General features: G+C 36.1%; 6 protein-coding genes and 1 long non-coding RNA gene across 15 annotated transcripts; 5 read left to right on the forward strand and 2 right to left on the reverse strand.

Moving 5' to 3' along the window:
• Positions 1 to 15,157: 15,157 nt before the first annotated feature.
• LOC133841665 (60 kDa heat shock protein homolog 2, mitochondrial) lies at positions 15,158 to 17,344 on the reverse strand. 2 transcript variants are annotated; one of them, XM_062274310.1, is made up of 2 exons: positions 17,218 to 17,344; positions 15,158 to 17,157 (listed from the first exon to the last, which is right to left on the reverse strand). In XM_062274310.1, the coding sequence occupies exon 2, from the start codon at positions 17,147 to 17,149 to the stop codon at positions 15,401 to 15,403; it is 1,749 nt and encodes a 582-aa protein (XP_062130294.1). In that variant the 5' UTR covers positions 17,150 to 17,157; positions 17,218 to 17,344; the 3' UTR covers positions 15,158 to 15,400. The 2 variants fall into 2 exon arrangements, with proteins under 2 accessions (XP_062130294.1, XP_062130286.1); XM_062274302.1 differs by having other exon boundaries at positions 17,222 to 17,329.
• A 17,972-nt stretch (positions 17,345 to 35,316) lies between these two features.
• LOC133835564 (cell adhesion molecule 2) lies at positions 35,317 to 80,587 on the forward strand. Of its 2 annotated transcripts, XM_062265559.1 has the most exons (13): positions 35,318 to 35,592; positions 44,748 to 45,403; positions 54,562 to 54,636; positions 59,327 to 59,424; positions 60,768 to 60,913; positions 61,433 to 61,494; positions 66,299 to 66,457; positions 68,255 to 68,383; positions 69,442 to 69,576; positions 71,606 to 71,755; positions 72,591 to 72,677; positions 72,755 to 73,003; positions 79,954 to 80,587. In XM_062265559.1, the coding sequence occupies exons 2-13, from the start codon at positions 45,109 to 45,111 to the stop codon at positions 80,148 to 80,150; spliced, it is 1,782 nt and encodes a 593-aa protein (XP_062121543.1). In that variant the 5' UTR covers positions 35,318 to 35,592; positions 44,748 to 45,108; the 3' UTR covers positions 80,151 to 80,587. The 2 variants fall into 2 exon arrangements, with proteins under 2 accessions (XP_062121552.1, XP_062121543.1); XM_062265568.1 differs by lacking the exons at positions 66,299 to 66,457; positions 68,255 to 68,383 and having other exon boundaries at positions 35,317 to 35,592.
• LOC133835598 (uncharacterized) lies at positions 49,730 to 69,762 on the reverse strand. 5 transcript variants are annotated; one of them, XR_009893618.1, is made up of 5 exons: positions 69,729 to 69,762; positions 69,306 to 69,640; positions 51,399 to 51,541; positions 49,951 to 51,075; positions 49,730 to 49,848 (listed from the first exon to the last, which is right to left on the reverse strand). It is a non-coding gene; the product is annotated as an uncharacterized LOC133835598 (long non-coding RNA). The 5 variants fall into 5 exon arrangements; XR_009893617.1 differs by having other exon boundaries at positions 49,730 to 51,075; XR_009893614.1 differs by lacking the exons at positions 49,730 to 49,848; positions 49,951 to 51,075 and having other exon boundaries at positions 51,135 to 51,541.
• A 3,062-nt stretch (positions 80,588 to 83,649) lies between the features above and the next one.
• Positions 83,650 to 86,224, forward strand: LOC133850655 (probable cytochrome P450 6a14). Its single transcript, XM_062286793.1, has 2 exons — positions 83,650 to 84,746; positions 85,701 to 86,224. Exons 1-2 carry the CDS (start codon positions 83,678 to 83,680, stop codon positions 86,126 to 86,128), a joined length of 1,497 nt encoding a protein of 498 aa, XP_062142777.1. The 5' UTR covers positions 83,650 to 83,677; the 3' UTR covers positions 86,129 to 86,224.
• A 526-nt stretch (positions 86,225 to 86,750) lies between these two features.
• LOC133847791 (uncharacterized) lies at positions 86,751 to 94,902 on the forward strand. The gene is made up of 6 exons (XM_062283018.1): positions 86,751 to 87,862; positions 88,659 to 89,089; positions 90,512 to 91,445; positions 91,749 to 92,161; positions 92,687 to 93,788; positions 94,389 to 94,902. Exons 1-6 carry the CDS (start codon positions 86,794 to 86,796, stop codon positions 94,829 to 94,831), a joined length of 4,392 nt encoding a protein of 1,463 aa, XP_062139002.1. The 5' UTR covers positions 86,751 to 86,793; the 3' UTR covers positions 94,832 to 94,902.
• On the forward strand, positions 90,338 to 92,205 carry LOC133844274 (probable cytochrome P450 6a14). Its single transcript, XM_062278194.1, has 2 exons — positions 90,338 to 91,445; positions 91,749 to 92,205. Exons 1-2 carry the CDS (start codon positions 90,377 to 90,379, stop codon positions 92,180 to 92,182), a joined length of 1,503 nt encoding a protein of 500 aa, XP_062134178.1. The 5' UTR covers positions 90,338 to 90,376; the 3' UTR covers positions 92,183 to 92,205.
• A 6,149-nt stretch (positions 94,903 to 101,051) lies between the features above and the next one.
• Positions 101,052 to 120,860, forward strand: LOC133850309 (limbic system-associated membrane protein). Of its 3 annotated transcripts, none has more exons than XM_062286363.1 (12): positions 101,052 to 101,461; positions 106,639 to 106,863; positions 107,738 to 107,835; positions 109,730 to 109,875; positions 109,940 to 110,001; positions 113,099 to 113,257; positions 116,124 to 116,252; positions 116,423 to 116,560; positions 117,371 to 117,523; positions 117,579 to 117,632; positions 118,098 to 118,190; positions 119,109 to 120,860. In XM_062286363.1, exons 2-12 carry the CDS (start codon positions 106,731 to 106,733, stop codon positions 119,360 to 119,362), a joined length of 1,419 nt encoding a protein of 472 aa, XP_062142347.1. In that variant the 5' UTR covers positions 101,052 to 101,461; positions 106,639 to 106,730; the 3' UTR covers positions 119,363 to 120,860. The 3 variants fall into 3 exon arrangements, with proteins under 3 accessions (XP_062142347.1, XP_062142348.1, XP_062142349.1); XM_062286364.1 differs by having other exon boundaries at positions 101,052 to 101,162; XM_062286365.1 differs by lacking the exon at positions 118,098 to 118,190.
• Positions 120,861 to 121,896: the final 1,036 nt, after the last annotated feature.

Consider the following 121,896-nt stretch of genomic DNA (forward strand, 5'->3'; position numbering starts at 1 on the left):
CTTTTAAATTTAATTCAACAAAATTTGGTTTGAATATTTTTTAGCTAAATTTCAGATTCTAATTTCTGATGTTAGCATTCCTTAATTGAGTCAGCTATATATATATTTAATTTAATTTCTTCACAGCGATGAATTAAAAACTGATTACATGAGTTTGCAAAAACTGTTGAATAATGTAAGACACCTTAAGCTAACTGTAATGCAGTAAACTTCAATTGCCCAACAACTACAATATATTTGAGACTTCAAGTAAAAAAATGTTGAATGCAACTTCCTTGCAAGTCTATTCAAAAGAAATTCCAAGAGAGAATGATATTAGTAACTGACGGCGGAAATAATTTCACGTAACTATTTGCACGTAATGCCAACTAGACAGACAGATAGACGGAAAGTCTGGCAAACAGCCGTCTTGATACTCAGGGCCAGTTAACGCCCACTCCGTTTTAGATTTATAGGCGCACCCTTATAGCCATCCAAACATGTGCCTGGCCTGGCAATTTGAGCTGGAAATTACATCCGCCTGGCTTGCTCCTGCCTCTTGTCTAACACGCTTTGTTCGGGCTCGATTCCGCTTTAAAGTGATACTTGGCAACCACTTTAATTTTCCAATTGTTGTTCATTGACATCTCGTTAAAACTGTTTGCTGCTTACAGTTTAAACCAGATCATTAAAGTTTTATGCTTTAACGCATCAATAGAGCTCTTCAAATTGTTGTCATAGCTCCAATCAAACTATCAATCAATTTCAATGCCATTGTTATTGATATTATTGTTGAGTTTCATTATGTGATTTGTATTTAAATTTAATACGAACCAAAATAATACAGACGATGAATAATTTTATAAAATATTGATAATAACAATGTATTAACAAATATAAAATCAGTTAATTATTTAATGCAATAACAGTGGACATAAGTTGTGAATAAATATTAAGTAAATGTTACAACTTAAACAGGGTTTGTTAATAGAGTTTCAACTCAATTATAATGGATTAATTATGAATATATCAATATTATGTATTGTTAATAAATCTAATTAAAATGGATCTTTGTACACAGTTCTCGTAAGTTAATAAATTCTTGAACAAAATTTAAATTTGAAATTTTTTGTTGATTGGAAGCCAAGTCCTAATCAAGCTTTTGAGTATGCTTTAATTTCGAAATAAAATTGTTTAAAGTGCCCTTTTGAAACCTCAAGAGACTGCAAATGCTACTGGGCACTTCAAGAGTGGTCAAGAGTGTCAGATTCGGACAAACATTTCAAATGCGCACAACAATTTGAAATAAAGTTAGAACTGTACGAGTGCATGTAGATAAGGGAAATGGAGTTTTGGGCAAAACCAAAAATAAATAACAAATAGTCAAGGCTGTCTATTTGTTGTCTACTCACTCTGTCTGGATGAGAAAAACAAATTTACGAATTAAAATCGAAACTTGCCAGACACAAGAACACTAGAAATGCATTATCAGAGCAACACGACGTATGAGTAATGCAATTGTCAGTATAAAATATTTTCTTTTGCGGTAAATCAAAATAAATTTTCCCAGACAGCTACAAAAAGCCACAAGCAACAGCTATTGCTAAAGCCAATTCAATTTCGACATTTTAATTATGCAAATACCCAAAGCCAAATAATAGTATAGTAGATAAGTCCAATTAGCTTTTGGCCAGTTTGAATTAATTGAACTTGCAGTAAGGTAAAAAGCCAAGGACGGAGGAGATGAATGCTTGGTGATTAGCTTGTTGAGTGATTGACTTAATGACTTTTTTAATTTCAAAAGAAATGAAAGTGTTGAACAACTTAAATTTATTTAATTTGATAAAATGTTTTACATCCGTCTGGTGATTGTCTTTTTTTTTTGTAATTTGCCTTCTTACCTAATTTCATACCCACAATTTGCCAACCAAATGAATACGTATAATGATTGGTTCGAAATTAAACGCAGTTGCATAAGCCGTCGTAATATCTTATGTAAAGCGAATATTTACAATGAAAAAGCAAATTGCAATGGTCAAACAATAAATGCCGATAATTGTTTATAGAACAAAGCAAACTGGAGGTAAACCCAATCAAAACTCTACGCTCAACGCAATTGTGTAATATGTTTGACCAAAACTAAATTTGGACATAACCGCAAATGGAAAATGAAAATAATTACGGAACAATTTTCGGTTCGATTGCTCTGTATTGTTTTTATTTAAAATTGTTTGCGCATTACAAGGGGAAATTTATATGTGTACACACATCTATTTGATATTTGATGTGATATCTATTTCCTAGAACACAGTCCATGCCAATAACCCGATTAAAACTTAAACTGCACAAAACAGCATAGAACTTTAACTGCAATCGCAATGCCCCAACACACTGCTCATTAAATTCTCATGCTTGCCTGCAGTTCAAGCTAAAAATACTGGAATCCCATGTGGATCTTCCTCGATTCTCACTCTTTCATGCTCCTCTCTACCAACATCTCTCACCACATGAGCCTTGCAGTGTGCACAGGGTTCTTCAGTCGGAACTTTTAGCCTCAGACTTAGGCTGTACCTCTGCCTCTTCATTTGCTGTTGCCGCTTTTGTAGTAAACATGAAAGAAAGCTACCAGCAAAAAAGAAAAATAAAATGAAATGAAAAAGAACAAGCTGAAAACGAAATAATACAAGACCCAACCAACCGAGGAGCCATGCCATTCACCACAGGAGTGACCCGCGGCGGTGACAAAGTGAAGAAAATAAAACTATTTAAGCGCAAAAGTGCTTTAATTTAAATAATAAATACAACAAATGAGAGTGCAGTGGCAGGCATATTTAAATGTACCTGCTGCTAAAAGGTTAGTTCAAAGGCTTTACTTGTCTGCTCGTAAAACAATCTGCATTCAACAATACACAAAAATACAATTGACTGTCGCTTCAATGTGAGTTTTGCGTAAATTAAATTAAATGTCAAAAGTTGAATTTCACACTCGCATGAAATAAAACTTTTTAAAAGTGAAAATTTAATGGATTTTCACATGGGTTTCTATTTTTGACTATTTAAATATACGAGTGAAAGAATATATTGAAAATTAAACACTAAAGTAAATTGAAAACTTAAATAAATTTTTCTTAGTCCGACACATTACAGAGGATTAGTTTACGATCTAGTAAAATTGCTTTTATATATTGTAATTGACTTTTGTCGATTATTAAACTCCATTTTATTAGCTGATAATTAGCTGAGCAACTCAAGTTTAAAGTATTTTATATATTATATAAGAGTGGTATGTTGTTTTAGTTGATGTTTAAGCAAATGCATTTTTGTTTTTCTTTTGCCTGTTACGTTGAAATGATGACGATAAATGTGACACTTGGTTAACACATGCCACATGCCACCCAGAGCACCTTTTCCGGCTTCTGCCCCAGAATCCCTAGCCTAGCCTTGGATGTGAAAAACTTTGCTTATGCATAAATTTACGTGGGTGGAAAATTGAAATGTTTAAAAGCGCATGAAAATGTTGTTACAACTTTCAAGTTATGCCTGGAAACTTTTAGAGAAACAGAAAACACAGAGAAAGAGAAAGTGGATGTGGATCTGGAGTACATTTCTATTACATTTCCGAAGGATTTCTTTTTTTTTTCTGTTTTTCAATTTTTGTTTGATGTGTGTACATATAGAATGTTTAATTATATGTTTTAGGAGACTCCCATGCCGATAAAGAATCCACCAAGAAAAGCAAAACTCAAGCGAGCACTGTTCATTATTGCCTTTCTAATATTCGAAAATGGAGTTAAAAAACGTTGCTCTGGTTGCGGAGTTCGATCTGGAAATCGATCTGGAATTCGTGGTCTCTCAGGTAGTTGCTCTTCTTCCATTAGACTTCTAAGGTAGACTGAACTTCTCCAATTTATAGTGATGATGCCAGTTTGAAGACATAGTTCTACCGCTAGGATAGTGGTTCCAGTTATAATAGATGCAATTTTGAAAACTTTAAAAAAGACATAGCCAGCAACGAAGCCACTGCCGGCTCCTACTACAATTTGTACATAAGGCGACTGTTTGCCTAAGCAAGAGTCTGCTGAGACCAGAAAAGCCATGAAGTTGCACGTTCTCTGTTTGTTAATTTAGCTGCTACGTACTTAATTTGATCACTTGATTGTCAGCCATCTCACTGTCCGAGTTGAAAGTTCTTACTTTCGCAATTTGTATATAATGCTCCATTGAAAATAAACTCAATGTTCACTCAGAGTCAGAGTCATACACCTCATACTCCAATTTGAAGCGCCTTTTACAAAGTGTTTTGTTCTGCCAATTGACTGCCAGACCGTAAAATGTCTGGTCCACCCCAAGTAAAAGCACAGCCTTTGGAAAGACGTGATGGAAATATGCTCTGTAAGTTATGTATTAGATTATTATAAATGTTTAACTAATTAAATACGACATTTCAGTAATATATTGTCACTACAATATATACATCAATTTTCAGTCACAAGGATTAAGGAGATTTATAAAATGATGTTACATTTAATGCCATGTCAAATAAAGTAAAATACCCCCAATTGCACATTTCATTGCATAGAGGGTATTAAAAACATCAAAGTTAATTTGCCCATTGCTACTTTATAAATTCTGTCAAGTGCCTGACATTTATGAGTTTTAAATAAATGATTATCTCTTTTTAATTGCAAAAATTATATAAAAAAATAAACATCGAAAACTGTCAAAGAACAATCACTGTAGCAGATTATACATATTTAAAAAATAATACTAAATATGTAATTAAATACTGTTTGTAAATACAAGTGATGAAATATTTCAATAAGATGCAGCTTAAAGATTCCAAATGAATAATAAAAGTAAAACGAAAATTCAATAGTTGTAAAACACTTTGATGTCTGCGTATAAAATTCGAATAATCGAAATATAAATATCTTTCCCAATATTGATTATTAAATTGAGAAACATTTGACGTTTATTTTCAGAAAAAATTACAATTGCTTTTACTGTCAGTTTGTCTTCGTAAATTTGGTTATTAAATATTTCATGCAATTGTCGCCATAATTAATGCGCAGCTGTGAATTGAATACGTTAATGCCTTAATTTAATTTAAAAGCGAACACATAATAATCGAAATTATTATTATTGCACATTTAAACCTTGTTCACTGAGCAAATTATCTGATAGTTCATGCATTTCTTTATTCACAATTTCTATTTTCACTGAATTCATTGGAGCAAGCATTATTGATATGAACCCTGGAGAAATCGGAGGACTCCAAAGGGGGTTTAAGGGAGATCAGAGTGTATAGTTCAATTGACCCGCAACTCGAAATTGCAGCTAAAAAATGGCCGCTGCTCGTTCGAGGGCAATTCCAATTTTGGTACTGCACTCCGCTGGCGTCCCAACCTCTTTCATTTAATTTATTGTTCAATTATGCGCTAGGTACGCCCACAAACACACGTACACATACACACACTATGTCTGAGTTGAGGTGTTTGGCCTTTATCGCGAGTTTACAATCAAATTAACCAAAAGCACGCAAATGGTCGCAAATGAGCGGACGAAAGGCGACGCCAATTGTGGCTCAAAATAGAACAACTACTTTTCAGATAATCAGAGTTCATTTTGTCTGCTACCAGAGAAAACAAACGTTTAAGCACTTCCATTGACAACTTAAATGTGAACTTTTTAAATTGTTTCGTTTCGATATAAGTTTTAGCTCCCTGCATGAAATATTCATGCTCCAAATGCCATCCCAAGTTGACCATAAAAGACGTGGTCAGAGTTGTTCAGTTTGTAGAGTTGCATCAGGGTGAAAGGCGAAAGGGATGAAAGGGATGGCTCAACATCCATGCAATACGTGTTTTGCCCTGTGGCAAGTTCCAACTGTAGATTTTGCAGTTTCACATTGATTTTATGGCCATAGTTTAATGGAACATTTTTGAAGTACGTGCGCAGCCAAGGACTCATCAGGATTTTGCATTTGTAGCTCTTGAACAACACTTACAATTTGTTAAATTTAAGCATCCATCTTATGTGGCTGTAAAGAAAGGGAATGGGTCATTGCACTTTTATACATATTAATAGTAAAATTTACTACTTAAAAATTAAGATTATTGAACATGTGGAAGTAGATAATTTATTTATAATCAAGAGGAATCGGAAACGCTCTGCATATTATGATTGATCAATTTAGCTTTTAGAAAATCACCGTCGAAGCAGTAAAAAATTTTTTACTAATTCTTAATACTGATTCCAACTCAATATCTCAAATATAAGTAGTCTTCGAATTCGATAGTCAAGTGTAATGATATGTGAGACTATACCTTTAAAGGCACACAGATATTCAAAGTCATTTATTTCCAAAACGCATTTTAAATTGATTTCTGTTCTGCTTGTTAAAATACGTTAGATTTAGCATGCGACTGCAATCCTTTGAGAAATTAATTTTCGACAGAAATGACATTGAAATATTTGTCATATAATTAATTTGTGGCATTGTGTTTGTGAAACCTTTGAAAGATCTTCAAAAGCAGCAGAATCAAAATCAACTAAACTGATTGCCACAAAATGACATTAACATGACATTCAGTCTTTTAATTTCAGTCATAAACACATACAAACATATAGAAGACTTTACATGTGCAAATCATATAAGACTGCTGCATCAACTGGCAACAAAATTAATGTTCCGAAACAGACAAACCACTTAACCCAACATAACAGTACAGAATATAACAGAACAGAACATAGAAGAAAGATATGGTTTCGAAGTACCCAAACAAACCGCAAAACTCAGTTCATCACTTGCAGCTAACAACGTCGCCAACCTTGCTTCGTCTGCCCCCCTGTGTCCCTTCCTTGGCTGTCCGCAACTCTGTTATTTGACTGACTGGCATTGGGTGCAGCAGCAGCAGCAGCAGCTTCAGAACTTACCGCAGTTAATTTGTTGTACAAACCCGCACACAAATAAAGCAGTCAGCACACAAAACAGCTGCAGAAATCGTTTGCTTTGAGCTAACATGCAACTCTTTATGCCACTCGTAGCATGTGTATGTTGCCACCCAGCTGCCTGTTGGCTGGCTGACTGTTTTCAAATTTACAGCACGTCAACAAGCGCCACAGACGAGTCTTTCCTTTTTCCCCTCTCTCGCTATTCAGTGGAAACCTCTTGCTTTCACTGCCCAGTTAGAGACAAACCACATTACGTTAACCACAAAACGCCAAGAATTGAATTGACCAAGTATGTATTAGGCATAACGCATACGCTCCGTTTGCCAATGCAACTTGTAACCGTATTAGGTAGATGCAATAATGAACGCTTTTGACGCACAGTTTGAGGATCGTTACTTACAACCTAATGCACATTTGATTACTTTGAACATTTTGCAGCCGCCAACATGTTGAGCCTTTCAACGTTTTAATTAAGCATTGTTTATGACATTCGCTTATAAAAAGATTTTTATTGAGTTGCAAAAGAAATATAGAATGTGTATTTGACAGTTGGTTATTTTAAGATTTTTATATCTGCCCATAGGATAGAAGGGTATTATAACTTAGTGCCTCTAGGATATGTATGTAACAGGCAGAAGGAGGCTTCCCGACCCTTTAACAATTTTAGCATTTGGGTTTTTATTAGTATTTTTTTTGTATATTTTTAAATGAATATCGTACCATTTTACTTTTATTCAAAATGCGTAGCGGATATCTTACAGTATAAAGTAAAACCAAAGTACTAAATTTTAATTCCTCACGCGCATTACATTCGCATTAAACAAATGGCATTAGACGATTCTCGTGTGTGGTTAATTTTGCTTTCAATTATTGACAATTCCAAGAAAGAAAGAATTTTGTCTATAACTAAGAATACATTAATTGCAAACGCACAGTTAACAAGTTTACGCATATTATGTTTAATCTACCTAAGCATGTTTATTTGAAAAGTCAATTAAAATATTTAGAGGACTTTGCAAGGCATTATTATGGATTCAATTTGAGTATTGATTAATGTTATTGTTGTTGACCATCAAACAGCAAGGAAATTATGAAGTCTGCTGCTACACACACATTAGAATTGTTACCGTTAGCAACCCACACAGAAACAAACACACATACACGCGCAGACAAAGACACCCACTTACGTCTGAAATTTGCGGTTAACCGAATGCTCGAAACTTGAATTATGGCCTAAGCCAGACAAACACGTAAATATAAACACAAATAAATCTTATTCGATACAATAACAATATATATTTACATACAACTACATTTACACATTTATGAATGTATGTATGTAGTAAGTGTGTGTGTGTGTGTTCTTGCCACAAAAGCCGCAGCAACCGAAATGTGAATTTCTGAGAAATTGGAATTGATTGTGAATTGCGATGAATTGAATTGGGCATCTTTTAACTAATCACTTGGCCAATATACTCGATGCCTTTTGCGGTTCAAAGATTCATAGTACACTGGCTATGGAGATGTGCTTTAATTGCGGTGCTAATGCAATTAAATTTACAGTCAAGTTGAGTGTGGTTCTTCTTCTCTTCTATGCATTTGCAGTTATTCTAAGCATTTCGGCAGTTTTACACGTAGTCTGTCTCAGTTTCAGCCCCTTGAATTATGCAAACTGGCAAATTGCTATGCCAACTATTCTGGACATGCAACTGTTTCACTTCTACTTCTACTTTCCCATTTCCCATCCCAATCCACATCCACATCCATTTGCCATTTTGCCTTGAAATTTTTATAAGTTGTGCGTGCTGCCGTCGACTCTGACGACTGACGCAAATTAGTGCGACACGCACAACACTTGAATGTTGCTTAACTTTTAACACCCTGTAGACATAAAACACCTATCGGATGGGTATCATCTCGATCGGGTAAAGACTGAACTCATGTATACATACATATATACAAATGTATATAACAAAAACGTGCAATATTTTATGTGATCTAAAATTAGATAAAAGGATTATGCAAACTTACTATGAAACTACTTTTTGTTGTTAAGAACTTTTAGAACATTCATTTCGAGAATATTTTTCGATAGAGTTAATAATTTAATTAAATTTAAATTTATTATTTTATTTTATAAAATATAGAATGGAAATCTTACCGGTTTAAACATATTAAATTAAATTGTTTTTAAAAATTTTTCACTTACATTTTGAGAAAACTTAAATAGAAATATCCTTTAATTATTAGGGTATCTCTATGTGAACCCTTGTTAAGTATATTATACTTGTTGTGTTTTCTATTCGTTCTTGTTTTGCATAAATGCATGTCGAGCTTTTGGCATACCGGACTTTTTTTTTTTTTGGGTGCCATTGCGACTTTTACGGAATTTTTATGCATTCGCTACGTGACTTTCGGCTTGCAAACGATGGCCAAATTGTTTTGGCCAAGTGTTTAATAAATAAATTATATGAAAAGGTTTACGCAGACTTTCGCTTAATGCTGATGCCCAAAGCGAATGCACTAAAAGTAGATGAATATTCGCAAAATATTTATACGATTTGGGCACATTTATTGCCACCAAAACACTCGGACTAAACCAATTTAGATTTGAATAATTAATATGTCATTTTCATCGTCTGCCCAAATTTCGAATTAGACACTTGCATTTCGAACAATAACAAAATAAAGTGAAATAATATATTGCCATCGGATAAATAATTCATTAGTGAAAGGTCAACACTTTTGTGTTAAATATTTAATCATTTCAGGAGACAACTGACAGAATATAAAAATGTAAAACAATTCAATTATAAGTTTTGAATAAGTGATTCACACTACAATTGAATTATTTTCGCAGAGTAGATTTCCCAATGAATTATTTCATATGTTAATTGAGCAGAAAGAATTGATTAAAATTAAAGAGTTTAATTAAATTATAATAATTAAAGGAGCAATATTAGATAAATAAATCAGTAATTAATTATCTAATAATGATTCTTTAATTTGCTTTGAAAATGTTACACATTCGATTTTCTCGATTTACACTTTATTGGACTAATCAGCAATAAAGATGTAATTTTTGATTGGAAGCATTGAATGTGTCACAATGTTTCGCAACCGCCACAGCTTGATATTTCAATTTACGCTTACACATACACTCTCACACACATGTGCATGGGTTTTTTGGCCAATTTGAAGGAAATTTCATTTGGCTGCTGCTCTCGCCACCTGCTGACAGGGCATACAGGTTGCTGCAGTTGGCATGGCGACTGACGACGCTACTTAATTAGCAGGAAATCGAAGCGAAATGCTGAAATCAAAACAAAACGTCCTGGATTCGCTGGTTTGGCTGGTTTTGGCTTTTTCCATTCCGCTGCACTGGCTAAAATTGGTTATGAAAATGTAGATTTTATTACTGGCTGTCGCCATTCGACGCTCGTGTTTATTTCGAGTTTCATACTTTTCGCACTCAGCATTTGGCAATGGCATTAAAGTTTTGATTAATGTGCCACAGGAAATGGCTGCCAGTTTGTATTTCGGATATGTTGTTGAGGGCCATTCTGGGGTCAGAGTTGTGGATTAGAATGCAGCTCACTCGATCCTAGATTCTATTAACAGCAGCCAGTAGCAGCGGCCTTCTTTCATCTTTCAACTCCCACTCGCTTCTGCCGTCGTTTGACTGCCTTTTTCGTTGGGCGTTGTTCTGTCTCCCCAATTTCCTTGTGATGTCTGCTAGCAACACATGTCGCCACTTAATGTGCCAAGTGCATACACAATGAGACAGTGGTGTAAGTTTTATCTGTGTTTATTGCCGAGCGTTTCCCTTGAGGCAAAACAAGTGGCAACATTGCGTAGCTGCTTCAAGTAAGCCAAGTTTTTGAGTGTCATAAACAAACCACATATCAAGATTTCACAATAACTATTCAATTAAAGATCTACATAAATATTTAAAGAGTAATACAAAATTGAAGGAGTAAAATAAAAAAAGACATATTGTAGATGTAAAAACTTGTTCAATTTTGCAATTTGCATTTTAATCTTTTTTTTTTAATCAAGATGTTCATTTTAAATACATTTAAGGACGTGTATGTTTTTGTTGCTGTTTACAGCAGCTTAATTACGAGTAAGCCGTCGAATTGATGAACTGTTTATTGGCTTCAATGTAATTAAAAAAGAAAAAGCGCCAAAGAGACTCAAGGACTATCGCATTATTTGCCGTGTGAATGCATGCAATTAATTTGAATTGTTTGACGTTCTCATTCGATTGCCTTCAGCCACATGAAACGCTGTTGCTTAAAAAACGATTTTGATTATTCTGAAGCTGAAATATTGATTTTAAATAAGGAAAATATTCGTAATTGTTGTTTGTCAACAGTCGCAAATTAATAAATACTTATGATGATGTAGAGGAAAGCTATTCATTTTAATATATAATATACAAGTCGGATTGAATCTGCACTTCTTCCGCGCTTAAATATACCTAATAATTTTCTTAGCTATTTGTCTTTTTAGTCACCCAATGCATTAATGAAAAGTATGATAGATTTTCCTAAACAAATTAACTATGCGGTAAGTTATAATAAAAACCCAGCCTTATTGCACAATGAAATAGTTAAAGCTTTACTTTGTAAAAATGTTAGCTTTCCGACTCTTAGCTTTCGTGCTTTATGTTCTTGATTCGATTGTGAGTATCAGTAAAGACAATCAGAATGGATCTTCGTTAATTGTAAAAATAGGTGCTCTAGATTGGTCTCTTGTTAAGATATTGCAACACTGCAAGACTTTGATCAACACTTGGTACTGGGAACTTCAAATTCAATTAATCGAAACGTCGAAAAGGGACAAACACATACTTCAAAACTCTCACGTGGAGTCAACACATTAAAAACAGCCAGGCCCCCAAATCGCTTTATAAATTGTTTGTGCGTGTGTGTGAGTATGTGAATGAGTATCAGTTTCGTATTGCCATGGACAACAATGGGGGACTGACTGCAGCTAGGCAGGAAATTAGAAATGGCCACTTGATGACCCTGCCACCTAAAAAAGACAGCACGAGCGAGGCACAAACTGAACTGTAAGCCCAGCCAATGTAATGGGTTGCATTTCCTGATCGGGGTGTCTGTGTTGCTCTAATGCCATGCATATGTGTTGCCTGTGGAATGGAGTCCATGTTCAACGAAATCTATGCGAATGCAGTTTGGATTTGGCAAACACGTTTGACTGCCGCTTCCGTTTATGTATTTGCCAGTATAAACGAGAACAATGATGCGGGAGGGAAATTCTGTTCTGTTTCGAAGTTGATTTTCCATCGACTGATGAGTGAATGAGAATGTGACAATTGCTTTGCAGGCACCTTGAACAGCATTGGGCGAGTAGTGCGATAGTTGAGCCATAAAACATGGAATTCAATTACAGCCAAGAGTTTTGTCAGCCAGAATTTGGACAATGGGGCGCCTAGCAGCAGGCATCAGACAGCAAACAACCAACCAAGTAAAGAAAAAATGTGCTTGTCGAAGGAGGTGGCAAAATGTTACATGACGCCCCAGACGCGGCTGCAGCTGACAACAACAACAACAAGAAAAATGAATGAGTTGCTCCACATGTCGTCCTTTTGGTTTTCGCCACTGCCAAAAGTCGGCAATATGCTTATGGCAAAAGTTCAAAGACTTTTGTCGCGTTTTGTTTGTCTTTTGATGGGGTGCAAATTGAAATTGAATTTGGCCCCGTTAAGCAGCTCCCCTCCAACCCCTTTATGTCCACATCTTCCGCCACAATGCACTTTTTCACAGGCCTCAGAGCAAACACAAAAGTGTGTGTATGTACGACATAAAAAGGCAAAACATTCGCAGGAAGCGCGCCTGAAATATTTTTGCCCTATAAATCATAACAATGGCCATATGTAAAAGTGCATGTAGCATTGTGCTGGCTACGATGTTGCAGCCCATGTTGCAGTTTGCCGCAACAAACAAAAATCAAAATCAAATGTAAAATAAATCTAACAAACTGCCCTCCAGCCAATGCTTTGGAATAGGGTCAAACTGTGGCCATAAGGCAATTGTTTCTCTATTCATGCTTGCGATTAAATTTCTCTTTAACAAATACAAACCAATTTAAAAATATTGCACTAAGAAACTATAATCGATTTTTTATGATTCTATGATTTACTGTAAATTGTAAAATATTTTCTTTATAAATATAATATTTCATTTCATTCATTAACAGTGTAGTTAAAGAATAAATTAAATAATCACACGTATTTATGCAGTTTATTAGTAAATTCCCTTAGGTAATAAAATATATGGGAAGATACAATGATGTGAATGAAAAAATTAAGAAATTATTGGAGTTCATTAAGTTAATTCAAGGAGTAAATTAAATAACTACTGCACAAATGAAAACAAAGGTAAAAGTCTAGTTAGAAGTTTTATTTAAAAAAAAAAAGAAACATTTCTTGTCCAATAAAAATTATGCATCATTATTCAAACTGTAATATTGATATTTACCATTTTACTAAATAAAATTTTTAAATTTACCTCGATGACTTACCTTTAGTAAAACAACAACTTTACATCACCTGAACTTCAAATTCGAATCACTGTTATTTGTCTTTTGATTTTTTTAACAGCCTTCTGTGTGTTTGCTGTTCTTTTTGTCTTTCGCATTCAGGCAATAAATTGTCAATTTTTGAAATGTTCGCCATGAACACAAGCAATTTTATGGCCATTTTGGAGCTGATTTAATGCGCTAAGCGCACGGGATTAGCCAGAGTCATAAATTTGCCGTTAGACGTGGCGTATGCGCAACGTGAAGAGCAGGCAGCGCACAAAGTGCAACGTGTACCGTACGTAGCGACACTTGAAGCGGCCTTTTTCATAATTAAGTGTCGTCTTGTTGCGTTCAACAAGATGACACTGTAGCATCATTAAGACACGTGGGTTGTTGGATCATCATCTTTTTAACAGCCACTTGAACATCATACGAAATTGCATGCAATTTGCGCACCAACAACAGACAGAGCTGCGAGCTGCGAGCTGCAAGCGAAGATGCCTCTGCCACAGCATCTGTAACAAATGTGCCGGATAAGCCGCGAGCGATGCAATGCCACGAAGTGGGGCATGCAACTGGGTTGCAGAAGCAGACGCAGTCGATGATGATGACGATGCGTTGCTTTGGCTTTGGGGGCTGCAAGTTTTTCTCCGCCGTTGAGCAATGTGCAAGAGCTGATGATGAGCGCAGCTCGTTAAGATGCTTGTTTCGTCAAGGCAACACCAGGTTGCGAAACATCAAGTGCTGCTGTTGCTGCTGCTACTTCTGTGTGTTGCATACGCTTAGGCGCGAGGCCACTCAAGTGGCCACAAAACCGAGCCAACCAACGAAACAAATCCCACACTACAAAAACAAAGCAAGAGAGTGAAAGACCAGCATAAATGTCAAAAAGTTAAACAGCAAACTGCATAAAAGTCAAGTGCAGACCTTTTTTATCCTTTACACTAGATGCCACAATTAGAGTCCAGTACTATGTTATGTGATATCTGTGTGCCACATACAATATTTTATAACTATACACAAAATGGGAAAAAAAAGAATATAGAACTCCCACAACAAGTGGTTAACAGTGGCATCTGTGACAAAGCACAACAAATGTGGACATGTGTAAGAGTGCACTTCCTGCCTCCGTTGGGAAATAGACCGAAGAGAACCAAAAAATAGGAAATGGTAACAAATTGTAAAGGGAAATAATGCAGTCAAGTTCTTCTCCGGTGCTGTCTTATATATTTATTTTGTCTATTCAAAGTTGAAGCGAGATTATTTCAAGTATAATTCATTATATATACATTTTTTACTGCTTGCAATATATACAGCAAGCTATAGCTGAACTTAGACCCTGCGTACTGAAAGCAGAATATACAGCTTATAAGCGAGCTGTTTACCGCTCAGTAACAAACGCATTACTTTTATACAAAACGCACACTATGAGCTGAGTTGAGCAGCTCTAAGTTCAACTCCTCTCGGGCCAAACAAGTTTGATTATTCAAATTCTTCAAGTTAAATACAAAAAATAAAAACTATTTACTCTACATAAAATAGTTACCGAAAAATAGATGATAGATTAATTGTAGTGTAATTTTGAAACACAACTTTCATATTATATTTAATGACATCACCTTTTTCCAAAAATAATGCAGTGGCAGTTGTACTTTTTCTACCATTTAAAAAATAATTCTAGAGCTTGAAATAGTTTATTACGGAGTACATTCAAATATATGCTACTCAATTAAAATGGCGAAAATGTTGAGCGAAGTGTAAAATAGTAAACAGTAAACATAAAATGTAAGTTTCGTTCCGTAGATTGATCCAAAAAAAACCAAATGTTGAATTTGTGTTGTACTGTGTGAAGTGTGTCTGCTGTTATTCCTACCTAGTGTCCTACCTCTGAATTGCGAGATACTCGTCTGATCTTCGCTTACATGCCCAGACCACCCATGCCGCCCATGCCACCCATTCCGCCCATGCCTCCCATACCGCCTAAGCCACCCATCCCACCAGCTGGACTGGCATCATCCAGCGGCATCTCTGTGACAACAGCCTCGGCAGTGGTGAGAAGTGAGGCGACTCCAGCCGCATCGATGATGGCTGTGCGCACCACTTTGGTGGGATCAATGATGCCACGCTCGATCATGTTGCCGTATTCCCCCTTCAGAGCATCGTAGCCATAATCACCGTCAAGTATCTCCACCTTGGCCACAACCATGGCACCATCAACGCCAGCATTCTTGGCAATGGTCATGCAAGGCATGCGCATGGCACGTTTAATGATCTCAATGCCCATATTCTGATCCTCGTTGGCACCTTTGATATCATTCAGCTTGTTAATACAACGCAACAGAGCAGTGCCTCCGCCAGGCACAATTCCCTCCTCGATGGCAGCTCGGGTGGCATTCAAGGCATCGTTGACGCGATCCTTCTTCTCATTGACCTCCACGTCGCTGGAACCGCCGACGCGCAGCAAAGCCACGCCCGAGGAGAGTCGGGCAAGACGTTCTTGCATTTTCTCCTTCTCATAGTTCGATGTGGTTTCGTTGATTGCCTCGCGCAGATTCTCCACACGCTTCTCGATCATGGGCTTCTGGCCATGACCTTTCAGCAGCATGGTATCATCCTTGGTCACCACAATTTCGCCAACGCGTCCAAAGTCGCTCACTTTGACATCTTCTAAGCGCACAAGATTGGCATCATCTCCAAATACAATGCCACCACTGGCAATGGCCATATCAGCGAGATTCTCCTTGCGATTGTCACCAAAACCTGGTGCTTTCACGGCACACACCTGCAGACCCACCTTCAGACGATTGACAACCATGGTCGAGAGTGCTTCGCCCTCAACATCCTCGGCAATGATAACCAGAGGCTTGCGTTGTGAGTTGGCCAACTCAAGAGCAGGCACAATGCTAGAGGCCGCCTTGATTTTCTTCTCACAGAAAAGCAGCAACGCATCCTGGAATTCCACCTTTGCGCCCTTGGAGCTGTTGATGAAATATGGCGAAATATAGCCACGATCAAATTTCATGCCTTCGATCACCTCTAGCTCATCGTTCAGGGTCTTGCCATCCTTCACAGTGATCACGCCATCACGTCCCACCTTCTTGATGGCATTGCTGATCAGCTTGCCCACAGAATTGTCGCCGTTCGCCGATATCGTGGCCACTTGGGCAATCTCCTCGGGCGTATTCACGGGACGCGACATCTTCTTCAGATTATCCTTGACCGTGTCAATGGCCAGCATGACACCACGTCGAATCTCTACGGGATTCGCACCACGTGAGATCTTCTCGAAGCCCTCTTTGGCAATGGCACGAGCCAGCACTGTGGCTGTTGTGGTGCCATCGCCTGCTTCCTCGTTGGTATTATTGGCCACATCCTGCACCAGCTTGGCACCGATGTTCATGAACTTATCCTTCAGAGCAATTGATTTGGCCACTGTGACACCATCCTTTGTGATTTTTGGCGATCCCCAGCTCTGCTCAATGATTACATTGCGTCCTTTGGGACCCATCGTAACGGCTACAGCATCGGCAAGCACATCGACGCCCTGCAACATCATCGCCCGCACCTCTGGGCCAAATTTAACATCCTTGGCATAGCTTCGTCTAAGCAGCTGACTGGTAATCAGCGCGTTGCGTCTCACTGAAGGATTTCTGAACAGATGTAGCATTCTGAATTCTATGCAAATGCAAAAGATTATCAGCAACTTTCTAAAGTATTAAGGACATTTGACATTACGTACCTATATTTCAGTTTTTTTTTCGTTGGACAAAAATATTTGTTTTGTTTATGTCTGTATGAAGTTGATGCTGTGAAAGCAGAACGTAAAATGAAACTGCGTAATACAAAATAATAAACTTACTTCAAAAGTCACTAAATAGCACAGCCTGCTCAACTTTGCGCCAGCACAATTTCTATATTTCTATATTTTTTAAATATTTCAATATCATACAACGATAGAAAAGATTTTGTAAATTTATTTTTTTTTATTTCTTTAAAGTTTCTTCTATAATTTATATTTCTTAATTTTCTATTGATTTGGTTAGAGAAAAGTCATGGCTTGTATTTTAATATTGTTTACTTAATCATGTATATTCGTATAATTACATGGTTGAATATAATAGTATAAAATATTAAAGCATAAGCAACTGAGGCCTTCAGACTATTTTACTAAAGACTCCTTTTGCATTTTTGATTAAGCATTTCATTTGTTGTAGACGTTTTACTCATTAAAGAGGCCGTGAATATATTATATTATCATTACTGTGTTCTTTCAAAAAATAATGTTGAATTTTTTTAAAATATTTTTTCCCTAATTTTTTCTATATTAAGAAAAAATTTATAATACAGAAGTTGCTATAATTTGTATAAGCAAACATTTATGATTGTTGCGTCGTATCGTTAAATCCAAAAATGGACAGTTATTAATAATTACAGTTAACGCAAATTGAAATTCGCTCGTTGTACTTGATTCAAGTACATGGCAAAGTGTCATCAATCTAATAATTAAAAGACAATGCTCTCGATGCCATTGGCGGTGGCATGATGGTGGCATGTGGCAACAAATTTCACTCAGCCAACAGCTGGCTGACACTTTGCAGGTAATTAAAAGACAAATATTGGCCAAGGGTTTTTCGCTGGCTTCTGGAAGAGAAAAGGCAGTTGTGCAGGAGTAAAGTGAGGGTGAAAGGAGGCATGATTGTTAACACCCACATTGAGCCCATTTTGCAATTTAAATTTTCATGAACAAGTGCCACCATTTGTCGCTGTCGTCTTCGATGTCGCTCTCGTTGTCGTTGTCGTTGTCCTTGTCGGCGTCCTCGTTGTTGCTGTTCTTGTTATTATCATTGTCCTCACCGCTGCCTTCTACCATCGCGAATCCTTAACAGTTTTCAATTTGCCTGGCCGCTTGTAAGCGCAGCTGACAGCGTCTAAAGTACAAAAACATTGCGCGCACAGATATGTAAGAGAACGAGTATCAAATAATGCCGAGAAGGGGTTTTAGACTTGGCCCAAAAGGCGCAGAAAGAAGGGGACGCAACGCGATTTGCCTTTCATGATATTATTGCCCGCTTGTCGTCGCACATTTTTACGACTATTTAAATGGTTTTTCGCTTTTCAGTTACAAAAATTTGCCGCTCAGCACAATTTTGCAGGTGGGTTAGAACTGGCTTAGAAATGCTTGGCTGCATGCAAAGTAGCTGCCAAGCAAATGTAAGTCCCTCGAACTGAATTCCTTAACTTAGATCTTGTTGAAATACACCTGCCACTTAAGTCATGTTAAGTTGCTCTCGGCAATTTTACAACTTTTCACCGATTATACTTATCGAAAAACTTTACTTTAATAAAAATTTAAATTAAGTTTTTAAAGTTTGACTTTAAAACTTATTTAAAACCAAGTTTTTTTATTTTTCTCGATGTAATTTGACTTACATTTATATAAACTCCGCAATTTTAGAAAGAAGTTCTTATATATTTCCTCACTTTTCAAAATTTCGTTTTACAACTATTAAGGTAATAATATAATTTTATTGCGTAGTTAAGATAAATAAAATAAAAACCAATATCTTCATGAATATTAATAACTAAATATTATATTACATTTTTTTTTTCTTAGTTTAAGGCATAATTTGTAGACTATAATATATCACTTATCTTCATTTCTAATTTATGCTTAGTTTTTCACTTTCATATTCTGTTATCATAAATCAACTTATTTTGATTAATTTAACAACTCTCTCAGCACATCAATATATTCAAAGTGATTATTGTCTATACATAGCTCAATCAGTTCTTGGCTTGTTGTTTGCTATGTTAAGTAGCCATAGATCAATTAATGGCAAACATTTCAAATTAAATGTCATATTACTCTCGCTCTTGTTATTCACTTCCCAAGCTGGCTTTATTCCACATTCTCAGCACATTACCTATTCATTGCGAGTAGTAATTACTTTGAGGACTAACTTACCTTATCAATTAATTTCGACTTTTGCCCCTTCAACATAGATACCCAATCGATGCTTCCTTTATTATGTGCCACAAAAGCGGCTTAAATTTACCCTAAGCTTTCACATTCACTTTTACTCGCTTTCACTTTCACTTTGACTAAAAGCAGCAGCTCATTTTTAATTATATTTTATGAAGAAGCCTCAAGCCACAAACCAGGCCGTGCCCTATGCTGTTGCGATGCCTTTGTTAGGCAAGTTCCTGTGGTTAATTATCGATGAGAATGAGGCCAGGACATGGCCACGGGAATATCCATTTTTGGTTGGCCGCTTGTCTGCTCAGTTCAAGTCGGACGGAAGTTTAATAAAGTGCAAAGTGTTCAAGAAAAGTTTCAATAAAGCTATTAAAAGCTGTGCATCAATGGGTTAATAACAGGCCAGCTGCTTCTTTGGAATTTTCGGTCGACTTTTGAGGCACACAATTAAGGCATTATTATTAAACGTCGACCATTGTCTTGAGCCACCTGGCCAGAGAATAGAAATTCTTCTTGTGTGGTCCGAACTTTAAGAACTGATTTATACTTGTGCGTCATATGCGTGGCATCCACAACTAATGATTGCCGTTGTCCTAATTTATTAGATTTCTTTTGTCCGACACGCAAAGAGCCGAACAACTTTGTCCTTTCCTCGCCTGGTCTGGTTGTGGCCTTTTTCGTATTCTTTTTTCTCTAGACGGGTCATTTATTAATTGCGCCTCGTATGCGTGCTAATCTCTTCATTATGCGATTTCATAATGGATTACATTCAAATAAATGCGCCTCATTTACCGTCTGGTAATTTCTATAATTTCGACGCCATTTTGCTAATGATGCGTGGGTCCTTTGCATTGTTTTCTCTTTTTGCTCTTCATTCGTATTCCTTTCGTTTGGTGGAAGAGGAATGAGAAAGAGAAAAGCGACCGCTGCTTATATTAATGTCTGCTAATTTGAGACATTGTAATTGAATAAGATGCATCAGTTGGCCAAAGGTGGCGAGTAGCAGGGGATCTGAAATTGATAGGGCAAGGCGAAAGTTATCTCTCTGGAGCTTCTGTGGGCAATTCATAATTAAAGACTTTTGTTGGTCATTTTAAATGATAATTCCAATTAGCAAAGTGTGCTCTGAATTTTGATGAGCGCGGCAAGGTAACGGATTGATGATGCACAGTGGATAAAATTGGAATAGTTATATGGAAGCTTATACATAATATATATTATTTCCTAACTCAGAAAACAAACAACTTATTATATTAATTTAACTGCAATATTGTACTGTATTATCATATTAAATGAATATTAAGCAAAACTTTTTAATTTGTCAAACCTTATTTTAATTCAAAATCCATGCTTAAATCATCAAGAATATTTTTAGTTTATTTTGGCTCCCAATAACAATACATATCTTTTACGTATTTATAATTTTACTTTCGGGTAACATTATCAACATTCTCTTATTACTTCACAATTCATTATTAATTATTATTCTATCTATCTGTCTATTCTATCTCTTTCTATGATACTGGATTTATATATAAAACAATAAACATTTTAATTAATTGTAAGTATTATTATAGAGCATTCAAGTTATTTCATCGAAAGTTTTTTAACTGCATTAATTTAAGTTTTATTTCAGCATTAACTGCAATTTAAATTTTTTTTTCTAAATATGCTTTGCAACGATATGGTAAAATATAAAAACATCAGAAAGCCACAGTCAACTTTGAGAAATCCACTACGGATTGTTAATAAAAGCAAAACAGTGCGGTATATTTCTTAATATGCATATACCAAATTATTATACCCAAAAATACTAAAAACATACCTAAGGGTATATTTGATGTTGATGTAGAACTCTATTTTAGTATTTTTTGGCGTATATATTTGGTATATTTGTAGAAAATGCTTTTATTAAAAATCCGTAGCAGTTACCTCACTTGGCTTTCTTACTCGTTTTTGTACTTCAAAGTTTCTGACAGAAATAATATTCAAATTGTCATAAGAGGCTAGACCTCCAGTTACAGCTTCTCAGTAAAAATGATTCATTTGTTTTCTTAATCGTAAGAGTATTTCATATACGTAACGCTAAATATATAGAATAGAAAATGGAGTTTCACTAATTAATTATGACTTCATTGCCGAAGATTGTAAAAATGAAAATGTAGCATTTTATCTCACAAAACACTTGACTCGACACAGTTGCTAAATGTATGTAAATATGTATATATATGTTTGTGTGTGTGAGTGTTCCTCTCCCGCTGGGTTACATGCAAACATATTTCAGTCATGCAACTGTTTCGGGTCGCCAATTGCCCCATTCTAACCACTGCGCGGCTGTTTGCTGCGGTCAGGCGCTGGCTAAAGCAACACAGCGGAGGGGAAAGTCAGAAGCCGAACCACTCGAGCTGCCCAACCCCCCCAACCTCCAACTACACAACCACCCATTTCTGCCAACAGTGGCACCTTTACAGTTGCGCTCTGTTCTCTGCTCTCTGTTCACCGCTTTGCCGCAGTACTTTTTGCAGTTGGCTGCACATTTTGATTAGCCGTCGGCTACGCTGGGCTTGCTGTGGTTTGGTTTTTAACATTTGCCAACACGCTTCACACACAACCGCATGCACACACACGCACACACAGAGGCAGAGACATGTATAGACGCACACACGTGCGTTTTGACTGTCTGGCCGTCTCATATGAGCCGGAAGCGCATTATAAAGGGCATTTCCGGTATTTAGGTTGTGCTGTGTTTTTTGGGGCGGCGCCTTTCACATTTATGCATACTCGCAGTTCGTTGAATTTCGCGCTTTAAAGGTCTCTCCGCATTACGCATACGTCGTGTGGGCCAGCGTTCTTATTTTGCATTAAGTCGCGCATAAGAAATGAGCTCGAGCATCGCTAAAGTTGATCTTGCTTTGCTAGTGAGCACTTTATCGCAAACTTTGTTCAATCAAAATTAAGCTGTCTCAATATTTGAATCAACTTAAAACTTTAAGATGCTGCTTGTCCGAAGCAATCATAAGCACATACTACACAAAATAGCGGGGAGACAATTCGCAACACAAAGCCAATACACGCTTTACCGAAAAACTTTGTTGGTCCTTTTTGGCGAAAGTTTTACAGTAACCCACTCGACTTGACTCGAGTCGAATCGACTCGACGTCGGCGACTGTCCAAAAAGTGTTTTAGGTTAAGCACAAACTTTGTTCCAAACGCTTTTGACGGTCATTTTAATAAATTGAAAAGTGGAAAATGCGAAAAAATGGTAAATCGATAAGGACACCAAAATAACAAAAAACACAAAGAAAACCAAACTTATTTGGTTGTTGTCCTCTTGTGCTGTTTGTGCAGGCTCATAAAATCTGTTTACAGGCTTATAAATAAGCGATGCTCTCACACCATGATGACCGCCCAACTCCCCTTCCCCCGCTCGATGCTCTTGTCTATGGCCATTTGGTGTCGGTGCTAACGATTTGTTATGCTTATAAACAAAAAAGTGGGTAAGGCGAAAAACTTTCGCTTCCTGTTGTGTGCTCAACAGAAAAAAAAAACTCAAAAAAAAAAGGAAAAGTTTTCTATAATGCCATATCTTATGCATGTCAAGGGCTAAACTAAACAAATCTGCTCAACAGCGTTGAGAATGCCGTCATGACAAAAGTTTTTACATTTTTATTGAGTTTGCTTTGTAATTTAAATTGTTTGCTCCCTCCACACACACAACTTGTTGACTTGACAGAGCGCAGCCCTAGCTAACATATTGTTAGCATGCTACGATGCAAGATAACATACGTATACTATACTATAAACCAATGGCATTTAATCTCTTCGGCTGACTTTCAATCAATCGCATCAATGTTCATTGTAGCGTCTAACAAATTGTTCGCCTGGCTGCCCATCGCACAACCGAAGCATAATCGCTCCTGATTTATACCCCTTCCCATTCAACTGAGAAAAGGACAGTCAAAGGGGGGTTCTTCATACATACATACATTTATATTACACACAACTCTCTGTGTATGTGTGTTTTGTGGTTTAGATTGCCAGTGAAAAGCAATATAAACGTACAAATACTGATATGTACATTAAATCACAACAACTTGTCATTGCTCGGCGAACAGCAAACGGCAAACATTTCTCTTTCAATTTTTGAACAATGACAACATCATCGTCCTCATGGGGCGTATACGCAATATACACATAAACATGCTGTATTCATGCTGGCAGCGCCTGCGAGAGACCAAGAGACCAAGAAATTGAATCATATGCTAAATGTTGTCAGTTTATCGCTTCCCTTTTCATACTATCCAATTGATGGAAACGAAGTTCCTTAGCTTTAAAAAAAAGAGTTTGACTTTTGATGTCTGTCAATCAATTGAAAAATCTGACAAAATTTATATGATCTATGATTATTATTTTATAAATTATTTTATATACATATTTAAATTAATAATAAGATGATTTTTATTATCTGAGTTCTAGGATTTTTTAGTTATGAGCACAAGTAACTTCAAGCAAAGATTCATTATTTTGTCGCTACATTGTTTAATAAAATCTTCCCTAATCATAAACAATTTTTCTTCTAAGCAGTCCTACAAGGTGAAATTTATATTTTATTTAGTATTTGACAATAATAAACCAATTCTTGTATTTTTCGGGTATATTTATTTTATGTCTTCAGTTGTAATTCTCTAATTCTTTTTTAAATGAGTTCTTTTAGTTATTAATATATTAAAGTAAATGAAATGAAAATTGAGTAAATTAAGCAAATATTTCATTTATTTTAAAACGCTTACGTTCTTCAAGAATTTCTGTTATTAATTCTTTATTTTTTCACATTCCCATTCGAGGCATATGCTAAGCAAAGAAATGTTTTCCATCACTTCATATATTCCGACTAAATGCCTTCCCTTTCTTTCCCCCACTTGCATAACGATTCACACTTGCAATGTGTGTGTATGTGTGTGAACAGCTTGAATAACAGCATAATTCATTTTGTCACTTGTATCTGCTCGTTATTAAATTGTTTTGTGTGGCAACTCTTAACCTTGCCACACTCATTCAGCATACTCTCCACTTCTGCACTCCTTTGACGGAGTCGGAGACGGAGAAATTTATGCAAATTATAATACGCAAAAGTACATGCTATGCCCAGGCACAATAAACAAGAAATGTGCACTGCGAGTGAAACAAAAGAAACGACAACCAGACTGCGGCAACAACATTAACTCGACTCGACTCGACTCGGCTCAGCTTTGGCTTTGGCTTTCACTGCGAGCTCGGGCTGCCAGGATAGATGTCCTTGTTGCTTGGCATAATTGCAAGTGCTGCATGTCTATTTGTCTGGCTGTCTGCCTTTACTGCCTTTACAGCCTGGTTGTCTGCAACATATGCAGCTGGTGAAGGGACTCGAGCAGTTGTGTGGCATAATTGCAACAATTGCATTCTGTATGACAATTTCTTTGTCTATGCCTGGCAGCACACAAAATGCCTTTTGTGGCTGCCTCAACACTCAACACTGTGGATAATTGTTATTACTTTATTGCAACTCACCGTTCTTTTAGTGTAATTAGTTGAAAATATTTCACTCCATTAAAAAAATAACATTACTCTTAACGCTGTTTAAAATTTGCTTAAAGCCAACTCCGTTCACTTAGATTCAACAAGTCAATCAACTGCCGCTGTTCAAGTGGGAAGAGTCTGTTTTTAATGGCTTCAAATTGAATAATCGCTTGGCTGGCAGCCAAACAGTTAGCACTCGGAAGCCATTGCAACGATTATGAATAATTTTTTGCTCTGGAAAGCAATATGAAAATGCATAAATTGAAACTGAAACTTGAACTTTATACAGCTAATTGATGCGAGGGCAATTGTAGAAAGAGTCGGGCCTCGGCAAATGTACTCATATGAAATGCGTTAAGTTATACGATGCCAACAATTCTGTATATTTTTGGATTATTTTTTCCGCTTTTTGTCCATTTACAATTTTTGCATTTTGCAGTTTTTACATAAAATTCAATTTGACTTTTGGCTGCCATTAAATGGCGTTGGCATAAACAAAAAAAAAAGAGATACAACTCTGTGGTGGGTGTTGACGCAATTGCAGTAAATTTTGAGTGGGTAATTTCGACACAACAATTTGAGAAGCAATTTAAAAAGGCAGTGCCCCGGCAATTAACTGTGATGGAAGGCACAAGGGAGGCACAGGATGGGAATGCAGAAAATGTCGAGACTTCAATCAATGTGTCTGAGTAAATTGGAGACTCGAATTGACCTGAAGTGCAGCAACTGTAAAAATGTATTAATTCAGCAATAAATTGGAAATTGACTTACTCAAACTATCTTAAAGCGATACTCACTATCTCGTGAGCAATTACATAAGCTATGCCCCAGAGATGCAGCTTAAAAGAAGTCCAATTGCAAAAGGAGGAGGGGACAAAAAAAAAAGGGGAATAGAAATACTCTACTCAGCAAACAAGTTGCAAGCACAAAAAGAAGCCTTTGGATTTACCTTTACCTGGCAACAGAATTTATGCTCAATAACTTACTCAAATCACGTTCAGCAAATGCTTACAAAATGTTACAACAAATTTTGCACGATGCAAATCTTTTATTGACAGCACGTTTCACTTGTAGACAGGCATTTTGCACATGTTTCACAACTCATGCTTCCGCTGCTATTCGTGTGTATGTATGTGCGACTATGAGGGGGGGGAATTTTATAATAAAAGAATTCCTTCAATGCCTAGCAACAACACAAAAATCGGTAGCAAATTTAATTGATTCCACTTTTGAATGCATTGCCAGGAAATTAGACCAATTGTTTGGCTTTTATTCCACCAGTTTGCATACGCTTTCAAAGGGCAGCTTGACTATTCAATGATATTTTACATTTATAAAAGATTACCTTAACTGAAAATTTATTTAAATGCCACGAGCTTCTTTTATCAGTTCAACAAATGGAAATGATTACCAACTATTTATTTTCGTCCTTATAATAGAGCATTGTGGATTCGCTGTCGCAAAGGTCTCTTTGTTTTTTGTAGCACATCCCACAGCTGCATTTAATTGAAAAACATAAGCTGCAATATGATATATATGATATTTGTATACGTACATATGTGTTCAGCAAATATGTCCAAATGTGTTTGTGCATTTTGTGGCGATTTTGATTGAATTCACGTGAAATGTTTGTTTGGTCATAACGTGGCAATAGAAAATGCATAACCAGGGCATGCTCAATTTATTGATTGATTGATTGATGGCCTGCTGCAATGGTCCCGCCGGCATTCGCACTCGCTTTGCCAAATATTTTTTTACGTCTCACTCGCTCGCTCGTTATTTTTATGGCATACTCGTAATAAACGAGCTCACACTCATGTAATTACAATTAATTTTCATTTGTGCCAAATTGCTTTGGAGCCGGTGCTCACAAACGAACGAACGAACTGCCAACGTTTATGGCGTCGACAAATCCGGCTTTCTCTTAATCATAAAATAAATATAATAATAAATATCAAAAGAAGCTGCAAAACGAAATATGTACATCCACACACCAACGGTTGCCAGACGAAAACTGCCAGCAGCCAAAGCAACAATTCTTGGAAACAACTCTCGCTCAAGGGTCAAAGGCTTACAATCTGTGACTTTAGGGGACTGAATGCGAGTGCGCTGGCATTAACTGCGATTTAAATGTGTATTAATTGGAACAAGCCAGTATAAAGCCATAAAAGCCAGGTTCACTTTCAATGCGAACGTAAAAAAATAATATTTATAAATTAAATTGAAACTTTACACCGCAAACAAGTCACTTTGGTTCAAGGGTCAAGAGCAATTTAATTCAATTAATATAGTGCACGGATTTGCAAAATAATTTAAAGTAGTTAAAGTGTTAATTAAAGTAACTATTTGCACTGATGACTCTTAAGTTTTTATACCAACCACCCACAGGTTAGAATGGTATTAAAACTTTGTGCCTCCAGGCAGACTATAAGAGAGAGACTATAAGATATAGTGATATTTTGATATGTTTGAAAGCAGATAAAGTTTGTTTCCAATGCTTACCACGCCCACTTTCGCCCCCGTATATCGATACAAGTTTCATAACAACCGCTTTGAAACTAGAGACGATTTTTGATACGTTCAATTTTTAAAATTTGATTTTTAAAAATTTGCTCAAAAACGCCTTTTTACGGGTCTTAATTGCTTTGACTGACAATGTGGTATATTTTGCACTCTATAGAATATTTTAAATGTAATTCTACATCAATATAACAATTGGCATATTTTTAAAAAAAAATTTGTGGTATAATGATTTGGGACATTTTAAGAAAATTATCGCACGGATTTCATTCCAAATTTCGGGTATCTATCACTGTTCAAATTATTGGAAGAAAAAAAATTACGCATACGACACGTTGGATATAAATTACAATTCAATACATTTATTTATATTTATAAAAAAAAAAAATTGTGATAAAGTTGCTATACAGTTGCTAAGCCCAACCACAAGACCACATAATCTATGATATTCACGCAGCATGCCCTCGCTTAGCTCCCCCTTCATACACTTATTTGCTAAGCTGATAGTTAAGCTACACACAAATCGCTTTTACTGCCAGCAAAACTCTGTTGAGCTACCATGAATTTTATTGCTCTAACTAGGAGATTATTTCGCTTCACGGATTAATGCACAAAATGGCACTCGGCGTGCGAAAACATAAACAATAAATGGATATTGAAAATAACGAATCATATATTTATTTATATTTGGACATGAAATACCATTAAATAGATATTTATGCTGTTTTTGTATCACCTAAAACTAACAAAGCAAGTAGCTTGCCAGATTTAAAATGATGAACTTACAAATACTACATAATTAGGAATTTTTAGATAATATTTTCAATAAATATATTTATTTTTCATTTACTTTTCAGTAAAATATGAAATTTATTTGATATTTTAATTTTTTTTTATCATGAATTCATCATCATTTTAATTTTTCTATTATATACAGCGAAACAATTGAAAAAGGAGAGATGGAATTGTTTTTATTCACCAAAATATGCGGAATTAATGCATATCTGTTGCGTTAAATTTAATTTACTGCTTGCACAACGTTCTGATTAAATTTGCGGCATAAAAACAGAATTGATATTTTACTTGAATTTCTGGTTCAATGGCAGTGAAAGTTAATTAAAAATAAAAGAACTTTCCAATTATATGCGTAAACTTATCAACTACATAATTTTGATATACTGAAATAAATTTATTTAAAAGTTCAACACTCTCAACAGCTCTGTTTGTTAATTGTTGATTTTTTTGGGTGTATTTTAAAGTGAATTTGCCACTAATCGAGTTGCCATTCATTGCATGCCACTTGCTGCACAGAAGGTATTTCATACAATTTCACAGCTCTGACTTCTGGCGCCGGATATTGCAGGTGTTGGCCTAAAGCACAGACAGATAGCTTAGCCATGGCCAACACAGAACAGCCCAGCACATCGCAGTTCCACTTATAATTAGTTTGGCTGCATTTCACGTTTCGTGCCTCGCAGCCAAACATGCGGCAGCTGCAACGTTTGTGGTCTTGGCTGAGATTCTTAATCAAAATTGCACTCATTCCGTAAGCGAAAGCTCTCCGTTTCCGTTGGTGGCAGCTAATGAAAATGGCGCTGCAATGAACAACTGCATTAGAGTCAGACACATATGTGCCAATTGATTGAATGTAGCATGTGGATGGAGAGGAAAAGCGAATAATTTAATAGTAAACACATAATATTTTATCTATGTAAGGAAATACGATTAATGGTATTAATGAACAATTTTTTTACAGTTACTAATTTAAATTAGAAACAAAAGAAATTGAAAATATTTGCGTATAAAAGTGTAGAATTAAATGAATCATTTAAATAATGTAATTTAATGTTTATTTTAAAATTATAAAATGTCTTTATCACATTTAAATTGTAAATTGATATAGTATGGAGTGCTGTGTTATTTAATATGATAAACAATCTTAAGATCTTAAGAAATTGTAAAGTTACCAACATTGTTGCAATGGAGTGTAAAATTTACACAAATTCGATAAATTTATTTATTGCAGTCGTGGCGGGAAATAAAAACAATTAAGACATCTACAGCCGAGTTTGCTCAACTTTGAGATAGTCGCATATACAAAATTAAAAAAATACATAAATTGTCTTCAAGATACCATTTTGGATTTAACATTATCCATACTTAATAGTCGAGTGTGTCTTAAAGCATACCACACACTATTTGCACTTCTTTGAGTTCTCGTTGCAATCTTCCTCAATCTTCACTTTTATTTTTTCTCATTCTCTTGCACTCTCTTTCTCTCTCTCTCTCTGCTTCTCTCCGTTCTTCTAGCAATGTTTTCATCACCCGCTGGGCATTTTGGCTGCCTTATTAAGTTGGCGCCTTGACGGCAGCTGAAACCTGCCCCCGTTAGACAAAAACTTTTTGCATGCCAATGATATTATGTTATGTATGCGTGTGCTCTTTTTTCGCATTCTTCTTATTTCTTTCCTTCTTTCTGGTTCTTTTCACTTTGATGGCGTTTCGCGTCGTCATCATTGCAACTCCATTGTCAAAGTTGTGTGAGTCGTGAGAGCAGCGTGAAAGTAGTTCGCAAACTCACAGCAACAAAAAACAGTAAGGAAGAAAAATAAAAAAATTACAGTCAGCCCCGTGTGATGAGTAAATACTGGGAGTACACTAAGAGAACGATGGATGCCTTGGCTCCGTTGTGGTCTTACAGTTAAGCGCTAATTATATGTAAATAGATCTAACGGAGCTGAGGCTCAAGGTGCCATATAATTGGCCCCCCATGTTGACAGCAAGATAGCTGACAAAACTTTCAAACGATTGACGACAACTTTCGGTCGTTAAATGCAATTCAGATCTCTTAAATAAATTCTTGCATCAGGAATTTACTTCTTAATAGTTTTAAGTGCCCGCAGGTAATAAATTTATGGATTGGTGTTGGGATTGAATTTCAATTTAATAAGTATACAACTAATTGTTAAGAAATTAAGATGGTGTCATTGTAATAAACAAAGAAAAATAATTTAAGATACAGATAGTAAACGTTCAATGCCTCTGCTAAATATTAGGATGGAAATTAAATAATTTTTATACATTTTTTTATAAAGTGTGCAAATAATATGAAGACTTAAAGCAATCAAAGTTATTTGTATCTTAAATTAATTAAGTGAAAAATATTTAAATCAAAAAATATTTCAAATATATTTGATAATTTTATTGAGATCACACTATCATATGAAATCTATGAAATTTATTATTGCTATGAAATCTATTTCGACCTACGATTTTCAAGATTTCAGATATGCATATGAAATATAAAATATATTTTTTTTTATCTTACGCTACAAGATGCAAAATATTGAGTTAAAATATGAGAAAACATTTTAATATTGTCGTATACGTAATATTTTTTAAATAAATATTAATAATTAAAAATTTGAATATTAAAAATGTAAAATCATAGACTAATGGTCTGAAAAAAATCTATCCCCCGTCTTTCAGATTTTTGTAGATGATATTTATAGAAATGTATATTTCAGTGCTGCCGTATACGTAATATCTACGAAATTGAAAAACCCTTTGAGATTGAGCATTTCACTGCTATCAAAGTATCTTCACATTTGACCTTCAAAACTAAGGATTTCCGATTAACTGTTGGTAAAAAAAAATAAATATTTTTGTTGTTGTATACGTAACATAATAAGAAAATATTAACATGAATAGGCAAAAAAATAAGCAATATTTATTTGATTTACCATCTTAGAAAAAATATACTAAAATTGTATCGAAAATGTGCATTAAACAAAGGGAATATTAATAAGTAGTAATATGGTTATTTAGAAAGACTTGCACGATATATTTTTATATTTTATTTTTTTAAAGTTTCTGTGTTTATACCCGTTACACATAGTTATGGGTTTGAGTATTTGAGTTTTTATACCCGCTACACATTGGGTAGAAGAGTATTATAACTTTGTGCCAGCAGGAAATGTATGTAACAGGTAGAAGGAGTATATTCTTGATCAGCGTCAACAGCCGAGACGATCTAGCCATGTCCTTCTGTTCGTCTGTCTGTCTGTCTGTCCGTATGAAACACTGGATCTCAGAGATAATAAGAGATAGAGCTAAAATTTTTTCGACAGCATTTGTTATGATCACACTTGACTGTCGTTTTCTTATTTGTCAGCTAAGTGGAAGTTCTTCTTGATTTAATTACTGTATGCCTACCAAGTAATTAAATAACATTAATAAGTTATGAAATCTAAAATATAAAATACATATTAAAACAAGTAAGAAAGCTACAGTCGAGTGTACTCGACTGTGAGATACCCGCTACCCATTTTAAATAAAAGCAATATATTTTGCGGTTTTATTCTCAAAATATACCAAATATACTGCAAAAATACTAAAAATATTCCAAATGGTATATGTGGTATATCGATATAGTGCCGCATTCAAAATATACCATAGACGGCACAATATACCAGATTGTCAGCCAAAGCAACTCAGACCCCTAGTAAGTAGGCGTTTTTGCCCATACAAAAGTATTTCTTTAATAACTTCCACAATTTTTTTCTGATCGCAACCAAATTTTCAGGGATCATAACTACTATAGTTATTACCGTATATACCAAAATTCGTAACCCTAGCTTTAAAATTACGCTTGTTATTCGATTTTTTTGATTTGCAGGGGCGGAAGTGGGCGTGGCAAAAATTTGAAACAAACTTGATCTGCGTGCAAACATAACAAATGCTGTCGAAAAAAAATTATAGCTCTATCTTTTATAGTCTCTGAGATCCAGGTGTTCATACGGACAGACGGACAGACGGACGGACGGACAGACGGACATGGCTATATCGTCTCGGCTGTTGACGCTGATCAAGAATATATATACTTTATAGGGTCGGAGATGCCTCCTTCTACCTGTTACATACATTTCCTGCCGGCACAAAGTTATAATACCCTTCTACCCTATGTGTAGCGGGTATAATGATTTTATATAACTCATTATTTTTATGTAGCATATTTATATCCTGTACTTCAGCACTCACAAAAGAGAAGCCAGTTAAGAGACAACTAAGTGTAGGCGACAAAATTTATTATCTAAGCATTTAGCTTTTAATCAAATGCCACTGCAATTAGCCGAAGACCATTTGCATAAATTCCTTTGCATTTGAGTCATTAGAGCCCCCAAAAATTTCATTACACTTTGTTGTGCGTGTCTCAGAGCAGCATTCAAAATTTGGCAACAAAAAAGCAAAAAAAAACAAGTAAGAAAGTTACAGTCGAGTGTGCTCGACTGTGAGATACCACTACCCATTTTAATAAAGGCAAAAATTGCGGTATCATTTTCAAAATATACCGAAAATACTTAAAAAATACTAAAAATATACCAAATGGTATGTTTGGTATATCGATATAGTACCGCATTCAAAATATACCATATACGGCTCAAAATACCAGATTGTCAGCCAAAGCAACTCAGACCCCTAGTAAGTAGGCGTTTTTGCCCATACAAAAGTATTTCTTTAATAACTTCCACAATTTTTATCTGATCGCAACCAAATTTTCAGGAATCATAAATACTATAGTTATTATTGTATATACCAAAATTCGCAATTCTAGCTTTACAATTACGCTTGTTATTCGATTTATTTGATTTACGGGGGCGGAAGTGGGCGTGGCAAAAATTTGAAACAAACTTGATCTGCGTGCAAACATAACAAATGCTGTCGAAAAAAAATTATAGCTCTATCTTTTATAGTCTCTGAGATCTAGGTGTTCATACGGACGGACGGACAGACGGACAGACGGACAGACACACAGACGGACAGACGGACAGACGGACATGGCTAGATCGTCTCGGCTGTTGACGCTGATCAAGAATATATATACTTTATAGGGTCGGAGATGCCTCCTTCTACCTGTTACATACATTTCCTGCCGGCACAAAGTTATAATACCCTTCTACCCTATGGGTAGCGGGTATAAAAAGAAAGAGAGCATCGTACAAAATGACAAAATGAAAGCGGAAGGTGGCTGGGAAAGTGAAGTGAGAGTGGGAGAAACTGAGAGACTGAGATAGAGAGAGAAAGAGAGACAGATAGATAGAGCGACAGAGGGGGGTAAGACCATATGAGGGACAGAAACCAACACGTAGAAAACGCATAAACATTCTTGCTTAAGTGAGTTTCAACATAAATTTTCCAACTTGAGCTGCAGCAGAGGAAGGAGCTGGAGGAGCTGTCAACTCGGTACAAAAATACGCAAAATGTATTCGACTGTTTGGCCAGCTCAGTTTTTGGTTTCGGTTTTGGTTTTTGCGTTGTAGTTTCAGTTTCGTTTGCACTCGACTTAGCCACAGGCGCTGCAAATAAGGAAAACGCATGAAACGAAGCAAAAAGCAACTCAAATAGATTTTAGCTTAGTCCAAAATAATATTTGACTCAATTCTCAAAATACTACAACTACTTCTTAGTCTCAAGTGAGTTCATTGCGAAATGCAGCAATTATTATCATGACAAGTTTGCTATTATGCAAGCGTCCATTGGGAGCCAAGCCAACAGCATAGCTTTCAATTTACTGTCAAAGAACTTCACTTGACGTCGTGCGTGCTTAAGAGAGCGCGGCGTCAAAGAGAGTAACACTTCACATTGGCTATCGAAAGAGGCAGTCAGTAATAGAGAGGGACAGAGAATAAGAGAAAGAATGCGAGCGAATACTCGCCATATTCTAAAACACATCACTGACCTACATTAAGTTGAAATTTATTTATGCCGGCTGCCAAATTGGTTCCCCAATGCGTTGGCAGTGCCCTTATGACTATGACGGATATGGTTGAGTTTTTGTTCAACTGCTCTGACTTGACTCTCTTGTCGTTTTTGTTGTTTGTGTTGTTTGAGCTATCCTTGTTGTAGTTGTTGTTGCTGTGGTTTGTTATTGTTGGCTTTCTTGTTGTTAGTCATTGGCTCTAATAATAATGGTTTGTAATTTGCATAAATAATGCTTGATTTTTGCATCGATGGCGTCCGCACCGAGTTGCCCCCTTTCATCTCCGTCCCTCTTCTTTTCGTTTTCCCTGTGCAATCCCTTGTTGTGTGTGTGTCTGCAGCATTTTAAATGATTGAACGCTTTCTGCTATATTTGGTTAGATGGACGCAATTTCGTCGATAAATTGACAAATTTAAATAAGGTGCAATTGACATTTAAATTGATAAGTTCTTAAAGAAGTACTCAATAATTTTAAAATTAATGTATAAATGATAAAAATCGTAAAGCCCTTTCAGAAGTACTCAAAAGTTTTAAATTTAATTTTAGAACATATTTTAATAATTTCTAGGAGTAATTGTATATTTAAAGAAAACATGTTTGTTATTAATTTATTCAAATGGAAACTTTTTTAAGTGCTTTTGTAATTTAACCGATTAATTATTTATACTTGACAATTTTGTTCAAAATTCAAAGTTAAACAATATTGCTTGCAAACTTACAGTAGAACTAACTTTACAGCATTCTGTTAACTTAACAGTGCTCAATAGAAAGCTCTTAAGCGTGATGACGCTCTCTTGCAATGGCCACGCATACAAGCACACAAACACTGGCAACTTCGTTGTTGTTTGTCGGCAACTTCGTTAATTTGCTTCACATCACGAACTTCGCGATTCTCTCTTGTTCGGCAGCCGAGCGCATACGAACGAGAAGCAACGAAGCGCAGGCGACAGTGACGACTTCAGGCTGCGAAAACGACTTCGATAGCAACTTGGTGTAATCAGTGCGTGCTGCTAAGTAAATTAGTTTAGTATGATTTTAGTGCGCAACGTTGACGGACGCGCCACGCGACTCAGTTTTTGTTAACGACAGCGACAGCAACAGCACAACGCATACGACAACTACGCGCGCTCATCGGTTACGTGTGTTAAAGTGTTTATCGTTTTTGGTGGTTAGTGAGAGTGTTAAACATATCGCTACTTGGATTCAATTTTATATGCCTTCGCCATAAGTGTGGCCGTATCATGCCAAAGTATTTACCATTGCCCGCCTGAAACTATGCAACTCGCAATTTCCCAAAGTACGTAAGCCAAATAAATACTTACATATAAAAAAATGCTATGTGCACGAAAACAAAAAAAAATGTGGAAGGCTTTGTAGAACTTTGGTGCCGCGTCAGCTTGAATTTTGTACTTCATCTTTCACACGACGTTTAACGCAAATTGTGGCAGCAGCGTTGTCGTGACTCCATTTGCTCCTTTCATGGCTTCCCTTTGGGTTTCCTTTTCCTTTCTTTGTCGTCGTCGTCGTCATCGTCATGAAGAAAACTTAGACATTGGGTCCGCTGGACTGAACTGCAACTCAAGACGGTCGAGCTGATTGCATTTTGGGGCCCACTCGAGCGTGCCTCATTATGATGGCTGATAGTTTTTCCTTTCTCCCACTCACACACACAAACCACACTTAATATTGAATGTTGTATTTACTTTATGCAATTTAATTGCCGTCTTTTTTTCGATTTTACTTATTTTATTTATTTTTAACTGATTTAAATTCAAACTATGAATTTAAGAAATGCATAATTTTTATATTTTATATCATTGTAAGCCTGATTTATTACAAAAATTTAGACTCCAAATGTTAGAAATAATGCTTTCATATTCAGCCTCAATGTCAGTTCAGTCAGTCATTTAAAACGGATAAAAAACGTTGTACAAATTTGTACAATTCATTAATCGATTTACCTACGCACAACTAAAATTAGAATAAAAATATTCTAAATAAATTTCATGACATTACTCGCTTACGCATTTTCGATGTGGATATAAACCAAAAAATAAAACATTCTTAAGGTATTCATAGGCAAAAAAATGAAACTAAAGTGTTTACTTCTTGGAAAATCAGGAGCCGGTAAAACTAGTTTAATGGAGCTCCACGAAATTGGGCGATTTGTAGAGGAATTTAGTCCAACCGAGAGTATCAAGTATCAACTTTGTTTTGGCAGTAATCTTGAGATGATAGGCTTCATTATCTGGGACGGAATATTGCTGATGAATGTTATTAATTTGCAGCCAGATTGTGCAATTATCATGACGTATTCGACTTCCGGCCAGACTTTTGTTGATATTGAAAATAATCTGGATTTTCAAAAGTTACTTTCTAAAGGTATTCCACTAGCCATCTGATGCAATAAAAAGAATTTGGGCATCAAGCATCCATCAAATGGGAGGCAATCAAATAAGAACGATAAAATTTAGTTCTTTGATATGTCTGTTAAAGAATTTTGTAATTGTCATTTACCTTTCAATTGGTTGGCCTGCAAAACTCTTGCTAATCCGTTAATTAAGGGTACTAGACAAATCGCTGTCGATCCTTCTTATGCACCAATGCACCAATTGACGAACGTCAACTTACAGCTATCAATATTAGACAAATTCATTCTTGAAGATGACAATTGGTAAAAATCAAAACTTTTTGCTTTACATATATGTATTTCGAAATTTCTTTTTGTGTTGGGCAAGCTTTAAATGGCGTTTGAATTCCAACATTGAATTAAATATTTGAATTGTATTATTATAATGATTTGATCGGCGTAATTTATTTCTATTATCAGCTAAGATAAACCTAATAGAAATAATTGTAAATATTTATGTAATATTTTCAAAGATTTTCTTTTAATGTTAATTTTTACGATAATTTGTTATAAATGAAAATTATTGCTGGAATAAGTGTATATAGCGTTGTTCTGGAAAATATTGTTAGTTGCCGCTAAAAATACAGTTCAAATTGAATTGATAATTTCTGCAGCTTAAAGTTGATTGGGAACGCTTTGAAATTTCCGCTGTTGTTATAATTTTGCGCTGCACTGTCAACAATGCTAATGAATAGCTGACGAGTTTTTGCAAAACTAACAAATAGAACTGGTTAGCGTTAGCCAGCCACACACACACACATACATGCATACACGCTTCGCAGCCCACATCAGATTCCATCCACATGCTATAAAACCAACATGAAATTTGGTGCATCCACTGAACGACCCTCGCTCTTGGCGTAGCCATTCAATAAGCAAGATAAAATATGCACAAACTACACACCAACGCATTCCCCCACATACACACACACACATGCACATTGCTGCCGCTGGCATTGTGTGTGTGTGCGTGCGCTGCAAATATGTATTTTATGCTTTTTGTGCGGTTCGAAACAGAGTTTTGTGGGAGGTAGATGAAGGGGAGTCTGCCCGCTAATTAGGCAATATGCACTCGATTGTGTTATAATCATTAAAACCGGAAAATGCATGGCTACCGCGTGCAGCGTGAAGCGTATAGCGTACAGCATGCCGCGTGCCACATGCCACATGCCAAGCGCACTTCACTTCACTCACACACACTCGTTGTCCTCGAACATTTTTCGTTGCATACTTTCAGGCACTGTCCAAAAAGAGCACTAGCAAAATGGCAATGATCACAACAATTCTGCATAGCTGCTGCAGTACAGCAATGCAAATGAGAAACCGCTAACAATTTTGGTTGCTTTGAAATCTGTTCGAACTATTATTCGTTATGGTCAGCAATTGGGTCTGTAGACCGACGAGAATTGCATTCCAAAACACCAAACCAATTGCAGGCGATAAACATAGTGTCTTTAAAACGCAGTTAATCGAAGCGACTCTTAAAAGATAGTAATAAAAACCAAGTTTTTATAAATAATATATATAATTTATTTGGTTTTAAATATTTATTACAAATAGTTCCACGATAAAAGGGTTGTCATGGCCATATAATAATAATAATAGTAATAATAATATGTTAAAAATAAATACTTATTGCAATAAACAGTCAAGTATTAATTAATTAATATATATAGATTAACTCTAAAGATTTAGTTGATTTGTATTTAATAAATTTGTTTTTAATTTGGAAAGGTATTTCATTATAAATTTCTAATATTGGCATTTATTTACTTAAGTAGCAATGTACGAATTTTATTCCCGCTATCCATAAGCTGTAAGGGTATCATAAATTTGAATCGTCAGAAAATGTATGTGAAACGCAGAAAGCTATAATCACGATATGATGTAGTTACAATAATATCATTCCTAAGTTGATTTGGTTACAATTAGATAAAAATTGCAAAAGTTATTTAAAAATAATTTTATATATAATTTTGTTTTTCTGTAATCGGATCTTAGTCTTTCAATGATAATCTGCCAGCTTTAGTACTCTCTGGTATATTTTTAATGAAATAGTACATGGATATACCAAACATATCATTTTGATTATTTTAGTACTTCAATTTAATCTAATTTACTTGTTTTTTTTTCTTAAATAGGTAGCGGGTATCTCACTTGACGGACGCAGTCTACCTTGTTTCACACATTATCTAACTCAACTAACAATAATAAATTAGAGGGAGATCAAAATAATTTCAATATTATAAAAACTTTTATTTGCATATTTTTTGTGCATACACTACCAAAACAAAGTAAAATATGTTTTCCCCTCTGCATTTTATGCATCTATCAAAATGTTAACTTATTTCAGAAGCAAACATTTGAGATTGTACATGTCCAACTATTTTGCAACTGATTTGCCGAAAGTTAGGTGCTGGCTGTTGCGATTTTATTAAATATATGTTTGGGGCAAGACTTTCCGGTCCGTCACGTATGCAACTTAAAGTCAAAAACTTTGAGCTGCTTGGGGAAGGAAAACCAACAGGAAACGGAAGCAAGCGAAAGCAAACACGTGTTGGGCAAAATCTTTGCTGCAACAATGTAAACACTCGTCTTCAAACAACCAGCCAGCCACACATACACACACATGCACATACACTTATGCGTCCGCTTACACACACACACACACTTTCATACTCACGCATCCCCTTTGCTCATTGCATATGTAAACCTGCTTGTAAGCTGGCCAATTTTTTATGTATTTATGCATTTCTTCCTCTTATAAAAACACCTACCAGCCGCTGGCCCCTCGCTCTCATTGCGCCCTCGCTTGCTATATTAAAGCTGCCGGTTGAGAAAATGCAGCAGTGCAATAACAACAAACTCGCCTCCTCCCCCGCTGCCACGCCCAACTCCCTTTGTAGGTTAATCAAATGCAAGGCGAACACAACACAACAAAAAAAATTGCAATACGCGTTTTGGTCTTTGGGGAGGAATCGAGTTGCGTTGCATGGGTGTAGCGGAGGGGAAGAGGGGTAAGCAGCTTCCTGTTGGCTAGTTAAAGTACGCGGGTGTCAGAGCATGTTGGTGTCGTTGTGTGCGTGTTATATTAAAAAAATTTCCAACTGAGGAAAGCTACAACAGCTACAGCAGCATCAGAAGCTGCAGATGCAGCAAAATACAAAAGGCAACTGACAGCTGACGTTGAGACATGGACGAGGATGACGAGGGCGAAGGCGAGAAAGGGACGTCAAAGGACTAGGGACAAGAGCACAAGCATGTGGACGTACCCTGGCTTGATTCTCTTTACTTGATATGCAACGAGCTGGCAGATATGAGATGAAATTATGTGCTTCAATCCAATTAATGGTCTACGTTCATAACTACAACTTGTAAAACCTTTTAGATGCTTACGTTAGATAATAGCAATAAGTGGTAGTTAACGACGAATGGCAAAGGATGAACTTATAAAAGAGTTAGATATGTCTGAAGGGCATGCGTATAGTATATTCTTAATAAACTGTTGAAGTCTTTTACTATTATATAAATATATATTCTGTATTCTGTATTCTATTAAAATATGAAATTGGTATTCAATCAAACTAATATTAAAAATTCAGTAGAGTTGTATTTATTTATTAGTTTATTTTATTTATTTATTACATAATCAAAATCAGAAGTAAACTGGAGTGAAATTAAAAAGCTATCGGTTTTCATCTGATTGCTGGATACATTGATCAATTTAAAACCGCAACTAAAATTATTTAGGTTTTCTTAAGATATAAAATAAACGCTAAACATTATACTATATAAACATTATCTCATATACTATATGAGAAAACTTAAATTTACCCAAACAAATTTTTTTTATTATTTTTTAAGATATATAAATCATCCTAAGTACTATTTAATAAAATAAAAATTACATCAAATTAAAATTAAAAGCTACATATTTGAATGTTTTTTTTTTCAAATTATATTCTACATATATATAAAAAAATTATTTAAAAATATATAAATATAAAATTAAATTTTTTTGAATCACTGTAACATTATTTTTATATATTTTTAAATTAACACGTAAATTTTCAAATTTTTTATTAACTATTAATTTTTTCCATTAATTATTATTTTTATATAACGGCAAAATTTATATTTTATTATTTTATATTTTATCATTGTTTCTGTTCTCAGCTCATATGAGAAAAATATTCGTAGATGTAAAAAAAAGTTGACTAATTTTACTAAATATATGAAATAATGTGTAGCAAGGATTTCTGCTAGTACTAAGTACTAAGGATCCTTTTTACACAATCTGACAATGCGTGAAATATAGATATTAAAGTCAAGTTGACATATGAAGCGTATTTACACTTCTGATATTCTCGCAAAAATGCTCAGCAAAATAAGCAACTGTCTCGGCAAAACCAACCAGGAATTCAGATTGGACAGGGAAGTCCGTTAACTGTCAGTTATAGCTGTAAGAGTTGCTGTAGCTGTAACTGTTTTGTTGATTTGTTGGCAACAACAACAATTTGGTTGAGCCAAGTAGCTGCACACGTTGCCAGACAATGTTTATGGCTATCAGGTATTTGGCTTAATTTTTGACGCTTTATGCATATTATGAGCGACAGCTCCCTGGCTCAAGTATGAGTTGGGGCAAGTGGCAAGAACGATGCCTGAAGGTGACATAAAACAAGCCTTTTATGTGGCAAGGTGCCAGAGGCGAGGCTGCTGCTGCTGGTGCTGTTGCAGTAGGTGACACGCAAGGTTGGCCGCCAGGAATGTTGGCACATTGAGGGGAATGGAATGCAGATGGAATGCGACAAGGAATGAATAAGTGAGGCGAGAAACAAACATCGCGTGAGAAATGAGAAATGTGAAATATAAGCAACAATGCGATGGAGTGAAAGAGAAAGGGAGCGGGCGAGAGACAGAGATCTTTGCGAGGGACGGGAAATCATTTGTTATTTCATTTCCGAAATAACCAAAGAATGCAGAGGAATTGGCACAGAGGATTAGCGGCAAACGTCTGACAGCTGAAATCATTGGCCGCCATTTTGTTTTGTTGGACCAGCCACCTCCGCGCTGTTGCCACATTTCATTGTTTCTCATTTAACGATTGACAGTTGCCGATAAAAGAAGAGAAAAGAACCAAAGCACTGAAACAACACGAAGCCACTAGCCAAACACAAAACAAAGCACAAAAGCCAAACAATAAGCAATGTCAAAAACAAAAAAAAAGAAACAAAAAACAAAAATAAAACAATAACAGTGAGAGCAGCAATGACTGTTACTGTAACAGTAACAGCAACTGTGACAATCGTAATGAAAATGTTAATGATACGGCATCCAAAAAGGTGTCAACTGCTTAGCCCAAAAATTGCTTCCTGTCTCCACTTTGCCGTTGGGCCGTCGATGGGGCCAAGGCAGTCATTGACTTAAGATTTTTCGCCCTGGCTGTCGCTGGAGCTATTTATCATTATGACATTGCTTGGCTTTTGGGCTGATTTGCCGAGGGAGCGCCATCTGCGCCTTTTCCTGTCCCTAAGCTGTTAATCAAAGCTACCACAATGTTGCAAAAGCAAAGTTCAGCCTGGGAATGTTTGAATTTGCCATAAAGCGTAGGATCTGTTTACAGCTCGTGTTTCTGGGAATTTCAAAGTACATCTTGTTAACTTTTTGAGCCTCTGTCTTCACACTCAAGGGTTATCCCTCTTCTTTTGCTGGCAATTTCAAGTATGATGCTTTATAGCAAGGAAGAATAATTAAATAAAAATAATCACTTTAGATTTTAATTCATATTTATTAATAATACCAGTTTTGTGGCTTAAAGTTTTTACATATTTTTGCTTTAAAGAAAATTGCAAAATTATTAATACCTATAATTAAAAATAAAAAAATATTTTAGGTGAAGTAAGGGCTTTGATTTAAAAATAATAAATATTGCTATGCAATAAATGTAAATTGCCAACTAAATCATAAATAATTTCAATACATCATTACGTAAAAAAGTTTTAATTAATCATGGTTTATAATTTTATAAGTTTAAAGTTCATCTTTAAAAGTTGACATCCCAAATAAATAAATTATATTTTTGCTTAATTGTTAATTGATAAGTTAATTTAGCTTTTATTGTTTTAAATAAGCGAATTCAGTATTTTATTCTTTTCACTATACAACGAAATAGTAACAAATGTTTTTATTAATTAGTCATTTTATTTATTGAAGCTGTAAACATTTTTTCTTAACATACGCTTGTAAAATATGTCAATGAAAATTTGCTGTGAACGTTGTTGCTGTGGCGACGGGTAAAAACTTCAAAGAATTTGAGGGAATTCACAAGCCACGCCCGATAATCATTTCACATTTACTCAATTACGCCCATAAATGTCAGATATCTGGTTGCTGTGGGGTCAGAGTTCATGGGCCGTTACGGGACAGCCGGTTAAGCCAATTTATTAAATAAAAAACCATTTGTCACATTTTATTCAAGTTTTCAACGCGGGCTTTTCGGTGTGCGTGGCCTGTTGTTATCTTTATGACATTTCCAGTGGAGCAATGAAACAGAAACCCCAAAAGCCATAAAGCCCAAACAAGCAGAAACAGCAGAAGCAGCCAACTGGCCAAAATAAAAGGGGGTCAAAGAGCATGTCGATGGTCGAGGGTCGGTAGTCCGGCAAAAGGTGGACAAAAGGTCGGTCTGACGTTTTTCTTCATTAATTTCACCTGGTCAACTGATAAAAAGCCAAACGACGACAGCAGCGATGATCATAAAAGTAATATGTAATAACCAGATAATAACAATGGCAAAGAAACCTTTCCTTTTATTTTCTGTTGTGTTTGTGTTCTTCCTTTTGATTTTCTATCCTTTACTATCAGCGTGTGAGTGTGTGTAGGTGTATGTTTTCCTTTGGTCCCAGAATTGAGACAGATTTTAGCTGTTGTTAAGAGGTTAGAAACAACGCTCGAGTCTCGAGAGTGAAGAGTCGAGTGAGCAAAAACAATACACGGCAAAGCCGCAACGTTCTTATGGGCACCGCAATTAGTTGATTGCAGGCTCAACTCTATCAAAGATTGTAAGTGCTTTCAATTTCATAGCTGTCCATCTCATTCCAGATATCTCGGTGGCTTGCCAACGAGTATTTTGTACTCTGCAGCTGCTCTCGACGGAAATTAAACTTGTCCAAAAGTTTAAATGCCTTTCTGCCGCTTTCCGTTGTATTTCGCTTGACTTTTGTTCTCAAGTTACCACTACAACTACCCCTCCACTAGCATTTCCATTTCGTTTCGTTTCCCTCTCGTTCTCTGTGAATAACTGTCCCACATAGTTTCCATTTTCCAACATTTATTGTGTGTGCTCAGTCTCTGAGTTTTCTAATTTGCGCGCTTCAAGCAATTAAACGATGCATCCGGTTTTATTTCTCTCTCTTTCTCGTTTAAGAGTCTTCTCCTCCTTCTACTTGTACAGTCCCATAAATATGGACCTGAACGAGAAATGGCTTTGCATGTTGCTTATGCGACAAATGAAGCATGTCAAGTTACTCATACGCCCCATTGACCCGATGAAAAACATGTCGACATGTCTACGGCCTTGACTTCAAATGCCGAGATATATTCGCACTGAAAATTTCTCAACTATAAGTAGTTAATTATGTTTTAATTGATGCTGCTTCAGCACTGCGAGAGAGCTGCCACTTAATGCGAGTGAGTCAACACACCAAGGTTATCTAAAAGGAATATCAAATGGCAACTAAAATTAAGCCACAAAGTTGCCAACTATTAATGCCGACACATGATTTATAATTTAATCAGCCATAAAATGAGAGAGTCGATGTGGAGTGTTGTTGGTGTGTTGGGTTATGCAAATGTATAAATAATGAAATGATATTTAATAATGCCCGGTTGCAAAACTTACAGCAATGCAGAATAAAAAAAAAACGTAATGGAAAAATAATAATAGTAATAATGAATGAGCAGCAGCATACAAAAAAATAAATAAAGATAAAAAAGAAAAGAGAAACAGATTATAACATGCCATGCATTTTTTATATTTACAGTCGCGGGCGACGTCAACGGGAGGCTGCTGCAGCGCCCCTGCTGTTATGCAATGGAAAATTTATTTTCCCACTCAGCCAAGGGCTGAACAAATTGTTTCGCGTAAATATTTAACAGTCGCAATGAATTGCATTCCCGGCAATTGAAAGTAAAAGCCCAGCTAAAGAATACATTCGTATAGATAAAGAGCAAACAAATAAACAAACTATGCAAGTGCCGGCCAACGCATAAACATTGACAAAAGCAAAACACAACGACAAAGCAGAAACGAGATACAGCACGAGAAATACAGCAAAAAAGCGTAAAAATAAAAAATACAAAATAAAAAAAAAGTACTTTACAAAAACGCATAAACAAATAAAAATGAAAATTAAAATATTTCCGCTGACAGCGGATGCAACTTTGGCGCTGCGACGGCGTCGCGTAATGAAACTGCAGCGGAAACATAAAATGCCGGAAATATGCTCATGGCTAATTGTTGCCGCTGCCGCCGCTTCGGTCACTTGGCTGACTCTCTGCCGGTCCCTCGTCGCCGCACAAGATGATGACGACAGCGAAATGCATCAGCATCACATGGATCTGCTTCACCATCAGCAACAGCACACGGATTTCATTATTGGCGAATCGGAGGAGCACGATCACATAGCGCATCACCTAGGTAAGAAATAAATCTAAGATATAAAGCTAGATTAAGTTGACCTGGATTTAGTAGAAGACAAGATTACAGAAAATCGCACATCCGTAAAAGAAATTAATAATAATTTATTTTCAACAAACATAATATACTTTATTTAGCCATTTTTTATTTCCCAGTCCAATTATGGAAGTTAAAGAACTGCGATATCTAATATTTATAACATTTACAATTGATTCTAGTACAATATATACTAACTTTTACTCTTACTAACTTTCAAATTTTATTATCAATTAACTTATCAATTATTAGAATAAAAATTCAACAATAAATTTATCTATTTAATCCCGAAGGTTTTTACTCTATTATTATAAATTGTATATGTCACAATGGGTCAAATGCATTCGGGTCTTAGCTGCTTTAGTAAACAATCTGATATATTTTGAACTCCATGGGATATTTTGAACGTATTAGTATATTATTAATTTTTTTTTTTGCTTATTTATTTAGTATATTTAAAAAATAATACTGAAACTTTTTTGATTTCTGTTTGGCAAATTATGCTTACTGCAATCGAGTTTTAGCTTCTTTGGCCGAAAATCTGCTATATTTCGACGCCTACTTCAAATATATACTAAATATGGATTTCAGTATATTTTGGTATAATAATTTGTGTCAAAATGGGTATCTGGTATCTCACAGTCAAGCACTCTGGACTGTAGCTTTCTTGCTTGATTTTAATTTGTATAGTTAGCTTAATCAGCTTTCACTTTTAATTCAATGCTAAAGTCGTAAAAATGGCCCATGTTTCTTTAATATTAAAGTCATTCTGATGACTTATATTTGACATAGAGAATAATTTAAGTTATTCTTTATTTACACATAACCTACATAATGCATTTATTTATTTATTTTTGACTGTCATTTTAAGCTTCGTTTTGCCTCCTCAAATTGTGTAATTAAAAAATTGAAGCATTGATAAATAAATACACAAAATTGTCGAAAGCCATTCGACAACTTCCTTTGAAATATCTGCCGCACTTCTCACAGTTTCAGTTTTTTGGCCCACAACAAGGCAACCGAAGACCGACAGAAGGAGGAAAGGAATGAAAGGAAGGGAGCTTGTCACGCTCTATTTGATTTTGCCTTTGCTTAGCACAAGGTCAACTTGGCGCGGTTGCCAAGTGCCAACAAACTTTTGAGTGTCCGCCCCGGCTAACTGTGTGTCACTTGAGCGGAATTATGTGACTGCCACTAGAAGTGCTTGAGAGTGTGTAGCACACACACACACACATACAGAAACTGCCAGTGGCAGTGTCAAATCCCGAAAAACCAGTTTGGCTCATTGCACACTGAGGGCAGTTGGGAGCACGTGCTTGGTTTGCCTTAGTGGCCGTTTAGGTTTTTGGCCCCAGACTTAAGCCGTTCATAGCATAATTAAAGCGCCCACATGGCGTATGCGTATTCGTATTCGTATTCGCATTCGCATTCGCATTCGAATTGCGGTTGTGTCGCCACACACATACGAACAAAGCACACACACAAAGGAGACAACCACATGGCAGCCCACCAAATACCCGAGGGCAACCCAGGGCCCCATGTTTGTGGCCACTTAAGTTTTCTTTGTCCATGACTTGTGGGCTGCTGCCGTTGCTCCGTTGCTTCGTTGCTCCGTTGTGGGCTGCTCAACAAGTGGACAACAGTTGACATTGTTCAACAATGTTGAACCGCTCAAAATCCATGTCTACGAGGAGTGTTTGTGTGCGTGTGTTTGTTTATTCGTGTATGAGCATCTACTTAGCCAGCTCGAACAAAAAGTGATTGACACCCTGATTGATGGCGCTTTCGGTCGCTTGGGTCGTTGAGCCCGGGTCGGCCCATTTTTCGGGTTTATGACTTGATATCTTGACCAAGGCTTTCGTTGTGAATGCACTGGAATTTAAGCATCGCATTCAAGTGTCTCTCAAACTTTGCACTTTTTTTGTTCAACAAATTTACGACAAATTCATGGTTCATTTCAAGTGCTGTTGTGTTTAACCAAACGTTTAGAGTTACGAGCATATTTTACTACTACAACTAAATGCTGAGCAGATTGAGCTCATGATTGTTGAGAATTGAATTATTCAAAACTTTTGCCAGATTTGCTTTCATTTTGCGACACAACTTTTGCTTCCAAATAAACAGAGAAAATTTTCATTGAATCGTATTTTAATCACGTCGTAAAAAACTTTTCCACTAATAAACATTTTTTTACCTTTCGCAGTTTCGTAAGTTTTCGAAAACGTTTTCCCCATCACTTTCATACGTGAGCTAAATGAAATTTCTTTGTATGATTTCGCTTAACTGTTTTTGATGTGCATTTTGTCATATGTTTTTTTGTGTGTGGGTGTGTTGCCTGTACCACGCCTCTTTTGTGAAGCGGCGTTAGAAAAGAAATTCCCAATGCATGTGGTGGCCATCACACTCCACTCCACTCCGCATGACGCGTTTGCTGCAATTGTTTGACAATTTTTCAACAATTTCCCAACTGACTGCAAAATTGCTGTTGCCTTTTTCGCTTTTCCCTCTCTCCCATTCGCTTCCTATTTCACAGCATTCTTTCATAGTGTCTGTTGTGTGTGTCTGTGTGTGTGTGCGTGTGCATCTTTCACACCCTTTAGCGCTGCTGCTGAAAGTATGCAACACTTTTTTGTGCTTTACATTGTTTAGCGCGTCGCTTTTGGCCGACGGGGCGGATGAGCAACGAGCAACGAGCAGGAAAACAGAGTAAAAAAGAACGGCAATCACAGCTCCTGTTGGCCTTTTACTGTGGCGTTGTTGATGTTGTTTTTTTTTTCGTTTTTGTTGCTTTTCTATTGCTGTAATTTGTTTTTTATTTTGTTCTCCTCTGCTCCGCTCTGCTGTGTTTTGTTCTGCTTTGTTTTCATTTTGTTTTTGCTGTTTTTTGTTGCGCTTTTCGTCTTTGCCTCTTGGCGAATGTTTGTTTTTAACATCATTTCACGTTAGCTTCGTTTGTTCGCATCTCGTTTGAAGTCGCCTTTGTAGTTTTATTTTACACAAATTTAATTTGCCAGCATTTTGCATTTGACCTGACCTATGCTTCCTCCCCTTCTCCCTCCCACACCACATCTCCATTAGCCTTAGGCTAGTCTTTGAATTTCGAATGCAAACTCGCCAGGCCGAGTCTCGAGAAATATGTCAGCAAACGCACTAAACTCAATTAGCAAAAAAGCCACTGGTCTGTTGCACTTTTGCCCACCGATGAATGCAAAATGATAAAGTTATCGTGGTGTCTGGACAAGCTTTTAACCTCCGCCACATGACACCGCAATGGGAATTGCCAACTGCTCAGAAATTTTAACACTATATTCGGGCTGTGCTAATTTGAAAGTTACACTATGCTAGGTAAATGCTGCCCATAAAAGTTGACTGGCCAATAACTGACATTTTGGCAACTGGCAACTTGCAGTTTGCAGTTTGCTATCCGAGTCATGCCACAAAGTCAAGTCCCTGAGAGCCGCTGCACGCATCACTTACTTCTCTCACTTTGCACTCTCTCGCTGTGCACTTTCTCTGCTCTCTGCTCTCACGTACACAGAAAACTTGAAGTTTTACAATCATTTTGACCCACTGTGAATTTGCTGACCAACTTGGTCCACACAAAGTTGTCTTGAATGCAGCTTAGGTTATACCAAGGTGTTTTAAGAGATTGATGGGTTAGAGATTAAGTGAATAAAACTCTCCGACCACTTGCTAACATCAAGGAGCAATCAATCCTAGTCTTTAAACGATGCTTTCGACTTCTTATAATTGACTAAACGAAACTGATAACAATAATTTTACGTTCAAAATTAGAATAGAACTAGAATAGAATTAGAATTTAAAATATTTGTAAATTTGTTGGCATTCAAAGTTCATATGCAACTATTTCTGCTGTTATTCAAGTATTCATGCCGAAAAGCTAGAAAGTTCTGTGCTCCGCCTTTCTCATTAACTCTGCCTCAATGTCCCTGGGCTGCGAACGTGAGTTGCAAGTAACCGTCAAGGCTTTGACTAGTGCTCCAATTAAATTGGAAAAAAAAAAAGAATTAAAATAGTATGCCACACACTGCGTAATAAAATAATTTATTTAACAAATTAAGTTAAAAAGACATGAAAATTAAAATTAAATTTTTAAATTGTAATATTAATTTAGAGAAAAGAATATAATGCGAATATAAATAAAATTATTAATTTAAATATTTAAAGATACAAACAAAAAATACATTAAATATATGTAAGAAAATGACTTGTAAAAGTAGAATTGAATACTAAATAAAATTAAAAAGCTTGGGGAGAACTGTTGTAAAAAAAAAAAATCAGAATGTAATAGATTAAATGGCATCAACATTCCTTTAAACATTAAAATAGAAAATTCTGTCCTTTGTTCTACATCTCCCACCTAAGTTGAGTCCAATTTGCTGTTGTAACTGAAAATTTGTCGAAATTTGTCGTAATTATAATCATTAGGCGCAAACAAAAGCAAATTGTAGACAAATTTGTGCAACTTGGAGGCAGTTGTTGACACCTACTTGAGTGTTTGTGGAGATCCCATGCAGCGTTCCCTATACTCAGTATCTGTAACCGTATCCGACTGCGTATCCGGGTGCTAAGCTGTCTACAGTTTTTGGGCTAATAAATCATTGAGAGCTGACACGAAAATTGGCTTAAATGCGTTAGCATTATGGCTAAAATCAACAGCAGACGTCCAGGCGCCTCTCTCTTCCTCTCGTCTCTCTCACTGTCTCAGCCCGCGGCTGTGGCAGCAACTGAGATGCTGAACGTACGATGGGCTGTCTGTCGCAGCAGGTGCGTTGCTTCTCAAAGGAGGCGCCACAGGATGCGTAAATTAAAATGTTCGTGTACTTGCACAGCAAAAAAAAAAAATGAAGAAGAGAAAGCTTGAGAGTTTTTCCCATAAATGGCAGTGCCAGGAGCTACAGTTTTTCTTCGGCAACTTTATTGTTTTTGTTGCATAATTTTTTTTTGAACATTTATTTTCATTTGTTTTCGTTTGTTGTTCGACTACGCCTACCGTGCGCCAAAACAGAAGGAATGAGATGAAAAGAGAGAGAGAGAGACAGGGAGACTGACAATGGTCTGTGAAAATTTAAAGCATATTTCTTGGCGAGCTGCCGCAAGTAAAATGGCATAATAAATAAATCTACTTTGAATTAGCGCCATTTACTTTACATTTATTTTTGCCGCCGTGCAATTTATGGCCTCCGACGTCCCAAAGATTCTCTCTTTCTCTTTCTCTGTCGATTTTTCTTCTTTCTCCAATCTGCATACATCTTTGGTTATTGTTGTTGTTGTTGGTGCTGTCGCTTCAATTTCGGCGCGTGCTTTTTGGCTAATGAAGTTTTGAGGTTCGCTTGGCCTATTTGCCGTCTCCGTCGCTCTTTCTCTGTCTCTCTCTTTCTCTTTCTCTTTCACTTTCTCCATCTCTCACTGCCTCACGCAAATGGAGCGCAGTGTATTGCGGCATTCCTCAAAAAGGTGAGTGCAATCAAGTGGCAAACAGAAATAGCTCAATTTGAAGTATGTTCATAAGCATTTCGAGGGCTTAATGATAAGGAAATGAAAGATGGCCAATTCCCAGAAACTTCGACTTGCCACTTTTCTTTGGTTGGTAGTCTAAATATACTTCAAACTGTCTAAAGAAATTTAAGAGATTGAAAATAGCTTTATACAATTTTTTGAAGTCAGTTATAATGTAATTCACTTAACTAAATGTATCATCAAACATTTATTGAATTATTATTATTATGTTTCACATTTTGTATTAAATATTAGCACCAAAAATTTAATAAACAAGTTTTAGAAAATAATATTGTAGTATATCAAAATATGATTATATCGCAATTCAAAATAATAACTGTTATAAATTGTAACTGTCACATAATTGCAGGTTATTTTTCGGGAACGCTAACTTGGCCCACAATTTGCTATTAAAGTAAATTCCGTGACATTTACATACCAATTTCTTACTTACTACCAATCATCACTTTCTTGGCAAACATTTCTCGACTCGCTGTGCGATTGCTATTGATTTTTACTAGCATTTACTTTTTGGCCACCTTGGCATATATTTCGCTTAGTTTTTTTTCGGCATGATGACAGCTAGAAAAAAAGAGAGTAGAGAAAAAAAAACACACACAAGTTATTTATAAGCGTAAAGGCCTTGGACTTTAACCGGTGCGTGCAGACACACTGTCAATAGAGCAAATGAATTGGAATTTGGCATAGCTCGCGAATGGGCGATTGGGCAATTTGGTGATTGAGGTGGTGAGAGGGGGGAAAGGTAGAGGGAAAAAGAGGGAGAGATAGAGGGAAAGGAGAGTAGAGCAAGCAAAAGCGACGCAAATGGCAAATGGCAACATTGACATAAGAAATGTGAAACGAGAGAAATGAGAAACACAAAATAAGAAAAATAAGTAATTCATAGCAGACAGCTGCAGTTGAAAAAGAAGGAGGAGGAGGAGAAAAAGGGCACGGACAAATGGCGGAAGAGGAAACAAATTTTCAATTAATTCTCATGCTCAACAATTCGGGCACAGTTTGCATTTTAATAAACGCCAAGCACATGCTAACTGCCATTGGTATGAGAAAAGTAAAAGGGGATGGGAGAGAGTGAGAAGGATAGGGGTAGGGAGAGGGAGAAGAGATGTTGCCTGCCCTATTGCATTCGCAGTGACTTTGGGAAAATGTCACAGCTGCCTGGCAGGGCAAATACATTTTGTGGCTGTTGCAGCGACGCACAGAAGTATGCAATAAATTCGATTTCACAAGCATTTGGGGTTGGTTTTGCTGCTGGATTGACAAAGAGCAGGAGACAGGGGGCTGGAGAATGAACGTTGTGCATTCTCAGCTAGCAAACATCAAACGCAGTAAAAAGCAAAGCCGATGCTGATGCTGAAGTTGGGCAACAACTTTGCGCTCGACTTGGCAGCTCAGCCTGTTTGTAATATTTTGTGTTGCATTGTTGCATACCACAGCCAACCCACTCCCCGCAATCACAAATCCCCCCCCTTCGGCATCGTCATGCCAATCCCAATTCCAATCCCAATTTCCATCCTCCACTCCCTTCGCTTTCGGCTGTCCAACATCTTTGCTGTCATATTGCATAGAGCTGTTTTTGTTGCCTTGTGTCTAGTAGCTTGTGGATCACATGTGTGTGGAGGCAAAGAAAACGCATTCAAAAGGGCCACAAATGTTGCCAGTGAATGTTACGTGCCATCCTGACCAGACCTCACCACACCAACAGACCCCTGAATAGACCGAAACAGTTGTGCAACTTTTTCAGAAAAGTTCCTTTTACGCGTTCTTTCACATTTTGCTGCTCCGCATCGAATGACGTGATTTGCAGTCAACTCTCGACGTGACCGTGAAAATGGGTTAGCTCATAATAAAAATGCTGAAAAATGAATAAAAAAACTAAGAAATCAGGTTGGCAGTTTCTTATAAAGTGTAGCCAGGTTTGCCAATGGCAATAGAGATGTACGATGAGGGACTTTCAACAGGAGCCATAAAGTGAGAAATTCAAATATCTATGACAGCAAGTAAACTTTTTGGCAGAATGATATAAAATAAAATATTTCTTCATTTCAAAGCAATAAATACCAACTCAAATGATATTTATTTTCTTTACTATAATAATATTGCGACACTCAATATTTTATTCGATTTAAAAAAAGATCAATAATAATCATTCTTTAAAAATTCAAAATTTAGTCAAAATATTTTCTGTGTCTATTGTCAACAGTTTGAAACAAAACAAGTTTGAAAGCTACAGTCGAGTATGCCTGACTGTGAGATACGCGGTATTCATTAAACAAACCAATGCGGTATTGTTCTTAAAATATACTAATTTAATATACCTCAAAATACTAAAATATACAGAAGGTTGTATTTGGTATATTGATACATTTCAAATAAAAATAAAATACCATAGAGTACAAAATATACAAGATTGCCAGCCAAAGCAACGAAGACCCATAGTAAGTAAACGTTTTTTCCCATACAAGTATATTTCAATAAATTTCTCTTTTCAACTTCGGTAACACTACATTAACTAACACTTTAAGTCAACACCTATTAGTTACAAAATTAACTTGTAAATATTTATTTTAGATATTTTATTTGATTTATACTTAATGTCAAAACAAACTCTTTACTTAAATACTCTAAAGCTTTTCTATAAGTTCATGCCAATTTCACCTGAATTCGTGAATGCATTTTGAATGCAACCATTTGAACTTTACTTCCGGTTATCAATTTATTTCCAATGAAATTCCCTTTATCAGCTCTACTGAGTCAATTTGAGCTAATAATAATTCTAATCAATAAGCCCATTACCAGCAAATTTACCTCTTCGATGCAATAATTCCACCAATTGCAAATTCTAAACAGAAACGCATGAACGTAAATCCGTTTACACATTTGCCCCCCCATTTGGCTGAGTTTGGTAAATATTTTATGATGCGTGCACTGCATTTCATTACATGTCTGGGGAAAGCGATGCCCAACTTCAGAGCTAACTCAAACCTCATGATGGTTCAATTATTGATTTCAATGCCAGACACTTCATTCCTAGCTTCGGTTTCTGCTCTTGCTGCTGTTGCAGCTGCTGCACAGGAGTCAAATTGCACATTTTGTGCAACTTCATTTTGTGGTTTGTGAAAATTACAAGCTGCTCGTAAAGAACTGCTCGGCGCACAAATGCGCCAAAATATTGTAAAAAAAAAAAACAAACAAACGAGACTACACCAAATGGGAAGTGGAGCATCGAACATCTCTTCACACTCTCATCTCTGTATCTGGCTCTCTGCATATCTCCCTAGCGACCAGATATGTGGCGCTGTAGTGTGCGTGTTGTGTGCGGTTTTAAGGGGAATGTTTGGAGGGGTTGCTGGTCGATTGCTGTGGAAGCTGTTTATCTGTTTATATGCTCGCCACAAATTGAATTTCCCGAGCAGAGTTGCGAGTAACTCGACTAAAATTAACTACCTAATATCGGTGAATGTAACTGACTAACACTTTGTTCTCGTTCTGTGTCTCTTTTTTCTCATCCGCTCTTCGCTTTCACGGGGCACTTTGGTCTCGATTTCCATGAAAACGTAAACGAAAACGAAAACCTAAAGCGGAAATGCAAAATCACGAAGAGCTGCTGGAGGACATACGCGAGGATACGGCCGTCAATGCGATACCAGACAAAGGTAAGGAAACACCCACTCTGCCACATGTTGTCGTCAGTTACTATCTCTTTTTCAGTTGCAAAACATTTTGAAGTACTAAATCTAGCTTTTCTTTGCAATAGGATTTGTTGCAGCTAGACTTTCATTCACAAACTTTGTCCCAAAAACAGACATTGTGGGAATTTAAATTTGCAGAAAACTTTAATCTTAATGAGCTGAAGAACTACTATAAGTCTATTAAATGTCAATATTCGCGAATACACATTATGGAATAGACTGCTTCAGGCTGTTGCGCACATTTCGTACATAAAGCACAAGGATTGATTAAATAAAGGAATAAATTAATTAAGCTTGCAGATTCGAGTAAATTTTATTAACATTGTATAACAATCTTGCGCAATGTTGATACTTTAAAAAGAACAACACAAGAGTCAAGGAAGTCATTTGTTAAAGTCAAAGTTCGCCTCATATTTAATTTGTTAAGATTTTGTCTGAATAAAACAGAACATTTTGTTTAGTTTAAATAAATGAAAATATGTTACTTTACACAATAACTTGCTCTATATTAAAAACTATGAACATAAAGCGATTGATATAAATATATTATTTTATACTACATAATAAATGGAAAGAGTTTTCTCAATTTATTTTTTCTACGAAAACTTTAGCTATCAAATTACGCATTCACTTTCCTAAAATTGAAACATATATTTTTTGTTATGTTTGTCTATATTTAAAGATATATTATATATAAATTGTAATATTTACAAATTTATGTTTGACTACCGCACAAGAAAAAAGTGTTTTTCTTAGAGCATTAACACTTCGTTGTGCTCAATTGAAATTTGTGCTAACGTGTTCTCGTATCGTTTTACTTATCCCAAGCGTCACGTGCTCATTTCTTGCCCCTGTTTCATAGTGCTGCCAGCGAGTGTTGCCATTACGAGTCGGTGTCGGTGTCTGTCTTCAGTTTTCTGCGCTGTGTTCTCTGGCGCTGAGCAGCGCTGTTGTCGCAGCATTTTTTCTCGCTTTTAAATTTTATTTATTGTAAATTGTATTTGAAACGTGCTGAGGTTCCATTTCTGCCTTCTCCCGTCTAAGAAAAAAAAGAAAGCAACTAAAAAAAATATATATACACGAAATAAGCTCAAGCTAAAGCTGCCCTTGGCGTGAATGTGTTCTGTCGTCATGTGTGTGTGTGCGTTTGTGTGTATGAGAGTGAGTGTGTCGTGCAACTTAATAGAGTTGTTTAGCATTTAAATAGCGCCATTTGCTGACTGTTGTTGCTGCCGCTGCTGCTGCTGCTGGCGTGCTTATTAAGTTGAAATGCAGAGTGGAGTCGAGGCGAGTCAAGTTGAGGCGAGTTGACTTAATAAAGTGAGCTTAAAGTTTAATTTGACAGAGAGACGGAAATACGCCTAGTGTGCTTATGGGAGGCCTAAAAGCCACTCATGGAAAAGCCAAAATGCTCACATAAATGTATTTTATAATACAAATAAGAAACCCCTATCATACGATATGGGTAAATAAATAAATGAAAGATTAAAACTGATTCACAAACATTTGTGTTTACGGTTTGTTTAGCTGAATTAGGAAATGAGAAGGGAGAAAACAATCGCATGCAAATAAACAAATTATAAACGAATTATATGTTATGTTATTTCCACTGTTTGTAAAATGCTGCCAATTTCCACACTAAGTTGTACTATATTTACTATTCCCGTTATAAAAAGCATTTCTATGATCATGACAATTACAAATATGGAGCATAAGCCCCACACTGTATTCCAGGCTAAGCCACTTGAAATCCACATGAAATAAGAACAACAACAACGAATGGAGGGCGGAGCTCAAAAACGATTTGCTTTATTCGCATATATCATAAACATTATGTTAAGCACAGAGAGAGGCAAAGGATATGCATAAGGATATGCAATAAATCCACTCAAGGCACAAGACATATGCACATTAAATCCTAATTTCATGTGCCCATAAATCCACTAAACAATCACACCCAAGTCTCTGGGCGAATGATGTGCCACAAAACAAAATATGTTACGAATTTGCGAATTTGCACATATTTACACACGAACGCGCCGAAAAGTATGCCATAAAAATACACGCAACGCTCAGTGAGGAAAGTAAATGGAAGGAGACGGCAGACGACGAAGGATAAAGTGAAAGTAAAAGCGAAGTGGGAAAGGGAGTCAGATATCAATATGAACGGAGCCAAAATCAAATGAGTTGGCAAAAGGCATCCGAGAGTAGCGACTGAGCAGAAAGGAAAAGATTAAGCCTGTTTAGCGGGTGGTGGGGAAGGCGGTAGACTTGAGGAAGAAAACAGGACAGTCTGTGGCAAATTTTTATTGACGCGTCGGGAGCTGGGTAATCGAGCTTATTAGCAAGTGCTGTGGCGACGGGAAGCGACGTTGTCATTGCCTACACTTGGGCACTTGGACTTGCTATCGCCATTATTATTATCTACTGAAGCATACTTCAGGACACACACAAAGGAAAACAAATGCCAAGCCGAAGATAAGATACTCTCCACGACATTGTTTATGGCTTTGCAAGATTAAAAGTAACTTTTCTTTTCGCGAGTATAAAAATGTTAGCCAACTTAAGGTAAACATTTTTTTAAGTACTTGTTTATCTATTGTGACTGGAAGAGTATTTGAATACAGAGTGTGAAATATGATACCAAAATGTGGGCTGTTAACACTTTAATGTTGCAAGTAATTTAATATACCGTAGTTGACTGGCAAAAGCGCCGCTGTTAATCAGTTAATCAGCACTTTGATTTCCATAGAATATGCAGCATACCCCTTTGGGGATTGAGTACATAATAAGCGGCGCAGAACGTGATGTTTAGACGCAGATTAGGCGACAATCAGCAACATGACAACACACAAAGCAAACACATACACTTGCACACAGGCAAACAAGCACACACACATGTACACATTGACACAGTGCTAAACCAAAATACAAACACACAAAGTTGCCAGCGATGTTGGGCATTGCGCACTTTCGCGCTGTTTACCCCTTGCAAGTGAGATTTACAGCCACATCAATACACATCAACAAAAAATGAAAGAAAAAACAACATTCTCTTCCTCTGCCTCTCTAACTCTGTCTCTCACTCTTCTGTTTGCTTATCACATTGTTTACGCATTTTGAGTACAAGATTGTTATGTGTTGATTTGCTTTAACTGACGCGTGCCCCGCATGTAAGAAAGCATCACCAGCCGACGCGGCATGCTTCGTTTGCTTGGCATGTATGTTTTTTTTGTTCTTGTTTTTGTTTTTGCCTTCGGTCTCATTCTATGTAACGCCAACTTTGTTGAGGTCTCCTTGGCATGTCAACGGCATGCACAAACATACTCACACACACCCACGCGACAAGTGCGAGTGGGTAAAGTTTTAAAGCCTCCCACAAAAGAAAACCACAAAATCTGTTGCATACTTGCGGGCGGTCGCGCTTTTAAAGTCAACCCGCGCACTGTGCGCATCGCTGAGCATTGATTGACTGGCTGACTGACGCATTGACTAACTCACTGCTAGCGAGCTCAAACGGCAGCCAGTCAGCATAATTTTGTGGTTGAGCCAAAGTGGTAAAGTGTGAGCTCAACTAGAGCTGCTTGTCAGACGAAAGTATATTTATCTGCTATATATGGTATTTGAAAGTGAAGTGCAGAACACTTCCTTAGAATGTGTAATGCAAATAAACAAATCTAAATTCAATATAATTCTGTTTAATTTAGATTTATTGAGATAAACGAATATGCATTTTAAAGTGTGTGTTCAATTAGAAATTAGATCAAGTAAGAAAGCTACACTCGTGTTTTTGGGGTATATTAATTTGGTATTTTTTGAAATTAAATATTCCTCAAAAATACTGAAAATATAACAAGCTTAAATTTTTGGTGTATTGATATAGTACCACATTTTAAATACCCCACAAAGTACAAAATAGAATAGACTGTCAGCCAAAGCAACTAAGTCCCGTAGTAATTAGGCTTTTTTTTCCATATATGAGAATTTTTTAAATAAATTTAAAAATTAAACACCCGAAAATCGACTTCAGCTTCAAAATTTCGCTTGTTATTCGATTCGAAAGTGAGCGTGTCAAAACTTGCTCTGCATGCAACCATAACAAGTGCGTCTTCATACTATGTTCATATCGTCTCAGCTCTTGACTCTGATCAAGAATATACTTTATTGGATGGGATATGCCTTCTTCTGCCTGTTAAATAGATATCCTTGAATGCCGTTCTACTCAATGAGTATCGTATATAAGAAAGATATTAACCAAAATTTATTTTATTTATTTAATTTTGTTATTCATATCTTAAACTTTTCTTCAGAGTAAAATTATTAATAAACAATACTGAAATTTAAAACTCTTTTAATGTGCACTATTGATGTGTAAAGTCGTTTTATCTAAGAATTGAGGCTCTTAGCTTGACTCTATTTGGAAAGTTAAGCTCCCCTATTCTAAGATAAGTTTGACTTATGTTTCAACACATCAAATCAATTTAAGTTACTATATGTGTCTATTAAATCCAATCCAATTAAAGGTATATACAGAGGTTTCAATAGTCAACTTTTGGGAGAAACACTCTGATATGTACCTTGTTTTGGATTAGACTTAAAAATATTTAAAAAATGTAATTTTAACTTTGCTATTTCTGAATCAATTTCATTGCAGATTTACCCAAATTCGGCGAACTCCTGCAGAATGTCACGATTCCCGTGGGACGAGAGGCTGTGCTTCAGTGTGTTGTGGACAATCTGCAAACGTATAAGGTAAGTAGTTTGTTTTCGATTGCCATGGCACTAAAAACAGGACATTGCTTGCTTGATAGTTTGACAATCAGTGTAGCAATTATAGGGGAGGCAACACCTATCGCCAGGTGTTGCTTTTAATGGAAACAGCTCGCGGCGCTGTCATTCCAAACAGTTTACACTTCATCAAATAAAACGTGGCCTACTAGTTTTGGCTTGCCACACCCCGAATAGAACCCTTTTTTGGGGCCGTGCGTGCGTTCTCGTTAAACACATAATGCGTGTGCGCCATTTATGCTGACCCTTTTCTTTTTCCATCCATGCTCTCCTCTCTCACTCCTCTGAGATGGGTTCTCATGGCCCGAGCACGTTCTGCAGCCCCTTGGGCTCCACTTTGATTTCGTGACCCGATGGGTGAGAGCACAAAAAATGGTCCGCAATGAATTGCCAAAACGAAACGAAAATAGCAAACGGCTGGCCACAAATTTTTGTTAGTCAGCTTTTAGGCCGGGTGCAAAGGTAAATGGACCCAATGAAAGCACACGCAACAAATTGATAATCTTTTGGGTTCGTCCAGGTTTTCAGCGTCCTTGATGATATCGTTGTTGGCCAGCGTCCAATTGGTAAATGTGCTCTTATTATGTTTGAGTAATTCTGAATAATGTTGTTCCGCATTGTCTGTTGCATTAAAGCGTACAAATTGAAAGCTAGTGAATTGATGTCTCTCATATCAGCGTATATGAAAAGAAGACAACAATTTCTCTACCTTATAACTTGAGCGCTTTTTGGGTTGCCTTAACGAAAGGTAACTTTATTTCCAGTTTCCGGTAATTAATTTGTCTACATTTAAATGTATCACTTTTGTGGGCTTGATTGTTATATTCTTGAATTGTAATTCTACACTTTTTATTTAACAATTTATTTACTTTCACAATTTCAGTAACTTTATGCTAAATTGCAAGTACGCCAGACTGTATAGTAATCAATTACAAACTATGCAATAAGGAATACTCAGAATTTAGCACAATTCAATGACACTAAATTAATAAATGCACCGAATCACCTTGGACTCAACAGAGCTGAACTCACCGTGACCCACTTAATGGGCTGCAACTTGTGCTTCAAATTTCCACTTTTGCCACCTTAAATCAAATTGTCGGCCGCCTTTTAGGCGACACTCTGTGTCTATGGACTAATAAATGAGCTTGGGCCACGCTACCTTAACATTAATATTATAGCTAAATCGTTGAGCGTTTTAGTTTTACAATTTTCTCCATTTGCCGCTCAAAAAAGTATTTTGTTCTCTTCCTTTGTGACTATAATATTTCCTTTCTTTTTTCCTGCTGTTTTTTTTTTTTTTGTAGATTGCGTGGCTACGTGTCGATACACAGACCATTTTAACGATACAAAATCACGTCATAACCAAAAATCATCGTATGAGCATTACTCACGCCGAGAAACGTGCTTGGATATTGCGTATACGTGATGTCAAGGAATCGGACAAGGGCTGGTAATGTATAAACTCCATCAACAATAATACAAATATACGTTTTCTATCTCTGCACATATTTTTATTCAATTAGTCAAATTTGAGAACATAATTATAACTACTTTTGTTGCAATTCATTTAATTAAATTTGATATTTTATAATAGAAACTAAAAATTTTTCGTAAACTGTTTAGTATTTATTTTTGTTTGTTGTCACAATAATTTGTCATCCAATTTACCATACTTTGTGCTTGGATAATCTCATACTTTGTAGACAACTCACATTTTCCATTTCGTTTCAAATGTTTCATAACTTTAAATACTTTTTATTTTTATTTACTTTCACAGTTCTCTCATACTAAAGTCTTTTGCATTTTGCACACATAATTTTTATGTGTTGCCATTCCATCATGTTTTTATCATAAAATGCCGCCACGCACGCTTGCCTATCGCATTTTTGAGTTCGTTTTTTGTTTTACAACATAAGCCCTATATACGGAATCAAGAATAATCTAACATGAAAATGTTCACAAATGGCAGGTACATGTGCCAAATAAACACGGATCCTATGAAGAGCCAAGTCGGTTATCTGGATGTTGTCGGTGAGTAGACTGAATTTATAATAAAGTTTCATACGTTTATAAACGACAAATAGTTCATATGCACATGAGGAATTTTATTTTAGTAGTTCATAAAACAACCATGCAGAAGTTATTATAAATAAATATGTAAAGAATTGCGCTAAACATATCAAACTATTTATACAAAACTTTTGCTGCAGTGCTTCAACAGGTTTTAATGACTTCAGCTTATAATCATTCATAATTTATTTTAATGTAATTATCGGAAGAAAACAATTTAATTGGGAGTTATGACATAATTTTGTTACTTTTCTATGCATATCTATATTGACTTGCCACACTTAATTTGTTGTACAGAAGAAACAAGCAGTTAAGAGTCTTAAATTAATTGCAATTTGTCTTGACTGCTAGCTGGTCAATGAGTCGATCGATTGACGCCCTCAACTTGTGCTTCATTTTGCAATTGATAGTTTTTTTTTTTGTTTTCTGATTTTGTTTTTTTTTTTTCGTATTTGTTTGAAATAGCACTAATTGCTCAGCGAAGTGTTGAGCGAGAAAAATGGGAAAGTGGGCTAGTTTCAGTGGAGTGTATTGGGGGCTAAAGTTGTGCACAACTTCTAACAACTCACGATTGAGTCTAATTGCAATGGTTGCCGACTGCGTTTAGTGAGGGCGTTTGTTTGCCAGTTTTGTAAACTATTGGCTAACTGAGTTGGCCACTCTTAAAGCCACGTCTCTTAACACACTTAAAGCGTCTATCGACAAGTCCTTACTTTTCACTTAGCTGGCACATTAGTTGTTATTGTCAATTTTCCACTTCCACTTCTTCTGTCTTTTTTTTTAAACCTAAATGAAACAATGAACAGTTAGAGAGCAGCAGGTAATGAAACAATTTACATGCTACGTGCCTTTTGCATCGGAGCTAGTCTCGCACACTCCTGCACACCTTTACGTATGTGTGTGTGTGTGTGTATGTCGTACATATACGTCCATTTCCATGTCCGCTTTCAAGTCCCAGCTCGTGTCCATGCGCCCACGTTAATTATTCAGGCGGCGTACGAAAACCTCAGACAAGGAGACAAGCCCACAGACTGATTTTAAATGAATATGCCGCCCTCTTCACTGCTCCGCTCAGCTGGATGAGGGTTCACGGTTTTTGGTTTGCCTTGCTTCCGGCTTGCCTGGATTCCCGCTTACAGCCCAAAAAAAAACCGCGGCATTTTGCTACGGTCGTAAGTAACCACTTTGGTTGATTGTGTTTTCATTGATGTCGAAATTCATTACAGCCATCTACACTGCACGAAATTTGTGCTGTGAAATGAAGCCAACAGCAGCAGAAAGTTGAAACTGCCCCATTGACTGACTGACAGTGCAAAATGCTTTTCGCTCAAATGAACTAAGTCTACGAGCAAAATTGCGAAACCACTTTAAATCAGCGCGGCTTTTGCTGCCACTGACAAAGTGTGTGATTCTCTGTTGCACGCTTCCCTTCACTCTTCACTCTCCTTCACTCCTCCAGTGTCACACAAAAACAAACACATAAACAAGCGACGCTCAACTATCTCTAGCGTCACATTGTAGTCATCATCAGCACCCTCAACATAAAATCATTGTTTATTTAGCAACGCCAGGAAATGTTTGCGAGCCAGCCAAGAGAATTTAACAGACACAAAGTTGAGGAAGGTAAAGAAAATGTATCACCAGAGACTCTTCTAGACGTTTAAATTGAAGTTCTTGAATTCCAAGCGAAGCTGTCATTTCTACAATTGAAAATAATAGCTTTAACTGGTTAATGCATAACTTGCAATGAAGAGATAAAGATGATAATTTTTTAAACGCTACGGTAGACAAACTTTCACAATAAAATATTAGTGTCAAAATATTCAAAAAGTAATCTCTTTTAAAAGCATTTTATTTTCATTCTTAGGAAATTGTCTTTCTATTTAAAGTTTCAGGTTTTTACTAATGTAAACAAATTTTTGTTAAAGCTTGAATATAAATTCAATTAGGTTCCTTCTTTATCTTACACTCAATTGATAGAATTATCTACGACATTTTATCTATTGGCTTCAATTTCATACTTTAATTCAATTTAAATGTTATCAATTCAAATTCCCCCTATTTGTTCACAAGTCTATAAATCAAAGTGTGAATTTTTCATATTTTTCGAGCATTCAACAAATCGATTCATGTATTATTAGCCCGCAACAAAAAAATGCCATGCAAATCAAATAAAATGCATAAATGAAAGAAATTCGCGAATATCGAAAATGCTATATCAAAAAAATGTGAGAAAACGCTACAGTGTCACGAACCGTGCGGACTTAGTTCAGACAATGCCTTTAACAGCATAAGCAAAACATCAATGCGAATATATATGATTTGAAATGAATTATTCAATGCCTGGCTGGCATCTAGATACGAGTATGTATATAAAAACAATCAACAATACAAACACCAAACACAACAAACATAAAAAAGAACCAAGTTTAACTGCATCAGCAAATAAAAGCAACTAAAAACGTCGCCAATGCCACCGAAAATGTGTCCACAATTTTTATGGATGAGAAATTTGTTGTCCATTTTCGGGCAGCTTTGATGTATGGCAGTTTTTCGGGGGCGATAGTCAATGCTTTATTGTGCATATGCTAGCAGTAGGGTGGGGCAAAGTAGAACGCTTTGGGCGGTAGTGCAGTCAAGTGGCAAAGCTGTGAAAGTGTCAAAACGGCATCGGGTGACGTCGAAACTGGATTTGTTGTCTCAACGCGCAGTGGAAAATTGCAGAAAAATGGCAATTTAATGTAAAGAATTTATTACTCGAGGCTTCTGCACTTCAGTTCAACTTAACAGAGAAACAAGTGGGATACACTTTAAGTAATATTAATTTGAATTTTAAGCGCATTATGAAATTATGCAAACCGCTTAAAAAATCCAATTCATAAAAATTGCTTTTAATCTTTATTTCCATTTGCCTGATTTAAGCACATTTGAAATTAATTTTTATCTCACATCATTTCAGTTCATTTCATAACTTATCACCCACTGAGTACGGCGATAAAAAGCGTTTACTCCAACACGTGCCTCCTCCTTGTTACCCTCACACGCAGCCCAAATCATTTGTCGTCTTGAGTTGGGCCTTTTGTATGACATGGTTGAGCCATTACTGGCAACTTACAAGTTAACCGAGGCCTCTGTGTGTGTGTGTTGCCTACTCAACTTGTTCAACATGACGTATACGCAATGTAATGTGTGCACTGAGCAAAGTGGAGTAAAAAAGCAAAAGTACATTTTGTAAAACATGCCCATCATTGTTGATACGTCGACTTTTCTCTCTCAACTCTCAATATATGCGTCATAAGTTGGCACTGTTTGCTTTTGGCTTTCGCTCAAGTGTTGGCCATTAAACGTGTGCCAATCGTTCTCTCTCTTAGTTCTCGTCCTTAGAACGAATGACAAAGAGAGTAAAGAAATCACTATGGTGAATGGATGTCAATAATTTCTTGGAAGCTGTCATTCTTATATAAATTACCAAATTGCTGCCAGTTTCTCATTCTCACAATTTTCCCAGCATTCTTTTCTTTTTTGTGGCCAAACAAAATTGGGGAAAATAAAAAGAAAATCAACTTTTTAAACGCTCCAGTTATTAAATGCACATTTTGTTTGGTTTGCGATAGGACAGGGAACGTTCATTCATTAAGTGGCCTAGCATCATTCCCTCTTTCTGTTTTTTTGTCCTCTCTCTCCCCAGTTTCTGTTTTGGCCAACTGAAAAATTGTCAAGCGTAAAATTATAATTAATTGCCCAGTAACACCAGAGACTGGCAGTCACAACAGACAGCGGACGATAGACGACAGTTCCAGGTCCTGTCTCCGGTCTACCGTCTGGTACATGGAAGATAGCTCGCAACAGGCAAAATGTCAAAAATATTCTTGTAGGACATACATAAAGTCGTAACCTTATTTCAGGCACTTGTCAGCTGGAGAATATGTTTTTTTCCTGAATGTGTGAACTGCCGCAAAAATTGTGATAATTGTAAAAGAGAAACACCAAAATTGTGTTTGGAGTGGCTTAATTGGGACAAATTCGAAACATTTAATTATCACACAGTTAAGTTTTCAGTATCAATTTAACTTATTTTAAGCTACTTGTGTCCAATAAAATAAACTTTTTGAGCACTAACTAAATAACAAATTTAATGAAGATTCTTCAACAAGAATTTAAAGATATTTATATTCAAAACCATAAAAAATACTTACATAAATGCAATAAAAAAATGTTAATATTAAGTAAAGAGTCCGATTAAACTTCCATCTATACACAACTTTAATTGTATTTTGAGAGTGTGAAAAGTTACAAACATAAATTCAATTTAAAAACATTTATTGAAATATATTAAATACATTATTGCACATTTTTAAAAAGATATTTTAAACTTCTTTGTTCAAAACAAAATATGCAAAATCAATTAAAGTCTTTTTAAATTGCCACTAACTGCTATTTGCTGTTTTGAAAGCCACTCAAAAATATTTCTTTATTTCATTTTCTCATTTACATGGCATGTGAACGGCGACAACAACTGTAAACCAACCAAACAACCAACCCGCCGACCAACAATGTCATGAACAACAACAACTACAACACAACATCAACAACTACAATAACTATACTATTGCCAACTGCTGACACCTGGTGAACAATCCACGGTCTACGGTCTGTGTGCTGTGCTCATTTCATTACCGCCCACGCGGCGTATGAATAATATGTCGCTTGTAACTGTTGCCATAACTATGTCTGTATGTGCGTGTGTGTATGTTGGCGTATACAGTGCCACCAGACATTCTGGACTATCCGACCAGCACGGACATGGTCATACGAGAGGGTTCAAACGTAACCCTAAAATGTGCAGCAACCGGTTCTCCAACGCCAACGATAACCTGGCGACGCGAAGGTGGCGAACTGATACCACTACCCAATGGCGCCGAGGGTAAGCATACATACATACAAATACATATATACCATAGCCAGAGAGCGAATGAAAGTGTGAGTGCGAATGCGAATACGAATGGGGGAGGGGAGAGTGGGCAAGTAGCTTGCTGTTTGCATGACAAATGGACTCTGGCGGAGATTCTGCGGGCTGGGCATGTAAATTATTTGCTGCAATGTCGAAGTCAAACAATGGTGCGTGCTCTCTCAGCATTAAATTTCCATGACAGCATTTTAAAGTTACTTTCACAATTCCTTATAATTAACTTGAAGCCACATCGAAGCACAGGACGTCGCACTTGTTTCAATAATAACAATTGCTAGACTGTAATTAATTCATAAACCAAAGTCATTGTTCGTGACTGTGCAAGGTGCGCAAATGACGCTAATAAAGGACACTGATCAACTTTTGATATCAAGGTTAATTGTAGAGCTCTTAAGCACTCAAGTGCTTCAATTTTACGATTTAAATAAAAATTTTTCCAAAGTGTTCATTTGTTGGCGGAAAACTTGAAAAAATTAAATCAACTATTATAGCAAATGAAAAGAACAAAGCGTGTACCTAATTAGATTACTTTTTTTCATCTCAAAATATGTAATTTATTTAATTGTTTTACGTTAATTACAAAATGATTTTTAACCAATATTAGTTTTAAACAACATCAACAATAAAAATGTTTAAAATATGTAGGATGGAATATCGGTTGACAAAATTGCAATAAAACATATTTCTATGTAAAATATATATAATGATAAAAACAATAAATTATTATTAAATATTTTGCGACGGATTTGTTATAATTCTGAAGGAAATTCAATTGCTTAGACTAGAATTTAACATACATCATTTATTTATTATATGTTCTACTCCCTGCATTTTATTTTCTTTCCTTGGTATTCAGTGTAGTTCAATAATAAGCCAGTGTTAAAGTCACTCTCGACATAGCTGTCGAGATTGATCAGATAGTTGGAGCTTGAAGCACGGCTGGTTTTATTGATGCCAAAGAACAATATGCCTGCGATAATGCTGGCTGAAACTGTGACAGGTGCATTACTTGAAAGGAAAAGCATGGCAAAAGGCATTCTCAATACAAATCCACTTGTAAATCTACATCGAGACTGTGGTTTTGGTGCTGTCAGCTTGGGCTGGGCCAAATGAAACATTCATTACACTTTTGCCACCACCCGGCAAATCGATAAATCGCTCAACAGACTTTCCTATTCGTCTTTAGCTTCGATTTTGTCCAACACACACAAAATGAGATGGAAATAAAATGCCAATGTGCTTCGATAGGCAACGAAAGGAAAGGACCTGTGAATTAGAATGTTTCGGAGTTGTTCGAGGAACAGGACTCGTATGGAAATTTTTCAAAAGGAATTGCAAGTCTGCTTCGTCATAATGCTGCAGTTGATGCATAACCAAAAAATCAAAATAAAAGTTCTGACTTGCATATGCAATGAGTAAGAAACTGACTGTTTTTCAACTAGAAGTCTATTTGAATAATACTAATGAAATATTTATGTATGGTTGAGTAATTTCTGAGATTTCGTTTTAATTGTTTGCTCTATTGTTATATGAATTTCTCAAACCCTTCACCATTTACCAACACAAAATAGTTCAAGTAAGCGAACGAATAAATATTTGGAGGAATACAAATATAGTGAATACACTAACAGTTGTGTTCACATTTGTGTGCCAGCAATTGTTGTTTGCTTAACAAATTTGTTTGATATCCTAATTAACCTATATGTTTCTCTGTCTCTCTCTCTCTCTTTATGTCTTTTCTTGTGCTTGCAGCCATCGCGTACAACGGCTCGTTTCTGACCATTGCCAAAGTGAATCGCTTGAATATGGGCGCCTATCTCTGCATTGCCTCAAATGGCATCCCGCCAACAGTCAGCAAGCGTGTCATGCTCATTGTGCATTGTAAGTATGCGGGATTTGCAGTCTGTCCCAGAACTGGGAAAAATGGGGAGCTGAGGGGCATATCAATTTTGCATATTTAAATATTTATAGTTTTACGCTAGAGCACCGCATGGCGTCACTGCCGTTGTCGGTGTCGCTTGTCGTTTGTCGGTGTCCTGGTGTCGGAGTCGGAGTCGGTGGCGTATGAGCAATGTGCTCCAGACTGGAGCGGAGATGGCGCAGACAGCGACACACACAAAGCGCCACTTCAAATCTCACCATAGAAAATATGCTGTGCATTTTAATATTGCTCGGAAACAGAGGCAACCAGAGAACTGGCCAATCTCCATCCCTCTCGCTCTTTCTCTCTCTATCTATCTCACTCTTTGGCACTTTGTCTGTTGGCTGCATACTTTTAGGTGCCATGCATAAAGTAAATAATTAAGTGTGCCCCAGCTAGTTAGCATTTTTAGCGCACTTTTGCTTTGGCACTTTCCCTCCTTCCTGCCCTTCTACCCGCTGCCAGCCAACACGCAACTACTGCTAATTAAATAAAAATTTAAGTTGCTGAGCAATTTGCGAGGCAAGTTTACTGTTAGGTGAGCTGTAAAGTGCGCTACATTCTGAATGGAGCTGCAGCAGCGAGTGCATAAAGCAAAGCTCGCGGTTAACCATTTATCCTCTTGGCAAGTTTACTTACTTAACTTATTCAACTGCGAATATTAACAAAAAAAAAAGCAAAACGAAAACATCAGGAATTTTCTCTCTGCGGTTTTCAATAAAAATTAAAAAGCAATTAGTTGCACAAATAAAAGGCAACCGCAACAAATCGCATTGCAAAACGAAACAATAACAAATGGAATTTCATATGAATGCGAATACAATTTTTTCCTTCACACATGCCAGTGTCCAGTGGCCATTGCCATTCATTTAAGCCACATACCTGACCTGCCATTACAATTACATTCCGCCATTAAACGTCGTTCTCCGGTACTCAGTTAACTCCCATCCTTGCTCTTTGTTCTTTTTACGCATACTTTACGAGCTTTGGTGTTATTCCTCCTTTTATCCTTTTACAGTTCCGCCAATGATTTGGATACAAAATCAATTAGTTGGTGCCGCACTTGCACAGAACATTTCCCTGGAATGCCAATCAGAGGCGTTTCCCAAGTCCATTAATTACTGGATGAAGAATGATACGATTATAGTGCCTGGTAAGTTAGTGCAAAAAGCGTAGAGACGATAAAGTCAAAATCATTCAATCAACTTTATTGTACACTAAATTTCGCACCAAAAATAGACAAATACAATATACGAAACTTTGACTGATTTGTGTGTGGTTAAAAATACAAATTTAAATAATTACCTTCTATCTTTACTGAATGAAATCCATTTTTATTCTGAAATGAATAAGAAAGTGAAATAAATCAAAAATAACTCCAATAAATAAACTCATATTATCTCATTTCCTTCTAGGAAATTCAATTTCTAGTTGGTAAAACTTACTGCAGAAAAAACGGGGAAACCATTTAATTATGGTCTTTATTTAATGTAGTAAATGATTTTTTTAATGAAATTGCTGTGCTGCCTTTCACTTGAGCAAAATGTACAAAATAAGCATAAAATTCTACAAAATGTAATTAATTTGACGCATAGTCAGAGCAATTCTTTGATTGCACTCTAACCCTTAGGCGCAATTTCAACTTAATTTCCTGGCGGCCATTAAAAAAGCTGACCATCTACCATCAAGCATCTAGCCATTCACTCAAACGCCCACTCATCTTGCACGGCAAATGAACTGCACGACAAAAAAAAAATGAAAAAAGAAAAAGATCGAGAAAGAACAAAAAAAGAGAATAGAAAAGGACAAAAAGCCAACATCGGACGCCCACTTAAAACCACAGTCTGCACTTTCCCCTCTTTCTTTCTCTCTCTCTCTCTACAGAGTGTAGAGCAGGCCTCAAGCTGGCCAAGAGCCTAGCGAAAAAGTCACAGACATCCAGACAGTTTTTTCGCTCTCTCTCCTCGTTTTTCTCGTTTTGGTTTTTTGTCTCCGTTTTTTATCTCCTGTTGTTTTCAAGTTGTGCCGTGACACAAAATGGAAAAAGTGATTGAAAATGACCTCGAGTCAAAAGCAGTTTCAGTAGCCAGCAAACTGTCCTCCAGTTGGAAGTTCTTAATGGAGTTTTTTTTAGCCGAAGTGCGTTGAATTTCATAAGTACATAAAAGGGTTGCTTTTCAGAACTTATGGCCAGCAGAAGTGCCAAGTTTAAGCGGCTTATGAATTGGCCAGGAAAACGAAGTTAAAATCAGTTTTAGATATTTTTAAAGTTCTCTTCACAAAATCTGAAAATAATAGATTCCATGAATTCAATCCATTTCGAGTTTATTATCATGTATCCACAGATTTCGTTTGTGCTTAAAGTAATCTTGATCAAAATTGGATTTACTCATATCGTATTAATTGTCGGAAATCTCGAGACTGAACTCAATTTCCATTTAATCCGAAACATAAGCAAATCTCTGCTTTAATCCATTTCAAAAGCATTTTGTCTAAACTAATCAGTCACTTAGCTGTCATGCATAACAATTACCTGTGGCCAGTTTTGCTACCCTAGAAAATGCTCGACAAAATGAAACGACAAAGCTTAGTGCAAACTACTAAATCTAACCGACATCAAACGTAAATCAAAAGACTGCTAGCCAAGCTACCAAGAAACTCCATGGGGGGCAGATGATGGCAAAACGGGTTTTTGTATAAATTAAAATGAAACATTTGATATGGGGAAGACCTGAGGTTGCCCAAGATGACAACAATTCGAGGTAAAAGTTGATTTTTCTTTCGGGGAGGTTTTTTTTTGCTCAGTTTTATTTTTGGTAAGCCAAATTACTTTAACTCAGGACAAGGCCAGACAAAGGACACCAAATTCGACAAATATACACATATGTCCAGTCCATGTGTGGGTGTGTGTGTATATCAGCTAACCAGACTGTTGACTCGGCAATTCCAAATGCGAAAGTGACTGACTAACTGACTGACCGAATGGGGGAATGATAGAATGTCTGACTGCAGCTGTAGTAAAACGGGTTAAATTTCATTGCGGTTATATATGAGCTTCATCCTCACATAGCAACACACATACATACATCTATACATACATATATCGTGTACACAGAGCAATTACTAAACGTGTTTATCTCACTCTCCTTCTCCTGACATTCTCTGTTTCTCTCTCTTCTCAGGTGAACGCTTTGTGCCCGAAACCTTTGAATCTGGCTATAAAATAACAATGCGCCTGACCATCTACGACGTTGACATTTCGGACTTTGGGGCGTATCGTTGTGTGGCCAAGAACTCGCTGGGCGACACAGATGGTGCGATCAAATTGTATCGTAAGTATTCTCAACAATACTAACAACATTCATTACAATAACCATAAACGTAAACGTAAATGTAGATGGAGCTGTGTAGTTGTAACTGTAACTGCAATTCTAACTATGTGTGTATAGTACATATTAGACGAGTGTAGAACAATGGTCATAAGTCAGAGAGCCACTGGCAATTAGGGCCCAAAACTATTTGCCTCCCAACTGTAGCATTTAATTAATTTAGGCCAATGACAGAGCTCCTCGAAAACAATGTGCATAATAAATACCAAGGCATTGCCTCTCAAAACTTTACTTGCGAGCCATTGACCCAGGCTAACGCTGTTGTCCTTTGACAATCCTCAATGCATGACAATGATTGATTTACCACCAGGCAATATCAATCAGCGCATAATGTGCTTAAGATATGCAAAAAGTATTGTACATTTTTCAATTTCGAGTCACTTTTGTTTCTGTTGATTTGTTAAAATTAAAAAAAGATTACTTTTAAATTTGTACGTAAAATGTGATGTTAGCCAAAATAAAATAAAATAGAATCAAGTAAGAAAACACGACTTTGGATACCTGTAACCCTTTTTATTAGATATAATCAAAATAGTGCGATGTAAATTAATTGAAAACTACATAAATATACAGAAGGGTGTATTTGATATATCTATTCATTCATAATATGATATATAATATATCTCAAAATGTACTTAAATAACTTCTACAATTTTTATATCCTTCTACCCTATGGGTAGCGATTTGAGGCTCAAATTTTGAGCTCCTTGAAAATGAAAATAATATTATAATATAAATAGTATAATATAGTAAATACTTTTCTTTTGTCTTTAAACAGATATTCCACAAACAACAACAATAACTACCATGGCGCCAACAGTATCAATCAATACAGTGCCCGTAGTAATTCTCAAATATAATAAAGGTAATTTTTAACAAACCAAGTAAAATATTATCTTGTATATATATATTATATTAATTATAAATTTTACTTCTTTATAGAGCAACGTTACAGCAGCAACAGCAACTCGAATAGCAATAATCCATACAACTACAATAATCAGCAAAATAATAATAAAGCACAACGCCCAAAATCAAAGACAATTGATCAGCCGCCGTCGTCGTTGAATACTGTTTATATGGGCGCCACATCGAGCTTATGGAACTCACAGGATCATCACTCGCAGGCCACAGGACGTGGCAGAGATCATCAGCAGCAACAGCAGCAGCACTTGCAGCCTCAGCACCACGGTAAGTCTCTCTGCCTGTCTGTCTACCATATTTGGAGTGGCGAAAAACAATTCTCATGGGAATACCCCTAATGCTGAACGACTGTGAGCTACTTAACGCGTCGAAGGACACTTCAAGTTGTTTCTTACCCTTCGGCTAATATTTTTATTGGCCCGACTGGCTGACTGTGTGCGAAGTAGCTTCTCATGACACAGCAGACTATAAATATTTGGCCATTTATTTTATGTTTATGACAAATCATAACGACTTTGGCACGGCTTAAGGGCTATGCCCTGCTGTCGACACTTGTTAGATACAGATACTTTGGCTCAACTCAAGAAAAATATTTTGCCAAAGCATATGGCAGTCGTTCACATTCCCAGTTCCCCTACCCCAACCGCCTTTCCTTGACTGTCTGTCCAGCTAGCAATGAAAATATGACTTTCTAGCATGCAATTCTGTTCCCTCAGGCAGAAGTCTCTTGGGGTTTGCTTTCCACTTTTTCTCTCACCCTCTTCGACAGCTGACTGTTAGCGCAACGCTTGCCAAAGTATCTCGGATAATGTGCTGCTAATGTGGCTCATCATAATGTACAATCAACATAAATAATAAAGCTTGCAAATCCCCATGTTTGTCTAAAGCATGTCCTTGAAATTATCATTGACCCAAGTCGAAAGTTTATTAACACAGTCAAGCAAAACATAGAAAAACATTTGTCGACTCTACTTATTGTACAGGACTTGGGGTAAATCATGAATTTCTGCACAAAATATTTAAATAAGTGTTCGATTATTTCATTAAGAATACAGAATACAAAGTTATTGCTTCAGAAAATGTATTCAAAAATATATGAAATAAATTTTGATATTATTTTCATGATTAACTATTTCCAATTATTTATTCCTAATACTTTCTATGTAGTTAAAACGTTTTATTTCACTTTTTATATCTAGATTTTTTTAATTTAAAGAGCTCAAAATATTTGCAAGTATTGCTTAGTTTGATCCCAAGTTAAATCAATAAGAAAATTTCAATTAAACACTTTCGCGAATTTAATGCAAACCATTTGTTTTACATACAATATTTCACAAGTCTTGCTGCACATCTCCCCAGTTGGATTATAAAAAGTCAAAGTGTCATCGAGCTGGTTAGCTCGCAGTGTGGCAGCCAATCAATAAACATAAAATTTTATACAACTCCCCCGCCTAGAGTAGTTGGCTGGCCATGTTGCCAGTTTGCTTACAATCGATGACAATATCCATATCCTCTTCTAGGATAGGGGAGGGGAAGGATGGGCAGGGGGCTGAGCACTGTGGCAACGCATAAAACTTTAGAGGCGCCTTGTTGTAGTGGAAAATTTCTGCATACGCGTTTGAGTGAAATAAAATGCAGTCGGCAGAGCAGAAGAAGCGAATGCAGCGACAAAATCAAATCGAACAAATTGAATATGAGAGGGACGATTGAGATAGCGTGAGCGAGAAGGCAAAGAGGTGGGGCGGAAGGGGGTACCAAAAAGCGTACAATAAAAATTTCAGACAAATTGCGCACACAAGGCGTCAAGGCAAAAAGGATCCATGGAATGGATAGGAAGTCGAAAGGAGACGAAAAAGCAGTAGAGCTAGTCTAACCGCCCGCTAGAGACCGAGTCTGAGACTGCAGCCATCTCATCTTGTGAACGCCTCCAGCCTGCAGCTACAACAATTTTTGGCAACGACAGCAGAAATGTTGCGTTGTCGCTGCAAAGCAACGGGGTCTTGGCCAGCAACATGTCAGAAGGAAGGAAGCAGAAGGAAGAGGAAAGGGACTAGTTTGAAAGATTGAGGGGCCGCTATCCCTGGTAATGGCGGAATGGTGCTGCAATGACGACAACTTTCAAGCCTGGCATGCAACGTCGTAAGCGCTGCGTTTACAGTTAGATTTATTACCTGCTAGATGTTGCACATACTCGTATCGTGCCACATCGAGAGAGCGCCAAGAGAGGAACAGGAGAAGGCAACTTCAACTGCTGCTGCTGCTGCCGCCTCTGGGAATTGTGAATAGAATGCGAATGGCAATGGCAATGGGCGGGCGCTTATCGCTGTTGAGCTTTGCATATGTCGCGACTGTTTTTTGGGCTCGTTCTCTCGCAACTTTAAATGCAGAACAAGCAGCGACGACGCGCGGCAAATGAGAACATGCCAGCAGATATGTTATGAGGCAGCCATCACGCCCATTTAACATATAGTATAGTTTACTATATACCATACAAGTTCTGTTAGTGTTCTTCGTAAATTTAAATTCAATATGCAAATTTCATTACCAATTAGCCTAAACTATTCAAGTACTTTTTGAGTTATTTTATGTGCGTTGACTGGGCACGTAAAATAGATTCAACATTTAAATTAGCTTCAGCATAATGTTGGTATTTAATTGAAACAAACTCAAACTCCTTTAAATTCTACTAACATATAAAAAACCGTCAATAATAATAAATGCAGGATATCAATATTATTTTTGCTAAAATTCAATTTGATTCGAAATCGAATAAAATCAAACAAATATTTTCTTTACCTCCCACAAACCTTAGAATATTTTTAGATTGAAATAATGTTTTGATTTATGAAATAAATTTAGATTGTTGTTTAACTTCAATAGAGCTTAAATATTTTACACAACAGTAGGCAATTGAAATTAATGTGTGTTGAACATCAATTTGCTAGACTGCATCTATTAGATTGAAATCAATTTTTGTTTTATAAAATAAATGCTGTATTAATTTGTATATAATTAAAGTTCAATACAATGTGAATATTGTGGTACTTCTCACTTGAAATCAACATATTTAAAACATATAATTTATTTTATTTAAAAGAGAAAGACGTAACAAATATGTATTAATTTTGCTTCTGTGTTTAATATGTTTTCACTGGAAAGAAAAATTTATTAATTAATTAGATTTCGCATTAACTTTTTTATTCTACAATGCAAATTAAATATTTGTTTTTAGTTAGCAATAGTATTCAAATAAAACTACTTTGTTTTAAGTATTAGATTTGCCTACATATACTTTGTCTAATTTGTATATTAAATAATATAGTTGGATTAAAATTATATTTTTGTTTATTATATAAATATGATATTAAGTTTTATTACAGTTTAAATATTTTTGTAATGTTGTTTAATATTCAATTAAACTAAATATTTCCTAACCATCATTTTACTTTAATTTAATTAATTAATTTAATTTAAAAGTGAACAAAATAAATCAAGTGCATCAAATTTTCAATTTAAGAAATAAATTCTCTTTTAAAATAATATTAAAGTTTGATATTGTTTAAATAAATTATTTGCTAAAAATTCGCTTTATATTTATTGGATTAAAATGCAATTCAAATGAAATGAATATGTTGTCAAAATCTAATTACTTAGTTTCCAATTGGAGAAACTCTAGTGCATCTTTTAAAAGTGTACAACCAAATATTAAATATAGCAATTGCATTTGGTGTGCACTTAAACTGTCATTAAAATGTCGCAATCAACCACAAAAGCTGCTGCAGTGGCAACTGCAGCTTTCATTTTTAATTTGCTCGGCCAACAGGCAACAATATGACACAAATTACAAGGAAATGCAATAAAAAAAATGAAATGCAACACCCGCAGGACGACTGGCCGGCCAGTCATGTCCTGGACTGTGCTGTCCTGTCCTGTCCTGTCCTGGCTGCAGTTGCAGTTCCATTTCTACTTGCAACTGTAGATGCTACGACGGAGTACAAGTGAGACTTCATGATGATTACTGGCATTCAGCAGGCCGCAATAATTTGCTTATAATTTGCCGACTTCTTCAGCCAGGCGCATCCTCCTCCCCTCAGCCCCTCGCATGGACATACAAAGCCAGAGTGAGAAATGATAAAGTATATGAAATGCAACAGACAGTAAAACAGTGCAAAGTGTTGTGCAATTGGAAATGGCATCGCGTGCCTCCAGCTCTTTTTTGTCTTTTTATGTACTGTTTGAAGCCGCGAAGTGTGCAACTGTTTCTGCCACATGGCGTTAAATGCATTGCCGCCAACAAAAATGAATAAACGCGAAAAACAAGCACACAGAGAGAAAACAATAAAAACCGAAATGTAACGCATACGCCGCGTTCGCCACTCAAGTGAGTCTCAAGTGCCGTGCTGTTGCAAGCAACTCTACTGCGCACCGTGTTCTTTTTTAAGTGCAACAGGCGCTACAAACTGAGGTGTGAATAGCCTCGGTGTCGCGGTGAAGTATACCCCGCCCTCTCGCCCACAAAGAGTGTCAGTTGAAAGTGCGCTAATGGAGCGCATCAAAGGGCGGTTGACTGACTGTGGCAATGGGTGTGCCAATGGAAACACTTCAATAAGCTTAAAATCGAAATCGAAATCGAGAGAAAACCAAAGAAATTATCTTTACACTTTAAGCGGAAAATCCATTTGACTGCAGCAAATGAGAAAATAGTTATTTTAATCCCATCTGTAGTGTATAGTTTATTGCCTGTCGGAATCAATAGTACAAATATGAGAGTTGCAATACCGTTTATTTCTATTAGCTGAAGTTGCCTCGGTTTATCCTGATTGCACCCCGGGGGCACTGAGAGAATTATGCAGAAATTACTTAAAGTTTACTCTCAAGTAGTAGTTTGCCAGCCTATAAAAACTGTGAGAGCTAAAACGTTGTTTGGCCCCGGCGGCAGCGCTTTTCTTCGTTTTCCTTTTTTCTTTTCGTTTTCTTTATGGTTAAGCGCTTTAAAGACACCGCTGGGACTAACACACACGCATAAACACATGCTCAAGCGTCAATAAAAATCAGCCAGACACTCACCCACACACACAAACACACACACATATACAGCAATCACACACATGGAGACCAGCACGGACAAGGAGACCAAGCGACAGGAGCAGCAGCAGGACAAACAGAGAGCGAGAACCAAAGCCAGACAAGCCAAAGTGAAACTCTCGTTGATGGTGTTGGTACTTTTCACACATGGAATGGAAATGTTTGCAGACGCCAGCAAAACAACTCTGCCAAAAGGGGTTGAAAACGCGGGGCAATACGGGGGGTTAGGAAAAAGCTGCTTATAGAAAAATAAAAGCCAAAAGACATACAAATAAATTTTCGACCCGGTGCAAAGCAATTTGCGCATTTCCGTTATAAAAATAAAAGGGTTCCTCGTTAAAAACAAAACGAACCGAACTCTGCTTAGCACAAAAATAACAAACAGTCAAAAAGGAAAAAAACCTGAAAACAGAAAAAAGAGAAAATACTCTCAATACGATATTTGACTGTTATGACAAACTTGGTTCAATGCAATGAACTTGGACTGACTGCCTAAGCAGTCTCAAGAGAGCCGAAAACAATTTGTCTCCTCTGACTCGAGTGGGAGCAGATGTTCGCAATAAACTACGACTTACCCAGTAGTGTATTCAAATGCCAATTAATAGCACATGTATGAAAGAAAAATATGTAATCATATTTAATAAAACATTTCTCGTTTAGTATCTCGATTTAATTTAGTTTGCAAAGGGTGCCATTTATTGATATTTTTTAAATATTCTGCAATCTCGATTAATCTAATTTTTTTTGTTTTCGTAAGTTTTGTATATAATTTAATTATAAAATGTATTTCATTGTTCATTTTCTTAATGATATAATTACTTATGTTTAAAAAATTTAAAATACAATTTTATTTAAGTCAGAATTTTAATTTTGATTTTTTGAAATTTAATGAATTTTACGTTGCTACAAAACATAATATTATTTAAAACCAAAAAAAAATATTTTAAATAACTGTGATTCATTTTAACTACATTTTAATGTGAGTGCTTTAAAATTCCAAGAGCTTGGCACACATATCTTTGGAGCTGGCAAAAGTTTAAAATGTAAAGTGCTGTTGAAGTGGAACCCACCGCAGTCCAACAACCACACAACTCCAAACAATGTTCCTAATGACCAATGGATGCCTACAGCAAAGCCAAATAAAACAGAGAAACAAAACAGAGGAAGGGAATGTCCTTCCTTTTGGTTCCGACACCAATGGCAACCCGCTACATTTGTAACTGCAGCACACAAACAAATGTCCAATGAAACAGATTGCCAGGAAAACAAACAAAAACACAGCGACGCAAAAAAAAAGAAAAGGAAAAATACAAAAATGTAAAGAAAAAATACAAACTGCACGATAAATTGATGGCAAAAACAATACACAGCCTCCCCCGACTCTCCCCTTCATCAATCGAATCCAGAGACATCCCACCCAACGAGTTGTTCTTTATTTGGTGCCTCTTCTTTTTTTTGGGTTGGTTGGTTGGAGTGCATGTCGTGGCGCAAGGGTTTAACGCACTTAAGCAATAAAAATCGAAACAATTTTCGATGCTGCCAAGTGAAATTGAAACAAAATGCCAACTGAGGAAATACTTTCGATTTTGGCCAAAAACGGAAAACTGTACAAGTGAGAATGTTATAAATAAGTGGAGCAGTCGACAAATACAGCCAAAGTTGTGTCCCTTTATATGCAATACTTTCACTCTGCCCTATCCTGTGCTGCCCTGCCCCGCTTGTTTTCTCCATTCGCCCAGTGCTTGGCTGACAAACTGTTTGGTTTTGTGTGTCCTGTACGTCCTGTGGTGTCCTGTGTGTTCTGTGTATATATTTTTACTCCCTATTCACATTGCCTGCCGCTTGCTACAAATGACTGGCCATAAACGCATCCTGTCTATTGTTTATGCTTGCTGGCGTGTGGCAAGCGCATAATTGAAAAAGGACATTCGATTGGCAGCAATATGGCGGCCAGAGTTATGAAAGGACACATCATAAAAGCCATGCACGTAAAATAAAGGAAGTGAACTTTTGATTAAGTAACACAGTCAGACCTGCCAAAACAATATCAATATCTATAAATACGAAACCCATCAATTCAATTGTTATCTAAATCTCTTTTTCTTTGTCTCCCTCTCTCGCTTTCTTTCCAGCGCCCGATCACAGCGCCACCTATCGGCCAGATGGCAGGAACACAGCCCTGAAGCATGATGCCAAATCGCTAACCGATGAAATGGATCGCATGCAGGACCTCAAAAGCAAAGCGATGACTCCGATATCATTTTCCCCCCTGCTCATGGCCTCTGCAGTGACCCTGAGCCTCGTGTATTTGGGGACGTGGCCGGTCTAATTGCATACAGAATAACTTTGTGTAAAATGTACAAATTAAACTGCAAGAGGAATGAAGCAAAATGATAGTTCTATTAAACCTATAGATATAGCCTGTAAGCAATAATTTCACACATCGAGTTGGCCACACAAAAAGGAAAAGAGATGTTAGTTTGTAATTAAAATTGACATATGTGTATAAAGTTGTTGTTGCTAAGGGTCACTTAGTGCGTAAGTTGAAAAGGGTTTTTTTCGGATTCTATCCACATATAAACTCACACACATACACTCCCATAAATAAGTTCTGAAAGATACGGAAATACAAAGTATTAGCATGTAAAATGAAAGCAAAAACCCGAATGCAAAGGAAATGGAAAAATCTCTTTAAACCTGTGATTGCCAACAGTTTGTATATGGAAAAGATATTAGCAAATTAACTACACCTCTACTTTTAAATAAGTAACAAAAAATAAAACAATTACCCAAGTAAAGCTAATCGTAATCGGAACCTAGCTCTAAGTTCAGTGGTCAAATGTTGCAAGTCTCATTTATTTTCTATCTCATTTGTGCTTTGTTTTTTTGTGCACCGCAAAATGTTTATAAGAAAATTATATACATAAATATAGAACATAAATGAATATATTACTGTAATTTTAATTTAACGAAATTGAAATAAAAATGCCGTCTTAAATAATTTAAAAAACGTTATTGAGTTTTCTATTTTCTAAACTGAAATCAAAGGTAAGGCTTTTTGCGGATTACAAGTTATGTCAACATGATATTTTAAATTATATATAATTTTGTAATATTATTTTATTTGAAATAAAAATAATATTTAATATTACACAAGTTTATCAAAAGTCAAATATCAAATTCCAATTTTCAAAATATAATTCTTTTCAAATATAATTATGTTTTTTTTTCCTAATTTTGCTAGTTAATCTCTTTAATAATTTTGTTATAACATATATACTCCTCAAATAAATTCACAAAATAAGAGATTTTATAAAACTCCTAGAAGCCCCAACTTTGCATCTGCATGTAATTCTTCAATTTAGAAATTCTGCCGCAAGCGAATAAAATGAACTCAACCACAAAATATACCATATGAGCAACTGCTGCATTCTCGTGCCCCAAAATTGACTCATGCTCTTGTCCTGCCCACAGTTTGTTTATTTTTACCATCAAAATTTTAACGCCATCGACCCACATGGAAACATTTTTCATTAAAAAGTAAACGAAGAGCAGCAACAAAAAACCAAAAGCGAAAAATGAGTAACGCTTGCGACTTTATAATTTAATTTAAAAAACGCAACGCAACTGCAAAATAAAACACAGTAGAGCAAAAAAAAGTTAAAGAAAAATATCACAATTATTAAAATAAATTAAATGTCTGCTGCTGCCCTCATAAACTCGCGAGCGGGCAATTAAAACCACGTCCAACGTGGCCACTTTTTGCTCAAGAGTTTAAGAGAACGAACAACCGAAATAAGCGAGAAAACCAGAACTGAAAATGCGCTGAACTTAGAGACAACAGGTATTATGTGGACTAAACCATGAATATGATAAAATTTTAAATAGAAAATTATGGAATTTGAACTTTTTATAAATTAAGATTTAGTTGAGAATAAAATTGCAAATTAAATAATAAATTAAATCAATTTTATTACTATAAGGATTGCATGTATGATTTAAAGAGTATTTCAAAAATAACTTTCATTAAGTGAGCAAGGAGTATATCATTAGCTAATATACCCCATTGTTAAGACTCAGTTGTAGGTGATAAAAATTGCTACCACGGCAATTTGGTTGCATTTTCACACGCGTAGCGCCGCAAATGGCTAAAAATCGGCATGTGTGTGTGAGGCTATGCAATCACCCATGCCCTTCAGCGTTCCTTGCCATAACTGTTCAACTGCATTGAGGCAACCACCTTTACTTTCACTGTAGCACTGTCCACTCAATACAAAGGGCAAGTTAATAAAGCCAACAGTGCATGTGGCTCGTGTCCAGAATGGAGAAAAAAATCCTCGGAACCTAGCCAGACGACGGCATAGACCGCACAGACACATACAGCAACACACACAAAAGTGTGTGTTGGGACACAGACAGTCGCCAAAGGCAAAAGGCAAGAGAGCTGACAACTGGCTAGCGAAATGAGTTGAAACCACGAAAGCTGCTTTCGATCTACCCAAAAAAGTAGGCCACATTTTTTGCCAGTCGTCATTACATGTGGGTGTGTGTCTCGTTTTGCTAACTTTAACATAAATTTCAAATTTATTGCGGCATCAGCTTACCTACCCAGCACAAACATACATCTCCTTTGGATATATACTCAACACCTTTGGAAATATTACGTTTTTATTATTTAATCGTGTAATTGATAACGTCAATTTGCATTGTAATCAAATATGGCCCTGTCGATGTTTTATGGCGGTTTTCAGGGGCCTAGTTTTTTGCAGTTGACATTGATCAGTTTAATGATGTGAAACTGCAATTATTATTTTAATTAATTATTTGACAGCTTTGTAAATTTTTTCTGCAAGCAATATTAATAAATATGTATCTTTTGTAATACTACAATATTGTTTATGATGCAAAAAATTTGGCTCAGTTAAAGTTAACATTGCTCACTTAGTATGAGTTCCTATCTTAAAATTTAATTTTCTTCTAGAAAAATTATTGCATTTAACATTACCCATTGCTTAGTTTTTTCTGATGGGTTTAACAATGGAACAATTTGTGAAGTTGTACTAACCAATATTTAGAAATCACAAAATGGTGAAATTGTCACATGCAGAGGACTGGGATATTTTTAGTTAGAGCTTTCGACAAAAGTCCCTAAGAAAAGCTTGGGACATTCTGGCTCAGCTTTAAAGCGAAACTTGCAATCATTAAAGCTGACATTCGCAAAAGCTCTTCTAAAAGTTGGAAAACCACCAAAAAAACTGTAAAAAAATTTTAAACATTATTGGTACTCCATAGCAGAGATTTAAACCCCAGAGCTTTCGTCTGTTTTTGAATTTCAAACATTTGCAAAACAAAGTTTAATAAGTATGAAAACATATACAACAAGTTTACAATCGTCTGAAATAATAATGCAACTTAATTCGTATAATGAAAACCATACTTTTTTTTATGAATTCGTGAATTCCGATAAAGTATTTCAAATATCGCATGTCTGACTCTCAGTCTAGACTACAATTGAAAACATTCAGTGTGTACATTAACAGAAGCCTAGGGTGACTCAATTAATCGTACACTAGCAATAAGTAAAACAATAAATGTAGAATCCAACACACGAACAAGATTACAAGTATTTTTCTTTTCAGCCTTATCGCGAAAATTCCGAGATAATACAAGGAAATTACAATATGTCAATTCTGATAAATGAGAGAGAGAGAGAGAGAGAGAGAGAGCGAGAAAGAAGTAAGAACAATAGCAGTGCTTATCAACTTTCCATTAACCGTATCAGTATGCAAGTAGTTTTGGGTATATTTAATAGTTTATAATCAGTGAGTAGCTCAGTTCGTTCTCAATCTTTGAGCCATGGGGTTCGCTATAATAGTTTTGTCCCTTCTGCTGATTTTTGTGTTAAGTTACTTACGACAGTGCTACACATACTGGGAACAGCGCGGAATACCTCAACTGCGTCCTAACTTTCTATATGGACACTTCTTCAAGTTAAACGCTGTACATCTAAACGACTTGATTCAAGAGACATACGATGCCTTTAAAGGCAAATATAAAGTGGCTGGCACTTATATATTTACTCGGCCTATTGCTATAGTCACAGATCTCGATCTGATCAAATCAATACTTATCAAGGACTTTAGAAACTTTGTAAATCGTTCAGATCATCCTGCTCCAGAAAATGTGGATCGAAATCCGCTTTTGGGAAATTTGTTTAACTTGTATGACGAAAAATGGCGAGCGCTGAGAGCGAAACTGACTCCCACTTTTACCAGTGGCAAGATTAAATCAATGTTTAACACCATATCGGATGTATCTCAGCAGTTGGAAGATACATTTCAAACAGAAGTGGAATCCGGTGGAATCTTGGATGTTTACGATCTCCTTGGTCGTTACACAGTCGATGTCATTGGAAGCTGTGCATTTGGCATCGAGTGTAATTCCCTCAAAGATCCTCAGGCAGACTTTCGAGTCATGGGTAGAAAACTTTTTACTGAAACCGAAAAAAATATCCGCTGGATTCTTTTCAAGCTTAACTATGTCAAGTTATTGGCAAAAATACCATTTCGAAGTTTTTCCGATGATAATATTGGGTTTTATGTAAATATTGTTCGACAGACTGTTGAACATAGAGAGCGTGTAAATATAAGGCGAAATGATTTCATGGATCTATTGATAGACCTTCGGAAATCAGAAGACTGCCAAGGATTATCAGTAGAGCAACTGGCAGCTCAAGTTTTCGTTTTCTTTATCGCTGGTTTCGAGACTAGTTCCAGTAACATGAGCTACGCCCTTTTCGAATTGGCTAAGAATGAAGAAAGCCAATGCAAACTAAGATCAGAAATTCAGAGTGTACTTCAAAAACATGGAAAACTGACCTACGACGCGATGATGGAAATGACATATTTGGATCAAGTTATCAATGGTGAGTATGATATTAATATACTTATTACTCCCACAACAAAGAAGATAAGAATTGTAGACATGTCTACTAAATACGGCTATTCAACATCTCACAAAAAAAGTACATAAAGACATATAGCTAAGTAATCTAAATTCTTGTTTTAAAGCTAAGAGAGGTGTAAATGGCTTAAAGCATTTTTGACGTTAGACTGATATTATTTTGATTAAAAGAAAAAAGGCATAAACGGTTTTGTGATATCTTCTCACTTTTTTATCAAATCAGTAAAACTCTTATCTACAAAACAAAATAAAAACAGTGAAGAAAGCTACAGTCGAGTGTGCTCGACTGTGAGATACCACCTAGATAAACATGGCGGTATTATCCTAAAAATATACCAAATTATTATACCGCAAAAGTACCACAAATATTCCGAAGGCTACATTTGGTATTTTGGTATAGAACAGCGTTCAAAAAATACCAAAGAGTACTCAACAGATTGCAGATAAAACCCTATTGCTTTTGGCTATATGTACAAAAGTATTTGTTAAATAACTTATTTTATTTTTATTTGATCGCAATCAAATGTTCAGGAATTATGAGCGAGGAAGTGATGTCTCAAAAAATTATATCCTTATCTCCTATAATCTCTGAAATCAGGTGTTTATAAAGACTGACTGAAATGACTATATCGTCTCGGCTGTTAGCGCTCATCAAATCATTATATTATTTATGGGGTCATATACATTTCGTACAGGCACAAAGTTCTAATAACCTTCTACGGGATTTATTAGCAACTATAATTGTCGATTTATGATGAGAATACTTTGAAATATTCAAGTGACTAATACGTTGTTAAATACTAAACACTTATAAAAAGTAATAAATAAAAATAAAAAAACGTGTGTTATGATATTAGGCCTAAGACAAGTAAAGTGGAGTTAGATTGTAGCTAACCGATTGAGTTGTATTTTTCAGAAACACTTCGAAAATATCCAGGGTTAGTTTCGTTAACACGAATGGCTGCGGAAAATTATAAATTCAGTTCTAATGATAAAGAAATTGTTCTGAAACGCGGTACAAAAGTATATATCCCAGTGAACGCCATTCACAACGATCCCGAGATATACCCTGAACCCCACAAGTTCATGCCCGAGCGCTTCGCACCTGAAGCTTGTCAGCAGCGTCATCCAATGGCTTTTCTTGGATTTGGAGATGGGCCACGAAACTGCATTGGAATGAGATTTGCGCGAATGCAAGTAAAGATGGGATTAATCACTTTGCTGAACAGATTTCAATTTAGTCCAGCTCCCGGCGAGCCAACAGAGGTTGAAATTATAAACCATGATATTGTTAGACGTCCTCAAAACGGTGTTAAACTATTTGTGAAACGTGTGGAAAGTTAATCTGTAATTCCCAGAAGATTGTGTTAATGCAATTTTAAATTATACTAGAAGAATGTATTGAAATTAAAGTCTTTTTATAAATAAAAGAACGGTAATACAGAGACACAACTTACGGGTATTATTGGAAAGGAAAATATTTAAGTAACAATTGATGATGCGAACATTTATGTATATGAAAAATCCAAATATAAAATCTAACCACAAATCAACATTAATATAATATTAAAGAACATTTTAATTGCCAAAAATTATTGTTTTTCAAGCTGGTGATCGCAGTTGAACATTATACAAAATCTGTAGCCAAATTAAATTTATGAACGGTTTTAGCTAGCGATTAGCTGATGTGCATATATATAAAATACATTTTTGTTTGTTTTTCAATTTATAAACATTTCCTGTAAAGACAATTTATGTTAAGGCTTAAGTGCTATACCTTAGAAATCTCAGTTAGCCGATTTTGCGGCCTTATTATACCCAATTGACATTTTTACTCATCTTAAATATTATCAGCAATCAAAACAAGAAAAGCATACATGCATAAAATCTACACATCTTATCAGGCTAATTTACCACATCGTACAAGAAGTACAAAAGTTCAGTCATATAAAAGTGCCATAAGCTACAAGTCTTTCTACAAAGCGCAGTTAGTGCTTTACCTTTCAAGAATGGGGTTCGTTTTTATCGTGTTGTCCATTCTTCTTACTTTTGTGCTGAGCTATTTGAGGCACTGTTATACATACTGGGAACAACATGGAATACCTCAGCTTCGTCCTCATTTTCTGTTTGGACACTTCTCGAAACTGAATGCAATTCATACCAACGATCTACAGCAGGAGACTTACGATGCCTTCAAGGGCAAATGCAAACTTGCTGGCACCTATATCTTCACTCGACCTATTGCCGTGGTCACTGATTTGGATCTAGCTAAAAATATACTCATCAAGGATTTTAATAACTTTGTAAATCGCTCGGATCACCCTTCGCCGGAAACTGTTCATCGAAATCCACTTCTAGGAAATCTCTTTAATCTTCACGGTGAGGAATGGCGAGGACTGAGAACAAAACTGTCTCCCACTTTTACCAGTGGCAAGATAAAGTACATGTTTAATACGGTGACAGATGTATCTCAGCAGTTGGAGGATACATTTCGATCAGAAGTTGATTCCGGTAGAATCTTGGACGTAAATGATCTACTTGGACGCTACACAGTCGATGTGATTGCTAGCTGTGCGTTTGGCATCAAATGCAATTCTCTCAAAGATCCACAGGCCGAATTTCGTGTTATGGCTAAAGAGCTTTTCTCCAACAATAACCTTAAAATTCGCTGGGTTCTTTTTAAGTTGAATTATGTAAAGCTTTTGTCAAAGTTACCTCTTCGCAGCTTTGGGCAACAACATCTTGGATTCTTTGTGAATATTATTCGCCAAACTTTTGATCTGAGAGAACGTGACAGTGTAAAGAGAAATGATTTCATGCAACTATTGATCGACCTTCGGAAATCTGAAGACAGCCAAGGATTATCCGTAGAGCAATTAGCCGCTCAAGTTTTTGTTTTCTTTGTCGCTGGCTTCGAGACAAGTGCCAGTAACATGAGCTACGCTCTCTTCGAATTGGCTAGGAATGAAGACAGCCAACGCAAACTAAGATCAGAAATTCAAAGTGTACTTCAAAAACATGGAAAACTCACATACGAGGCAATGATTGAAATGACGTACTTGGATCAAGTTATTAATGGTGAGTATGTAAAAATCATTTTTAAGAAACTAATTAAATACATTTGACTACGGTGCATCTAATTCACTGTGATTAAATTTTAAATGTTTCATATTAAAAATATTCAATAAGGTAAATAAAATTTATAAACACAATTTACCGTATAACATAAATCAAACATGGAAAGCGAGTATACTCAAGCGCTAAGCCGTGTGATACCCTCTACACATTTTCAATAAAATCAAACAAATGCTGTAGTATTCATAAAACATTAGTATACCAAAAAATATTGATATACATGTGCCGTAGGTAGTTAGACGAGCTAATTTAATTTTTATCTGATCGCAGCCAAATTGTGGGTACTAATAATCGGAGGCGGAAATGGGCTTCATAAATATCTAAATAACTAAAACAATTTTTATATATGTGCGTGCAACAATAAACTGGGTAAATTGTTAAGAACAACAAAAGTGGTTTTATTATTAAAAAAAATTAAAAATCATTTCGATCATTTCTCATTAATTTTTCCCTTTCGCAACATAGGGACTTTATTTATATTTGCCTAAAAAAAACCATATGAACCCTAATTATAAGTGTCAGGTTAATTTTCGACATTTATAACTACTTATCGCAAACAGAAAAATTTATGCAATTAAATTATTATAAGATGCAATGTCCAAATTAGTCATTAACTGTTAATTGATTAGCAATTATTAAAAGTAGTATTCATAGAGTATGATTGCAGCATACGAATTTAGATAAGTAAATTGTCGATTTATTGCTAATAAATCTGAGTATTTCTGTTTAACTTTTACAGAAACACTACGAAAATATCCAGCACTTGTGTCGCTAACACGAGTTGCCGCCGAGAGTTATAAATTTTATGATAAGCTCACTAATAAAGAAATAATACTGGAACGAGGCACAAAAGTATATATCCCAGTGAATGCTATACACAACGATCCCGATATATATCCTGAACCCAACAAGTTCAACCCGGAGCGCTTTGAAACCGAAGCCTTTCAGCAACGACATCCGATGGCTTTTCTTGGATTTGGAGATGGACCACGAAACTGCATCGGATTGCGATTTGGACGAATGCAAGTTAAGGTGGGACTAGTCACATTGCTGAGCAACTTTAGATTCAGTCCCGCACCAGGCGAGCCAACAGAAGTGGAAATTGCCACCCAAAGTTTCATCAGGCGGCCTTTGAACGGAGTCAAGCTTCGCGTGGAGCGTCTTGAGTATTAGGCTATAACAACTGAGTGGTAGAAAAATAAATATACAGGATAAATTAATAAACCGAAACTAATTGAAAAAAATTTGAAAATTGTATGATCGATTCAATCTCAAATCGTTGAAAAAAATACTTGGCTTAAGACATTATTGTTAATTAATGCTGTGGATGTCGACTGCTCATTGTACAATGCATAATTCTATAAAAACCTGATTGAAAGAAGAATTTTATTTTTATCTCTTTAATTGCATAATTAAAAAAGTTAATGTAGTTAAAATTAAATATTTAGATTATTTGGGTTACCCTATCGAAGACCGGTCAGTAGATTGAAATTAAAATTAATACTTTCATTCCAAAGATTGCATAGTTTCATCCAAATATATCAGAGATGCAGCCGTCAACATCATATTTATGAAAACCGTAATTTATTTTTACTTACCAGAGAGAAATAAAGTGATTTGTACTAACTATCTTATCAGTTCTATTACTCAGTTTTGAAAGTAAAAAAGATTGCAACACCAGACATTTAAGATTTAATATTAGACTGTACAGAAAAAAATTGTTTTATAAATTGAAGAACTGAAGAACGCAATTGGATAAACCTAATTCCTGACAGAAGGAGGCATAGCCGGCCCAATAATCTATATTTATTCTTGTCTGTCTGTCTGTTCGTAGGAACACCTAGATAAATAAAATAATATATAAAGCCTTTATGGTTCTAAAACATTTAGGTGCGATCAGTTAAAATGGTATATTAAAAATTTTGATTGTTTCACATACCAAATATACAAAATTTTCAGGAATCATAAATACTGCATTTATTATTGCGTTTCTAGCTTCAAAATCACGATAGCTAGACGGATGGCCGGACAGGTATAAAATTATAATACCTTTTACCCTTTGGCCAAAGGGTATAAAAACAACTGCTGCTGAGTGAATTAAAGATTATTTATAAATTTGTTTTGAATATAGTCAATAAGAAGATTTTAGCCAAGCCTTAAATACTATGACTCAGAAATCGTAATCTGCAGATTAACGACCTTATTATCTCCTAATAAACATTAAGCTCATCTCAAATATTATCAGCATTCAAAACTAAAACTCACAGTTTTATCTTCTAACAGTTTTTTTCATAACTAAATTACCGACTCATGGCGGATTACTCATTAAATCCACACGTCTTATCAGGCTAGTTTACCAAGATATGGTAAAAGATATAAGATATACATAAGTCATATAAAAGTTTGTGAAGTAAAAATTCGCTCAGCATAGCGTAGTAAGTGTTCTACCTTTCAAGAATGGGGTTCGCTTTTATCGTGTTGTCCTTTCTTCTCACTTTTGTGCTAAGCTATTTGAGATACTGTTATACATACTGGGAACAACATGGAATACCTCAGCTACGTCCTCATTTTTTGTTTGGACACTTCTTCAAGCTAAATGCAATTCATACCAACGATCTACTGCAAGAGACATACGATGCCTTCAAGGGCAAATGCAAACTTGCTGGCACCTATATCTTCACTCGACCCATCGCCGTGGTCACTGATTTGGATTTAGCTAAAAATATACTCATCAAGGATTTTAATAACTTTGTTAATCGCTCGGATCACCCTTCGCCGGAAACTGTTCATCGAAATCCACTTCTAGGACATCTTTTCAACCTTCACAGTGAGGAATGGCGAGGACTGAGAACGAAACTGTCTCCCACTTTTACCAGTGGCAAGATAAAGTTCATGTTCAATACGGTCACTGATGTGTCTCAGCAGTTGGAAGATACATTTCGATCAGAAGTTGATTCCGGTGGAATCTTAGACGTAAATGATCTACTTGGACGCTACACAGTCGATGTGATTGCTAGCTGTGCCTTTGGCATCAAATGTAATTCCCTCAAGGATCCACAGGCCGAATTTCGTGTTATGGCTAGAGAACTTTTCTCTAACTCCAACCGCAGTATTCGATGGACTCTTTTTAGGATGAATTATGTGAAGCTTTTGTCAAAATTACCATCTCGCAGCTTTGGACCACAACACCTTGGATTCTTTGTGAATATTATTCGCCAAACTATTGAGATAAGGGAACGTGACAGTATTAAGAGAAATGATTTTATGCAGTTATTGATCGACCTTCGGAAATCTGAAGGCAGCCAAGGATTATCCGTAGAGCAATTAGCCGCTCAAGTTTTCATTTTCTTTATCGCTGGTTTCGAGACAAGTGCCAGTAACATGAGCTACGCTCTCTTCGAATTGGCTAGGAATGAAGACAGCCAACGCAAACTAAGATCAGAGATTCAGAGTGTACTTCAAAAACATGGATATCTCACATACGAGGCAATGATGGAAATGACGTACTTGGATCAAGTTATTAACGGTGAGTACATACTTATGCCCAACAAACTCAATGAAAATCAAAATGGAGAAAATGATAAACTTTTTAAAGAATAAAATAATAGTGACGCCAATAAATTTCATAAACTAATTATTGAAAATAATTTAAAAAATATATGCCCAATATCTAAAGTACCCATCATTTTTGTACACAAAAAAAAAATAAATAAATAACAAATGCAATATTCAAATTTAACATTAGACACTTCATTCCCATGTATTATAAAATGTATATATTTTGATTACAACATTACAAATTAGACAAGTAAATTTTTCACTCTTTCAGAAACACTACGAAAATATCCAGCACTTGTGTCGCTAACACGAGTTGCTGCTGAGAGTTATAAATTTTATGATAAGCTCACTAATAAAGAAATAATACTGGAACGAGGGACAAAAGTATATATCCCAGTGAATGCTATACACAACGACCCCGATATATATCCTGAACCCAACAAGTTCAACCCGGAGCGCTTTGAGACCGAAGCCTTTCAGCAACGACATCCGATGGCTTTCCTTGGATTTGGAGATGGACCACGAAACTGCATCGGATTGCGATTTGGACGAATGCAAGTTAAGGTGGGACTAGTCACATTGCTGAGCAACTTTCGATTCAGTCCCGCACCAGGCGAGCCAACAGAAGTGGAAATCGACACCAAAACCAGCATTCGACGGCCTCTAAACGGAGTCAAACTTCGCGTGGAGCGACTTGAATCTTAAGCTAATTACTGATTGCCAAATAAATAAATCGACAAAATGTTGAAATAAAAAAATCAAGATACTGAAATTAAATTATTCATCAATTAAATATTGTCAAAATATATGGTTGAGAAAAAATTCCCAATCGGCAAAAGTTATTATGAATATTAGGAAAGCTTGATGATACAAAAATTTATTCCATACAAAGTAAATACTTTTTTGAATAAAGTAAATATATATGTCAATACAATTTTTAAATATGAGAAGGAAATTTTTAAGTAAGGGCGGAAAAAATGCAGAAAAATTAATAAAATAGTTAACGTTAATGAAAATAATGTAAGGAACAAAGAACATTAAAGTAAAACCTTTTTCAAAGACGTCATAAGCATATTTGTATTATGAAATCCGTATTTATTTACTCTTATAAGAGAGAAATAAAGTGTTTTGTACTATCTTATCAGCGTTATTACCCTGTTCTGAATGTAAGTAAGACTGAAAAGCCAGCCAGTAAACTGAGCTAATTAGTTCATATTCAACCTTTATAGAATGGGGTTCGCTTTTATCGTATTCTCCTTAGTGTTGACATGGGTGTTCAGTTACTTGAGGCACTGTTACACGTACTGGGAACAGAACGGAATACCTCAACTGCGTCCTAACTTTCTATATGGACACTTCTTCAAGTTAAACGCTGTACATCTGAACGATTTGATACAAGAAACATACGATGCCTTTAAAGGCAAATATAAAGTGGCTGGCACTTATATCTTTACTCGTCCCATTGCTATAGTCACAGATCTCGATCTGATCAAGTCCATACTTATCAAGGACTTTAATAAATTTGAAAATCGTTCGGACCCGCCATTGAGTTCCAATATACAGCGAAATCCACTTCACGGAAATCTGTTCAATCTACACGGCGAGGAATGGCGAGCACTAAGAGCGAAACTTTCTCCCACTTTTACCAGTGGCAAAATAAAGTACATGTTCAACACAGTCGCCGAAGTATCTCACCAGCTGGAAGAGACTTTTCACACTGAAGTGGGACCTTCCAATGAGCGTGGTGCAATCTTAGAAGTGTATAACTTACTTGGTCGCTACACAGTCGATGTGATAGCCAGCTGTGCCTTTGGCATTAAATGCAATTCCCTTAAGGATCCTCAGGACGAGTTTCGTATTATGGCAAACAGAATTTTTGCTGAAGCAAACCATAATATTCGATGGAGTCTTTTCAAAATGCATTATGCAAAGCTATTATCAAAATTACCTATTCGTACCTTTGGATCCGGACAGAGCGGATTCTTTGTGAATATCGTGCGGCAAACTGTTGAGTTGAGAGAACGTGAGAATATTAAGAGAAATGACTTCATGGATATACTGATTGATCTGCGCAAGTCTGAAAATAGTAAAGGTTTAACATTAGAGCAACTGGCAGCTCAAGTTTTCGTTTTCTTTATCGCTGGCTTTGAGACTAGTGCCAGTAGCATCAGCTACGCTCTCTTCGAACTGGCAAAGAACGAAGATATTCAGCACAAGTTGAGAACTGAAATTCAGCACGTTCTTAAAAGACATGGAAAACTGACCTACGACGCTATGATGGAAATGACTTACTTGGATCAAGTTGTTAGTGGTGAGTACATGATCTTAGGATAAAAACGCAACCTTTTTGACGTAGTGCAGCTTCATTTTTTTTTTAAGGAGCTTTGAAGAAATTTATACAACATGTTTTCTGCTATATAATCTCGGTAAAAATAATTTAAGCTTTTAATTTTGTAGACAAAAGTTAAATTTGAAGAAATAAGAGAAATAACATATAATGCCTATTTTAAAATATTTAAGCATGTCGTTCATACAATTATATCAAAGTCGAATGTAGAGCAGACTATCTCAAACCATTTTAAGTCTCGATAAAACATGAATATAAAGATAAGACCAGAATAAATAAAGCAGATATCCAAATAGAACTGATTCATATCTTACCCTCCAATGCCCTTAGAAACTGAAATCTGTGACACAATATTGACATAATAAATTTGACAATCACAAATAAAAGCATAAACAAAAAACTCACAAACTTTGAGATTTCTCACATCTTATCGGATAAATATACATTTTTATGAGTATTTCTCGCATCTTATCGGATAACATTAAACTTTATATGCTTATCTTAAAACATAGAGCAATTAGTTTAATAGCATTTATTATGCATATTTGTTATCATATTTTACAGAAACACTTCGAAAGCATCCAGCTGGCGTTTCGCTTATGCGAATTGCTTCCGATAACTACAAGTTGCCCTCGTATGACGATAAAACTTCCAATGAAGAGATTGTTCTAGAACGTGGCACTAAAATACATATTCCTGTGTATGCTATACATAACGATCCCCAGATATATCCTGAACCCCAAAAGTTTAAGCCCGAACGATTCGCACCTGAAGCTTGTCAGCAGCGTCATCCGATGGCGTTTCTTGGATTTGGAGATGGTCCGAGAAACTGCATCGGATTAAGATTTGCACTAATGCAGGTTAAAGTGGGACTAATTACTTTACTGAACAGTTTTCAGTTCAGTCCGGTACCCGGTGAGCCAACAGAAGTGGAAATTGTTAGACGTGGCATCGTCCGACGGCCATTGAACGGTGTCAGGCTACAAGTGAAGCGGTGCCAGACTTAACATAGGCTAAGATTACCAGTCGCGGCAAATGTAAATACAAATAAAATAAACAAAGCAAATTGAGAGGGTGACAGAGAGACTTGTTTTGCCGATCAGCAGTAAATTCAATCCACAATCAAAACGACTCCATTTGGCGGTCGATTGAAAGACAAACCGAAGATTTATAGACGCCACAAAAGCAGCTGCTGAGCGAACAGCCTCAGTCCAGACGATGGGCAAACCGATACCTCGGATACCTCTGGATAGTAAATCACACAAATGACACACAAAATGGGTGGCGGAAATGGAGCCGGAGGGGGGGAAAATGAGCTTGTGAGTTGACCAAAAACCAGTGTTGCACCGCACTTGATGAACTGCCTGAAGAGACGGAGAGCAACGCATAACGGGAGAGAGTGAGAGAGAGAGAGAGAGCATGTGTGTGTGTTGCACACATTAATCCAAACATTTACAATATTTTGCTAATTAGCAGGATATGTGTGAATAATGAATGCACTTGATGTGACACATTGAACAAGAGAGAGAGCTGAGAGAGTGGGGAAGGTGTTGTGAGGCATGTGGCATGCAACTGGCTGCATGGCATCTCTGGTAGGTGTCATATTAAATTTATGACTGCTTTCGGTTGCCTGCCAGCCCACAATCCACAAAGCTCACGATGTCCAGGCAACTCGGCATTTGCTGATTTTAGCGATTAGTTAAGGAAACAGGCAGCGGGGAAAGCAAGAGATATATATAGAGAGAGTGGGAGAGCAAGCTGGACGCTCGCACGAAGGTAGCGTTGATTGCCGAGCTAACGGTACTGTTTCACATTAGCAGCAAAGCTGAAATAATGTGCATGACATTAATCAATAGAGAGCCGAGCCAAGGCAAAATGCCTGTAGTCAGAAAATGGGCAGCACACGAACTGATAGGATGACAGCCAGCAGATTTCATTCTATGAGAAAGTTTCGAACTGCCCAGTAATTTAGTAAGTAGTACAACATTCTTTATACAACAGAAATTATTATCTTCTTCATAAGAGAACTGCACAACAATAAATTGTGTATTAAGAAATTTATATGCAAATATATTTACATTTAAAAATAATAATTCGCTCTGTTCTTTCAAAAGTTGAAAATATTAACAAATAAATAAATAAATAACAACGAACGAGATCAACAATTATAAAAGAAATAATTTAAATAGGAAGAATAATACGATTTGATTTATTTGGGATTTGTAACAAAATCTGCATAATATTTAAGATTTTGAATTAATAATCAATTTAATAAAATATGCAGAAATCGAATTTTTCCAGAATTCTCATGAAACCATTTTCACTGTTTATAAAATAAAATAATTATTTGTACTTACAAATGTTTGCAGATTTCGCACTCAAAAATATTTGTTTTAATTTGTATTTAGATAAATATATAAATATAATACTTGAAATATGTTGCTAAACACAGTTTTATATTATTTATTTTTTTTATTCATTGCCGCAATAATTGCCATAATTTATAACACAATGCACTGAAGAGTTGTAATAAATATAACAAAGCACCAAAAAATAAATTGAACATCGCGGCCAAGGCATCGCATTAATTTAACTGTGAAATGCAATATTAGACAACACAGAATTAAAAGTAGTAGGAATGGTTCCATGTTATGAAAAAGCGAAGCGACGACTTTAAAGTGCGAAACGATGAAATCAACTGATCGAAGCTTATTCAATTGTCACTCGTCTTTGCTTAACACTCAATCGTTGAGTTACTTTGAATTTGATGAGCCAGCTTTATTGAGCTTGTTGTCGAGAATTTCATATAAACAATTTTCGAAGAGAGCAATTGGCTTGACTCTTCATAATGAGTTAAGATACTACTCAATTGCTGAAATCAATTAGAGGCACAATATAAATATTTCTTTAGAATTTGCGGTGGTCTCAAAGACTTCAAAGTATTTATAACTTCAAATAGTATTGGAAATATTTTTAAAATTTAGTATTTCATAGTTCAAAAGAATAAGAACAAGTAAGAAAGTTACAGTCGAGTGTGCTCGACTGTGAGAAAGCGAAGCGACCCACTTTTAATAAAGACAAAATATTGCGGTATAATTTTCAAAATATACCGAAAATACTTAAAAATACTAAAAAATATACCAAATGGTATGTTTGGTATATCGATATAGTACACCATTCAAAATATACCATAGACGGCACAATGCACAATGTGATTGTCAGTCAAAGCAACTCAGACCCCCTAGTAAGTAGGCGTTTTTGCCCATAGAAAAGTATTTCTTTAATAACTTCCACAATTTTTGTCTGATCGCAACCAAATTTTCAGGAACTACTATAGTAGTTATTGTATATACCAAAATTCGCAACTCTAGCTTTAAAATTATGCTTGCTATTAGATTTTTATGATTTGCGGGGGCGGAAGTGGGCGTGGCAAACATTTGAAACAAACTTGATCTGCGTGCAAAAATAACAAATGCTGTCGAAAAAAAATTAGAGCTCTATCTCTTATAGTCTCTGAGATCCAGTGTTTCATACGGACAGACGGACAGACACACAGACGGACAGACGGACATGGCTAGATCGTCTCGGCTGTTGACGCTGATCAAGAATATATATACTTTATAGGGTCGGAGATGCCTCCTTCTACCTGTTACATACATTTCCTGCCGGCACAAAGTTATAATACCCTGCTACCCCTATGGGTAGCGGGTATAAAAATATTAAAATATTTACTAAAGATATATACTTATGCTCAAACTTATACATACAAATAGTAATAATAATTTACATAAAGATTGGGATATTTTAATTACATTTTTAATATAATAATCTATTTACTTTGCTTACTGTATTACTATATCTATATTATTTCGTTGATTTGGATGTTCTGGGTTGAGCACTTTCAACATTTCCCTACTTGATTGTTTCGTTCCATCATGACATTTCACTTCTGACACCATTTCATATAATTATCTTGTTTTATGCACTTTTAATTGCCAATTTCCCTTTTTTTACGACAACACAAAAAAAAAGTGAAGGGTGCGAGGGAAGAGCTAATGAGGCAAAGGTTGCGCCAATAACTCACCATAACTTTGTCTATTAAACGCGGCGCATCGTAAAAATGCAAAAAGCAAAATTTAGAAATAATTTATAGTAGTTCAGCAAGACAGGCACACACACACACTCACACACATACTTGGCGGATTGGTGTTCTTAACTATGCTGAAACTTTGCATGTTCATTCACAATTACAAGGTGGCTTGATAGAGAGTGGAAAGACGTGTGAGAAGAGTTGGCAGGAGTTACTGCAGCTGTCGTCGTCGCATCCAGCACACAAAACGCGGAAGCGAGTGAAAAGCAATTATCAGGTGTCAAAATTTATATTAGTCTCCCCGAAAACGGGACCTAAAACAACAACACCAACAACAACCAAAACAAAAAAAGGAAGCAACACAAAAAGTTGCCAAGGAAGCGAAAGAAACTTGAAAACAAGTTATGACCCGTCGACGTCGAAGAGCCCAGCGAACAAAACTGAGTCAAAGCCCAAAGCCCAAAACCAAGCCAAAACGAAAACCCAACTAACCCTTCATCTTCTGTCCTACGACTTTCAGCCAAAATGATTTGTGGCGCAAGTGCATTGGCACGCAATGCATAACTTGAAGCAGTAGCAGCAGAACAAGAAGTAGAGTGTAAAGGAGGAGGAGAAGGCGGACTGTAATCCAGGCAGCCAGGACAGGAGCGCACCTCGATGACGATGACGACGATGACGAGGGCTGCGACGGCGACGTCGACGTCGCCGGACGCGGATATCCTTTTCAACGTTTTCGCTTCATAACAATAATTTTAACGCTGCAGACATTTTTTTCAATTTTGTATACCCTGTAATTCTGATTAAACAGAAATTGTGTTTTTCGCTACTTCAAATATTATCAGACATTCATTAAACTGTTCTTAATTAAGTCATTTATAATAATAATCTAAATCCTCCTGATATTTTTTTCTATTTTCAACATCACGTAACCTAAAGTCTCTCAAAACATTTACAATTTAAAATAGTATTTACACTTTCAAAAATATAATTATTATATAAAATATTTATTTATAGGTTATATCAAACATCAAAATTGTTTAAGAACGGAATCTGTTATAATTTTAAATTATTCGTGATGGTAAAATAATGAGACTGTGCTTCTAACAAGTAATTGAATAAGCTTGATTTTTGCTTCTCGACTATCGCTTAAACAGAACTCAATTTATTGTGTGACCAGATTATACTTTATTGTTTATATTTAATATACTGCATATTGGGTATTTCCAACAAAAATCTCCTGATACCACTTCATTAACTTTATTTTATTGCTCTTTAAATTATGTTTAAATGGAAGGTATATGCCAATCAAAATATAAACTTTTGAACTTTTCACATTATTGTTATATGGAGTATCAACTTACTCTTAAAAGATTTTATTAGTGGATATCTGGTAGTCTAGCAGTTTTAACGAAATGTAATTTTTACCTGCTTATATTTGTTGCTTTTGTCGTTTTTGTTTTTCTATTATTTATTGGCCGTGTGCGTGTATTGTGCGAAAATGATAGGCTAACCATGGCATGAATGAAGGCGTTGGGAGTGATGGTGATTAGCCGCCCGCTGGAAATTGAGAACCTGAAGGAACTAAAACTGATATATGTGCGCAATTAAGTTGGCAAATGAGGCACTGCGGGAATTGAGGGGACCTGGCTGAAAGGATCCAATGGGTAACTCCACATTTCTAGTGGTGCCTGGCACAATCTGGCACCGTTATTGAAAAGCGCCTACCAAGTATGTGTGTAGCAATTAGTGTGTAGGTTTGATTTTCTTTTGTAAACTGCATGAAATTAATTAAATTTACGATCCTTCAATGGAGATATAAGAACATATTTTTTTAATAAATGTGGAATTGTGATAAAGTTGTTTATTTATATTAATTTACAATTTGCTGTAAATATATAAACTTGTAAAACAGTTGAGTAGTCTTCTTGGAAATTTTACAAATATATGTTATTTGTTGATTGCGTTTGTCACATTCTAACTGTAATGGAAAAATTTTAATATCCATTATTTGCCTATATAGTATGTATTCACTAAAATTCCGTTCGTATTTTTTGTCCCTCGTAACGTAAGAAATCTCATTCAATTTCTAGAAATTCATAATAGATTTTATTGTATTCTAATATTTTTAACGTCATTGAATTCAGAAGTTTGATTTAAGCGAACAACGTTAAACCAATTGCACGTAAAAGATATGTAAATATATTTATATTTTTATCATCCTTTGTAAAAGCAAATTAATTTTGAAATTCTTATTGAATACAGTAATTATGGAAAAACAAAAAGAATTATACAAAAAGCTCGCATTATCAAATTAATGTAATAAATTAATAGCATGACTGCAAATCCAGTAACTCTGGTCACATACGCTTTAAATTAACTAATCTACATAAAACAATTGAGTTTATTAATCGTGTATGCAAGTTTTACTACCAGCAGCTGTGGCACCAGCCAATGCCATGACCAATGACAATCAATTTGTGCTTAACACGCACTCGCCAGTAAAAGCAACAACAATAGTAGCTTATATGAGCTCAACTCGGTTTATATGTCGGCACACATTGAACGAGAATTCATTCATAAATTCACAAACGCGACGCACCTAAAAGTATGCAGAGTAAATTTCCCCCGAAGGGTTGCTTTCAATTCAATTCCTCGTTCAATCTGTGTGCCATGGAGAATACAAGTGTGGTGAATTCGTTGCAGCCACCCCCCATTGGGCAACGCGACAGCAGACACACTCTCACAGCCCACACACACACTAACACAAAGCGAGCAAGGTACAAATAAACCAAAAGTTAGAAAAAAGAATGTGAAACGAGCGAGCAGCAACAAAAAGCCAAATAAAATGAATAAAATTGGCAGCAACAACAACAACAAAAATCACAGTTGTCTGATTCGTTCGCGACGCAACTGCCACCGGCAAAAGCCAGCCAGCCACCCAAACCACCCCACAAACCATATACGACCAGCAGCAGCAACAACAATAACAACGCAATCAACAACTCCAACGACGACGACCGCCGAGGATGCGAGACGACGACGATTTGCTGGGAACCACCATTCACATGTCTTCGGCTCGGCTCTTTTGCTGCTTCGTGTGCCATTCGATTTGGCGGCCTGTTTCAGTCTGACGACAACGTTCGTGGCGCGCGGTTGTGCTTTCGCTCTGAGTGCGCAGTGCTGTGCCGTTCAAACTGTAAAAGCTGATCGTGAAAAAACTCGAAAGTTCTTCAAGCTGTTGCTAACAGGTTGATGAGTTGCAACTAAACAAAAAAAAATATCAACATAATAACAATATAATTTGGAAAAATGATTACTATGTGTGTGAACTGCAATTTGATGTGATTAGCAATTTGGATTCCGCAAACATTAACAACAAGTTGCATAAATGCAACAACAACCAAGTGAAGAGCACGATTCGCTCGCGTGTAACCGAAAACGCGCGCGTTTTTAACCGCTTGTTGGCAATTTAGTTAGCGAGCAAACTGGCAAATGCGTGTTTATTGTAATTATATTTAAAAGTTACATACAAACACAAGTCGAAAATGTAAAGGCAGGTTATTTATACACTACTTCAAAACCTGCCACTCCCCCTCCAACACTCGCACACAAACACACATGAACCGCAAATGACCGACGAGACGGTCAATGGTCAACATTCGCGTTGGCATTTCATTTGTTGGGACGCGTGTGTTTTTGATGTATGCGGCACACACAAACACAAACACTAACACAGACATACTTAAACATGAAATTTGCCTATAAATGTGTCTGGGACTCTGGTGTTTATTGCCAGCTCGCATACTTATGAATGTGTTGCATAGTTTTAGGCGTGCACAATTGCAATTGCATATTTCATGTTTCATGGCGATGGCTGCAATTTAAAGTTCATTGATATCCATAAACCGCACACTAACGCACTAACGAAGCCGGCAAATATCAAACACAATATACATATTTTCGGAAATACTTATCCATATGTAAATCCGCTCGCACATTATTATTTGTTGCATACTCGTACTTTGAATGATTTTTGTGTGAATGTGTGTGTGTGTTTGGGGGCCAAGCACTTGGACACATTTGGGAGCACATGTTTTTGCGACTATTTTCCCATTTTCGTGTCATTTGCATTTTACATAAAACTTTGTCTGCCATTGTTGTTTTGTTATTCGCTTTTGAGTTGATTGCGATTTCGGTTTGTTTTGGGCCCATGCCAGGTGAATGAGATTGATATATGAAGCAAAAAAGAGGGGGCTGGGAAATGCGATTTAAAATAATCGAATAGTTCAGCACACCATCAACAACCAACCGAGCACACTGCATTATTCCATTGTTACCCCAGCAAGCAGACAAAATCTTTAACGAATTTCCGTTTTTGCCTTTTGATCATTTGGACAGGTTTGATGAAAACAAACGTTGTGTTTGACCATAAAACATTTTAATGACAATTCTAGGACAATTCAATGTTTTTGAATACTGACTAGAAAATACACTATTAGAAAGTTGTGATATATCATTTTGATATTGGGTTTTAAGTAACTAACACATATTACCCAACTTTTGAGTAAGAAATTTGATTTGGATTGTACTTTGTGCAATGCAATTTTAATATAATATTTTTATTTTTTTTGTTGTTTTGGATTGTAAATTGAATAATTTTAGGAATTCAGATATTTAAGTTTTATTTGCATTTTTACAAAAAATAAGTAAATAAATAACAACCAGATTCTGTTGGCGAACTCATTCCTTTTGAGTTCTTGATCAATATTAATTGTTTCATAGAGTAGCATTTGATTTGTCATGAATACGTGGAGGTATTTTTATTACAAGGTTTGCCGGAAAACACAACGGAAACGTCTTAGATTTTATAACCAGATTATAATTATAGAATTAATTAATTACTAACAAACATCTACTATGCAATTGCAGATAGAATTCAATTAAAAATTGCATTATTTAAATGAAGTTTGTCTTTCTTCAACAGAAAAAGAAAATTGTTAGTGTCTTTGCATTGTCAATTTAAATTGTATATCCATTGAGAGTGAACACCATACGATGAGGCACTTCATTCTTCACTCTTAACTGAAAAGGACAATCACACAATTACGCCCACACACACACACACACACACACACACAAAACACACACATTCGCATATCAATTGCAAATTGCCAAAGCTCAATTTCAACTGTACTACGTCACAACACTCTGAGTGACTAGTTTAATGCCAAGATATAGATGAAGCTCAGCAAAAATCAGAATATTCCCCGCCCCTATATTTTGACATAATAGTCTCTAGATCCCCTCCTCCCAGCCACTCTCTTTAGTTCAGTGCCTCATTCGTTTGCTTTTGACATGAGAAGGAAAAGTGCAAGCCACTCACAAGACCCCTAAGGCTTATTATGCCTTGCCCAACTGCTCTTGTTGCTGTCGCTGTTGTTGTAGTTGTTGTGGTTGTTGTTGTTGCTGTTGTTAATAACAAGCGATAATAATCAACTTCCGTGCTGAAGGCGCTTATGCGAAAGGAGAAGTGGACGGAATGTGATAGGAGGGCAGAGTGCACAGCGAGGGCAGAGTCTAGAGCAAAACTTTGCATACTTGAAGGTGCCGCCAAGAACTGGAAATTATTTTGCCATACTTTTTGATATATGCTAATTTTATGCAGTGACCCCGGCATAGCTCAAAAGTATAAAGCAATGCGAAAATATAATACTGAATAATGTCGAAGTTGTATCGCGATAAAAGCGAAATATATCACGTGCTAATTAATGTTTATGTTGAAAATTGAAAATTTGTGCTACTGCAGCCGCAACTTTGGAGAATAAACCTGGTTGAGTTTGTGTGTTTATATTGAGCATTATTTGCTCAGCATCTGCAGTAGAAGTTTAGCAGTTTTGTTTGCAATTTTATGCTGCATAACCTCAGGCGAACACGCAGCGTAAACATAAACAAAGCTTGACCTTGTGTGTGTGTGTGTGTATGTGTGCGTGGTTTTTCACATGACAACCGCATTCGAGTGAGCTGCGAGCAAGTTTTTATGACCATTTCTGTGGCATTCGCACAATTTGCACATCATTTAACAGCTGATTATACAAAGTGTGGACCGCACTTGTTTTTTCGGGGCAGCCCAGACAGAGAAGGAAATAGAAAGAGAAAGAGAAAGTGAGCTGAGGTCGACTTTGCATGTCCGAAACTATAAACATAATATACGACAATGAGTTCTCACTGATGCGATAAACAAAGTTCCCTGAGTAGCGCTTATTATGAGCCATAAATTGAAGTTGCCAACAGCTGAGAGTGGATAGAAGTAAAGCAGTCCTTGTCTTGCCCAAAAAAATTGGTGTCAAATTACCTTCTTTTTCGAGTTTTATGTTGATGGAATGTTTTTGCATTCGTTTTTCATTCGTTGCATGTGAATCGGCTTGACAAAAATAAAACATAAATAACTCTCAATGCGAATTAAAGTCCACTTTCTGACGACCGCAACTGACAGAAACAATTTTAAAATGACATTTCATTAAAATTCTTTACCTTTTTTGTTGCTTTCACTTCACTTGTGGCTTTTATTGATTTTTTACATTGTTTAGTGCATTTCAAAAGGTCTACTTTACCTGTGTCCTTCGCTCTGTAGTTTGAACTCTGTAACGTAGCTAAAAGACAACACTGAAATGTGTAGCAAATAGGCATACCAATATTATTAATAATTTAGACCATGCGGGCTCATGTCGTTTTAGACGTCACTTGCCTTGGCTCTCTGGCTTCTACCAAGAACTATAGACCATCCGCAGGCGTATGTAAATCTTATTTGTTCACCGAAGCCCTAGCAAGGCTCTTGTTAGTTGTATATGTGTGAGTATTTTAGTGTTGGTGTTAACTATGATAGTGCTATTTGTATAACTAATTGGCATATATTAGGAGGGAGGAAAATAAGCTTTCTTCACAAGACATTTTTGTCAAATGTTTTGCTTTAAAATTAGTTAAGCCAGTTTAGTAATTGGTAAGACTATTTATAGAAAAAACTTTCAATTATAACAAGTAAAATTATATTTCATTTGAAATAAAATTTGTTCTCATTATAAATAAATATACTCATGATGCATACTTTTAGTTTAATAAAAATATTTTGTTAAATATTACCTAAATCCCATTTTAGCCTAATTTTAAATTGAAGACAATCTATATCATAATTTATTCGCCACAAAATGTGTGCCTAATTCAACTACATTCAACTCGATATTTAAAAAAAAATATATAGCAAATTGATGCATACGACATTTCAAACATACCATTGAGTACAAAATTTAGCAGAATGGCAACTAAAGCAACTAAGATCTGACTCTATTATAGCAATTATAGCTTCACATCTTATGGTCTCCAAGATCTAAGTGTTTATTAGGACGGACAGACAGTCAGACTATCTTCTCTGCTGTTAAAGTTTATCATAAATATCAAGAAAAATATACATATAACACCATTCTACCTGTAGATAAGGATTCAAATAGTATAACAATGACAAATTACACTATTTCTCTAACAATTTCTTTAACTCTATTCATATTTAAAGTATTAAAAATTAAATAATTATATTAGTTATACAAATGTTGTTAACAACAGCTAGTACATACTTTATAAATTGAAATTTCTCAGAGCTCTTCCACAATCCAAACGATTGCAACAAACTTTCTTAGAACATTTATATCTTTTGACAATTGATCCAATTTAAGACTTAATAAAATGAGTTGCAAGTTGATCCTGGGCAGCAGGAACGCAATTACTACTGCATTGCGTCAGAGCCACGCTATCAGCTTACATGTCACATGCACTTCGCCTAATGGTAGGCAATAGAAATTGCGACTGCAACTATTTCAGACTGAGCAGACATATCCATCCGACTTCATACATCGGTGCTGGCTGCACGATTTTATGCTTTATTTACGAGCCCACACACACATACACACACACATGCATACACTGACTCACACATAGACGATGCGGCAGGCACAAACGAAACATTTCATTTCCGTTCCATAAACAGTTTTGGCCCCGGGGCAACGTTTAAATGCCACAGCAAAAGCAAAATGAAATGAGCAGAGAGACAGCCACATACAACAGGCGGCAGAAACAGATGGCGAGGGGGACAAGCGGCAAGTGCCCAAGGCAACATGCAACACCTTCGCCAGATAGTTGCAGGTTCTAGTTAATTTCTAGCAGCTGCTTCCCAATACAATTTACACAGTCTGAACACGCAAAACTCTTCGCAAAAATGCCGAGTTCACCTCGCGGCTATGGCGAAGAGACACGAGGTGGGGGACGGCGATTGTAGGGGAAAAATGCCGGGGCCCAATGGGCGCTTTAAACTTGAAACTTTTTAATTTAACGTATTTTCGACGGCATGATTATTGTTTGCCCTGCTGGGCCTGCTATTGTGCTTGCAGTTTCGATTCTGTTTTCAAGTACTTTTGTTGAACTTTTCACTGTTTACACGCACAAATAACAACAACAACAACCCAGAGGATAAGTTTGCAGCAATAGAGGCGCGCTAATGACTGCCAATTACCAGAAGCAGGAACAATCAACAATCGGGCACTGTAACTGAACCCAAACGGGATCTAGACCTGGTATTGGGTTCATTGCTCACTGAGCATTTTCCTTTGCATACATTTGCATTCCATTTAAGTTCAAGTTTGCGATAAATCATAATATCAGAATTTCCTGCTCCTACAGTTGCCAACTGACAATTGCGAAAAATGTGAATTGTAAAACATCAGTGAAATAAAATATATGAAATACAAAATTCGAAACGCAAGTGATTGAAAATGTCGACAAAATATAATCAAAGACTTTCAACGAATAACGCTTGGGCGTATTTAACAAATGCTTTAGTGCTAATTTTATTAATGTGCCAGAAATGCAGTACACAAAGGATCGAAGCGCCAGCTGAAGTCATCGGTAAGTTTAAGTCAATTTTTCTAAAAATTATAACATAATTTTCATTATTGTAAAATATAATCTTTAATTAATAATCGTGTATATAGATATTTCGCCAGACATAAACTAAATAAAATTATTTCGAATTTTTAATTACCATTTACTCAAAATTTTAAATATAATAAAATAAGTGATTATAACACGAAATAGCAGAATAGAGAAAAAGTGTTATCTCTTTTGCATATATAAATCACATATATTATACAATTTTGGATTACTTTCGTAACAACAATTGACTTCACAAGAAATAAATATTTTAGCATAAAATTTAAAATAAATGTTTTATTATATTATATATATATAATATATTATATTATATTATATTATATTATATTATATTATATTATATTATATTATATTATATTATATTATATTATATTATATTATATTATATTATATTATATTATATTATATTATATTATATTATATTATATTATATTATATGTTAAACTTTCACTTAAGTTAAAATTAATTTAATATATGCAGCAGTTTCAGCAGTGCAAAGCTAGAGTATTGTGAAAAAATATAAGCAGCTTGTGCTATTTATTAAAATTAACCAAAGTTTATAAAAATCTCATTACTGTAATCGTAATCTCTCAATAAAAGAAGGTGAATAATACGCATTTAAATAAGTGATAAGCCACATTAAAGTGTAAAGGGACAATAACAGAGTGCTTATATGATAGAAACAAAAACTGAAATCATAACAATAATATAAACACACTCATAATAAGCTTGCAGCTGGTATTATTCTCTTTTTTTCGATTAAATGCCAATTAACTTTGATTCAAGGATATTATTAATATGATAATATGACCACTCTGCTCTATTACAGTTGATCCAAAGTTTAGTTATCCAATCGCCAATGTGACAGCGCCAGTGGGACGTGACGCCTTCCTCACATGTGTGGTGCAGGACTTGGGACCGTATAAGGTAGGCGTAACATCCACATCCCTCTTTCACGAAAAACAAATCGCAGATACACCGTTCGCCCCTCCGGCTCAATTACACACTCAATAAGCAGCCGCACAAGAGCGAACCAACGAGCCAAACCAGTCGCATTAATATTCATTAGCATTTTACCTGCCACCAGACGGGGGCGCATTCGTAATCTCAAAGTCCAAATCTCGACACCCCAAAAAACAACGACAACAATCAGAGTGAAGCACACAATGGCAACAATAATCGCAAGAGGAGCATTGAATGGAAATGAAAGTGAAAATAAAAACATAAATAGGAATATGCAGAGCTTAGCAATAACAAAAGCGAAAATCACATAAAAAGTAATTGAAATATGAGTGAGTAGCAGCAGCAGAGAGAATGAGAATGTGTTAAGCGACTCGTTGGGCAGGCTCAATATACTTCATCATCATATTCTGCAACTGTCTGGGAGTTTGTGAGGGAGTGTGGGAAACAACAAGGGGAGCTATTGAAGCACAAAAGCAAAGCTTTGTTCTGTCACCTCTCACTTCTCATGCTCACAGCCCAATTAGGCGATGTTTTGCTGAGAGATAATTGAGCAGGCACTTGGGTGTAATTACTTATTTAATGCTGACAGCGGTACCAAAAGTTAAATTCCATTCACTGCGTGAATAATGTATGGAACTCACTCCACACTCCCTCTTCATTACACTTATAGATTAGATTTGTATATTTATAAATTGAAATTACTTAAATAGCTTGACGTGTTAACATGTCAGAACGGCTGAGCACCCAAATTGCTTCCCCAAGTCTGCCACATTTACACATGCAAAGTGCCGCAAAGGGGTTAAGGAATCTACTACTTACTATCGTATCGTGTGTGTGTGTGTTTTGGGGGATTGGTTATTATTATACCGCATACATATGTATGTACCAAATATATGTATTGTATGTCTGGCTCAGCTTGCACACTGCGTGCTTTATCGCATAATAATTTACCAGTGTAATTGTACAATTACTCTGCCTACTATATACTATATATAAATATATATTTGCAGCTGACTGTGTGCGTGTCATGCAGCCAAAAGCTAGTTATGAGAATAAGTGAACACTTTTAAAATTGTTCTCAGAATAGATTCTGATTTGTATTTTTCCATTTTTTGTTTTTGGTAATTGTGAAACCCTGCATGCTTACTCATATTTAATTGCTACATCTGAACTCCAATAACCATGCAATTTCAGTATTTGTAGACCGTTAATATTTTCATAAAATCACAGTCATTATTAATGCTCAAGAAAAACTGTGCCTACACTTTATTGACATTAGAATAGCCAAGATAAATTTCACTATTAAAGAAAATTTCTTACTTTTTTTTCACTTATTATCGAAAGTAATTATAAATTTTCTTTGAAAGAATATTTAACTAAAGTTTATTTTATTTTCAATGCAACAGCATTTTCTATTCTGAACAACATTCTGAGTTAAAAAAAATTGAAATGTGCCAAGGTTATATTATATGTTGCCTAGTTTGTATTTGATTTTGAATATATGTATACTAGTAATTAAACAACTAAATTTCAATATTAGCTATAAAAGTATATGCTCTATAAATTTGTAAACACACAAAAAAAAATGGTGTATATTGACACAAAAGTGACTAAAATTCCTTTTATTGGCATTTGTCATTGACGCATAGCAAATGAAAATACTTAATTATGTTAATATTTGATCGAATATTAGTTATACAGTTGTGGTGAGTCAATAACTAAGCTTTAAATAAAAGAGCACAGTTAAAATTAATTTTTAATAGACCGAAATATTGTTAGCTCGTGTCAGCTGTTAATTCCCATTTCCAATACATTTTCCTTTTAAATAAATGGCTTTATTGGTATCAAATTATTATAGGTTGCGTGGCTGCGAGTCGACACACAGACGATTCTTACCATACAGAATCATGTGATAACCAAAAATCAAAGAATAGGCATTGCCAACTCGGAGCATAAGACCTGGACAATGCGGATCAGGGATATCAAGGAGTCGGATAAAGGATGGTAAGAGATATAACTGATCACGATAATAATTATTTCACTCACTTAAGCTCATTTCATTTACCAGGTACATGTGCCAAATAAATACGGATCCAATGAAAAGTCAAATGGGATACCTGGATGTTGTGGGTAAGTAACCAGTAGACAGGAATAAAGAGTTCGGAAGGCAGCAATAAAAAAATACAAACTTTTCCTTTTCCATTTGGTTTGTCAAACAATCATACGCCTCGTTTCCAGGGTGCAGAGGCATTGTTCGAAGCGGCATTCGCATTTGGTTCTCACGAATAAACGTCGAGAATGAGAATTAAGAGAATAACATTAAACGAGCGCGAATGCTAGGCGAGAAGATACTCTATAATTCTCACACAATTTCTGAAGGAGAGAGTATTTTTTTATATTTTTGAAATATAATTTTTTTTTGCCCACCCAATAGTCAGTTGCTTTATTGCATATAACAATATATCCTTTGGCTGTAGGAATTGCGGGGTATATAAATAAATCTGCCACGTTGCCAACAAAACGTTTCCGCATCGGAGCAACAAGAGAACGGAATTGAGTTCGCTTCGTGGTTTATGAAATTTCAGTGGCTAATGCACACAACGAACCGTGGAAGCATCGAGTGACCGACCCTGATAGACCACTCCAAACGCTTCTCCTTTCCCCTTTTCGCTCCCCACCACCAATTGTGACTGCTTAAACATGTTTAACCGTCCAGTGAACCGCGAAAATTGTTGATTTTGAATTAAAACGGTGCAGCGAAAGCAGACGTAAGAAATGCGTCCGGCCTAGGCTCTGGCCTGTTAGCCAGTTGTCCATTTGTGGTCTTCCAGCTGACCTCCTTACCCTCGCTCTCGCTCTCTCTCTCTTTCTCTCTTAGTGGCTCTCTGTTAGTTGCCTAAATACCTTTCGCTGGCAAATCTAAATCAACGCGCTAAATATTTTAGCCACCATTGAAGCCCGGAGCTCGGAGTCGCTGGCAAACACGAAAAAAGTATAATCAACTGTGTGTATTTGCAGTGGATAATCAGCGCACCACAGCAACACACAGCAAGCACTCGACGAGTGAAATAGGAGAGACGGGGAAAGGTGTGCGACTCGTGCAGATGATTTTCGTGACCAAGTGCAGTTAAACAGCCGACGACAAACGGCAGCGGCCGTTCAGTTGGCAGCTCCGTCCGTCCGAATGCCATTTCCCACACACTCGCACACATACATATATGCATAAATACTTCGACATAAATATGGTATATACATACATATTTCAATACATGTATATGTATGTGTCAATACGCTCACAAAACTGTATTGCGCACCCATACAAGAGATACTCTGGTTCGACATTTAAGCTGATGAAACTCTTTTGTAGCGACAATGCGAGTTGCCAATTGAAATTTTAGCACTCAATATTTTTCACTGAAGTGCGAGACACAAATGTGCAATAGACAAAACTTGAATTGCACAATACAAGTTTAACTGGAATTAATGTCCTAAAAGAATATATAAGATGAACTTTCATAAATCTTTTTTCTAAGCTTTAATTGTAATTCAATACAAACTAACAAGTAAGAAAGAATACAGAATTTATATTTGAAAGAGTATAATTATGTACAGACAATTATGACAGTAATTCAGACAACAAAAAGCAAAGAAGCAAATTATGGCTGAAAAACGAAGTATACGATTTCCATACAATTCTTTTAATTTAATATAAATAACAGATGTATGAGTAGTTGTAAAGCGTGAGCTAATGTTTGAAAAAAAATTTAATGTATTATAACATTTAGCCCCTTATGGAAAATTAAGTATACGCTTAGTGTAAAGTTGATCGTTAACCACTTTTAATATGAGCAGAAGCGTGCAGTATTGTTCTTAAAAATTAAAAAAAAAATATACTGAAGTATATATATTTTATTTATTATTAGCGTATTATATTGCCAATAAGTCGGCACAAAGATATACAAAGATATATTTCTACCCTACCAGTAGCGGGTATACAAATTAAGTATACGTTTAGTAAAACTTGTATATATGAGGAATATTCTAGAGGTATGAAAATAATCCTTCTCATCTACAATTTAGTATTTTTCGCCATAATAATCTGTGGAAATATAAATAATCATTTCTTACAATTAATCACACCTGATAGTTTGATATTTTAAAATTCATATTTAATACTGATATTCAAGTTTTTATAGAATTATTATTGTCTGGTAGTTCGGAAATTACATATTTGAAAAACATGTGTAGTTTTTTAATTAAAGCATAAAAAACTTAATGTAATATTATCCAACTAATCAAATCAGAAATTGTTATCTTTATTGTTGGCATTTTAGCCACTCTTTACCTATGGTAAATGTCCAGTTCATCCCTTGTCCGTTTGTTGTCCCCTCGCCTTTGTTCTAACCTTGGCCACTTAATGACCGTTCAGTGGTCAGCCGAGTTCAGCATACGACTACAAATGTGTATAGCACAGCACAGCACAGAACACAGAGCAGAGCAGAGCAGCGCAGCGCAGAGCACAGCTGGTTGCCTCGGTTTGTGGCGACGGCACCTTCCCTTGGCATAACAAGCTCTTTGTCAACACCAGCACATTTTTTGGTCATTTACCGACCACATAATTGCGGCGTATTATATGCATATAGTACAAACACTCACACACACATACATCCAAAAGGCACCTATTTGGCCTATGTCCCACCCTCTGTTCGCATTGTTCATTCCCCCTGATACTTGAACGTCATTATTACATTCTCTGGTTCTGGTTCATAGGTTTTCCGCTGAGGTCGCCCACATTCAACGGCGTGTCCCTGGTCATATGCCATATAATATATATAATTTTGTTTTTATGAAAAGTTTGTCCTTACGAACAAAGGCGCCGACAAGGACTCATTTCGTTTGGCAGGGATATCTTTTGGGACACTGTGAGCGAACGAATACGTATACGAATATGAATATGAATATGCTCAGCTTGCTGAGTGAAAAATGAATGCAAATTATTTAAATATTACAAATTTTAAATAATTATTTAAAAATGCGTGACAATGCTGCTCAACTTTCCATCTCACTCTACTCAATATTGTGTTTTCTCTCTTTCTCTTTTCATGGAATTTTTGCGCAAAAATAAACAACAACAAAAATTATTTGCTATAAACATTATCTGACAACAACAACTACAACGGCGAACGTCTGGTGGCGCCCTCGATTGCTGCTGCTGCTGCTGCTACAGTACCGCCGGATATCCTAGATTATCCTACAAGCACGGACATGGTCGTACGCGAGGGCAGCAACGTGACGCTCAAATGCGCTGCTACCGGTTCACCAGAGCCGACAATTACATGGCGACGTGAAAGTGGAGTGGCCATCGAGTTGGCCAACGGCGAGGAGGGTAAGTCAGCAGTCGACAGTCGACAGTCGGCAGCCAGCAGTCTGCAGTCAGCAGCATTGCCAATGGCTTTGGGATTCAGTTTTTGGGTTTTTGCACTACATATCACTATGGCCATATGCATGCAATGGCTCACTCGATCTCTCTCTCTCTTTCTCTCCGCCACTCTACTTCGCTCTCTCCTTCTCTTTTGCGCTGAATGTGTGCAAGTGGTAAGTACTTTTTGCTGTTGTTGCCGCCTGCTGTATGAGGTTTGCCAGCCAACATTTTGGAGTACTTTTACACAAAAAGGCAAGCGTACAGCGTCAGTACTCCTGGCACCACCCACCTGGCAACCAGTCAGCCCGCCAACTGGGTAACTGGCCAGCCACTGGGTTATGGCCCCGCAGACAAGTGCACCACAGCAGAGCAGCGGGTACGTGGCCATCACACGAGCACCTGTTTCAACCTGCATACTCTATTTGTGCGAGTGTCGATGTGTTGCTGTGTTCCTCACGTCCTCTTCCATTCTCCTTCTCATCCTGCTGGGCTCAGTCTTGTGTTTGATGACTGCACTGGCAGAATTAGCGCGTGGTTAGTCAGCGTGTGGCCAAGTTGCTGCTGCAGTCCTAATTGGCCTTGAAGGGTCTGCGAGCGGGGTTAACAAACTGAAACCTTGTAAATCAAAGCTTGATTTAGGGCAATTTTGTAGTAAACTGTTTTTTCAAATTTAATTTGTGGAATCTGTTAAACTATACTATAAAGAACACTTGTGAATGCATCTTTGAAAGTACTTGTAAACTCATAATTGCGTTTATTATATTTATAAGTGTATTATTGAGGATGATCATTAGTTCATTAATGAATATATTCATTTATTATCATAAATAGCTTTTTGAATGCACCTATGAATACACTTGTGAATATACTCATTTGTACCCTCACAAATGCATTCATGAATAAAGTAATGAAAATATTTACGGTATTCACAAAATAACTTATATGAACACACTTAAGTAATATAAAAATGATATCAATACACTTCTCCCAATTATGCAAGTTTTCATATATGGACAAGAACTTACTTTAATAATGTAATTAACAATCTAAGTAAGACAGTTATTTGCGTCAGTGTAGATCATTGCATGAACTATAGCACATAAACAAGTAGAGTCCCATCAAAGTCCACACGAAAGGCCAAAATCAAAGGTTGCCTGAATAAAAAAAGGAGCACATTGCAAAAAATGCAAACCCGTGAACACGAAAACAGCCAAAGCGGTCAAAAAAAAAAAAAAGAGAAGCAAAAACACATAAAACAAAAATCAGCATAAATAGTAGAACAAAAGTTGGCAGAATGACCTTTTCAGTATGGCTTAAAATGTCTGCCACCCCAAGCAAAGGCTTGTCCAGGAGCCATTGAAGTAGCTGCAATGCTTTTTAATACACGATGTGTGTGTGTATGTGTGCTCCCATTAAGTATGATATTCGAGGGCCAAGCATAATCACTATATCGTTGTGTTTGTGACATAATTGAGAAATTAACTAATTAGGAATTAGGAAATTGAACCCTAGACAATAAGTTCTTCGATGAAATGATTTTAAAAACATAATATTTTTTAACTTTTTATTTCGTACCCACAAATTACAATCTTATAATGATTTTATTTTTCAGAGATTTTCCTATCAATAAAAAAGAATTGTTTAAATAATAATTATCAGTTTCATATTAAAGTTCATTAAATTTAGAAACATCTTAATTTTATTAAATTGGTTCGAATAAATCATTTCATAAAAATATCCCATTGTTAGAGTACCTATTCTGTTTTTTGTTTTAAAATTGTGCAACTGTTTTGTGGGGCAAAAGTTTTTTATTTGAAATTTGATTATTCGCTGTGGTATTCGTTTTGCTTCAAATGAAATTCTGGCGCCAGAGAGTAAAGTTTTTATGCTATTTTAGCGTGGCGCGACTTTGCTGTTGATTTCAAGCAAATTACACGTTTTTCGTGGCTATTACGTTTAATGGCCGCACAAAAAGAGTGTGGCTAATAAGCAATGTGGCCATATTCAGAGTCCGCATTAAAGCCACAGAGACCAACAACGACACCGGCCTACGACCTGACCTGGGCAAATCAATAAACGAAAAATCAGCTTATTACTCGTCTACATATACTATACGCCCGCTAACCTTTTCATACGTAACTATATCAAGCGCAAACTAGCCAGTACTTCCGTTTCCGGTTCACCCAAACAAACACACACACACATCTACAAATACACATTCGAAAGAGATAGAGAATATTCGTATCATCATCATCATCATTGGGCAGCGTGCTGCAAGTCTGTGCAACTGCCGGCTTAACCAACAACTATGCAATTTATATAATAAAACCCGAGTTCGACTATCAAAACAGGATGTTTGCTGCACAGCATCATAAAAGTCGCTGAAAGTTTGGCGTTTTGTATGCAACTTTTTGTTGCCCCTGTTGGTGTGTGTAGTGCAATATGAAAGAGCTTAGGCGAATGTAATAACTATCATTACATGGCTAAACATTTTGTAGATACATTTGTAGTTATGGCTCTTTCGAAATTTCATAGGTGGCTGTTGCTTGCTGAGTTTTTATCTGACCGTTAACTTTTGCGAGCGCGTTTACTTCATGAATGGCTTCTACAAATTTAAAATTTTAATTTTAATCAAAATATTTAATAATTCAAAATGAGATACAAAATTTTAATTGTAGATACTTTAATTATATTAAAAACTCTGTGAAAAAAGAATATTGTTTTGAAAACTGTAAAATTATAATTGATATGTATTTCTATATTGTATTTGTGGGTTATTAACAATAATTAAATTATTTGTATTATAAAACAATATTACATTTTTTTGCAGTCCCCAGCATCGAGGGCACCGATCTCGTAATACCTAGAGTTAAGCGCCAGCACATGGGCGCGTATTTATGCATTGCTTCAAATGGAGTACCGCCATCAGTGAGCAAGAGAATAACACTAGTTGTACACTGTGAGTATACGTAATATTTTAATAAAAAAATTACCAATACCATTCATTACTATAATTCGAAGTAATATAGTATAATAAATATTAAAAAAATTAATGAAATAATAAAATCGTTTTTTTGTTTAATGTCATAAAAGTTATAAAATATATTTTTGGCATTCTTTTTTTCACAGTTCCACCAATGATCACTGTGCAGAATCAACTGATTGGCGCCGTCGAAGGCAAGGGAGTTACCCTCGAGTGCCAATCAGAAGCTTATCCTAAATCCATTAACTATTGGACACGTGAGCGAGGCGAAATCGTGCCGCCAGGTAAATTATTAATTTTCAAATGTAAAAGGAACATTTTAATTCATTTGAAAAATGTTTTTCAGATTATATGTATTTAATAGAATTTTCAAGTTTTAAGCAAATGTTTTGTTTGTCAGTTGTTTTTTTTGTTGCGCATGTTGACGAAAGTTATCATTAACATTTCATAATCCATTACAAACACATTAGCAGACCAAATCCCGCATTGGCCCTCACAAAGTCAGTATTTACACGGCAACACTCCAAATGAATGGCCCCGCATAGAGCCAGCAACAAACTAAAACTGATGACCGTAGAGTGCGAATAAAAAAAGTTTTTAATTAGCTTATTTAGTAATATGAGTGTGAATGACCTTCTCCCAACCCGATCCCCAACCTAACCTAATCATGGCTGTCTGCCACACTGCTGTGGTTTTTCCACTGTCTGCGGCATGCGTGTTTTTTAGGTTGACTTCAACTCCATCCAAATCCATTTCGTTTCATTTTAAATTTGTGATAAATGCAAATAAATTTCATTTACATTTTGTTTCGGACAGTTTTTAATTGGCAGCTCAAAACAGCAGCACAGTTTCAGCTTCCCCTGTCCGCTGCTGTCTTTGAACTCAATGCGGAGTGTGATATGAGTTCGTGCATAAATTTCATGCCTGCCTGCCAGTCTGATTGTCAGCGACATTGTTCAAACTTTGCATGTATTTTTTGGGGGCAATGCACATGACGTGGCTTAAATGATTTAATAATGCAAAAATTCAATTAAGAATTAATTAGTTTAATATTTTAATGAATAATACAACATCATCGAACAATATCTTTACAGGCGGCAAGTATTCAGCAAATGTTACAGAGATTGCCGGATATCGCAGTTCGATGAAGCTGCACATAAATCCTTTATCACTAGCCGAATTTGGAGCTTATCGTTGTGTTGCCAAGAATTCACTAGGCGATACCGATGGCACCATTAAGCTTTACAGTAAGCACATTTTACTATCACTTAATAGTTTAAAACTAAAACAAAGCTCCCACAGGAATACCGCCCAATGCTGTCAACTATGTGGAGAACTTCGATGCGCGGCACAAAGGTAAGTTAAAACAGAAAGAGAAACCATTTTAAAGAAGTACAAATATGGGGTTGCGCAGAAAGTCAAAACACTTATAAACGAATTCAAAAGGAAGGCGCGAGAATTAAGCGAGATTTAATAGCCACTCGGCATAAATTTCAGATGAGCGGCAAATATTTCACTTTGCCCCGCTGAAAATAACAACAAGAAAAAAACGTGAACTGGGAGAAAAGACATAAATAATTCATTTGGCATGCAAATCCGTTTCGAAATCGTCAGGTGAACAGACAGTCAGGCCACAAAGAAGGGGACTGAAAATGGAAAATGGAAAATCAACAAAAACTGAATATGCATTAAGAATAAAATAGTATTTTAGTAGAAGTTTGCTCGGAGATGCTCTCAATTTTCATTTTTTTTCCTTTGCTTGGTGAAAGCCGCAAAACTAAACCGCAAATTCAATAATTTCCCTCAAACACACAAACACAGGCAAAAAGCGTACGAAAAGCTCCGAAATGTATCATTCATCCAGGGCGCAGGAGCACAGCGGCGAGGACACCGAGAATCCTGGCAAGCGAAAAGGTAAGCCAAGTCGATGTGCTCATCCCCAGTTGGGTGTGCGTCGCACCGATTAGGGTTACGGGCCATATTTCAAGCATTTATGGACGACCCAACACCCACAGCACACCCTTAGCCCTCAACCTACAGCTTAACAGGCCACTTGAGACACGACAAATGCCATAAAAAAGCAGAGAAACGTAACCTAGGTAGGGACATTGTGAGTTGAGCGGTTTTCACCGCTTGTTTAACAGATTTTCACACTAATTTGCCAGCCACAAGACCAATAAAAATCCACAATATAAGAAAAGGTTGTGCAAACAAGCCGAAAAAATCGTAGCATACTTTTTGGGGCAGGTAAAAGTTTTTCTTCGTTTTGCGGAGCCCGCATAATTGTATATCAATAAACACGGTCGGTTTGGCTTTATGGCATTTTAATGATTTGTAAATACTTTGGATACAATCAAATAAAATCTTTTGTGGCCGAAATTCTAGAAGGGAGATGAGGGAAACCGCATTTGAAGAATGGGCAATAAAATTCAGTTTAAGTGCTTGAAGTATTTTTTATTTTCGTTTTTATTTTGATTGCTTAATTGAGTTGTGAATTTCTAATTGAGAAGTGTGTCCAAATGCAAGTTCGATTTTCTAAGTTTTCAAGTTGTTTTGAAGATGAATTGAACGATTGTTAAAGAAGAGTGAATAATGAATATTTATTGTCAGAAATTCAATAATATTTTAGTAGCAAACATACAGTAAATATCGTTAGTCTTCGGTCAATTCACCAGCTAACGAAATCACTACCTAGCTAAGCACAACAACTTCTCAATGCGTCACCCGGGCATCACACGAAAGCTTAACCAATTTCCGCTGTTAAACCGCCAAGTCCATTAACATTTTCCATCACTTTTCCACAACTCGTTTTCTCAACGCTTGCACCCTTAGCTGATTTGAGTCTCAGTGCGGAGAGCATTGACAGCATGTACGGAACATCCTCAGCTGTGTCACAACATCCTAGACGTCCCAGGCAGACGCTGAGTTGCCTGATCCCAATGCTGCCACTTGTGGTGATGCTGCTACTGATGAGGATGACGACATCATCGCCTTCGTCGTCATCCTCATCGTTGTTGACGACTTTGACGAGGCAACTGCGAAAAATTCAGCTGACATTGTTGCCACAAACACTGACACATGTTTGACATAGACGCGAAGCGCTAACTGAGATTAAGCTGATGAAGAGTCCGGATGAGGATGAGTTCGATATGGAGATGATGCTGGCAATGCTGGCAATCCGATGATGTAGCTTGGCTTGATTGGGTTTGTCAATGCCAAAATGCCAAGCTGATTTATGGCAACTAGCTTAGTTAAAGTTGAACGATATATTCGTGCATATATCATATATACGTTGATACCATGGTCAAGTCACAGAACATATTGTAGCAACTAATGATTAAGTCAAACAGGCTTCCTAATCCCTACGCGTGCATGTTCAAGCTGTTGAATTCTATGTATCGATAAGTGCAGCTTAATGTCAGCAATATTGTAATATAACACATATACATTTAGTACATTTAGTAGCATTAAATCAATATAATCAATAATTATGCAAGTTGCATGAGACTTTATGGCACATGTACATAAACGAACAGCAAAAGATATTTTATTTCTTTAAAAGAGAGCGTGACGCGAACGACGTCTACTGTAAATTTGTATAAACCATGTGAGACTGTATGTGTGCAAAGTAATATTTAATTGCAAGCAAATTCAATTGAAATTGAATAGTTTTTAAGGCATTTTGCGAGCCACAAAACTTGGAGCGGGCTGAATTCAATATGCTTCACAAAATGTAATAAATAATTTTAAATTGTATAAATGATATTGTATCCAAAATAGAAAAAAACTAGAATGAAAAACATGCTCAGCAGCTGGCTGTGTATGTGTTAAAAAATAATGAAATACATTAAATGCAGAACTTAACCATATGTATTGCAAAATATAAATATCTAAAAGAACCGGATTTTTTTTATTTTAATTTCTTGTCTGTCAACCGTTCCAAGCAATTTTAATTCAATGAAAAAATATGCATATCATTTACTTAACTTATGTATTTAATATAGCCAACATTATTGAAAACGAAACGAAATGAAAAAATATATATCAAATATATATATCGAGTTATTTGTTTGACAAGCAATTACAAATTTACAAGTTTATAGTGTAAATTATAAAAACGTATACTTATTACATTAAAGGCACTAACAAATATTAATGAAACACAGCTTAAACGTATTTAATTTACCGCAAAAACTATTTAATCAATTCATTACAATATAAAACATATTATATATTGCATAGTATTTATTTATAGCAAAAACAAAAAAAAAACCTGTATATTAAATTGAAAAATCGTTATACAAAGGCATAGCATGAGTTGAATGTACGCAGACCTGTTTCCCTGCCACATTCTCCTAAAATGGAAATAAATGTCAATGAAATTCCGGCATCTACTTACTCTGTGGTTTTGTGTGCTATTTTTGTGGAATTCCGTCGATGTGGACAACAGTTGGAAATGTGTGTGTGTACGTCTAAATAGCAACTTATTGTAGTATTTAAGTGTAAGAAGCAACACATGTAAATGGCAAAAATCGACAGGAATATTTATAAAATAAATAAACGTTAATGCGTTAAGTGAAAGAACGTTCAGTTGAGTTGTTGTTATTGTTGTTCTCATGTTAGGTGAATGGGTTTTATGAGTGAGTTGAACTGCTTACAAAACAAAACGAATGGCAGCTAAGATGATTTAGGCTCAACAGACCATCAAAATGCCAGGAATGCGCATAAATTTGAAATATATTCGAGAGTAAAAAATCAAATTAAAACAAGCCAACTAATTCCAAATAAATCCAAAATTCTTTCATTAAGACTCCTTTAAGTGCAGGCCAGCACGCAAAAATACCTGAAACAGCAATGGAAACTGAAACTGAACCAAACATACAAAAAACACAACAACACTCCTCAAACCCGCAGCTAATAAAAAGCCAAGCACTTTGGCTGTGTGTGCGTGTGAGTGTATTACGAGTAGTTTTTATTACATTTGTTTCCAGGAATTTTCAAACATGGCAAAACAGCTGCAACCACAGCGGCAACCATCTCTCCTCCCATCGACAATCGCACTTCATATCCACCGCGTTTTTCACTGTTTTTCTTCTTCCTTATTTTTTATTTGGTTGGCATGTGTACAGTGTACTCTGAGCCCACCTCTTACCCTTGGACTGCTTCAATGTCCAGAGTGTTGGGAAAAATGTCTGTCAGTTGTTTTTGCATATATTACGTATAAATCTCAAGGTTAAAATGTAGTAAATATGCATCATAGATGCATGCATGGCTTACTAAAGCCCTTTTGCAACACTGGCTACACGCTCTCACACATATAACATACATACAGACGCTCAGACTTGCATATATGTATATATGTAGTACGTAAGAGTATATTGGCTCACTTACCCGTATAATGCGAATTTTAATCATATCAAACTGTTATGGGGTATTAATCCTTTGCATCCTGATTGCAAAATGCGAAGCACAAAAAAGTGAACGGCAAAAGTGTTCAAAGAGATCAATTTTTGCTCGAAAAAATGTTCGTTGAAATATCGTGATTTAAATGTTATTATATTCACATATAAGTCACTTTCATTTTTTATTTTCAACAAATCTTTTTTTTTTTAGCAGAATT

This window comes from Drosophila sulfurigaster, chromosome 2L, assembly GCF_023558435.1.
Source record: "Drosophila sulfurigaster albostrigata strain 15112-1811.04 chromosome 2L, ASM2355843v2, whole genome shotgun sequence".
NCBI classification, from domain to species: domain Eukaryota; kingdom Metazoa; phylum Arthropoda; class Insecta; order Diptera; family Drosophilidae; genus Drosophila; species Drosophila sulfurigaster.

Bases quoted from the DNA above. Each gene is read 5' to 3' on its own strand.
- LOC133841665 (XM_062274310.1), bottom strand. From the start codon at position 17,149: ATGCTACATCTGTTCAGAAATCCTTCAGTGAGACGCAACGCGCTGATT.
- LOC133835564 (XM_062265559.1), top strand. From the start codon at position 45,109: ATGAAAATTAAAATATTTCCGCTGACAGCGGATGCAACTTTGGCGCTG. The intron at 45,404-54,561 runs GTAAGAAATAAA...GAAAACCTAAAG, and splicing joins TCACATAGCGCATCACCTAG to CGGAAATGCAAAATCACGAA. The intron at 71,756-72,590 runs GTAAGTATTCTC...GTCTTTAAACAG, and splicing joins TGGTGCGATCAAATTGTATC to ATATTCCACAAACAACAACA.
- LOC133850655 (XM_062286793.1), top strand. From the start codon at position 83,678: ATGGGGTTCGCTATAATAGTTTTGTCCCTTCTGCTGATTTTTGTGTTA. The intron at 84,747-85,700 runs GTGAGTATGATA...TGTATTTTTCAG, and splicing joins TTTGGATCAAGTTATCAATG to AAACACTTCGAAAATATCCA.
- LOC133847791 (XM_062283018.1), top strand. From the start codon at position 86,794: ATGGGGTTCGTTTTTATCGTGTTGTCCATTCTTCTTACTTTTGTGCTG. The intron at 87,863-88,658 runs GTGAGTATGTAA...TAACTTTTACAG, and splicing joins CTTGGATCAAGTTATTAATG to AAACACTACGAAAATATCCA. The intron at 89,090-90,511 runs TAGGCTATAACA...CACTTCTTCAAG, and splicing joins GCGTGGAGCGTCTTGAGTAT to CTAAATGCAATTCATACCAA.
- LOC133844274 (XM_062278194.1), top strand. From the start codon at position 90,377: ATGGGGTTCGCTTTTATCGTGTTGTCCTTTCTTCTCACTTTTGTGCTA. The intron at 91,446-91,748 runs GTGAGTACATAC...TCACTCTTTCAG, and splicing joins CTTGGATCAAGTTATTAACG to AAACACTACGAAAATATCCA.
- LOC133850309 (XM_062286363.1), top strand. From the start codon at position 106,731: ATGTCGACAAAATATAATCAAAGACTTTCAACGAATAACGCTTGGGCG. The intron at 113,258-116,123 runs GTAAGTCAGCAG...ATTTTTTTGCAG, and splicing joins GTTGGCCAACGGCGAGGAGG to TCCCCAGCATCGAGGGCACC. The intron at 117,524-117,578 runs GTAAGCACATTT...AAGCTCCCACAG, and splicing joins TGGCACCATTAAGCTTTACA to GAATACCGCCCAATGCTGTC.